At 51.4% G+C, this 142264-nt stretch overlaps 2 protein-coding genes across 2 annotated transcripts; one reads left to right on the forward strand and one right to left on the reverse strand.

Moving 5' to 3' along the window:
* Positions 1–24459: 24459 nt before the first annotated feature.
* On the reverse strand, positions 24460–80597 carry KCTD16 (potassium channel tetramerization domain containing 16; the record flags this gene model as incomplete). Its single annotated transcript, XM_082291388.1, has 2 exons — positions 24460–24911; positions 79769–80597. 2 exons carry the CDS (start codon positions 80595–80597, stop codon positions 24460–24462), a joined length of 1281 nt encoding a protein of 426 aa, XP_082147514.1.
* A 7768-nt stretch (positions 80598–88365) lies between these two features.
* YIPF5 (Yip1 domain family member 5) lies at positions 88366–94740 on the forward strand. Its single transcript, XM_082291734.1, has 6 exons — positions 88366–88443; positions 88688–88796; positions 89986–90158; positions 91059–91204; positions 92727–92908; positions 93732–94740. The coding sequence occupies exons 2-6, from the start codon at positions 88696–88698 to the stop codon at positions 93892–93894; spliced, it is 765 nt and encodes a 254-aa protein (XP_082147860.1). The 5' UTR covers positions 88366–88443; positions 88688–88695; the 3' UTR covers positions 93895–94740.
* Positions 94741–142264: the final 47524 nt, after the last annotated feature.

Below are 142264 nucleotides of genomic sequence, written 5' to 3' on the forward strand. Positions count from 1 at the left end.
CTGCCCTCGGCTGCTCTGCTGAAGGGGTTAATTTGTTTAAACCACGGTTGTTCTCATGAGTTATGGGCTGGCTCCTGCCAGCGGAGTGGAAAAGTGATTTAATTTTCCAGTTTCAGCATGGCAGATGTGTGTGTGGGAGGGCTGTGAGGGAAAGGGGGGGTTGTTGTTGTTTGTAAGGTGACCAAAATCTGGTCCACCAGATTTAATCTAACCCAGTTCCAGCCTGCTGAGGTGGTGACAGCTGACACGGCGCTGCTGTCACGGGGGTGCACAGGGGGGGATGGGATATGGGGGGGGTCCCACAGCTGTGGGGCTGTGCTGGGGGTGAGGGGCCGGGGGGCAGAGGAGCAGGGATGGTGTGGGAGCAGCTCCCAGGGCAGGGATGGTGTGGGAGCAGCTCCCAGAGCAGGGATGGTGTGGGAGCAGCTCCCAGGAGCAGGGATGGTGTGGGAGCAGCTCCCAGGGCAGGGATGGTGTGGGAGCTGCTCCCAGGAGCAGGGATGGTGTGGGAGCAGCTCCCAGGGCAGGGATGGTGTGGGAGCAGCTCCCCCCAGTCCTGCCCAGACCTGGCTCACCCCACCCTGCACAGACTCTCCTCGTGCCTCCTGCCTTGTGCTCTCCCGGGCTGTGGGGATTTGCTCATTATTTGACTGGAAATGTGTCTTGCTTTAACGTTCAGTCAAACGCTGTGAAGGTCAGAGTCCTGCCTTGAGCTTGGCCTAACAGGTGAAAAGCTGTGATAAAACATCCAGTGCTAGAAAGCTTTTCCACTTCCCTCTACCAGTGCAGGGAACACTTGTCTGGTGCCTGCAGGGCTCTGGGCAGGAGCTGGAGGAAAGCTGAATTTTATACGTTATCCTTTTCTTTCTGTTCTCCTATTAGAATAATCTGTTATTAACAGATAAATTAATAGACAATACTAATAGATAATAATCCTATTAGAATAATTAGAATTATTCTGCACAAAACAATCGTTACAAACATCATCTTTCTTTATTCTCTAAAATGAATCTCTGCTTTGGAGCTGCGGGTGAGGGAACACAGAGCAACAACAAAGGCTGGTCAGCATCTGCCCTGTGACCCCCTGAGCCAGACCCCAATGCCCTGCACTGGGGCCTTTGGGAGCCCCCTCACAGGTCTCTGTGGGGCTGGGGAGGTGGCTCCGGGTCTGTTTTCTTTTCTTTAAATCAGCACAGGAACTGCTCTTGTACCGAAACTGCCAGTCAGAGGTTTGAGGAGGTTGTTTTTAGAGGTTGTTTTTTCTCTGTCCCTTTTAACCTTCTCTGGTTTTGCAAATTAAAAGAAGCTTTCCCATCAGATTCAATTTCTACTTCAAATAAGTAGTGTTTAGGCTGAGGAAAAAACTCTCCAAACCGCTCAGGAATTGAGCAGTAAATCAATGGCAGAACCAGTTAGGGACGCTGCGAGACTCAGAGAGTCAGGGATTGACTGGGAGGGTTTTGGGAAGACACCCAACTGGAAACCACCCCTTTTGGCTTTGGAATTCCGGGTATTTGTCTCTGAGAAGCTGATCCTTCCTGGATCTTCCTGGATCCTTCCAGAGCATCGTGGTGTCTCCCTGGAAGGCAGCAGGACCTCGTGCCCGAGGCTCCCCAGTTCGGCGGCTGTTCAAGGCCACTCCAGATTTTCAGCACCAGATAAAATCCCACTGACAGCTCATCTCCATCCCCAACAGGAAACACTCACTACCGACACAGGTTGGGAACCTGCCTGCTTGTAGGTGGGAGCAACCCCCTCCTTTTGCTTTTTCACGGGTAATAAATTTACGTAGAAACAGAACATGTGGGAAGCAGCTGTTGGGCGCTCTGAGTGACAGCTCCCAGCCCCAAGAGAACAAATACTTGGGGCTGAAGCTCTGCAGGGGAGCATTGCTGGCAACCAGGAGTGAGTGAAGCCTCAGGGAGCAGCCAGCTCTGGGCAGGGCGCTGCAGCATCCTCGAGCAGCGAGGCTGTGCCGGGGCTCTGCCCCTCCTTCCTCGCTTTTCTGGGCTCTCCCTGCAGCCCCGCAGGCTCCGAGAGGCAGCGGAGGGACCCGGGGCTCGTTCCAGAGGCTGTTGGTGCTGCACAGCTCTCCCGGTGCAGAAAGCACCGCGATGGATGTAATTTTAGGGAAAAGGGCCATTGAGCAAAGATGGACCATTCCGGAGCGTTAACGCCGCGTGAAAAGGCCTCGTTATCCTCGGCAGCAGCCTGCTCCTGCAGCCGGCTCTTGTTAAACCAGGGGCCGGCGTCTGTAAAGTGTTACCCGAGGAACGGCACCCGTTCTGGGGGCGCAGGGGCTGTCACCTGCTCTGCTCCTCTCCCTAACACCTCCTGCTCACCACCCCGTCCTGCCTCCCTGCAGCTCCTTCCGAGGGGCTGACACCCCTGTTTGCAGCTCGGGCAGCAACAGCCCTTTCCTCAAGTACCACGCTTGGAGCAGGACATGGAAATGATCCAGTTAATCATCACGATTTCTTGCAAGCACATTAGAATGAGATCGCAGTGTTCATGCAAACAAAATACTTTTCAAGGCCGTGGTTAATTTTGTTGAATAGTCTCAGTGCTGTCACCTCCCAACCCTCCTGTACCTGGTGGTTCATGCTCAGGTTTCCTCTGTTCCCAGTCCCATCCCTCAGTTAATCCTTCTTCCCTACATGAACCCTCAAATGTCATCTCCTGTGCTGGCTCAACATGTCTGCTTTGTGATTAATCTGCCTCATGCCTGAGCTCTGAACCCATTTAAACAGCCTCAGCAGCCTGGGACTTCCTACAAAGGTTTTCCACTTTCTTTTCTTATTTACTGTAGGAAATTGTAGATGGAAGAAAAAAAGAAGTTCCCCTTTGGCTCATTGCCCACAGCTTGAAGGGATGAGGAGCCGAGGTCCATCTGGCTGAGACAGGGAGGCAGAAACAAAAAGGGAAAGATGAGATTGAGAACATCTGGATGTTGGTCCCAAGGTGTCCCTGTAACAGATTGAAGCCCTGAAATACCAAACCCACCACACTGAGTTGTCCTGGTCCATGTGGCCCCTGCTGAAAAAGAGGGATGGAGAGAGAGGAAGGAGGATAAGCAGGGATTCCATAGAATATTAACCAATGTCAGGCTGTCACTCAGCAGCTGGGTTTGGCAAGTTTGGGTTTCCTCTGGAGTCAGGGAATGTTTCCATCCTGTCAGCCTGTCCTGGTGACCTTGGCAAGGCGGTTCGTGTGATCCTGCTCGTCTAATAAACTCATTAAAGTTGGAAAAGACCTCTAAGATCATGGAGTTCAACCATCCCACAAGAGCCATCTCCATCTGCAAGAGCCCCGGCTGGTGCTTAGGAGGTGTAGGTGCTCCCACAGCTCAGTGCAATGATCTTATCAAAAAGTTTTCTGCACTGAAACACTTGGAGGTGACTTAAAAAGCAAATACAAAACGTTTTTATGGCTGGATGTGTTTATCACCGTGTCTCAGCAGTATCTCATGACGTGAGTAACTGTTATAAAATCTCTTTGAGCTTATTTGACAGTAAATGTTTTGTGGCCATTCTCTATTTCTTCCCCTTGTATTTCAAACTGCTGAGCTGTGCCATCAGCATTTAAGAGCAGCTGAGCCCAGTGGGCAGAGCTGTGTGGGGGGAGGTGGTGCCTGGCCCAGGAGGGGCTCTGGAGGGGCTGGGGGAGTCTGGGGGCACGGAGGGGTCTGGAGGGGGCATGGGGCAGGGGCTGCTTGGGCCATCCCAGCTGATTCCTCATTCCGTGGCAGAATCCAGCTGGGAGTCCCTGTGGGAGGGAAGGCTGCAGGAGCAGGTGCAGAACAGCAGCTCACTCACCTGCCAGCACTGGGAGTTTTGGGTGGGCAGGGCTGAGCCTGGGAATCCAGCAGAACCTGACCTGTGCCTCCTCTGCTCCAGAGAGTGGCCTTTGGGAAGGGCTTTGAGCCAGGTCCATCCACGCTCGGGCCCCGATGCCACCCCAGCAGTGTCTCGGGGGTGTGAGGGAGCAGTAAATTCTGTACTGATGCTGAGAAAATACAGTATCTGCTACACTTCCCCCTGCATGGGAGGGTCCTCACTGCACGGTCATGTGCTGCCAGTTCTGCACAATTCAGGCAGCCAAAGGCACCTGCAGACGCAGGAGTGTCTGCACCCCTTCCCGGGACCCCCCCTCAGCCCTACTGGCCCCCAGCCCTTCACCCCTTCAGAGGACGAGGACGTGGTGCACACCCATTTGAACGGAGCTCTGCCTCCCTCAGCCCGTGATTAATGAGCTGTGCTTTTACCCCAGAGAGCCAATTAAAGCAGAAGCTGGTGCAATCCTACAAAAGAGCAGGAAAGTAAACATGGGAGCCTTGTCACGAGCTGCTCGCGCTCTGTCACTGCGCACCGGGCTCGGCTGCTCTGCTGCTAGAGAGGAATTGAACCAGGTGCTCTATTAATATTTATCAATCCTCCCCAGCCCACGGTGTGATCTGCTGCTGCAAATGCTGCATGTGGAGCCCTTTCTGGGAGCGGCTCTCAGGTGCCCTGCTCATGAGCATCCTGTGCTCCTGAGCACCCCGTGCTCCTGGCCCACAGCACACACGCCACCAGTGGAATTTCATCCTAGTCATAACTTGCTTTCTGTATCTCCAGCTGTCTGAAGAGACACATCAATGGCCCTTTTCTTCCCAGGTTTGGCCAGGGAGTGCTGCCATCCTGGAGCACCACGGACACCATGGAATGAGAATATGGATGGGTTTTCATTGACCGTGTCGGTAACAGAACAGGTCAGAGTGTGACACTGGGGACAGATGGACAGGAATGTGAAGGAACATCCATTGAGAGGCTCAAGGAGCAGCACAGGTGTGTGACAGTGGCTTATTCTGGGCATATTTTGAGACCTTTCCCGGTTTATAATTTTGTGGCAGTAGGATTTGAGTGTCACACAGGTGTGGCTGCAGTTTACCCCATGCCATGCTGCCTTCTGCTTAGCCAGTACCAGCAAATGGAGGGACAATAGCAGAGCTTGCAGAACAGGGGTTTGAAAATGACTGCTCAGGCATCTAAATGATCAGGTGTAGGAATTACAGTAGGGAATGACATGCCAAGGATACTCAGAAGAGCTGGGCAGAACATTTTTTGTGAAAACAGGAAAAATCTGTAGATCTTGAAGAGTGAGGCTTCCCACAGCAGCCTTCTGTTTAAAGGCTTCACTCGAAGCAGGAGGAGCTGGTGCTGATGGGGAGATCTCAGGGCTGCACTTCCCAGGAAAGGCATCCTTTAGGCAAAGGGAGAATTCTTCATGGAAAGTCAAGAGAAGGAAGTGCAAGTGAATAAAGGCAGGAATTGAGCTGAACTGGCACTAAACCCTATTTTGATTCTCCTACATTGGATCAAGGTCGCTTTGGTTCTGGAATAATTTTAGATTTAATTATTCAGTTAATTGGCCTGATTGATAATGCACAATTCATTGGTAATTTAGGCTCAGGTATTTTTTTATGTGACTTTTATTTTTAGTTCTTTGTATGTCAGGAATCATCACATGGGTGCAGGGATACCGAGACCCAGAGGGAAATCATCCTGCTGGAGATTGCTGGAGTAAAAAAATTCCAAATCCATCTTGATTCAATATTTTTTATTGCTCTGTGGGGAGCTCTGGGGGGATGGGCAGCTGGTGGTCCCACGTGCTGTTGGGGTGTCTGCTGTGACTGTGGGGTCAGGGCCATCCTGGATTTGGAGACCTGGAGAGGCATTTGCTTGTCCTTGGGGAGGATTGTGCTGAAGGGAGCAGGGCCTTTGTACTTGGTTTGCTCTTCCAGGCTTTTGCCCCATCCTTGTCCTCCTCGTGCTGCAGCAGCTCAGATCAGACATTCCAGAATGTTCTTTGGGGTGCAAGTACACTTCTCCTTTCTCCCCAGCTGCCCACTGGCAGCAGCAGTCAGGAGACTTCCCCTCCATGAAACCCCAGTCCAGGGGAGGAGATTTGTTGTGGGGAACCCCCCAGGACAGCCCGAGCTCCCCCAGCCCGGCCTGGCCGTTCTGGCCCCGCAGCAGGGACAGCAGCAGCGCTGGCTGTGGGAGCCCAGCGGGCCGGCCAGGCTGCTCCCAGCACGGAGAGAGCAGCCGTGCTCCCTTCCCGGGCACTTCTGCACCAGCAGCCACGGAGGCTGCGATGGGGCAGCCCGAGCTGCCCCCGGCCTGACACCATCCCCACACAGCCCTGCTGAAAGCAAGCACAGCCTGCACCAGATCCCTGGGACACCTGCCAGGGTGGGCGTGCTTTGGGGACCACGGGCTGCTGCTGCTGCTGCTGGCACATCTGTATTTAATGTGGCACATCTGTATTTAATGTGGCACAGGGGCCGCCTTGCTGAAACAGCTGCAGTAAGGTTTGCTCTTAGAACTGCTGGCCCAGAGCAGTAATAATTCTGAGTTGAGTGGTGAAAGGGCATCAGTCCCCAGCCCTGGACGTGTCCAAGGAAGGCCTGGCTGTGGCACTCAGTGCTCTGTGCTGTTGACAAGGTGGGCATGGGGCACAGCTTGGACTCGATGGTCTTGGGGCTCTTCTCCAACATCAGTGATTCTGGGATCATGGGGGGAGTCCCCTGTGCACCACTCTGCTCCTTGTCAGAGCAGCAATTAAATCATGGAGTAATTCAGTCATCAAGGAAGAGCATGTGGAAAAAGGGAAGAAAGCCTGAGTACAGGGAGTATAATTTTTTCGCCTTGTCTTTTAGAGTAAACGTTGTGGAAATCAAGGGAAGGCTTAGATGGCAGGCACTTAACTGCTAAAGATTTTTGCAAGAGTCATTTCCACAAATGTCTTACAGACCATCTATAGATCTGGAGCCGGTGCTTTTAATGGACTGACAAATGTACACTAACCCCAGCTGACTGTTGCTTCATTGCTTGGCTATCCAGATAAGAAGAATGCTTTCCTTTGATTGAGATCTTAAATCAATTGTTCCTTTACCCAGTGGCTGGTGGTTATTATCCAAGGAGAAGATAAAGTTCAGATGGTAAATTGTTAATATTGTAAGAAAAATGTCTGTTGTGTCCTGCTTAAAGTTTCCTGTCTGGATGAAATACACTCTCCTATAATAATTCCAATTGTGTGCAATCCATCAGAGCCCTCGCTGCAGCAGTGGCAATGCTGCTCTGGCCCTGCCCTGGCAGCCCTGCTGGGCAGCTCTGCCTGCCCGAGGCCGGCAGCAGCTCTGGGGAGCAGAGCCGAGCTGCCCGGGGCTCCTGCCGCGGCTGGGGCTCTCCTGGCACAGGGATGAGCTGCTGGGAATGGGGCCGGATGGGCAAGGAGCGAGCTGTGCTACAGCACACCCCTTGTCCTGCCCCAGAGTGTCGGGATGCAGCCAGCAGGGCTGGATAAACCCCACGGGGGTCACTTGCCTCACTGCTGGCCCTGCCCTGCCCCTGCAGGTGCAGGGGGGGGTCACAGCCTGGCCCGGGGTGTCCTGAGCACCCAGGAGCTGTGTGGGTGCTGGGCAGCACGGGGCACACTCAGGTGGAGCACAGCCCTGCAATGCTGGGCGCTGCCATCCCCTCCTGCAGCTCCCCCAGCGCTGGGCTCTCCCCTTGTCCCGCTCTTCCTGGGGGCTGCTGGACCAGCACTCGGGAAGTGGAGTCCTTAAATGCTTCCCGGGATTACTCATTCGTTATTCATTGCCTTTTTGAGTTCCATGACTACAGTAAGAAATGAAAACTATTTGGAGGTTCTTCCTTTATAGCTGTGTTACCAAAGATACCAAATTTTCTCTCAAGCACTCAAAACACAACGTCTCACATTTGCTTCCCAAATGAGCACCAACTGTAATTCCTCATCTACTCATCCCTGGCTTAGTTGGGGTCCTAATATTTCACACCCCTTTGCTATTGAATTTTCACCTCTTGTCATTGAGAGAAATAGTTCTGTTATTCTCTAATGGTGACTCATGCTGTACCTTATGAACTTTAACTACTCTCAGGGTCATTCTCCTGACAAATTGCTCCAGGCTGTTTCAGTAATTATTTGTCCTTGGGAAGATGCATATCCTTTATTGAAGGTACCCTAAGAATAAAACAACCTTCAGTATTAAAATGTCTGGTCTACCACTGGAAGATTAAATGCTCATGCTTTTGACCAGTTCATGCCAGTCCTTGAGAAGCAGAGATCCAGCAGAAAGTACTAAAATTGACTCCATGAAAGGCTGTAAGAGCAGGTGTATAATTAACATGACTCTATATAATTAATTCTGATACATTCCTATTTTCATTTCACTTTTGTGTTTCAGATCTGTCAGTGATCACCAAGGAAACTAAAATCTGCTGGTGACTGTTCACATCCCCAGCAAAGCTGAGGGAGAGGCTGGTGGCTGGGGACTCTGTTCTTCACCTGGGGCAAGGACAGGCAGCTCAGGTGTTCCCAGCTTTGGCATCTGGGTTCTCTCTTGGATTTGGAGCCCCCTCGAGCCCCCTCTGTGATCTCTGCTGTCAAAAGGTGACTTCCAGCATCTCCAACGTGGGACTGAAGGAGGCAGGGCAGGAATTCCAACCTCTTTTCCTGGCTGAGAGACCTGCACAGGTCCTGAGAGTGTCCAGCAAACAGGACCCTGCTCTGACTGCTGCCTTTGGGGGCTGCCACAGCAGAAGGGCTCAGGGAAGGAAAACAAACCCTACTTCCACCAAAACCAACGGGAAAACTGAAGGAAAGTCACAAACTGGGATTTGGCCACAAATTTAGTAAGGGAGCACCAAAGAGTGAAGGAACTCTGCCCTGGCAGATCCCAGTTCCTGCAGCCACGGAGCCCAACCCCACAGGGAAGGAGCCGGATCCTTCCCCTCCTGTGCCTCTGCTGGCTCGGGCCAAGGCCCTGACCCCAAACAGTCCCAGTTCCCACACTGGCCCCTCAAACCCCTTTTCTTTCCCATCTCTTTAACCCAGATTTGTGGCACTGCTGCTGCTGTTGCTGCTGCTGTTGCTGCTGCTGCTGTGACAGATGCTGAGGGAGGCTGACAACATTTCTGGTGTGAAGAGCAGGACTTCTTTGCTGACAAGCTGTTAAAGGAAAGATTTACTGTTATGAGGCTGGTTCCCCTCTGGGTCATTTTGGAGAGGGAATAACTTTGGCTGTGTTGGCTGGGGACGTTCAGGGGCAGCAGGGGACACACAGACACCCTCGGGGAAGGAGTGTCCTGCATCCTCATGCCAGGAATTCGGAGCAGGGGCTTGTCCAGCAAGGAAGATCCATTCACTCCAAGTCCCTGTCTGGTTTTCCTGCACTAATGAGGTTCTACTCTAGGTCTGGCTCTGGCTGAGAGGTGAAGTGGTGGCCATGAGAAGTCCCAGGGAGGCAGAGGACGAGGGAGAATCAACCAGCTCAGGTGGGGCAGAGCTGGCTTCTCCTCATCCCCATCCCCATCCCCATCAGTCGGTGCCACTCCATAGGATGGTGCCCTATTCCATGTCCCCTTCTCCATGAAGGCTTTGGATTTTTGGAGAGCTTAAACTGCAGAGTTTGTGCTTTTCCTGCTTTGGGAATAACGGGATGGCACTTGTCAATCCAGGCCATCTCCCCAGCGTTCTTTTTGTTCTTCAAAGGCACTTTGGGGATTTTGAAGGATCTTTTTGAGTGTTAACAGAATTTGCAGAGCTGTGCAGCTCCAGTAACAGCCTTGCAAATATTCACCTCCAGTGTGTCTCCCTCCTGTACCACATTCCTGATGTGTTCTATTGACAAGGATCAGAAAGAGCCTGCCTGAGGAGACAGAGAAATGTATATCTGGCTAACGAGGGACAAATGGCTCTTCAGAGCAAGTTGGCCTCACAAATTTCCACTTGTCTCTGTGTTCCCGTTTGGACCAATTTGGAGGAAAAATATCCTCTGATAGAAGGCAGGTTACAACCAGCCCTCCCCCCCCCAGCTTCGGGAAAAAAAAGAAATTTTCCTCGGAGGAAATTGAAAGTGTTAAAAAACTATTTATTTAGCAAACACACAGGAAAAGGATAATAATGCTAAATAATAAAACCTCTCGCTGTGGAGAGAAGCCTGGGAAGATCTCAGAGTCCTTCTGTAGATGTGGCCTCTCTCCTCCTCCTCAGAGCTGGGTCAGTGTGGGCCCACCTCCAGGGCCTCAGTGGAGAATTCTCCTGGTGTGTTCTGATGTTGAAACAGTCCAGAAGAGAAGAAGGAAAAAAAACCCGAAGTCCCAGGAAAACAAAGTTCAACACTGCGTGTCCCTGCGCAGAAAAGGAGCCGAAAGCTGGCTGGAAGGGCGCGTGCTCCGCGCTGGCTGCTGCAGCAGGACGCAGAGGAGTGCGTGTGTCTCTGTGTCCTTGAACAACGCTTTGAGAAGTTCGCTCGGTTTGTTTTCCTCTCCCCCCTCTCAGGCTCAGTTTAAAGGCACAGAAAGGCACAAAATTAATCTCTGGGCATAGAGCAGCGATAGGGGATACAACAGCATAAAGTCACCCCAAGACACTCTGCATGTTTTTATGTTCTAGCTAAATATTCAGCTCTGCATGCTATCCCCCTCACCCTGGATGTATCTGGGCTCTCCAGCCTCTCTGCCATGTGCTTTCAGCGTTTTGCAGTGTCAGATGTTGCTCACAGCTGTAAGAGCAATTACCTTTTATGCTTCTTTAAAGGCAGAGCAATTTAGAGCATTTACATCTGCAGAAAGAGGAGCTCCTGGAGGGGCCCAGCACCCAGGAGGGGCCTGGTTCTGTGCAGTGCTGGGGGAGTTAATGAGCCCCTCTCCATGGCAGCCTTCGCATTCTGTGTAGTGCCTTTATTATTCACACCAATCTGTCTTTCAGATCATCTTCCATAGACACTCCAGATTAAATTTTCGTCATTATCATGATAGAACTGGATGAATAAGTGGCACATCTGTTCATGAAGTGCTTTATTATCTGTTCTGATGAGGTTTTGGATGAATAGCAGGATGACTTAAATACGGAGCAGAGAAACGCACACAGGTTTATGCAGAATCTTAAATTCATGGCCAGTAGTGCCAACACAAGGCATCTGATTTTATACAGAAGAGGTAATTATTAATTAGTGATTTGGGCCAATCTATCATGAGGGCCAACTTAATGAAGTGACAAGAGGAGACAGAGCAAACCTGACTGTGAAACAGCACTAATGAAGCCCCACACATTGTTAAACCAGTCCTTGTTCCATCACTGCAAAGGAAAACTCCATAAATATTTTATAAACACTCCATTCTGGCCATGTAAGACCAAATTGCACCAATAAATCTATTTATCCAGAAGTTATTTCCTAATCTCTTCCAGCTGCATCCCTTACAAAGGAGGACGCTGATCATTTGTCTGTCAGAGAGACAAAAGGGCTGAATTTTCCACACCCGGTGGTGGAGGGGAGTTCCATGGACACTTCCCGAGCTTCAAAGCTTCACTCAGGATCCCACTGTGCTCCAGGGCTGGTCTCACAGCCAGACAGAGCCCTCAACAGCCAAGGTTTTCCAGCTGCAGGTCAGGCTTCCTTTTGGAGGGGGGATTTTTCTCTTACACACAACAAACTTTGCTTGAAGCCCCAGGGAAATGCCCCAGTCCCAGTGAAGGAACCCTGCTGCCCTCGGGTGCACTGAGCACAGTTTGATGCCAGAATCACAGAATCCCAGCCTGGTTTGGGTTGGAAGGGACCCTAAAGCCCATCCCACACCTCCCACTGTCCCAGGCTGCTCCAGCCCCAATGTCCAGCCTGGCCCTGGGCACTGCCAGGGATCCAGGGGCAGCCACAGCTGCTCTGGGCACCCTGTGCCAGGGCCTCCCCACCCTCCCATGGAACAATTCCTTCCCAAGATCCCATCCCTCTGGCAGTGGGAGCCATTCCCTGTGTACAATCCCTCCATCCCTTGTCCCAGGTCCCTCTCCAGCTCTCTTGTAGGTCCCCTCAAAATTACTTGATGAAACACTTTATTGGCTGCTGCAGATGAGGCCAAACAAAGCCTCTGATTTCTGTATGATCTTTAAATCTTCATTTTGGGATGTAAAATACGAGCCTGTGTCAGAGGGAGGAGTCACAGCTCTGCTCCAAGTGACCAATCCCTGCAGCACAGGGGCTGTCCAGGGGTACAAGGTTGCAGGAACCATCAGTGCCATTGCAGCCTTGTGCCCCAGGGCTGTTCAGCCACGGTTATGGAAATAAAGAACCATCAAAGCTGCTGCACAGGCTGGAGGGTTGCAGGATGCCCGGTTTGGGGACGTGACAGCAACACTCAGTCATGGTGTTTGGACAGGTTCTGTTTACAGAGGATAAAAATCTCGAACTCCTCCTGTTGTAGCCTGGGTAACAGGAGAACAATTAAGGGGTTTTGTTCAGCTTTTATGGAGGAACAAATCGGTGACCCTGCCCAGTGCCTGAAAAAGCTGAAATCCCTGGGGCAGCACGAGGGATGTGACAAACACCAGGAGGGTCCTTATTCCTATGGCCTCTGCCCAGCCAAGTGCCCACCAGGGAAGGGATTCTGGTGGATTTCAGTGGGAATTTCATGGGAGAGAGGAGAAGAGCAGAGCAGTGAGTGGGTGTGGGGTGGGCTCTGCTGCAGCTGCCACACGGTGCTGGATTTCCCATTTAATAGAGAAAAAAATCTCATCTAATCCCTTTTGATGGCCTTTTGCAGTCTATAACTATGTGAAAATATTTAACTTCCATCTGAAAATACATAAGGAAAGTTAATTTAATATATCACTTAAAGAACAGGTCATTGTACACTCAACTCTGCCTTATTTAAGGCATTAAGAGCTTAATTTTGGGCTTGAGCTGGGATCTGGGAGAGCAGAACCATTCCCAGCCTCCAGGCTCAGGTCTACAGAATCTCTCCATTAAAACATGTTAATATTTTATTAAATAGTATCAATTGAGTATTGGCACTTTCAAAAGCAATGCAGAAAATGCAGCTTGCCCTAGACTGTACCCACGCGGGGCTCTTGCCTACAGATTTTGAGATGTTTTTCTTTTTTTATTATTTTCCCAGATTCAGAAAAGGTCTTTACTATGGCTTTCCTAAGGATTCAAAACCAAGTTGCTGTTGTAGGAATTTAACATATTTTAGAAGTGTTCTGTACAGCTCAGTTCAGACCATTGTTTTTGAGATCTGCCACAGTGGCAGATCCTGCACAGAACATTTTTGTCTCCTTCTGAAGATAGTATCAATCACGTCTGCTCCTGACAAGCCCTGAGGAGAAGAACATTTATCAGCATCTATTAGAACACTCTAAAAAAAATCTAGAAATGACATTTCATAGAGAGGGTATGATCTGGTTGGAAAATAGCAGAAATTTGATGCTTTCCCTCAAGAATTCTGTGCTGCCTCCTTATATAGCTGCTGTCATCACACCCTCCCCACACCTCACTCCTCTTACTTCAGGAGATCCTTTTTATACATTTCCACGTCAATCCACGGGGGAGTTTCCAAATCGGGAGTGAGCAGGAGGCCAGACCCCGCTCTGGGCCCCAAACCCAAAATGCTGAGCCCAGAACTTCTGTCAGCTCCTCCTCAGTCACCAGGCTGAGCTCTGAGCAAAGTCTGGGGCAGGGATTTCAGGGGTTGTGTCTGACTGGGAGGGTGGGCAGGCCCTGGCACAGGGTGCCCAGAGCAGCTGTGGCTGCCCCTGGATCCCTGGCAGTGCCCAAGGCCAGGCTGGACATTGGGGCTGGGAGCAGCCTGGGACAGTGGGAGGTGTCCCTGCCATGGCAGGGGTGGGACAGCTGAACTTTAAGGTCCCTCCCGCCCAAACCAGGCTGGGGTTTGATGGTTCTGTGGCACTGGGAGGGACAGCAGCAGTCCATGTTTCCCTTTGGCTGCCCCCAGGCCAGGGGAGCTCTCGGGCCACACCCTGAGCCCACCAGGGGCTGGTGTCACCTGGCCAGGGGACATTGTCCCCTGGGAGCGAGCCCAGCCATGGGCACTCCTCCCCAGCAGACACAGCGCTTCCCAAGACTGTCCAGGCCTTTATATGCTCACATCTGACACCACATACATTTATCTGTAACAGTAAAATCAGTGGGCCCATTAAAGCAGATTATGCACTAATAATTATGCAAATATTCCTTCAGTGAAACTATAAAAAATCTCATGAAGATGTAGCACATGGCTATTACGGGAGAGGAATATGTGGCAAATGAAAATGAAGATCGTCATTAACTTTAAGGAGTTCAGGGAATTTTTTTGCTGTGGTTTAAATCCATGATTTGGGATGTCTTTGCAGGTTTAACCTGGAGGAGACAATTACTCATAATAGTGCTAAAATACAGCTGCAGGATGGAAATCTGCTCTGCCTGGAAAGGAGAGCTCACCTGCTTTGTCCTTTCAGAAAGAACTTACATACCGTGTTGGGGCATTTATGAAAAGCAGAGTATCATTTGTATTCCCATCAGGCAGATCTAAAGGGAATATCCACGCTCCTGTTTCAGGGCACACATCAGTGGTGGGGAGGAATTCCCGGGGTTTGGCTGCTCCAGTGCCCTTGGACTGAGCTGTGGCTGCAGGGTGGAGCAAGGAACCTTCTCCCCCCAGGCCAGAGCAGCTGGGCATTCCACTGGGGATGAAGGGATAAAATATTGGATGAAGAGACCACCCAAAGGAGAAAATTCTGTTTAATTTATTAAGTTGGGTTCAGCATCCAGATATAACACTTTGTCCTTTATTAACTTTAAACCTTCAGGCACTCTGGAGATGCAGATACCACAGTGACAGGGGGGTCTTCAGAGCTGATCAATCTATCCCAACAGAAATTTAAAAGAGCAATTTTTTCATTAGGCTTGGCACAGTGAAGTCAGGAACCCAAAGAGCATTTTACTGGCTCTGGTGTGTGCCCAGTTCTGACCCAGCCTCTGCCTGCTCGGTGCAGGGCCTGAGGGAGTGAGGAGCCTGCAGCACCCTCAGAAAGGTTGGGTTGGATTCATTCATTATGCAGAGGCCAGGAACAGATCTGGTGGCAACAGGAAAAATTTGTTTTTCTGTCTCACCTGGCCTGGGCTGTGCCACCCACCCAGCACCTCCTCCACCTGTCCCTGCCTGTCCTTGTCCACCACACACCACCGAGAGCATGCCAGGAGTGCTCCAGGGCTGCTCACAAGGCTCAGGGTAACACAGCAAATGTCATATGGTCAGCAGGAGAAGGGGTCAGGTGTAATGGTTCTAATGAATAATTACCAATAGTTTATATTATTAAATTTTATATTATTATATTTCGTATTAATAAGGATATGGGTACAGATACAGATACAGACTTGTTCTTATGGGCTAATGATGAAAATAAAAGCTCACAGCTACATGAGTAGAGACATTGATTTTAGCACTGGTAATAGCACTAAACTACTATTCCCAACACATTATGTTAAAATTGCACATATTAGATGTCTTTATTGGACTTAAAAAATAATTAGGGTGGCTTAGTAACAACTTTAAGAGCAGAGGCAAGACCACAGAGAAAGCAGAACTCACATTTTGGCTTCCAGGTGTTCAGGAGAGGGGCTGGGCCAGAGCAGGATGGAGCTCAGGGGAATGTTTGGGAGTGCATGAAAAGGAAGGGAACTGTGGATTTCTCCTGGAGGCTCAGCCAAGGGCATCGCTGGTGCCATCAGCACGTGCGGTCCCTCAGCCACGCAGAGCCCTTTTCCTGTCACTGCTGGAGCTTTATCTGCATTTTCTATCAGCCCATGACGAGGGACCCGGGGGGGAACTGATGCTGCAGTGAGGGGGACTGGACTGACATGAGCCCAGCTGGTGCGGGGTGGGGCAGTGTCCCTTTGTCCCTGGCTGCCAGGGGCGGTGGAGCACAGCTCAGGGGGACAGGGGCTCTTCCCAGCCCCGCTCCCTCCCTTGCTCTCCAAAATCCAGCATCGCTTCTCCCTTCTGCCCCCAGAGCTCAGGCCTGCCCTGCCCTGTCCCATCACACGGGGCTGGGATCCCCAGTGCTGTCACCTCCCGGGTTTCAGGGCTGTAGTCGAGCTCTGGGATGTCAGAGGGAAGGCAGGAATGGCCCCATCATGTTCTGTTCCACAGCTCAGCAAATCCAGCTGCTCAAACCCATTTCCACTGCAGAGTGCTGAGGACTTCTGACAGTCCTGCACTGCCTAAAGCTGGAAAGCTTCTGCAAACCCTTCCCAGGCAGTTCAAGGGGTTAAATCCCAAGCAGAGTCTGTCCAAATTCTTTCTGCTCTTGAAGGTCTATTTCATGGACAAGTGGCCACTGTAGGATCACAGACATCACTTCCCCCTTCAGTCAGCACTAAGTCCCAAAATCAGGAATGTTTTGCTCTGGTAAAGACCAAATAAAATTTGCTAAAGGGTTTAGATGTGGCAGCCTGGTGTGGCACAGGCACACCTGCCCAGGAATTTGGTAAGAGCAGGTGGTTTTGTGCCTCCTGGATGCTGCTTGCTAGCATCCCTGGGACAAAACAATCCAAAGAGCTGCGTCTCATTTTCTCCTCCCATAAAATGGGCATAATAATAAAAATACATCTGGAAAGATGCAAAATTTATGCTACGAAGAGGATGTTTATAGTATTAATGGTTTTAGTGATTTTTTTTAACGAGTCTCTGATGAACCCATTTTTCTCAAGCTTTTCTTTGGGAGGCAGCTCATTAAGATGCAGTTTAATTGCTGCGAGTTTTGCTTTTTCTTGCTGTGCTTTAAAAATCCTGAGTGTTTCGGGATCATTTTGGAGCCATTAGCGCTACTTGTGTCATCACAGCCCTGTTGGGCGACTCAGTGTCACACCCGAGCCGGGGCAGGGCAGGGCACGCCCGGGACGGTGACAAGCCCAGGGCTCCTGTTCCCGGGGAGCTCAGGGACGTTTGCTCATCCCCTCCCTTTCCATGGGCGAGGGTCTCTGTCTGGGGGGATTCCCGGGGCTGGAGCGCTGGCAGGGACGGGCTGAGGGCTCTGCAGCCCCCCTGTGCCAGGACAGTCCGGATAAATGGGTGCCCACAGCCGCTTGGTCCCGCTCACACAGACGACGCCAAAGGCCTTTTTTGTCTTTGGTTGATTTTTATTTATCAATAAAACAATACTACAAAACATGGGAAACATCTGCATTAAATACAGACCTGCTGATACTGTGCCAGTTTTTAACCTGCTGTATTTACAGAGCTCTCCCTCCGGGCCCCGGGGCACAGGAGCGGGGCCGGGCAGCTCCGGGAGAGAACCGCGGAGCGAGCAGTGACTCCTGTGCCCTCCCCTGAGCCCGTGCCCTTGTCCCCTTGTCCCCTTGTCCCCTCTCCTGCAGCAGGTTTGCTCCTTGCCCTGCCTCAGGACAGCGGGACAGGCTGGGGGATGCCGGCCCTGCCCTCCCACCCCGTCCTGCCTGGCAGGGGAGGGACCTTCTGCCCTGGGCACCCCGGGGGGAGCGGCCGAGCCCCTCCTGTGCCCGGCTTTGGGCATGGGGATAATTCAGTCCCATCCTGGCAAGCCCACGACGAGCTGCAGGGTGACCCCCCACCTGCCTGCTCAGGGAGCAGAAGGGGTGACACGGACTGACCACAGCCTTCCCGGCCACGCCTCATCCCAGGAGCAGGTGCTGGGACAGCTCAGCATTTTGGGGGGGCAGGGGCTACCCCTGGGGAGGGGGGGCTTCTCCTCTGAAAAGGCTTTGGACAAGCTTTGAGCTGGTTCTTCCCAGCCTGCTCACCCCTGCGGCAGCGGCTGGCAGGGAGCAGGCCCAGCCCAGCCCGGGTGCCACCCTCTGCTCCCAGCCGGGACCGCTGCAGCTCCAGCAGGGACAAGAAATACACATATGGGGAGATAGATATATATATATTTCTATATATAAGCTCTCTTAATTATATAGTTGTAAGGCAGATTAAAATCATTTTCTGGTATCACCTGGTATCAAAGGGAATCTCTCCTACTTCCCATGCACATCACCCAGTGCTGCGTAGGGGAGGTAATTACATCCTCAGTAATTATTGTGCAGGTGTTCTACCCCAACACCCACTGCTCTTTCACATCTGCCCTGGCATGAAAAGCAGACAAGACCGTGCTCAGAAGTGCTCGGCGTAACCAAATTCAGCTTCCTGCACTGGACCGCGAGTGGGCAGCCACAGAGGCGAGGCCCTGCTCAGGACTGAGGGGTGTCCTGGCAGGGAGAGGAGCTGTCACCGCACCAGGGACCGCAGCAGCCCCCCCGCATTCTCCTCCCGTGGAACCTGGCTGGGTGGAGAGATGGAGCCTGAGACCCAGCCCAGCCAGAGGGAGCAGGGCTACAAGCCCCAGGTTTGCCCAGAAGCAGCAGCAGAAGGGTCTCCTCAGCTCAGCCTGTGCTGTCCCCCAGCCTCTGGGCTCCTGACGAGGGGCAGTTAATGTGGAGAAGCTCGTCCCAGAGCTGGGAGGGCCCTTCAGGGACATGGGGCCCCTCTGCAGGTGCTGCCCAGTGTCCCTGAGATTCCCAGGATGGGAATCCTGGCATCACCTGGCTCGTGGCACTGCCAGCACTGGGCTGGTGCCACAGGGGAGCTCAGTGAGTGTCCCCCTCACCACTGAGGAGGCACAGCTCCCAAACCTCAACCTTCCACTTGTGCAGGCCCTGCAACATCCAAATCCTGGCTGTGAGGGAGCCCTGTGTGGGGCAAATGCTGCAGAGATGCATCTTTCACCTTCTCCCAGGGAGGGGCCATTGGAAAGGGCTTCCTCTCAACCACAGCCAAGTACCACAAATTAAAAATAATAACAAACCCAGAAATAAATTGGGGAAAACCCCACCACTTTCAAGGGAGAATAATGCCCAGCCAGCAGGGAGGGAAGTGGTTACATGAGCCAATGCTAAATCCCTGTGTGCAAGAAAGCCTGGATGTATCCATGGATGCATTTCTGCGTGTGACAGCTGAAGGATACCAACTCATTTATTGTGGTCAGTGCTCTCCCAGCGTGCATTCACTGCTGCACTGGAATGGCAAACACAAACTGGCTGCAGCTGTGAGCGCCCAACGCCCCCAGAGCGCCGCTGAGCTCCCCCCACGCAGGGTCCCACGGCCCTGCCCCGAGGCTCTGCCTTCCCCAGCCCCAGCCCGCAGCCAGCTCTGCTCCAGCAGCGATGCCAGAGCGGGAGGCAGCTGCAGCCCCTTCCCTTCCTTTCCCTTCCCACCTGCCAGCCTCTGAAAATGGCATTTTTAGCGCTTGTACCACAGCCACCCGGCGGGGCCATCGCACAAACAACCCCGCTCAAGTCACAGCTGTGACTTCATTTTCCCAAGATCTCTCTCTTTCCTGGTGCTCTTTGCACCAGGGAAATACAGCAGGCTAAAAGCTACAGGATTTTTTTCACATACCACAGTAGAAACAGTTACCGAGTTATATTTGTCAGAGTCACAGTAGTTTATGCATATTTGCTATTCACAGACTGCAGAATATTGCCAATAACCTCACTGGTGGGACTGACAACACGGATACATGCATTCAGGTGAGACCATTAGCAAGGATGTCTATACTGTATTAAGCACATTCATTTTTTTAAACACCTTCCAGTAAAATTGATTCCTTTAAATTTGTAGTTAAAACTTTTTTTTTTTTCCACAATTACGCACAAAAGAACCTGTAAACAGTTTGACATTACACTTATGTACAAGTGAACCACGTTGGAAAGTCGAGAGGTAATTCAGTGGGTGCCACTTAATCTACATCAATGTGCAACAGACTGACTCAGCCTCGGCGAAGTCATTTAGTACTGAATGAGGTCCGAAAATGTAACGTAAGCAAGGCCCCGAGAGATCCCAATGGCACCAAACCCCCTCTGCATCCCGTGTGGGCTGGGAAATATTGCACTGGCAGCACCTCTGTACAACCCCAAAGGCCTGGGGGGTCCAGTCCTGCCATCCCCGGCTGGGGACGGCCAGAGGGGACCACAAAGGGACATCATCTCCCTCAACTCCAACGCCCACCCGTGGAGCCAGCTGGGCCCTGCCACCCTCCTGCTTCACCTCGGTAATTTTCTCTGTGGAACTCTGAAATCGTGTTTGCTTAGCATTGCTATAGTTTAAAATCTGCAATATCCTATTTATAAACGGACTTTTTAGCTAAGTGACATCAATGCCAAGAAAAATAAAGAATGTCTTTTTATAATATAAATAATTTAAAAGTGCTTTTTCTTTTTTTTTTTTTTTGTTCTTTTACTATTAATCTACAAAACCCCGTTGGGGCATAAACTATCCATAAGACTGGACAATTATTTTGTACCATGATACACATGGGGCCTTATGCATAAAGTACTCTGAAAGCCAAGTCTGTACTCGCAGTGGTGGGGAGGGCGTGGGGAGGGGAAGGGGCTGGGAAGTTTCCTCCTGCCTTGCCAGGGCTGGGAGAGCAGAGCGGGACACGGCTGACGGCCTCGGGTACCTGATGGCCATTGCCAGTGAAACCCAACCTTGTCCTGTCCTTCAGCCCACAGCTCGCAAATAAAATTAACAAATGGACTCAGCAAACTTCAACACAAAACGTTCTCCAGAGCACTGTGAGGCCTGGGTGCTGTGTGTGCAGATGGTTTAGGGAGAAAGCCAAATCAGCTGGTCCCCACGTTCTCTGTGTGCCCCCCCAATGCTGAGTCCCGCTCAGGTGTCTCAGGGGGTTTGGGGTGGCAAAGCCCCTGGAAACCGGGAATTCTGCCGGTGGGAGCCGAGTCTCAGTCCCACTGCAGTCAAGGTAAGTTTACAAATTAGTTTCAACAGAACTTGGTCTTTGTCACTTGTGGAAAGTAGCTCAAAATCCAGTTTTCTCCCAGATATTTTAGAAAGAATAAAGTACTCTGTGAGCTGAGTTTAATTTTGGCTCGCTACAAAACCTTTCCTAGGGAGACACACAGGTTCTCTCACTGAAATAAAGTCGAATTTGAGTAGAATATGTTTTGTAGCCCAAACCCAGCTCTCTTTCAGGTAATCAATCTTTCATTCCAGTTCCCTTTCTGCCCTGTGCTGCATCTGTCTCCCTTCCTCCCGTCCCAGCTCAGTTTCCCTGCACAGCCCCAGGGAAAGCCCCAGAAGGAGGAAGGGGCCGGATGTGCCGAGCACTGGCCACGTTCCCCTGCTCGTGCTGAGGTGGCCCTGGCCCCGAGGCACCACTCCAGCACCCACCCACGGCAGGGATGGCCTGCCCCGGGAGCAGGGAGAGGTGCCACATCCCAGAGGGGAAACAGCCTTGCCAGAAAGGCACCCCAGGCTGTGAGTCTGTCCCACCCACGGCAGGGATGTGTGTGCAGCTGTGCATCTGTGTGTGCAGGGCATTAATGCTGGCAAGGGATCTCCCAGGGTTAATGTGTGAGGTCACCCTCCTGCCACCATCCTGGTGCCTGAAGAAGGTTTGGTTGCTCTTTCCTGACCCACTGCCACCCACAGCTGAACTATGGAGCCATCATGGAACAGCATTTTTAGTTCCCCTGCTCTGTCTCAGCCTGCCCAGGGTTTCTCTGCACCACTGCCAGGTGCCCCCATCCCCTCTCCCAGCATCCCAGGGAGTGCCCCAAAGGTGGAGGAGGTGCTGGGGGGCACTGGTGATGCAGAGAGAGCAGCAAGTGAGGAGGGAGAGAAGGGGAGCTCTGGGAAGCAGGGGGAGGATGCTGGGCAGAGCTGCTGACCCCACCAGGGGCGTGACAGCCTCCAGCACTGCTCGGGGCCCCTGTGCTCCACCTACAGCCCCCCAGTCCCTCTGAGCAGGACAAAACCTGCTGGCACAGCCCCAGCTCTGCACAAGCTACTCATAAAACAGCTGTCCATGGAGTCAGACCAGCAGCAGGTCCCTCAGAGATGCAGCAGAACCCACACAAACACCCACAGGCACGAGCCCCACGCCTGGCACTGCCCTGCTCCGGCCCCAGCCCAGACTGGGTTTCCCAGCAGGCTGGGCCTGCCTGTGATTACTGCAGTTTAAGACCGTTATTTCTGTAGCACTGGAGAATAATAACCATTTCATCTCAAACTGGAGACATGAAGGCCACATAAATCAAGCCCACTTGGGCGCATTTCATTTGGTCTAATTTGTCCACAGTTATTAATCATGGAGCAATCCCGAGCCCCGGGACGTCAGCCTGGGAACACACACACACACACACCCCCCCCAATGCCTGCTCGTCCACTCTGGCACACGCAGCTTAGACCCCAAAGAGTTGGGATATTAAAAAGAGACGGAAAGATCTGTAGTGAAAGCATGAGGTTTTAGCTGCAGTTTCCTGCCAAGGAACAAAGGTGACCTGTCCTGAATGCCATGCCCTGCTGGAAATCCAGAGGAGAGCCCTATCTGTCCTTTCTTGGTGCCAGAGCCAGAGGAGCAAGATGCAGGAAATGTTGAGTAGGGAGAGAAAAATGCTATAATCTAACCGTGAAATGACTAAGCAGGGCCTCATCTGTGGGGCTTGTACAAAACACTGGTTTCCGTGGGATGTGCTTTTTGAGCCTGTGAGTAGAGGGTGGCACAAGAGCCGGGCCTGAATTCCAGCGTGAGGGAATGTCCTAAGCCCTGAACTGGCTCTAAAGCACAATCCCAGGAAGTGCTGAGTCTCTTCACTGAGCATTTCCCAGGCAGAGCCTCTCCTGCCCAGCGCCAGCTCTGTGGCACCGACACAGAGGGGACAGCTCGGTAAGGGACGGCCCCTCCTCCACCTGCAGCATCGCAGAGGTGACCCCAGCTGCACAGCCCAGCCCTGCTCCCCAGCCACCCGGAGATGTATTGCTGGGAGGGTTCCCCCTCCCCACAGCCAGCTCCTGCTTATGGATCCCTCTGGACAAGTATTGCTTCCTTTTTTAGCTGGTAAAAGGTGCACGCAACCCCAAACACAGCTGTGTGCTCGTGGAGACCTCACGGTTCCCTGCCAACCCCCTCTGTCCCAGCCCGGCACAGTGGAGCCCCGCAGGCACCAAGATTCCCCTGGCTGGAACCACAGGAGTGTCACAGAAAGAACCTGTGCAGGCAGGACAGCATCTCCCACAGCAGCTTCTGGAATTCGGGAGGGGGAAAGCCCTGGAACCTGCAGGACACTCAGTAAGTCAGAATCCGAGCATTCTGTGTTACCAGCACTGTCACTGCCCACAGTTTTATATTCACATATATATATATAAAAATCTCCTTCCTGTGCCTTTAGAAAATGAATAATTTATCCCAAATCCTCTAGCTGGTTTGTTCCCAGCCATGGCCACCACAGCTGGAGCAATGGAGTGTTCCACGCCTCTCCATGGCTGGCCTGCCCCAGCAGCCGGAGCCGCTCGCACTGCCCTGCCCCAGCTCTGGCTGCCCCACACCTCTGCCGAGCCCCGGCCCCTCTCCGGCCAGCCCCTGCTGCCCTTCCCCTGGCTCCGGGGGCAGTGCAGGACCAGCCCAGCCCTTCCCACGGCTCCAGGGGTGGCACGGGACACAGGGCGCGCTTTGCTGTCTGTGCCACCCTGGCACTGGCACCGATGGCACCTGCGGGAGGGGACGCGGGTACCTCCTCCGGGGTTGTGTTTTCTCTTGGCACAACCCTGCTCCCTCCTGCAGCGGCGGCTCCCCATGGCCAGAGTCCCCTGGCGGGTTGGGGGTGATTTCTGTGGCGGAGGGGGCACGGTGCCAGCTGTCCCTGCCAGCTGGGACAGCCGCTCCTGGCACACACACCTGGCACCTGCAGGAGCCAGCATCCTCCCCAGCATCCCCACACAGCCCTGGACCATCCCTGTGGCTTTCCAGCTGGGATCAGCACACCTTTAACCCACCGGCACCGGAGAGCCTTGAAAAATACAAGAGGTGTGGGGAGGACATGGAGGGACGAGAGCATCCCAAACAAACGGAATATTTTGCTGATGGTAACACAAACCCACAGCCTGCACCCTGGTCTCCACTGAGACACATTCACAGTGCCCCAGGGAGGGGGGAAGGACAGGCAGAGGGAGCAGGAGAGAGACAGGGAGAGGGATTTCTACTGTTCAGCCCTCAGAGGCCTGGAGAAGAAACGGGACATCCACAGACTGCTAAAAAATGCTCTTTTCTGAGAAAGTGCAGTTATAAGGAGAGAGCCAGAAAATCTTTAAGCAATATATATTAATATATATATACATATATATATACACAGAGATATATATACACACATATATATATGCACATATATAAATACACATGCTTAAACTGCCGGGGCAGAGCTTGGGCTTTGTGCTGTGCTCCTCCCTCCAGACACGCGTGCTCCGAGCAGGATGCAGAGGGCACGGAGCCCTCACCATCCCACCCTGCCTGCTCTGGGGCCACGCGAGCATCCCTTGGGGTGGGTCTGGTTGTGCCCTTAAGGTTTTCAGCTTGTGTAAGACTCCAAGTTTACAAACAAAAGCGTTTGTCATTGTGCTTCCAGGACTGCAAAAATATCATTCCCCTACGACTAGAAATGTTAAGGTGAAATAGGCAAATTAGGCAGTACTAGAGATGGATTTTGGTTTTGGTGACCTAACAAGTAGTTATTACTGGGAATTACTTTTGTATCACTTAGGATCTGGCTCTAACGTAACAAGGTCGTGTGCTCTCCCCACCCAAAGCCTAAAGGTGGTACTTCCGCAGCAGTTCGGATTGCCAGGGGTGTTTCCTCTCGGGAAACCTGTCTGGGATTTTGATTTTGAGGAAATCCTGGATACATTTTTCCAGCTCTTCCTCAATGGAGAGCTTCTCCTTCACTGCTTTTTTCTTGCTGGAGTTGGACTCCCGGGAGCCAGAGGTGAGAGTCCGGAGCAGGTCGCTCTTCCTGCGGATCTCGGATTGCTGCAGCAGCTGCACCGGCCCCTTCTTGGCCGGCCGGTCCAGAGTCTGAATGTTGGGCTGGCGTGTGACAGGGCCACAGATCACGGTCTCCTGGGGGGAGCTGGCCTCGGACTGGCTGTCGCAGCTCGACGTGGACAGCTCGTTGCAGGACGTGCCGCTCTCACCCTCCTTGTCTCCTTTGCCATTCTTGCAGCAGCAGTCGCAGTGGGATGAGGACCAGCGGGAGGGCTCACCTGCAGGAGGACAGAGAGCCCGGGGTTACGGCAGCTCCAGACCCCCACACACCCCAGGACAGGCTGCTGAGCCCCCCAGGACCGGGAGGGCAGCCAGGGCCACAGGAACCCTCATGGGGACCTTCCCTGAACATCACCACAACTGCCAGCAAACATCCCCCGGGGCCCAACAGCAGCTGATGCCCATGAACCCTGGAGCTCCTCCATCCACCTCGCTGCCGTGTGCTGCTCAATACCCAACATGGGCTGAAACTTCCGAGATCCTCAGGGAGAAACCACCACATTTAACCCGATCCAGTGTTTAACCCAACTGAGCAACCATGGCTGGAGCCCCCCTGACTTCTCCAGACACTGTTTCTTCTTTGAGGCTCCACCACAGAGCCAGCTGGTGCAGCCAGCATTGCCAGCCTCTGTCCTGGTGGGCATCACCCCCAACATCTCCTTCCCTCGCCCAGCCCCACCCTGGGGACATCCCTCAGAGCAGCCTCCCCCCACAGGAGGCCTGGTCACACACAGCCCAGAGGCTCTGGGGACACTCGCTGCTTCATTCGCACGAGCCCAGCCATGGGAAGCCCAGGACAGCGCCTATTCCCGACTCCTGCGGCGCAGAGCTGGAGGTTTTCTTTTCCAGCTGGAGACCTGCCCAGCCGCAGTAATCCGTGACAAAGGGGAGAGCTGGCACCGGGAGCAGCTCCCTGACCACGCCAGCGCAGCCACCACGGAGAGAAAGGCCATCGGGGAGCATCCATCTTCCACTAACACGGAGCTGCCACTCCCAGCTGCTGCAGAGCGGTGACATCCCCAGACCAAGGGAAGCACCACTGAGCTGTGCAGCCTCGGAGCAGCACAGCAGCCCCTGAAGAAGGGGAAGGGGGGAAGGGGCTGGGAGCACTGACAGAGCCCCTGACTGTCACTGCCCCTCTCTCCTGCGTCTCCGTCCTTACCCAGCCAGGAACACCCTGCACATCATTTACAGGAACAGGCAGAAAACCAGAGATCAGGAAGCCTCCTCATCTCCTCCTTCCTCTTCCTTGTCAATGCTGAAGGAGTCTCTCAGTCTGGGAGCTGCAGGGCTACTCTAATTTACAGACTCACTTCAAAGCTGTCCTGTGTCTTGTCTGAAAACAGTCAAAAATGGCTAAATTGAATTTTTTTATCAATTTCTAGGCTTGGACAAAGGCATTATGAACTGAGCCCCTACAAAACCCTGATCCACATGCTCTGAGAGCACTTGCAGGAGTTGTGTGGATTCCAGCTCCTTACTGCAGCTGATACCCACATCTCACAGCGGTGGGACAGCCACTGAAACCCAAAGGGCTGCGCTTACCCAGCCAAGCAAAGCTCAAACTGTGCCTCGAGCGCCCAAACAGCTCACCTGACCCCAAACATCTGCCCCTGCAGGGGCCCAGGGCACTGCCGTGATCATCAGTGACACTCTGCAAACTGCACACAATGCTCAGGCCACGGACAGCCTGCTCCCAGCCGTGACTTCATGGCTGTCCCACAGTCCCGGGGCTGTTTGGATTGGAAGGGATCTCAGTCTCATTCCAGTCCCCCTGCCATGGGCAGGGACACCTTCCAGTAGACCAGGTTTCTCCAAGCTGGCTGTGACCACTTCCAGGGATGGGGCAGCCACATCTTCCATGGACTACGGGGAAGAAGAAGGGATTGAGCCACCTGTGCCCCCACTGACCCGGCTCCGAGGTGGCAGCTTGGGCAGAGGGACCCCCAGCTGCCATCAGGCACAGCTACAGTACAGAATTCATTAGCACAAAACAAGGTTTTATAAGTCAATTAAGACCTATTAGATGCTAATTTCACTTAATGAATATTCACCAACAATGGGCACACCACGGGTAAGCCAGGAGACAGAAACGATTTTGCCATGAATAAACAGTTTTGTTGGAGCCCCAGGGCCAATCTCAGCGCCGCGGGTGGGAGTTTCATGGAGCTGGGCTGGGGTCAGCAGGGAGCCTCTGTTCCCCAGGGGAGCACCGGTGCCCAGTGTGCCAGGGCCCTGCACGGGCTGGGGGCTTGCACAGCTCCAGCACCACAAACCTGCCCAGGCCGGGTCTCCTCAGCCCAGCCCTGGAGCTGTCAGGGTGACAGGCAGGACCAAAGGGATCAAAGAACTATTCCTGTGTTTTGCAGTGCTGGGGAAGCACCTGCAGCAGCAGCAGCACCCCAGGGCTGGGCAGGGAGGGGGCTGAGCCCGAGCCTGGCATGACAACGGCAGCAAAGGAGCATCGTGCTGACTTAACCACAGCACTCATTAATTAATGTCTAAATGCTTTGAGATTCTTAGATAAAAGTGGCTAATTAATTCTGGCCTGGCTTTCCTGCTTTCCTCCCTGATCTCAGCACATTTCTCTCCCAGTGCCCTAATTATAATAATTATTATTAGAAGCTTTTGAAGGAGCAGCAAAACCTCTGATGTATAATTGACACACAAACCATCAGCCACCCAGTTTTCCCCTTCTCCTCTCCCTCTTTCCCAACAAACAGGCTGCAAGGAGGGAATGGGAAATCCCTGCGTAGGGGGACAGATGCTGTGAGAAAACTGGGGAGGAGAGAGGAATGGGGACAGAAACCAAGACTGACAAAAGCCAGCGAAGAGTTTTCATGGTGAGAGATGGCACAGGGACCCTTCCCCAGCTCAGACACCTCTGACCAGTGCTTGGATTGGGAAATGCCAAGCCTGGGATGAACGCCCAATACTGACAGTTCTGGGGGTACAGGGCAGAGCCCCCCATCCCTCTGCCCCCCCGAGCCAGCAGTGGCACCCCAATGGCAGGGGGGCTGCAGGAACACTTTGAGGGGTCTAAAAGTGCCCCAAGGCCCGGTGCCCAGAAATACGATGTCGTCGTATTTCAGAACAAGTGTTACCAAATTCCATTCTCCAGGAAATCTCAAAATTTTCATTTTTTCCCCTCCTGAATCTGGACTGAAAGTCCCAGCTGTGGGAGGGCACTCAGTGGGATGGGGACTGAGCTCTCCCACAGCTCTGCCCTCGCAGGCTCCTTTTCAGAATAATGTTCCTTTTATTCAGCTCTTGCAGTTTTCACAGCCCTTTTTCCTGAGGTTTGTGGGCAGCTCTGGGGATGGTGTCACGGCTGGGAAGGGACAATATCCCCAGGCAGCAGCTGAGACACATCTGGTGCCTGTTTTTGAGGCACACAGAGATATTTTCTGTATCCAGACACTCATTCATCTCCACGTGTGTGGCTGTACCAACCTCCCAGTCTGTGATCATCACTTGAGCCATTTTCGTCCTGTTCTCAATCCACTCTGGTCCATTTATGTTGTCCTTTCACCTTTTCTTCCTTTTCCTGCTTCTGCTTTAGGGCTTTGTTGTTGGTTTGATTTATTTCTATTTCATGCTCCTTTTCTCCTTCCTGTCCCATGACTTTCACCTCTCCTCTGTTCGGGGTTTTGCTGCCTCCTCCTCCCTCTTTCCCTCCTCACTGATCCCCGTTTGAGCACTAATTAACCACCGTGCCCAGGCAGGCAGGGCGGGCGGGGGAACTCTGAGGCACCCCGGGTCAGCTCCCCATCACCTCCATCCCACTGGAGTCCTGTCACCTGTGTGCTTGCAGCCTTGTGAACCCTCTGTTCACTTCCCAACACCCAGAAATGAAGTGTTGGAGCTTTTAAACACCTCCCCCATTGTTCATATGGTCAATGACAGCTGGATTTCCGCGGGGCTGAGGACAGGGTGACGTTGGTGCAGTGACAGTTTGATTTAGACCAGGCGTGCCCAGCGCCTCCCACGGCTCTGCACCCGTGCAGGAATTAAGGGGGTTGTGATTGATGAGAGACCACGCTCTAACTGGTGTTTTAACGAATACATTCTGACTTGGTAATGGGCCCAGATTTATCAGAAGAAAATGCCCCCGTCTAAATAAAATTACCCAGGTAAAGCTGAGGAATGATGACAAATTCTGGGCACTGATGGGCTCCAGGATCTGTCCTGGCCACAGGACAGACACTGCTGGATTTATCTGCTTTTAGGATCAAGTATCTGCAGTAAAATTTCAGTGAGAGACAAACCCAGGCAAGGACTTGGCAGTAACACCATTGGTTTGAACCCTCCCATATGTTCAAAGCCAGCAGTGAGTGGGGGGAGAGGGATCTGGGGAGAGGAGGGAACCAGGGAGGATGGGAACTGGGAGGAGGAAGGGAACAGGCAGATCCTGCGGCTGTTCCAGCCCCCTTAGGAAGCTCACACAATGTTTACCCTTGTGGGGGCAGCTGGGGACACCTGGTGTCTGATTTAAATTCAATTGAAATTTAAATTAAAATTTAAAATTTCTAGTTCAAAGTGTTTTCCATTTCAATATTCTGAACCTGCCAACCCAATATAAACCCCAGAATTGTCCCATGGTTTCTCTTTTTCGCGCAAAGCAATTTTCAGCCAGTCCCCAGCAGCACACAGACTTCCATCAGGAGCCTCCCAGCATGTTGTCATTTTACCAGCACTCCTGAAATCTTCCCTAAAACACTCAGTTCTGGAAGTGAACTTCTGTAAGAGCATCAAGTTTGTTTGAAAATAAAAATAAGTTCCCCAAATGGTGGAGAAAAACAAGAGACCTGGTGTTAAAATACCAGAAGGCATATTAAATGAGCCAAAATATTTATATATGGATCTTCTCAAAGTAACATGTGGTGAAGTTAGAATTCGGGGAGGAGGGAGAAGCCTGAAGTGTGAGCAGCAGGATGGTGAGCCACGGGAAGTGTGGGGAGAAGCCGGTCACTGTGGCCATGGGCGCTGCCAGCCTGTCTGAGAGCTGGGGGGCACGCCCGGCCCTACAGACAGCTCCTCACCCTTCCTAACGAAAGCCCTTAGAGAGGAAAACTCCTCCTGTGGTCAGTCCCCTGTCTCGGGCATCGCTTCCCTGTGCAATGAACATTTTGGACTCTACTGGTGCCCCCATGCACAGCCAACCCTTCCCTGCGAGCCCCGGCACCCCCAGGCTGCACCCCCAGCTCCCTCCTGCCCTTCACTTCCCATCCACAGAGCAAAGCTTTGGCCAGGCTGAAGCAGGAGCAGAGCTGAGTGCTGCCCTTCCAGTTCTCGCTGGGGTTTTCACTGGTGGTTCAGCAAGGACTCTGCCTGAAGGAGAACAGGAAAAGGAGGAGCCTGCTTTGGGGGAAGAGCTGAGGGGTCTCAGCATTCAGCATTCCGGTACAACAGAAGTACCTCGAGGAATAACTCAGTGCTGCTGGCTCCCTTGCTTGGTGCTCCCCTTTCCCAGGACTGTGAGTAGGGACAATATCTGGCCATCAGGACTGAGGCATTTCAGTGTATTTTCCTCTGGAAAAATGGTGCTGATATGAAAACCTGACACTTAAGTTTTCTTCTGCCCACAGCATTTGCTCTTTCTGTTCTGCCTAACAACTCCAGCTTGGGTAAGTTTGGAGCACAGAGAATTCACAGCTGCCACTATTTGCACCTTTCTTCTTCCAGTTCAGCCTTGCCTCCTCAAATTTAAGACTTTTCTGAATAATTTTTATTTATCGATGCCATATTAACACCGTATCTTAACACAGCCTTTCCTTTTGCTTTCTGCTACTTTCAGTTTATGCTCAAGACCTTGAAAGTGAAGTTTGATGGAATGAAACCCAGCTGGGTTAAGGAGCAAGGGCTTTCCTTGTCCTCTCTGGATGATCCCCTGGAGTGACCCCTGGCCAGGCTGACCTGCACAGACACACAGGAAGCCCTCTGGTCGGCCAGCAGAGCAGCAGCCACAACCCAGGGAAGCGATGCAGGAGGATCATGGATTGAACCCCACTGCTGGTTTGTACTGACGTATTCCTGATGTTTGTTAAGAAAGAAACTCCAATCATGCATTAATTAAAACACAGGTACAACCAAATTAGTCTGAATAATCAGGAAACACATCCTCTCACAGTGCCCTAATTCTGGCATTACCCACAGGAGCTTTGCAGCAATGCAGCACGAGGGGAGCATCAGCAGAGCCCCATCCAATCTGGCTGTGGACACTCCAAGGGACGGGAGCCCACAGCCTCTCTGGGCGATATATGGATATTTCCATACCTATATGGAACCCCCAGTTTACAATAAATGAGCCCCAGTTTTGGACACCTGTTTTAATTAGCAAAGCCAAAGTGTTTATCGCTCCTGCTTCTCAAAGACCTGTGTGAGAAACTGCTGACAGATGGTTGTGGTAATGTGGGAGCCAGAATTCTTGAATTTTTGAAAATTAGAGCTCATGAACTCAGAAATGCTCTGGAGATCCAGAGCTATCATGTCAGCCTATGTTGTTCCAATTAATTGCAATCAATCACTAATTGAGAGCTATTTTAAGACTTGTCATTACTCTGAACATAATGGAGAATAAATTGCATGTTCCCCTTTACCCCCACCACAAATGACATCAGTGCAAAGAAATCTCAGGAAACTGAGCGTAAAAGAGGAGCAGGAACCCGACTGCTGATTTCCTCCTGTCCCCCTGGCAGGTACAATAACACAGGAGCTGTAGATTGAGAAAGGGAAGAGATAAGGGCTGAGACAAGGGATCACAGGCAATTCTTGGGGCTCCACCTCTAAAACTTGCCAAAATGGCAGCTCTGATATCACTCTATTTTAACAAGTTGGAACTCTATTTTCTCTAAGACGTCTTCCTAGCCAAGCTCTCTGATTCCATGACAGCCCTGGGGACAGGAAACGCCGCTTGGAATGGGTTTAATGGGGGCAGCAGTTTGGTTTGGCTTTACAGCAACAGCCCCAAATCCCGACAGAGCGGTTTTGACATGAAAATCAAATAACCTAAATAACAGTTCAGCAACAGGCCGGGCGTTTGCTGCAGTGCTGGAGCAGGCAGACCCAGCAGGGACAGAGCTCTCAGGGGCAGGGGGAGCTGAGGAGCGGGACCCGTGCTCAGGGACAGCCAGTCTGTCACTCACTGTCACCCTGTGACGGGCACCAGCTTGACAGGCTATTCCATCATGGCACGGCAGAAAATCCCCAGGCTAAGAGATAACCAGTTCTCAAATGAGGAGTTTCTGCTAACAGCGCTGGTTCCAGCCAACGAGTAAGGTATTTTTTAACCCAGCTACAGTTCTGCTGTCTTTTCATGACATTTTATTTTGGATACGGTTGGAGCAAACCCAGGTCTCCTTTTAAAACACCCAAGTTCCACTTTTTTCTCCCGATGATTTAATCACATACTCTCTTCCCTTTCATTTCCCACCTGGTCCTCATCGACACTATATATAAATCTGAGTCTCCTTGGATCCTGGCCGTGGCCTCTGCATGCCATCATCACATGGATAAATTCACCCCTTTCACCTCTCATTTGTTCCGTTCTTGCAGTCGCTCCAGTTTCTTCTCTCTCATCTTTTACTCTCAGTATCAAGTGATTTGCTATTCTTGGAGTATCCTTCCCTTGTTCCTTTGTCTCTGCTCCAGTGCTGTTCCCAAAAGTCACCCTTCCCAGGAGCTGCTCACAGGGGCTCCTTGGCCAGCCCTCCGGGGCTCTGCAGTCCAGTTCTCCTTCTCCTCAGGGTTATCAGCTTCCTGTCTCTGCTTTACCAGTCCCTTCCCTTCGCTTCCACATGCACAGCAGGGGATTGCAATGCTATCAATCAATAATTAAGCTGTATAACAGGGCTATAAATCAATAATTAAGCTGTATAGCAGGCAGTGAGCTGTTGTAACACACAACTGACGTGATTGCTGAAAAATGGTGGTGGTGGGAGGAGATGCTTTGACTTTAAAGACAAGATTGGTAAAGGTGAGTGAATGCAGCCCTGCTGCTCACCCTGGCAGCTCAGGGGATGGCTGGGCAGCCTCCCAGGGAGGAGGGGATCCACTGCCAGGCCCTGCTGTGTCCTGGGAGAGGAACACCCACGGAGGGGACACCAGGCTCCCCCACTCCTGGCACACCCACCCAGCTGGCAAAGCTCAGTGCCCATGCTGGATGCCATGCGAAGGGTGGCAGATGGAGCACACCAGCTCTTCCAGCTCTGCCAGTGGTACCCCAGGGCCTGGAAGGGAGTCTCTCCCATTTGGACCGGCTGAAGCCACTTGTGAAGCACCACTGAGCAGACCTGCAAAGGTGACAGGGGCTGCAGGAGCAGCCTGGAGTCATCAGCCCACAATGAGTTTATTATTTCTTCCCTGCCTCGTTCAGCCCCTGTGCTGGCACTGCCCCCCTGGCACCGGCAGAGCCAGGAGGAACAGCTGCTTCTGGCTGGGAACAGTGACATGATGTATGTCCCTATTACAGAGGGACACGGACCATGGCTGCTGCATCTGGGCTGGGCACTGGGACAGGGGTGAGGGCAGCAAAGCAGCCAGAAATGGCTCTGCTGAGACATCCAGCTAAAAAGATGCTTATGAAAACAATTACTTTGGAAATTACTTCCCTCTTTCCTGCTTGAAGCCATTACTGATCTCCTAATTAGGAGGCTCTTGCAAGGGGAGCATCAGCCTCTTCCCCAGGCAATGAGGGATGGGACAGGGGGAAATGGCCTCCAGGTGCCCTAGGGGAGGTTCAGATCGCGTTGTTGGGGACAATGTCTTTACTGAAAGAGTGATTAAGCATCAGAACAGGCTGTCCAGGGAAGTGGTGGAGTGTCCTTCCAGGGACACACTCCTGGAAGTGTCCAAGGCCAGGCTGGAGGGGGCTTGGAGTAACCTGGGATAGTGGGAGGTGTCCCTGCCCATGGCAGGGGTGAGAACAAGGCGATCCCTAAGAACCCTTCCAACCCAACCATGCTGGGATTCTGTGGTTCATAGGCACCGCAGGAGCTGCCCAGCAGTGCCACAGGGCATTCCCTGGTTATTTATCCCTCGGGATGACAGTGGCATTTTTCCCCAGCCACAGGCACTGACAAACAGCTCGGGCTTGGCTGCATTTCCCAGCCCTGAACCAGCTGCATTTTCCACAAGCACCTCCTGAGGACGAGCCTCGTGTGGCTCTGGCAGAGGCAGCAGAGGGTCGTGCTGCGGGGCAGCGCTGCCAGCCCGGAGCAGGAGGGACAGCGGCTCATCCCCACCCTGCCCCGCCGGCTGCTGCTCCTGCCAGCGAGAGGAACCGCGGCGGCTCCATGGAAAACCAGGGAGGGGCTGAGGGACAGAGGAGCCCTGCAGGGCTGCTGGTTATTAATTCTTTGGAGCATGATCATGATCAGAGCTGCTGCTGCCAGAGGAAAGGAGGGATGCTCCGACCCCTCAGCAGGAGCACAGATGGTGCCGAGCTCTGCATCGGAGCTGCCGCTTTTCTGGGACTATCAGATATCCCTTTCCATAGGGGCAGATGCTCGTTTTTTATGAGCTATTTAAGACACTCTCTCTGGAAGTTTTCTTATTTTTTCCCTGTCTGAACCTCATAAACTGGGCTTCTGCTCTACAGAGATAAATTTGATTTATGTGAGAAACATTCCCAGGCACAGTGCGCTTTGCCTTAAACCCCGTATCTCGCTGTTCAATGGTGCTGTGGCTTAGCTTGGTTTATTTTCTATCCTCTAAGTGGTGAATTGAACTTTCAGAAATGAATGGTTTGGTTTATCTGATTTAGCATCTTGAGCGAAGCACTTTTGCATCAAATAAATGCAGGCAGTGGGAGACCCTCCAGACACTACTTTATTCCAAGCATTTTCAGCACTGGTTTCAAGACCAATTAAGTTACCCATGCCTGGGCAATCCTAAATGCTCTGGGATCAGAAGCTTTTCCCTTCTGTGGAGGGTTTGAGGGGATGAGGAGGGTGCTGAGCCAGGTTGGGGGCGGCACCACGGTGCTGGGCAGGGACTGCAGGGCCCCCAGCTCCCTGAGCTCTCCTCTTGTACAGCATCACCCAAAAACACCCGGCTCGTTCTGGTTTTGCAAGGTCTGAAAAGAATAAAGGTAGAAGCCAGCCCAAGCCTAAGGTGCCCCGTTGTTTCTGAATTCACAGAGGGTGCTGCAGGGAGGGGATGGGCAATTCCCAAAAATGGAACAGGACGTTGGAGAACCGGCTCCCTGGGAGCAACTCCAAGTGAAGTGTGGGATGATGACATTTAGAGGTGGGAAGCATGGCACAGTGTCCATGCTCGGGGATGGAGGGGATGCACTGGGACACACCGGAGCGGATAAATCCTTACTGGGAAGTGAGGGGAGGCAGGCACCGAGAGGCTGTCGGGGCTGTGGGACCCTGGGCTGTGGGATCCAGTGACCAACCCTGCAGCAGTGCCACCCCTCGGTACCAAGCACAGCAGCTGCACACACATCCCCTGGGGAGGGCTTTCTACCAGGGCCTGAAAGACTTTTCCCTAATGAATGCAAGGAAAATTGGATTTTTTTTTGAGATGGGCACACTGGATTGGATAGGTTTGGGGAAAATAAACTAAACTGGTTTGGGTTAACTAGTCTGCAGCTCTGCCCTGCAGTTGCAGAAGAAAATACTTTTTTTTCCTGCCAAATCTTACAGATCATTTGATATTTTCTTCATTATTTTTTTAAAGGAGGATGCAAAAATTTGTGGTGAAATTAGAGGTTTCTATCAAACTTCTCCATAGGAACGCAGAAAATCTGAATGATTGTGAGTCTAGCACCTCTGTGTATCCACCTGTATTCCCAGAAGTCTTCGAGCATTACAAATGTATTCAAAGTCACAACAATGGAAGGAGTTTTCTACTGCAACGTGGAAACGCATCAAACATGGAAAAATTGGACTAACTGTCCTTTGACCTAGAAGAAATGTTGAAAATTTAAGTAAGCTCTCAGCTATGTACAGACGTGATCCTAATCCCTCTGGAAATAATGTGAGCATTTCTGCTGACTGGAAAAGCCTCCAGAAGAGCCCAGGAGCTGCAGGCTCTGTGCTCTCACCTCACACACCCTTCACTGCTCCAGAACCGCCGCGCTCGCCGCTGCCCGCAGCTCACAGTGCACCTTGTGAGGGCTGCCTGAGTCCCCAGGAAACTTCACAGGGAAAAAATTGATATCCAGAGTTAATCTGAGGGTTGGTATGTCAGGCTTCCCCAAGCTGGAACAATTCCTCCTCAGAGGAGGAAGCAGGAACAGGTCACGGGGAGCAGTGCCCTGCCTCTGCCCCCTGGGTCACGGCTCTGCTGGCACCTCGTGGCCTTCGGGTGCTGCAGAGGGAAGCTCCACGTTGTAGTGGGGCAGGAAACGGGCAGGAACTCAGGACACTGACAGGGACACACCAACAGGGACCACCCCCATGGCATTAAGGCTGTGGGATGGAGGCTCCAGAGCAGCCCTGGAGGAGCAACTGGGGTTGTTTGAGTGGTGGAGTCGAGAGTAACTGAAAATCCAGTTTGTGTTTTCCTAACTTCTGTTCCTCTTTTTCTGTTTGATCAGAAGTGTTTGTAACACATTTCTGGAGTGACTGAATGCAGAGCTCCCAGCACTGCCCACAGGAGGGGCAGCAGGGGCAGACAGGAGCCCTCGCCCCCAGCACTGCCCACACTCCACCAGCCTCATGAGGTGCCACCTGCAAAGTCATTCCAGAGGAACTTCAGGAAGAATTTCTTCACAGAAAGGGTGCTCAGGCCTTGGCAGGGGCTGCCTGGGGAGGTTTGGGGTGCCCATCCCTGGAAGTGCCCAAGGAAGGGCTGGAGGTGGCACTCAGGGCTCCAGGCTGGGGACAGGGTGGGGTCGATGGTGTTGGGGGTCTTTCCCAACCTCAGTGACTCTGGGATTTGACTTGAAAACTGAAGGGAATTACAGAAGGAGGATTCACAGGTGGCATTCAGCAGCACCCAAGAAATGAGATGACCTTACCAAGGCCTTTGTCACTACTCCCAGCGCAGCCATGGCCCAGGGCCAGGCCCTGCCCCAGCCTGGCCTCTGCAGGAAGGGTCCCCAGCCCTGCCCGTGTCCCCCCTGCTGCAGCCCTCCCACAGGAACGGCTCCCGTGGAAACTGCGGCAAGCAGAGTGTTCAGCTGCTCTAATCACACTAATTGCTTGAGACATTTCCTTTCTCCCTTCCCTCCTGCACCCTCCTGGGCCCTTTTGCCATCAAATCAGCTACAGAAACAAAGTCATTTGGTCGGGGAAGGGGCTTGTTAAGGCATGAGGCAGCTCCGTGGCACAAGAAAACACAGAACCCAACCAGGTTGTTCCACCCCGTATCCTGCCGGACAGACTGACCCCAGCAGGGCAGAGGGGCTTTCTCTGGTGGGGAAGGGGAGGAAACCTCAGCAGCCCATGGTTTAAAAGTGCTCCCTCAGCTCTCTTCTCAACTCAGCCCCCGGCCATAAGGAAATGCTCTAGAGCTCATTTTCAGGAGTCATTTCTGGAAGCTGACACAGGGACCAGCTGCTCAGGTCTCACCTATTGCTTTATTTCAGCTTTATCTGGCGAAAACCAAATGCTGCAGCCCAGCTCCTTTGCTGAGGAAAGATAAATTACACTGTAAATGCATGCGTGACCTGCTGGTCAAGAGGCTCATTGTGGTGTTTTATGGTCGTTATTGATTGGTCAACTGTGAGGTCTGGAGCTGGTGCTTGGAGCTCTCAGAGCCAGGCTGGAGCTTAAGGGGGGGACACGCTTGGCCATGGGGAAACCCTGGGGGTGCAGGGTCTGGCCCCCAAGGGCTGCATCAGCCCCATCCCAGCATCCCTGCTCAGCCACAACCACAGCCCAGCCAGCAGGGAACCCATGTGCTGGAGACAGAGATGGGATGGATAAACAGAGGAGAAAGGCCCAAACTAAAAGAGTGTAAATGTTTCAGCTTCAGCTCAACATGTGACTGAGTGAGAAAAGCTGCTCACACCGTGCTCAGCTTCCTGAGAGCTGCTCAGGCCTGTGTCCCACGGGCCCCATCCTGACCGTCCCTGGTGGCTTTGCCCCCTTGTGCAGCTGCTCCCAGGCACCCTGAACCCAGCCGAGGGCACCTCCTGCTTCCCGGGCAGCTGATGCTCCCCACAGCTCTGCCCTCCAGCCATCAGAGGAAGCTGCAGATCCAGCAGGGTGATTCCTACTGGGAGCTGTGGGTGCCACATGCCGGGGGTCCCAGGGTGGCACAGAGGGGTCCCAGGGTGCGGAGCCAGGATGGGCCCGTGGGGGTGCAGTGGGTACAGCTGGGCCCTGGGCAGGAAGGAGGGAGCAGCTCAGCAGCTTTGTCCGAGGAGGAAGCACCTTTTCCACCCAAAAAGCCATGGGCTCCTGGGCTCTGGGATGCTCATGGAGGGTGCTGGGCTTAGCAGCATTTATCCTGCTGGGGCTTGATATTGTATTTCACTCTCAAAGTTCAACCAATTGCCTTCAGAAAATAGAACTAACTCTTATTCAGTGTGGGAGATTAATCTGTAACACAAAATATTTAATTAATATGGTGAAATTTCATTTCATGGGTACTTGCATTTGTGCTGTGATAAGCAGTAGCTGAAGATCAGGGATTCACCAACGACTGCCGACGACAAAGGAATCGTTCGTCTGCATCGCAGTCAAGCATAACAAATATCCAAGTAGTATTTTGGCATGGTCTGTAATGTTTGCTGTATTAGTCCTGTACATGAATAATTTACAGCTAAAGGTCTGTCTCGTTGCCATCACCAAATCAAAAGCCATTTGCTCTAGTTATGATATCACAGTGACAGCTTGGCTCCGGCAGTTTCCACTCTGCCAGCTGATGGATTTCACTGAGTTTAAGAGATTTCTCTTACACATTAAGCAACAATAAAATTAAAAGCAGCATTAGCAGTATCTGGGACGGAGGTTCCTGTTTGGTTGGAGTTCAATCACAGTCTGATGAGCAGTGGATGAGCTGAACAGACACCTCGGCACTGGCAGAGCAGCCCTGGGCTGCCCTGTCCACCCAGCAGGGCTGCCAGCACTGGGCTCACCCCGTGGTGGGCAGGGGTGCCAGGGGGGCTGGGGCAGGGCAGGGAGGCCCCCAGAACCCTGCCAGCCCATGGGACAGGCCAGGGATCTGCTCCACCTCGGCGGGTGCTGCCTCCGGCCACGCTCCCGCTTCCCGCAGGGAGTCTGGCATTGGGAAAGAACCACAAACCCCAAACCAGCAGAGTCAGATCCTCATTTACACATTAAGCCTTTTTAGATCTCTCTTGGTGCATATGAGGGCCATAAACCAAGCAGCAAAGTGATTTACTTGTGTTTCAAGGCCCCTTTACAGAGACAAAATGATTTATGGGGCCCCCGTGCACATGACCAAGAGGCCCTTAATATTTAACAGCTGTAAAATCCTGCACAATGCTGTGCATTACCCAGGCCTCCAAACAGATTAAGGTAACTCTGCATACACTGTGCCTGGTCAAATATTAATCATTGAATAATTTATCCTGTGAATTTATTTTGTTTTAAAAAAATCATTCTGCAGATGAATTTGCCCGCTCCAGTGCAAATACATATTTATGATATGGTTATTGGTCTAATGTATGTTTTCTGGTATCCTCCTTTCAGAATATCCATAATAAAAGTCAAATCCATCCCTAGGAAAAGGAAGGGCGGAGAGCCCAGCAGAAGTTTTCTGTACAGGGCTGCACTTGGCTGGAGCCGCTGCCTGCACCAGGGAGCTCTGGAAATGAGCACTTGCAGCCTCTTTAAATATTGATGGCATGGCTGGAACGGTTATGAAAGCACTGGGAGAGCATTGGGAATGATGGAAAAGCCCCAACACGTGGAGAGGAGCACACAGGAATCCCGGCAGGGCTGGCTGGGACGTGCTGCCACCAGCACCCACTGCCCACACCTGAACAAGTCCCCCTGCTTTGAACAAGCCCCAAATGAGCCCAGACACCCCAAATGAGCCCCCACGCCCCAAATGAGCCCAGACACCCCAAATGAGCCCCCATGCCCCAAATGAGCCCAGACACCCCAAATGAGCCCCCCAGTCCAAATGAGTCCCACACCCTTCAGTTCTGCCCCGGCGTGTGGGACACGGAGCTGTGGCAGTCGGAACACGAGGGTAGCAAAAGGCATTTGCGTCCCAGCACCTTCCAGCTGTGCATGAGGACGGGGACCTGGCAGCATGAGGTGCAGCCAGCCCTGGCCCTGGAGGGTCCCTCAGCCTGGCTGGGGCTCGAGGCTCAACGGGGCCAGGCCAGGTCTCATCCAGAGATCCACCAGCGTGTTCCCACCACACGGCCTCGTGACACCTAGGCCTTCAGGGGAGCAGTGCTCATGCCAGAAGTGCATTCATCCCTTCCCAATCCTCATTTGGGAACCTTTGCTTAAAACATGTTGATGGTGAACTGAAGGAAAAGCTGTGAGATTCTGGAACTCGTAAACGTCCTGGGAAAAGCAGAGTCAGCTCAGAGCCTGCGCTGGAAAGTGAATCCACAGGATCCTGGGGCACTTCTGAGAAGTCTCGTAGAGGAGCCCAGAGGGAGCAGTGCTCAGTGGCCCAGCCCGAAAGCCAAGGGCGGATCCAGCAGGCACTGAATGCATCGGCACATCTGAGCTCCATCCCCGCCCCGAGGCAGCGCTGCCGCTGCAGACCGATCCCCTGAATCCCCTCTAACGTCCCGTGTGCCTCCAAACAGCACCGGGTCCAGAGCCAAGGGCAGGGTTTAAAGGGATCACAGCAACGTGGTTATTGAATCAAAGCCCTGCTGGCTCAGCTCTCCTGATCTCCCCACAGCAGGATGTTCCCGGTACTTTGGGGCCTGATCCCCCCTCCCGTCCGTGCTGCTGCTGGGCACTGCCCCTCAGACCTGGGGACCCCCTGGGCCCAGCACATCCCCCTTCAGAGCCGTGAACTGCCCAGCGCAAGCACTTCATCCACATCCAAACCAAACAAAAGCCAGCCCAGAGCTTCCCTTGCTCCCACGGCACCAAAACCGCACAGTAACCTTTATTCAACTGATTTTTGTTTCTTCATTACAAGTTGGCTGGCAATACTGGGATTTTCTCTTGGAGCAAGATTCTCCTCTCTCAGGGTCACATTACAGCCACTAGACTCCCCCAGGGACCCTTCCCACCAGAATCCAATTGCTGGGCAGTGACCTCATTCTACAGGAACAGGAGATTCCAGCCACCCTCAGAGGGGTCAGAGAGGTTCCTCAGCAGAGCAAAAAATACCCTGGAAGTGCATCCTAACCCCCCCCACCCTCTACCAGCAGCTCATGCTGCTTTGGAATTTAAATCCATTGGGATTTGCGCTGTCAGACACCTCCTGGTGCTTCCACAGGTGCCACACTTGGCCCAGGTGAGACCCTGCTCAGCCCCTCTCCAAGCAGCCCAGCAGCAGCTTCCAGCTAGAAAGAAAGAAGTTTAACTTCCTAGTAAACTGTGAGAGCTCCTCCATCACAGCAATGAGCCTGACATTCTTTTAGGATAATATAAACCTAATTTTAAAACATCTGGGAACTTCCATTAAGTGATTTATCCTGCAACTGATGAAACTGCAATTTATTTCAAGGCCAAAACCAGCATTAGAGCCAGTCTCGTGAGCTCAGCTGTAAAACATCTGACACTGAGAATTATGGTAACATCAAAAAGCATCAGTCTCCAATGAGGCTGACGTGGGGGATCACGGAACAGGCGCGTGGCCCGGCTGGAGCTCGGGGACGGGCACGCTCAGGTCACCACAAACAGCCTTCCAATGCAGGGACAGGAGAGGTACAGGGCAGGCAGGGGGCACGGGTGAAGCAGCCCCATCCTGCTCCAGAGCAGGCAGCTCTCACCTCTCCACAACCTTCTCCTGAGAGCAAAGAGCTGAATCCAGCCACGACCCATCACCTGCAGCCTGTCCCCCTGCAGCACCGCGGGCGGCAGGAGGAGCGGGCAGGGAGAGAACCTCTGCTGCAGGAGCTGCCAGTGCCCAGCCAGCGCTGCCAGCCAGTGCCCAGCTGCTCCTGCCCTGCCTGGGTCTGGCATCCTGATTGATCTCAGGAGCAGCAAGAGAAGAACATTCTGCTTTTTGTTGTGCTGGGATTTTTTGGGTTTGTTTTCAAAGGGCTGTTGGCAGGTTCCAGGTCCCAGGTCCCACGTCCCAGCTGGAGCTCCCAAAGTTCCGCACTGGCACGTGGGCAGCGGCCCCAGAGCCCCACATCCATCCCAGGAGGTGCTGTGGGCAGAGCTCTGCCCGGGGCTGGGCACAGCACATGGGATGTGCCCAGAGGACAGGCCCGAGGGAGCTGTGGGAGCACAGGCTGGCTCCTCCTGCAGAAACTGGCCCAGTGAACGGCCCCAGCCCCGGGTTCAGGCTGGGACTGAGATGGAGGGAACCAGAGGAGACCCAAGGATTTACACCCACCCCGTGTTCCTTCCCATTATCCTCAGACAGTGCCAGGACTGCTTCAGTTTGGCCCCCAGAGCAATCCTGGTGTGCACAGGGTGGGCAGGGAGCAGCAAGGGCATCTGCTGCAGCCATCCCTGCACTCCCACCCTCTGCTCTGCCGCAGGGATTCACCTACAGCACGGGATGAGGAATGGGTGAAGCACACCAGTGCCTGGAAACGTTTAGTTTGAAAGGGGGATGAATGGAGGAGGGAAGGAAGAAGAAATACTGTGGTGGATAGTGTTTATTTATCTTCTGAAAGGAAACAAAGACTTCCTGGGACAGAGTAGCTCAATTAAGCGCTTGCTGGAGTGACAGATTTACTGCTTGCTCAACAAATGCATCTCAAACCAGAAGCACAAACAGGATGAGAGAATTAACAGAGGGATCAGAAGCGCCCCAGATAACCCACGAGAGGATCCACCACCCTGCACAGGCACCAGGAGCTCCTACTGAGTCTGGTCAGAGGGTTTGTTCTGCTGCTCTTCCCTGGGAGCGAAGAACTGCCCTGAGGCAAGGCCACAGCTGCCCAGGCCCTGCCCAGCTGGGCAGTGCCCATTGAGCTCCCCCAGCCCCACTGCAGGATTGCAGCTGAGGTTTGTTCTATCAGATTCATCTCCAGCTGTTCTGCTGGAGATGGTTTTCCTAAAACAAAGCAGTTCCTCGCTGGTTTCCCTTTCCTTGGCACTGCTCAGCCTGGGGACAGGGCTGCCATTAAGCACACGGTGCTGGTGCCATGCTCGTGCCAAACAGGGACACACGATGTGACCCTGTGCCACGGTCACAGGGCAGAGCCCAGCGCTGGGCAGCCTCTGCAGCTGACCCCCATGGGCACTCAGGCAGTTGTTTAACCTCAAAGCACAGATGCAATCCCTCAGTTCCATAGGCAGCACAGGATCCCCAGTCCCTCCAGGAGCGCAGGGAGGGCAATTTCAGCACAGGGACTCCAGTGAAAAATCTCCATCTCCACTGGGGAGGGCTGTGGTGGAACCAGACAGAGGATCACCTGCATCAGGTAAGGTAAAGCTGTTCCCAGCCAGGCTCTCTGGCAGGCAGGTTTTGTTTCAGCAAACCAGCAGCAGTGGCAGGGATTCAAGATTTGCAGGTGTCCAGATCGAAGCTCAGCCCCTCCCGGTACCAAAGCTCCCTGCAATTACAGCAGACAAATCACCACCCCTCCCTTGGTGCCCACACCGGGAGGATTTGTGGGTTTTCCGTGTCAGGCAGATTCTGAAAGGCACAAAAGGCCGTTGTGTGTGAAACTCCCGGGGATGATCAATGGCAGTTGGGTCCTTACCAATCATTATGTGCTCAGAAATCTTCACTTTTGTGATTAACGTATTGTTTCTTTGGCTCTCCCCTTGATTAACAGGAATCACAGAGAAACACTCGCACATCCTATCATTACTGGCTCAGGAGCTCTGCAATTATGGATTTTAATTAATATCCTGGTTCATTTCAGGGGAACTCTGGCTCTAAGTCTGCTTTTTGGCGACCCAATAGCAGCCATAGCATAGATGGGGAGTTTTCCTCCCACAGCCTGGGGAAAGGGCAGATGAGAAAGAACATTGCTGAGGAAAACTTTGTTCTTGTCTTCTGAAAACTTCTTTCCCAAACAAAACCTCTGGACCTAACCCAAGCCAAGCAGTGATCTATTTCCCACACCCTCATTGCAAAGGTGCCTTTTCTGCAGTGTCACAAATGTCCATGTGCAGTTTTGGGGAGGTCACCATGACAACTCTCCAAAGTCATTCTTCCAAGACATCTCGAGTAGATGCCAGCCCCGCTGCCACCACACACACCTCACTGGGGGTGTTTTAAGCTGCTTTTCAGTCACTTGGCACATGGGGCACAGAATCCCAGGATCACTGAGGTTGGAAGAGACCTCCCAGACCATCAAGTCCAACCTGTGCCCGATGCCCACCTTGTCCCCAGCCCAGAGTACTGAGTGCCACATCCAGTCCTTCCTTGGACACCTCCAGGGATGGGGACTCCAAAAAATGCATCAAAGTGGATTCCTGTGGATCTGGGACCTGGTCTGGGCCTTGGCCAAATGTGGTGTGGCATTAACCTGGCCACAGGTGAGTTTCTCTGAATGTGAGGTTTAAAGCTGAGCCTGGCCAGGAGCTGGGTGATGCTGCAGCTCCCACTCCTACAAGGGACACCATCTTTTCCCCACTTGGATCACTCCCTTTTTTCCTCATCCTTTCTCTTCATGTCTCCTCTCCAGAGCTGACTTTTCTCTTGGGGCTGTTCCTTTTGTGGGGAAGCAGGGGCTGGAAGCTCTGCCCGGAGCCAGCCCTGAGCACGGAACCCTCCCCTGAGCCCACGCCGAGCTCAGCTGTGCTGCAGCCTGGGACCTGCGCTCTCAACACCCCGGAGCACCTGGAGCACCGTGGCTGGAGCCATCACGGGAATCCCACCGTGGGTCAGAAATGGGAATTTTCCCTGCAATCAAACAAACCGGGGCTGGAACACGCCCTGGAAGAGGGACATGCAGGCAGAAGTAAGGCAAGAAGGGAACTATTGTATTTTTAAAATAGGGGAACATTTCTGTGGGAAAATATAAATTGCTTTCAGTCTTGAAATGTCTTTTTTTTTTTTTTTTTTTTTTTGCCAAGCCTTCCCGTGTTAAAAATGATGGATAGTCTTATCTCTGCACAATCTCCCGGCTGTGCTAGGGAAAATGACCCGGTGCCCATTGCCAAGTTCCAAACTGAGGGCTGTCAGTGCTTTGGATCCAATTTGTCCTGCTGCAAAGTGTGAGTCAGGGGAGTTGCATTTTAGGCGCTCCTGAGCTTCCGAGAGAGATTTTTATCCTAAATGAGAACAAGCCAAGCAGACACTGAATCTACAAGTGGCTTGATATGAGCATCCACTTTGCCACCAGCCTGCAGGCGTTTCCCTATCCCCAGCCCCAGCCTTTGCCTTGGCAAACACGGTCAGGGGCTGAGGGCAGGACCCCGCACCTCTCTGGGGGCTGCTGCTGCTCCTCTTGCCCTCCGCACCCCGGGGTGGGTGGGACAGAGGGGCCCCTTCCCCGCAGAGCCCTGCCGGGGTGCCGGGGCTGCTCCCTGCAGTGCCAGCTACAGCCGGTGGCTCCCGTATAAACACTGGATGTGCCACCCAGAGCCACAGTAAAAAAGCCAAGAGCAGTTACTTAATGACTTTGATCTGTGCTCTGGTGAGATCCACGGAGCATAATTATATTCTTGCTTTAAAAAGAGGGAAGAAGAAAAAAAGGCTTTATTTTGATGTTTTAGTGTTTGCTTCCCAGCAATATGTGCTTAAAGGGAACTATGGTAATTTATCTTTCCAATTCCTGCTTTCTACAGCTGAAAAAAACAGGAATAGCTCCTGTACATTTGCATTTCATTTTTAGCTCAAGCGCCTCGACGAGGATTCAGCCAAACGAATCAGCGCCGTTTGCAGCGAGAGCAGCTCAAGGAAATAAAACCTCCAAGGGATGCTGACAAAAACAGGCATTAAAATCAGGATCTGCTCCTTTCCACGGGGAAAGGAACCCAGCACTTGGAGCAGGATTCAAAGTTCACTGAACCCCTTCCATCGACTCCGCAGGTTCTGGATGGCCCCCAAAGGTCCAGGGATCGACTGCAGCCCCTCTGCAGAACCTGCCAGGCCAAATTCGCCCTGGGACCCGAGCCCACCCTCTCCACGGCAGAGGACGGGAGCGCAAGAAGCGCCGGGATGGTGCCACGGCAGCCCCGCTCCCGGCGGGTGCCGAGGGGCTCTGGGAGCAGCCGAGGTTTGCTCAGAGTGGCTCTGTCAAAGCTCCCCCCGAGAGCACGGAAATCCTTCATTTTCCGCTCACTCCGGGAGGAGCGAGGAACACCGGCCAGCTGCTCTTCTTCTGGGGAAGTGACGAGCTCAGAGCTTGGAGGGCTGGAAAACACGAACCAGTTTTGCATAACGATTAACTCTGATGTGCTTCAGGAGGGCTGCTCCCTTCCCTGTCTGCACATCCAGGCCGAACCCTGCCCTGCTCTCCCAGCTCCGCTGCCTCCAGCCGCGCGATTTCCCCGCACGGAGGATTTTCAGTCTTTGCTTTAACCCTGTCTTTGTCTGAAGGTCAGCCGGGCTCCGAGGGAGAGGCGCAGGGAGGCCTGGCTGGCTCGGATCCCCGCTGCCAGGGAAGCAGAGGCCGCTAATGCAGCACTTTGGAGCCCTGCGCGGAGCGCGCTTCGTGTGCGAGAGCAGCGCCGGAGCGGCTGCGAGCAGAGGTGGGGCTGAGCCGGGCCGGGAGCCCAGCGGAGCAGTTTAATTAGCCAGCCTGAGCCGAGATGGAAAGCTTTCATCTTTTGATACAGCAGAGAGGACAGAGGAGCAGAGAACGATCTAAAAGGCGCCCATTGCCCCGGGCTGGCTTTCACCGGGCACCGCTGCCTTTGTTCCCCGCTCCTTTTGGTCGGTGAATTCAGTCCGTCACAATGGATTGCTTATTGCATTTGAAAGAGGGGGAGGAAAAGCTACTCCCAGGAACACGCCTGCAGTCAGGGGAGAACAGTCGGAGCAGCTCCCAGGCTCTCCACTGCTTTTTTCAATCAAGGCTGCTCAAAATTGCCATCTGAGACAGCCTGGCCAGCGAGCCTGCGAGTGACAGCCTCGGTCAACAGGAAAAGTCATCCCCACAGGATTTTTTCCCGGACAAAACAGCAACAGGCACCGCGTTAAGAGCCCCCACTCAGCACCTGCTTTTCTGGGGCACGGATGGTCCCTCCAGCCCGGAGCAGCTCCACAACCACTGCAGCATCACCGGGCCCCAGCTCCTCCTGACAGGTCCAGGCTCTGATTTCCATTTTACAGAGCACATGCAAACCCACGCTCAGCAGTTTCTCAGCTCTTGGCAGCACAGGCTGAGCACTTTTCAGGGCATCATCACCAGGGCATCTCCAAGAACCCACATGGAAGAGAGGAGTTCACCCCTGGGACCTGCCCGGCTGTAGGAGCACGGGACTGGGCTGGCTCTGGTCCCCCGGGGAACACAGGGAGGTGGCACAGCAGGATTTCCCCTCCAGACCCCTGCAGATCGCAGAACAACAGAATCCCAGACTGGTTTGGGTTGGAAGGGACTTTAAAGCTCATCCAGTTCCACCCCTACCGTGGGCAGGGACACCTTCCACTATCCCAGGGTGCTCGAAGCCCTGTCCAACCCAGCCCTGAAAAAATTGTGTGTAAAGCTTTCCTTGCTTTCACTGCAAACCCCTCGCACAGAATAACCTCATCAATTTTACATTGTTGTACAACATCAGATCTAGAGCACATTCCAGAGGTGATTGGGAAGGCTCATGGCATTTCCAAGTAATCATGCAGCAGCATGTGCATCGGCATCGCCCCCAATTCACCCTCCTGCAGGTGGAATTTTGCCATTTCCTGAACAGAAAGGTGAAACAACCCAAGCATTTCATTTTACTAAAAAAAGCTTCATAGAAAAAAATAAATCCATCTTCCTTGGAAGCATGGTGGTTGTTTCTCTGGAGCAAAATGAGGTAAGTGACACAAATAGCTATGAATGATTCTTTTCCAAGAGCACCTGTGTGGCCATTTTTATCCGAGACAGGAGGCAGCAGCAGCCTCAGACACAGAGTATTTTTGGTGAAATATCTCAGGAGTACTTTGAGCTAGAAATGACTACACCAGCTCCCCTCTAGCAACAGATTGCTTTCTAATTCACGGAATGCAAATGCAGATGCTGTTCCTGGCGCTCAACCAAATTATTGCACAACACGTTTGTTTCTAGAGGAGCAGCATTTAGTACAGCAAGAATAAAAGGGAAAACAATACCTGACATCACCTGTGTTTGCCTGGGTTTGTTATTTCTGCATATGACACCACAAAGATCCTAAACTGACAGCAAACACCAGCCCTGGAGGCACCTCAGGCTGCCTGTCCTGGCAATAATGAACAGGGAGGAACTGTAATGAGTATTTCCATGAGGTCCAGGGGGTTGGCACTACAGTCATCCTGGGGGGCACTTTGTAGGATGGGGTCACCCAGCACAGGCCCTGCCTGGCTCCTGTGGCTCAGCTGGGAGGCAAAATGGTGAAGATGGTGAAGTTAAAAATCTTATCAGAGACAGGGATTCAAAGTCTCCCACATCCCTGACATTTCCAACCACTTGAGTGGATCAGGTTTTAAACACAAGGCTCACCTTACTTCAGCTGTTACATTTCCCCCCTTGAAAGGAGCCCATTTCTCCCCCCAGATTTCATCAACAGCCTCATCCACAGCCATGTTCCCTGTAAAATGCCGTGGGAAAACCAGGGATTACTGACTTGCCAACTCCTCACACAAATTGCTCCTTATCAAAGAGGCATTGAAGTACATAATACAATTACTCAAGGAACAATTTTCTGGTGCCAGAGCCAGTATTTTACATCTGCCACTGTATCTACAGCCAGGGACTGAACACCGGCAGTGAGCACTGATCTGACACTTGTCCCTCCTTGGGGCTTTTCCTGCCTCCCTCCTGCTCCGTTCAGCAATCACCTGATACAACAGGCACTTCATGCATATTTTATCTATCATAGGAACAGGTATGTACAGCACATGTGGATGTTCTGCGTGGCTGAAGATTGAAGACTCTTGGGTGCTCGAGTTCACCAAACCGACCTGACCCCTGTGGCCTTGAGGAGCATTTCATAACCCTGGGAACTGGTCCACCTCATTTCAGGTGACAATGACACAGCTCCCCGACCTGAGGATGTGCTGGCAGCTCAATCTGATCACAGCTCTCCTCAGGCAGCCTCACATTCCCCACCTTACTGTGGTTAATTATAAACATAATATCCAGATTTTTCTCTATTTATCCAGATTTCTATACACACAATAACCTTATTTACCTAGGCAGGATGGTGTGAGCACCAGTAAGCAAATATTTGATGAGTTATTATCTGAACTTTAAATGTTATTCCTAATAAAAATGTCAGCTTGAAAATCAATTTAGTCCCATGGAAGCAAATTCGAAGTGGAGAAGAATCAGTTCATTTCTGGGGAAGCCAGTGAAGTTAAACCAATTTACACAGCTGCTAACATCACCCTGACTGCTGAACAACAACAAATTGTCCGTGCTTCCCTCGCTTCCAGCAAAACCACATTCCTTGTTTGAACAGAGAAAGCCTTGCTGAAATAGCTCCTGGGCTGCTGGCCTGAAAGAGATCCCACCTTTTCTGTTCTAACCCAGCAAGGCAAAACTGGGTTGTGAACACTTTGCCTTGTCCAAGATCAGCTGCACTCACAGAGTCCTTGTGGTTGGAAAAGACCTCTGTGATCATCAATCACCTGGTTCACCACTGACTCCTGTCCTCAAGTGCCACATCCACACTTCCAGGGAGGGGACTCCACCATCATCCTGAGCAAATTGTGCCAGGGCTTTACAGCCCTTTTCATGAAGGAATTTTCCCAATATCCAATCTAAACCTCCCTGGGGCAACTTGAGGAGATTTCCCCTTCCCTTTGTCAAGATGCCCCTTTTATAAATTAATCTGTGGAGTTTGAGTCAGGAGCCCGAGCTCCAGGAGTCTCTTCCCGAGGCTCACGGAGGGGGGGTTTGCCAGCCAGGGTTCTGCAAGGAAAGAGTCTGACAAAACTACTTTTTGTCACTAATTAAATCTAACTTAAGCTCCCAATTTTTACGGCCCCCGAGGTCTCCCACACAAGTAATTCCTGCCAGTTTTATGAGCCCAAATTACAAACACTGACAAGGTGATTTAGGAGGACGTGGTGAATTCTCCCTGCTCCTGATGAGCCGTGCACAGCCTGAGAGGAGGCACCAACTGCAGAGAAGCCACTGCTGTTCCTGCTCTGGGCCCTCCCCACCCAGCTGCTCCTGGGCTCTCAGGGGGTCAGAGCCCCCAGCCTGGCAAGAGAGCTTGGATGGAGCAGAACCAGAGGCCGACAAACCCCAGCACGGCACAAAGCCGGGGTTACACCCCCGCAGCTCCTGCACCAGCCCAGCTCTCCATCACCTGAGCCCCACTTCCTCTCTGCTGTCAGTGCCGTGCAGGAACGTGGACGGACTGTACCATAAATATTTAATTACAGGTACCTAATGAAAACACTGAAGTTAATCAAAACCTCAGGGTAATGTGCACAAACCCAGCAAGGGACCTTTTTACACAGAAATGAAAAAATAAGACAGAAAATACTCTGGGCAAAACTTTTAATACTGCTTAACTAAATTCATCCAGGTTAATTAAATCCTTTCCAAATCATTATTTGTTTCCTGTTTGTTACAGAACACATCACACCCCTGCATTTGGGAACCTTGATAAGCAAGGGATTCAGGGGTATAAACAAAGCATATAAAATTCCATGTTTCAGCACATGTAAGTCTCTAACAGACACTATTCCCTGTCCATGGCCCATTCCAGAGCTGCCTGTGGAAGAAACAAGGACTTACATCTGCCTCCGAAGCACCTGCAAGGTCCCACCGGCGCTTGTGCCCCAGAAACTTTCCCTGCACTTCCCCCATCAGTAACCAAACTGGTTCTCTTCCTCCAAAGTGTTTCCATCTCAATTTTAAATTTTCTTTAAAATTTAAATTTACCCCAATAGTTATGGAAACTCACAGTGGTTGCTAACTAGAAGACCCAAGCAGAAATTCAATATAAAGCACAGTGACAGTGGCTTCTCCAGTTCTGCTTTCATGATGCAGCGTCAAGGCCAGGAGGGAGCCTCGGGCCTCCCCTGCCACATCTCTCCTGCATCCACAAAAGGTTCATCAACATAATTTTAAGAGACATAAGAAACTGGATTTTTAAATTTCACAGTTAGGAAATTCAGATTGGGCCTAATTGTGGGAAAGAACAATTAGGCACTTGCTGGAGAGTCTAGAGAGGGGTGGAGATGAGGATTTGTCACACTCCTCACACCTAGACATCACCTCTGCTCGAGAAACGGGAGATTTAAACTGAGTTTAAATTCTTCAGTGGGCTTCAGAACAGGTTAATGATGGCTCATGAGATAAACTTCCTATTATTCAAGAACTTCAAACTACTTTAAACGACTAAAAGTCATTTCTCGACCTTTGTTCAAGGCTGGATGTACTGTGGTCTGGTTGGCCAGGTGATGACTGGTGAAAGGTTGGGCTTGATGACCTTGGAGGTATTTCCCAACCTTAATGGTTCTATATTCTCATAGCCTGAAGCAATTATCAACAGCCACGGAACTAGAATAATTAGCACACCATCGGAGTCGTCAACTGAAAGACACGGAGGCAGCTGGATTACAGGAACAGCCAGCTGAAAAGGCGCAGGAAATCCAGGGGAATGGGTTAAACCCGAGGAGTGACGCGGCTGCCCGGGACCGGGATGATGGCACTGCAGTAAAACAAAGGCAAGATCCCGTCAGGGAAGGAGCAGCCCCCATCCCTGTGTTCCGCTCCCCGGCAGGACCCGCTGCTCTCCCAGCCCATCATGCACCAAACGCACGTGGAACGTGAATTGATGAGGAAATTAATAATTACCACCTTCCTAGCAAATTCCCTGAACATGCAATCATGTCACCCCGAAACGCTCCTGAGCAATCAAAGACAAGATGGAGAACAAAGCAGCTACCGAAGAACTGTGTAATTAAATAATTATTTCTAGTGTAATTGGCACCGAAAGCGCGGCGTGCGGGGCGGGAGAGGCAGCGCTCGGTGCGGCAGAGCCGCCCGCAGCCCCCGGCCCCGCCGCTCCCGCACCGCCCGCCCGCAGCCCCGCTGCTCGCCTCGTTAGGGAGCGGCGGAGCGGAGCCGCCGGCAGCGCTGGGCTGAGAGGATGGATGGCTGCTGGGGCAGGATGCGCTTCACCGCAGCCTCCTCACACGGGGAACTTCGGCAAACAGGAGATTGATCACTCCCGAGCACCGGAGCGGCGGGGGATGGATCGCGCACCCAGAGCAGCCCAGGTGCCCACGGGAGCTCAGCCTGCTCGCCATGGAGCGGGCTGACCCCAGGCGACGGGAATGCAGAGCCTAAAATAGCCCCGAATGACGGGGAACATCCAAAAGTGTCGTATTCGTGATGTGCATTTAAAAGCAAGCACCAAACCTGCAGCCCCACTGCTGCAGCTCTCCGGGGGTACCCGGGGTACAGCCCTGCCACGACAGCTCGCCTTGGATTGGAGGGGGGAAAAGGAGGTTAGAATTCACCTTTAGCAATCATGTTTGCATCTGCTGAGCGTCTGCACCCCCCATCTCACACTGGTGCTGTACTGTCACCTCCTGCCACCTCACCCCGCCAGGCCGCCCAGAGAACCTACGGGTGTGCAGCTGCTGCCGGGCTCGGGGCCACATCCCTCCCGAGCACAGGGACACGGGGCTGCCGCTCAGCCCCTGCTCCAGCGCCTCAGCTCCTGGCTCTGGGTGCCCAGGTACTGGCAGATGCACTCTCTCAGTTTCTCTCCAAAGAGAACGTGGAGTCAAAGCAAACAGGGGCTTCGGGGGCCCTGGGCAGTGCTGATGGGCAGTGACTCAAAGGAGCTGAGAGCTCAGTGCTGGTGGGGGGTCTGATCACCCAGGCACAGCCTGATGCAGCTTTTAAAGTTCGTGTGATTTGCCCTGCACACGAGTGACTCCATATCCACCCTTCTGTGGATCCAAGCACACCCTTCTCTGTGATAAAACAGGAGTGAAAGCAGTGAACGACTGCAGACCACAAATACAACACCAGCTCTTCCTAAAAGGCAGCTTTCATCAGGTTTTGTTGGCTTGTGGAGCCACTTGTGCAACTCCTTCTTTCCCCCAGCTTCTCGATCCAGCCACTCCCCTGCTCACAAAACGCTCTCAGCAGCACCAGCAGCCTCGGGCTCTGCTCATCATTCCCTGTCACTCCAGCCCCTCTCACATGTTCTTTCTTGTGGTGAAAAGGGAAATAAAGAGGAGTCAGTGAATGCAGACCAACCCTCCATCCTCTCTGCTTTCCCTATAAAGGGCTTTTTTCCCCTCTGAGCAGGAAGGTACTGGCACCCATAAAATGGCAACACTAAAAGGCTGCTGGAAATGGGGAGAAATACGATTCAGATGTGCTGGGAATGTCTGCACGTGCAGAACTGCAGCATCCACAGCACCTGGGCTGGGAGCCAGGTAAATCCCAGCCTGGGAGGTGAGCTCAGGGAAGTGGCAAGCACAGGGGATGGCCCATGACAGGCACGGGGATGGCCCATGACAGGCACAGGGGACGTAGCAAGTGTGGGAAGAGCAGCTTACAACACATCCCTCGCAGCGCAGCGAAGGACCAGAGCCCAGAATCCCATTCCGTGCGTGTACCTGCATTATCCTGGGATGGATTACACTTGACAAAGTGCATTTCTACATCTCTTCAGCTCCTTGCAGCCCTCGCACACTTCTCCCAGCATTACCATCACCCACAACGCTTCCCACGGACAACATATTGCTCCTACCACTCGTGCTTGTCGTGTGCATCACAGCGATGCCACAAGCAGGGACAAGGAGGAAATCACCCCATTTCAACAGAAAATAAGTTTAAGAAAATCTATTCTCATCTTAGTGCTGGATCATCAGTGCTCTGTGAACAGAGTTTGTGTGATTGTGGCAGCCATAAACACCAGAGCAGGAACTGCACATGGTTACAAGCTTATTTTTCACTATCACTGCTATCCTGTCTCAGAAGGATTTATTAATATAGATACTACAGAGCTATTCAGATTATTCCATTTTACATCTTATCAATAACCCAAGGCCAGACAGGACTGATGTTGGGGGAGGTGAGTGTAGGGCAGCACCCCCTTCCTTCTGCAGGCACCACAGCAAGGTGCTCACCTGGAAGCTGCTGAAGCAGTGGATTCATGGAACCGAGGGAAAAGGCAGAGCCCACATGGCAAAAGCAGAGGTGGCTGCAAACACCAGCCTGGCATTGCTGGGTGTGACCTGCACCACCACCATGGCGCCAGTCTCTGTTTATGAGCCCCACGGTCAGCACTGGCCTGGCACTCCCATGGCATCAGGGCTCAGGGATGCCAGGACTCCCAGCACACCCAGACCCTGCCCGGGGTCACCATTAAAGGGGCAAAAACACGAGAAGGGCACAGAGGGACTGCATGCAGAAGGCGAGCCCCAAATGTAAGGGACATCATTACAAACCTGTTGGTGTCCTCAAGGCCCCTTCAAGCACAAGAGCTCCTGGGCTGCCTGCGGCCTCTCCAGAACAGCAGTAACAGGCATTGATTTCTGGGTTTACATCCATTGGCCCTGAATACTTGCTTGGGTTATAAATGCAAATCAAAACAGGAGTGAAAGAGAAGACAGGTCCGTGGTGTTAAACTGGGGACGTGTTCACCTTCCCTGCAGTGACCTGGGCTCGCCTGAGCCGAGGTGTAACAATACCCACAGCCACTCCCTGGGGACAGCAGCCCAGGGACCACATGCCAGGCCTGCCCAGCCCAGGGACACAAGGCACAGGCACTGCTGTCCCCACCACAGTGCCTGAGCCCAGGGGACAGCGGGGACCCCGAGCCCAGGACACGCACGTTAGTCTGTCATGGCCAGGACCTGCTGTCCTGTCCCACTCTGTCCCTTAGGAAGCAAAGGAACTTAAAAGTCACTGAATCACTGAGGTTGGAAAAGCCCTCCCACAGCACCGAGGCCCAGCTGCGCCCCATCCCCATCCTGTCCCCAGCCCAGAGCCCTGAGTGCCACGGCCTTGGACACCTCCAGGGATGGGCACTCCAAACCTCCCTGGGCAGCCCCTTTCAGTGCCCTTTTCAGGAACAAATTCTTCCTGATGTCCAGCGTGTCCAATACCTCCATGAAGCCCAGTCAGATCACACCTGTCCCAGCTCAGCATCCCCCCTTGGTCACTGTTTCCAGACAGAGACAACACTGCTACAACCTGGGGATTTCTTCAGCCCTCACATCCCCCACCTGGACACTCCCTGTCCCACCAGACATGGGGGGACAGTGGGAAATTACGAGCTGGTGACTGATGCTGCAGGTCCTGTTCCAGGCATGGAGCCACGGGAGCTGAGGCAAAGGGAAGACATGGATGCTGTAATTGGAAGGTGCCTGGGAGTTGTCAGTGCTATCAACAGAAAGGCAATTACTGTTTGAAAATTAATCTTTTTTTTTTTTGTTACCCTATTGTTATTCCCTTTTTAACATCAGAATAAGCAAAACAGGAGATTACCTGGTGTGTTCTCCCTCGAGGGAAAATGCAGTCAAAATGGAAATGAGCAGCAGGCTGGCAGCACCTCCTCCTGCCCAGGGAGAGGTATCCCATACCAACTCCATGGCCAGGCTGAGCCCCTCCACCTGAATTCCTCTGCCACCCCATTTCCCAGCACAGATCCAGTCCTCCACTGCCACCAGCAAGCCCCCCACTGTCCAGGGAACAACGTCCCTGTCACCCCCCACACCTCTCGTCTGCTTCTTCACTGTCCCCATTTTCTCCAAGGTCATTAGAAGCCGGCAGATGGTGTCTCAGTTGTGAGATGTCCTTTCTTTCACTCCCAGCCCAAGCTCCCAGTCCCAGTCCTGGCCACCACACCCTGCTGGAGCTTCTCCTGCCCCCGCTGTGCCCACAGGAGAGAAGGCACCTCTGTCAACCCTCCAACACAGGGGTTCAGACAGCTCCTTTCTGCCAAGCCCCGCATCCTGACACTAAATCCCTCCTGAAAGCCATCATTTGGAGAATCCTCTCCCACAGCTTTGTTAGCTTTCTGTGCAGTTCTCAAACTGTCTTGTTTGTCTTTGCTTCTCATTCGTTTCTGCGTAATTTCATCCCTCAACACATCTTTAATTAACAGTTCTGTGCTGATGACTCACAGATGCATCTTTCAGCTCCAGACACCTCTCCTTCAGTTCAACCCCCAAACCCAGGCACCCTCCCAGCCCTGGGGAGGCCTGTCCTGCAGGGCTGGGGACACTGGAGAGGTCCCTCTCTCCTTCCAGCCTCCCCACACCCTTCTCTCCATCACTGGAGTCAACATCCTGATCATACAAATAGTTCAGTCCTATGGTTTGGCATCACCCTCAGCTGGGATGGCCTGGCTGCACCCACACCATGCCAGTTCTTTGGCCCAAGGACTGAAGATTGCCCTCTCTGCTATTTCCTGGTAAGCAAAATCCCATCTCCATAGTTATTAAATTCTTCTTCTCTTTGGCTGTTCCATCTTCCTGCCATTCACATGCTGCCAGAAGATCCTGGGAAAGGTCACAGCCTCTGGTGTCACCTCAGTGTCTCCCTGCAAACCCTTTCTCTGCTTCCTCTTCCTCAAACCATAAACTGCTTTACCTCCTTCCTCTCTCCTGAAATGGGGTTTGTGGTTATCACAGAATCCCAAGATGGTTTGGATTGGAAGGGACCTTAACACTCATCCCATTCCAGCCCCTGCCATGAGCAGGGACATCTTCCACTATCCCAGGTTGCCCCAACCTGGCCTTGGAGACTTCCAGGGCTGAAGCATCCGTGGTTGTTCCCCTGGAGACCCCTGTGGGAAGTGTGGCCTCCTCAGGACTGTTGGGGAAGAGCCTCATCCTGACACCCAAAGCAGTGACCGTGTGGGGAAGGAGCTCCAAGCCCTTCATCCCTGCGAGTACCAGCCCTGCCAGCCTTCAGGAGTGTGGCTGTGGGGACCATCAGCCAAGTTATCCCACAATTCTGGCTGTCACTATTCACAGGGAGCAACGGAGAGAAGTTGCAGGCTCCAAGGCAACTCAATCATGACTCAAAATATTGTGTGGGGGTGGTGGGGGTGGTTTGAATTCACGTTGATCCCATGCAAGTAAAAGAAAAACTAAACTTTGGCAAATCATACATTTGGGAACCAGCATCCAAAACCAAATAGAATAAAAGATTATGTTCTTGGTGCAGCAGAGGAGGCTGACACAGAATGAAGAGATGCCAGAAAACGCAGGAAGAGATGAAAAGCGGCACTGGCTGGCGGAGGAGACTGGGAAGGAGAAGCAAGGAAAACTGAGAATGGCAAAAGGAATCATGAATGATGCCTGTTTCTTTTAAAAACAAATTTTTTTAAAAAAATCATCACTTCCAACCCATACAGATTTTGGATTCGGTGCTGTAAACAGGCTCAGGAACACAGCAGATGCCTTTTCCTGCGCTGCCCCCCCCCCCCCCCCCCCCCCATCAGGAACCTGCGGCCCCCCGGGACCAGCACTGCCACGAGCAAATGATGGGAGAACAGATTGCCTGGTGCCAGCCTTCACCTTTCTCCAAGATGGGAACAATCAGGGACATTCGATTGTTAGAGTGAGAAAGCCATTAACGACGTGTTGATGAACACGAAGTTAATTTTCCGATACATTTCCTACAAACTGTTTCTTTAGGAATTCTCCTCGGAGCCCAGAAAGCAGCTTGAAAGAGCTGCTGTTAAATATTGACTGCTGCTCCGGGATCATTATGGAAAATGTGTTTTCCAGGGCATGTCGAGGGGGCTGGGCAGTTTCTGTCGGGAGAAACGCCTTTCCTACCCCGGCAAGGAGGAGGGGGAAGTGGGACACGCTGAAGCGGGCACTGCTCGGTTGGTGCTGGGTTTTTCCTCTCCCAGAACTCTCCAGCAAAGCCCAAAGGTAGCAGTTCCCTACGCTGGGTCAAGCGGAGAGTGGAAATTCAATAGGAAAATGGAAACATCTTTTACTGCATCACAGGGGAAAGCGAGAGCAGGGCAACCGGGAGGGGGAACGGTCCCGTGGAAAGGTGACTTTGGGACAAAAAGGTCACAGGGAGAGGGGAGGAAGGGAAATAAGGAACCCAGCAGGGATTGCGGCAGCCACTGCTGGGCTCTCAGGGACCCGCACGGGACGGGAAAGCGGGGCTCCAGCCGGGACACCGGGAGAGAGATGCTCTCGGCACCGCTGCGGGCGGCAGAGCACGGCTGAGCACCATGCCACGGCAAATGCTTAAACAGCTCTTAAAGAGGAGCATCAGAAATGTACTCTGGGAGGGTGAGAAATTGAGTTTTAAGCCCCCAAAGCAGCGTCCGGCCGTGTCCGTGCCAGAGCCCTCCCCGGTTCCCGGAGCCGCTCCCGTTCCCAGCGGCGCGGCGTGGGTGGGATGGCTGAGCTCTCCCAGGGCCAGCATCCCAAAAGCGGGCTGTTTCTGGGAATTTGTACACATTCCCAGTATTGAAAACCCTTCCCAGTGCTGATACAGAATGTGGGGACTGAGCAGGGAGTAGAACAGAGCTAAGCCAAGTGCTCGTGGTGGGAAGCAGATGTTCTCCACACGGATCCAAGCACCCACGGAAAACGGGTACTTTGCATTTGTCTCCTTCTGAATGAGAAAGCACCAACTTCGCAACAAAGCCCATGGACGAATAGCTCAGGAATAACGCGGTTTTCCACTCTAATTTGCGCTGTAGGCTGCAGTAACGTGCATTGTGCTGAGCGATTGCCAAGGCACTGATTTCCCAGGCTTCTTAAGCCCATAATAAAGAGCACATGCCAGGGATTTCAGCGCCCGCAGGCAGTGGCAGAAGCGATTCCTCCTCGCTGGCTGAAGCTGTAGCAGCCAGAGCCCCGCACTTGGGCGGTGCAAGCCCCCGAGTGCGGATCTCTGCAGGGACGGCGGCCCTCGGAGGCAGCTCCCAGCCGGCAGCACGGAGAGAACGGCTCCATCCTTCCAGCGACGGAGCAGCTCCTCGGGCCGGCAGCGCAGGACGGGAGGGACCGTCCCCACCCTTCCCAAAGCCAGCCCCGCCTGCCTGTGCGGGACAAGGGGCAGGACTTCTGCCTGGCTGCCTCCCATCAGAGCAAAAGCCTCAGAGTGCAGATGGACCCAGCCCGGCCACCGGCCCGAGGCCCACAGGAGCCACAGGAGCCTCAGGAGCATCCCACAGCTCCTCCGTGGACCTGCCTCCCCCCGCCACATCCCTGCAGTCCCGCTCCTCCTCACCCGGCTGCGCTGGGATCACCCCCGCAGCCAGAGCAGGCGGCTGTGCTTCCACACGGGAGAAACTCCGGATTTCTCTGCACACCCTGGGACCTCTTAGAGGCACGGGAAGGGGCTGCCCAGGGAGGTTTGGAGTGCCCATCCCTGGAGGTGCCCGAGGAAGGGCTGGAGGTGGCACTCAGTGCTCTGGGCTGGGGACAAGGTGGGGATGGGGCACAGCTGGGACTCGATGACTGTGAAGGTCTTGTCCAGCCTCAGTGATTCTGTGATTCTTCTTCTTTTCCCCAAGGCTCCCACCCACACACAAAATTCATTTTCATTTACAGCTCATGACCTGATCTTCAATTTTCCCCAACACAGAAATATTTGCAATCAAGGGTGGGGCAGAGACAAGGAACCCATGAACATCACCAGTTGAAACACTTTCCATTCTATCCATTTTTCAAATACTGATGGATACCAGCTACAGGACACCTTGTCCTTGTGCATCACTCACATCTACTTGGGTATGACATTTATTTTCATGTAATAAATGGTATGTGGAGGAGAGGGAACAACCAGATCCATTTTGTACTTTGGATTCCATTTTACTTAGAAGATTATCTAATACCACTATGAGTCCTTTTTAAAATAATCATACTTTTAAAAATGGAAAAATTCTCACTTTTTCCTTTAAAATTAAAATTCACTTATGATACACACTCAGCAGTGAAACAGCTTAATTTTGCTCATCATCATCAAGAAGCTTTTGAGTGACAGAGTCAAGTTAAAAAGCCCTGATTAGCACATGAAATGACATAAAAGTTCCAAACAAAAGCTGAGCTTCAGATCCCTCAAATACCTTGAATAAATAAAATGTTGGTGTTGGCAAAGCTTGTTTGTGGGATCTCCAATTCAAGAGAGAAAAGGATCCCCCTTTTCTCTTGGAGAAGCCTCAGATGTGGCTACACACCAGCCAGCAATAAAAACTGATCTGACCAAGGGGGAGGAGTGACCCTGCAGTGTCCCCTGTCCCCTCAGCCTCTCTCAAGATGATAATGCAAATAATTCCAACTATTTGTGAATAACCGGCCCAAGAGTCACCAGGGGCTGTCCTACCGACCTCTAAGCCCACCCTGCAGGCAGTGCTTCTCCCAAACACATCAGTCCCATATTCCTGGCGTACCTCAATACCCTCACTGTCCTCCAAACAACATTGTCTGAGAAATAAGACAAAATATTTTCAGACAAAACAGCAAAGTTCCAAATGGAAAGTCTGAGAGAAACCAGGAGAAAAAACCCACCACAGAAATGCTTCCCATGGCGTGGTGGGCAGCAGTCTGCAGTGCCAGCACTGACTGCCCCGTGTCACACCGAGTGAGTGCTCACCCGCTGATCTCTGAAAGCCAAGCCTGGGGGGAAACAGCCAAATGAATTCAGAGAGGGGAAAAAAAGAGTGGTGGAAAAGCACCTTTTGCTCCTCTTGAGTCTTTCTGCAGAAACGCCACAAGCACAGCAGAGCAAAAGCAAAAGGGCCTCATTCAGATTTAAAGACAGTTAAAGTTCCTAATGGATTATCATACTTTAAAATAAAGCAGATCAGATGTGCTCAGCTGAGCTGCCTCCCCTGACACCCTGAGCTTTTAGACCTGGCCTCAGCCCATGCCCACTAAAACTCCATCAAATAATTACCAGCACTTTGGCTGGAGGTAGAGCTTTAACCTCAGAGTGCATAATTTGAGGAAAAATTCAAAATCCAGCTATGGCTTCTTACTTACTAAGGGCATTTTAATGGTCTGTGCTGCTGCCTCACACACTCCCACCCCAGTGTCTCCTGGATGTGGATGAGCCCACACCTGCAGAGCTCCAGAGCTGTGCCTCGGCTCCTCCCAGGGGGATTTGCACATTGGTGACACCCAAACTGGACCAAGAGAGGTCCTGGTGCCGTCAGGGTGGCTTTATTAGAAATGCCAGCTGGGCGTTGGCATTGCACCAGCCCGCAGCCGTGTCGGGAGCGCTGCGTCTCAAGGACAGCTCTGACCCTGTGACATCCCCACGGTGGGACAGGGCAGCTCAGTGACCCTGGGCCCCCTCCTGCCCCTCAGAAAGCCAGGGCAGCCCCACACAGAGCTGCCTCCCGTGTGCTGCCGAAAAGGCCACTGGTTTTAAGGAGACAGAATTCGGTCCCACTTTAATTTCAGCATGTGGATCAAGTAATTGTTTGGATTTTAATATTGAGTCTATGTTTCACTGATTTGCATTTAAATGTGTTGTCAGAGAACTTCCAGAAGTCTTTAATAAGAAGGCCGATTTGCATTTTAATGTGCACTTAAAGAATTTGAAGAAGTCTTTTCATGTGAGCTGTGTTATCTGAGGAACGTTCACACTGGAGGGAGAATGAGAGATGCAAGTACAAGTCTAGCAAAACTGCTTCTGTGAGACAGCCCAGCCTTGTTGGACTTTGTTGAAGGAAAATAATCATCTCCCTGCAGATGTGGTTTAAAGGGAGAGCTGGGAAGGGGTTGGGCTGGCTGAGGAGCAGCTATGGGGGGCTGAGCCCTCCCCCTGCCCAGGGCTCTGAGGGACCCTGGGCCTGGGGCAGAGCCCCTCAGAGGGGCCGGGGGCTCTGCAGGGCTCAGCTGGAGCTGGACAAATATCTCAGCTGGGTGACAGTGGCTCACTGGCACCTCCCTGCAAGGTGAGGGACAGGCAGCTTGTCTTCCCCAGCTCCTTTACCTTGGGCTTTCTCAGGGAGCATTTGTAGGTGCCTGCAGATTATTATCTTAACAGAAAATTGAATTTCTACACTGCTCTTTGTGTTCCCATCTGAGCATCAAATGTATTCAATCTGCAGAATAACTCGGCTGATCATGTAATAAAATCATAAAGTAATGAAACTTAAAATTATAGAATATCCTGAGTTGGAAGGGACCCACAAGGATCTTTGAAGTCCAGCTCCTGGCCCCGCACAGGACAACCACAAGAATGTATCTCCTATGTTTCCAGGTTATGCGAACAGGCACAGAACCTACTCTCTACAAAAAACCTCTCAAGTTCAGTTTATCTTGATAATAAACCAGGTCAAAAATCCAGGCATAAATACCCAAAGCAGCCAAGAATGCCTATTCCAAGTAAGAGCAGAGTTCCACCCCTACCCTCCCTCCAAGCCAGCGCTGCCCCAGACCAAGGGCTGCACCCAGAGCTGTGCCCCACGGGCAGTGGGCTGCAGGGAGGGCAGGGGCTGCTTCCCATCACTCGTGGAGACAGGCTCGGCTCAAGCCACAAGTGGAGGGACCTGGAGACCCTCAGAAGGCTGAAATCAGCTCCTTTAGGCCCCAGCAGCTCTGGCAGTGTGGGGGGCTGCAGGAGCTCTGTCCTGCTGCTAAACAAACGCACGGTTGAGCCATCTATCAGAAATAATGACTTGGGGAAACAAAGCCATTTATTTTTAGAAGATGAATCCTTCCCTGTTCAGTTCATATAACTTCACTGTACCCAGTGACTCGGGCTGTGACTCTGTGTCCCCCGGGGGTGCTGGCACTGGGGAGGCACCGCTGCCACCCTGCCCTGGCACTGCCGTGGAGCTGGGGAGGGACTGCAGAGCTCGGGGGTGGCCTCTGCACCCTCCCTGCCTGAGCCTGGACAAAACAGAGCTCAGTCCTGCCCTGTGCTCCCCAAGGCTGGCTGTAAGTTAAATCAGAGAATCAGTAAGGTTGGAAAGACCTCCAAGATCATCAAGCTCAACCTTTGATAAATCACAGAATGACAGAATATTCTGAATTGGAATTGACCCACAAGGATCATCAGGTGCAACCCTTAAGTGGATGGCCCATACAGGGATTGAGCCCAGAGCCTTGTCATTGCTGGCACCAAGCTCTGCCCAGCTGAGCCAATGCCAGTGGCTAAATGTAGAAATATAAAATATATAAAAATATACTGAAATATATACGCACATGTCCAGCTGCTGCCAGGCACGGCTGCCCTCCCAGAGAGCTCTGACCGGCCCATTTCCCACAGTGCAGTCCAAAGTTTAAAAACTGCAATTAACCAAGAGGAGACATATGCAGGGAGGCAGCACAATAATTAGAGCAAAGCAAAGCGGGTACTTCAGAGTTTCCATTCCATAACACATAATTGGTACATAAGTGAGAATGTTTGTTTGTTTACTCAGAGCAGGGTCACCTACTGCTGTCACTGAACAAAGCTGTCACGGGGTTTAGATGGAATAGGCTTCTGCTGCTTAAGCCAATTATTTTCTCACCAGAGATCAGAGCATCAATAAAAACCAACAAATAAGCCAGTTCTGATCAGCTGAAGTATTGGTTATGTGGGATTATTATCGTATTTTTACTGCAATAAACAAACCCTGTGTCACATCCACATGGCACTGCCAGCTCCTGGGCTGTTCCTGAGCCTGGCCTGAGCTGAGCTTTGTCCCCATCCAGCTGCCCAGAGCCAAGGGCATGGAGAAGAAAACACAGTGACAAGACAGGTTTGTGTCATCCTGTATTTAACCAACAGTTCCAAAACCAAGGAGACCTTCCCTTGCTGTAGAAAACAGAACTATTGCTGGTGGCTTTGGGATGGTCACAGTGACACAGGTGTTATTTGGCACGTTGTTGTCAGGGTGTGCAACACACACCAACCCAAACTTCAGCTACGAAGGCTGAAAACTCAATAAAGGTCTCACTGAAATTATTTTAGCCCCACTGGTGGATGGGCTCAGCAATCCTGGTCCTGCTGCCACAGACAGGTTCATCCATTTTTCCTCAGGACCTCGTGGCTGGAACACATCAGCTCCAGGGGCCATGAGCGAGGGCTCATCACGTGGATTCAGCTCCTCTGGGGACATATGGGATGTGTCCCTGTCCTGCAGAAGGGGCCTGTTCTGTGTGAGGTTGTATCCAGGTGGACGTGTTCAGAACAGCTCAGTAAAGACGTGACTCCTGTTCATCCAAACAGCTCCTGGCAAACGGTGTCGTTACGAATTTATCCAGGCGGATGAGTCTCTGGAGCGGCCGTGTCCCAGAGCTGGCACAGAGCAGGAGAGACCCGGCCGTGACAGAGCCACCGAGAGCAGCACACACAGCCCAGACCTCCCTGCTTGCATTTCCAGCTGGGAGGGCAAGGTTTGGATTGCACCTGCAGCCCCAGGGCCCCCCACAGCCCGGCTCCCTCCTGGCCCTGCTGGGAACGCAGGGACAGGCACAGGAACGTGTGGGCACAGCCCACGGAGAGGACATGGTGGGAACAGCCTTTTCTGAAAGGCTCTTGGAATATCCCTGACTTGGATCTTCTTTCTGCGTTGGGGCTGAGAGTGTGGCAGAAAGGGATCACCAGGCTCTGGCCATGCCCACTGCTCACAGCAGCACTAACAAATACAAGCCAAGGCCTTACACAAAGCCTGTTTAAAGGAAATACAATTTCCCCCCACAAAACATTCTTTAAGGTTTATCTTAATCTCTTCTTTTCAGTCACTGCATCCCTTGGGAATAAGCACATTAAACCACTGATGATCTGTATAAGCAAGGAAAGGCATTACAGTGCCATTATCAATACAAACCAGTTTAAAATCCTTCCAATATTTGGAGAAGAGCTACAGCACAGTTGCAAACAAAATCTCTGATCACTTTTTCAAACAATATTTAATCTGTCCTATAGCCATGGTCTGTAAAAGCTACATCTGCAAACAAAAAATAGTGTGGGACTGAGGCTGTCACTCCAGCTGAGCAAACACTTTCCAGTGTCTCTGATATTTCACTTATTATTCCATTTACTTGACTCACAAAACATACTGATTATTATTCCTTGCAGTGGAGAAACCTGGTAGGGTCAGGCGCAGGAAATTTGGGTACAGGACAATCTCCCTGGCCTCAAGGTGATGGCCCATGTCACCAAACAGCACAGTGGACACTTGGAATTCAGTTTTGGTTTCTTTGGCAGATGTACTGACACTGATTTCAGGCCTGGCTTGACTCCAAGCCATGGAGATGGCAATGGAGATGGAGATGCGGTGATGCGTGGGAAGAGCTGTGTGGGACAAGAATGCCACGGACACGGCTGGCAGGGAGCGGGCAGGAGGGCGGAGTGTGTGCAGAGGGAATGTGGGAATGCCTGGGGAGGATGGAGCAGCCCAGTGCCAGCTCGGGAACAGCTCAGTGCGGGAGGAGAGGGCGAGCAGCACCCACGCCCAGTGCCGTGGGATGTCTCCGGGGAAAAGGAGCAGTGTGAGGCCGTAGCCTGCTCCCTGCAGCATCCCGGGGGCAGCGGGCAGACCGAGGCCCCACCAGCTTGGGGGTCTCCCGAGGGGTGGAGATACGGGATCAGCACTGGGGGAAGAGGCTAACCCCTCCCATCCCGCAGACCAGAGGGGCTCTGGGTTTGGAGACAAGGTTTCAAACACAGCGTAAAGTGCAAGAAGTTAACATTTCAGAGCTCTCTAATCCCCTCGTTCAGAAGCAGCAACAGGAACTTCCAAATATTTCTGCTTGAGAGGAAGAAGGTGTGGGTGCTGGGCACAGGGAGCCGCTCCCACCACGCTCCTGCCAGGTACACATTGCCAGACCCCGGCGTCTGAGGCAGGGAGGAGCTGCAGGATGTGATGGGAGTCAGTAGCTCTCGTTCACAGGACTGTAATGTTTGCCCATGAAATATTCATCACTCACCCTCGCTCCCCCAGCCCCCGCTGGTACTGCAGCCTCGGAGCAGAGCAGTGGCGATGCAGCCCCTCGGCCCCTGCCCTTCCCGGCTGCTCTGAGGGAAACCAAATTAGCTCAGACACCTCTGGCTATGGCATGGCCTCCTCAGTCAATGTCATCTTATCCGGGATAATTATGGAAAATACTAATTATCAGAAATAGGTGGGAGGGTGACTTTTTGTGCTCCAGGGGATCCCAAAAGCCCTTGGTGCATCAGCGTGGCTGCCCCAACGGGAGGGGACGTGCAAGCCCTGCGGGGACGAGGCAGCTCACAGCCTTTGGAGATGTGGTCCAGCACCCCTGAGCCTCCCTGCAGCTCTCAGCCAGCCCCACTGCACCCTCCAAAACCCTTCACATCTCCACCAGGCTCCCAGGAAGCAGAAAAAATGGCAAGCGAGAGCCCTGAGCAAGGGGGGGATCAGGGGTCCCTGGGTGCCTCCATCCCCTCAGCGCTGCATTCCCAGACCTGCTGCATTTGAAGAGTGGGAACGGAGCCATCAAAGCACCGTGGGCTTTAGCAGGGAGATCTGTGACTGTACATTTGCATGCGAGAGAGAGGATGAGTAATGGCAGCAGGCACGAGGGAGGAATAACTGAACCTGATTACCCCACACCTGCACTGCTGCCTTTGCCCTTGTCCATATGTTTGTGTGGGGGCTTGCGGGACCCTTCCGTGCAGCCGTGCTCCAGGACGGACACGGGAAATGCACCAAGGACAGGGAACAGACGAAGATTTATTTTTGCTGGCCCAGCCACTTGATCACAGTCAGGCCTCAGCGATACGTTCCTTGTTAGGACTAAGCTGGGCAGACACTTCCTCAGTGCTTTAACCCTTGAGAAATGTTGTTTTCCCCAATCTACAGATCTCAAACACCTCCAGCTTGTTTCAACCGCAGGGGGCTCTGGGACTCTCCTGCTCTCTGGATTGGGCTCTAAATGAAACACCAACACAAGCTGGCACCAGCTCCCTGTGACCAGCTGCACACAGCAAACCTCCTGCAAGAGGCAGCTCAACGTGCCATGTCACACCTCACCCCTCCCAGGAGGTGCCACCAGCTGCAGCCCCAGCAGAGACGGAGCCAAAGCACAGCCAAGGTTGGCACATACGGGACGTGCCTGAAACGGAGCTCCTGGGTCCCTCCCTGAGTGTGTGACACGGGACAGGGGACCAGGCTGGCAAATGTACACAGGTGCTCTGTGCCAAACGCTGGGGCCTTTGCATGAAAATTACTGCTGTGGAGTGGGTGTAAAATATTCAGGTGGACATTAATAATTTGTAGCAGTAGATGTATTTTCTTTCTATAAAAAATTAAACAAGCTTATAAATTATGACAAAAATACAACCCCGTGTTTCATGACAGGGTTAGATAATCACATCCTTACGGGCATGAAAGCGGGGCCAGTCTGGGTTTATTCCAGTGCAACCAAGACCAGGAACCTGCCCTGCCTTCTTCACTCCCCCCAGGTGTGCAAGCCCTGCCTCAGGGCGCAGAGTCATGGGAGGTTTGGAAGCCAGTGCTGCTGCCCCATGAGCCTGCTGCAGGACCTACCTGCCCTGGGCACAGGGACAGTTTTTCCAGAGGAGGTTGGGCTGAGCACATGGGAACAGTAAATAAAATATAGAGAGAGGAGTTCAAGGCAGAAATTGGGGTGTTTCAATCTGCCACTCCATGGAAAAGAGATTCTGAGACTTGTACATATGCACAGACACAAACATACACAGGGAAAGAAGAAATGACAAGCAGAGCAGTAACAACAATAGTCAGAGAGTAATTTGTTCTTAACCTGTTCAAAATAAAAATAACTGTTGTACAAGTTCACTCCTTGGACCATCTGCATCTCATAAGCATAAGTTAAAATCCTGACACCATCTGTTCCATTGGAATTTTAATGCCTCACCGATATGCCAGCTCCCAATCCTGCAGCAAGGACAGCAGCCCCCTCACTTCCCAACCCACCTGCTGGGGCTGGGCTTTACTGAGAGGGGAATGAGCTGGAGCTGGCTCAGGGCAAAGCAAACCAGGGGCTTCTCCTCCCTGGAGTGGGGGAAGCAGCCCCAGGCCACCAGCAGCACCCAGGGAGCCCTCACAGCCCCGATGGAAATCTGGGCAGGACATCTCAACAGTAAAATATAAACAGAAAAACATCCCCTTGGTTCTCATGGAATATATTTTGTTCTCCACAGCAGCACCCATTTGCCATCCTGCAGAGTCAGCAGCACATGCAGCCCTTCCAGAAGAGGGATCAGCCCTTCCAGAGCAGAGCTCAGCCCTTCCAAAGGGGATCTGTCACCACCATGGTGAAGGTCCAGTGCCCTGGCCCCACCCTGTGCCCTGTGCTGGCATGGGGGCAGCTCTGAGTGTCTGGTCCCTCTTCTCCTCCACCTGGCACCAGCCACCCTCACCTCCCTGACTCTGATGACAAACAGATGCTGAGATCCCAGCCAGAGCTAGAGTGGCTGGTATTGTGAAATCAGGTATGAGTTTGGATTCAATGGCAAAAAATGTCCTGTGAAGTGTCTAAAAAAACCTACTTTGCTAAATTAGCCTAGCAAGATTTATCCCATCTTTTAATTAATGACTACTAGAGAGGCTGTTGAAAGTCTTTGCATATTTTTTATTGGTCCTAGTGGGAAGAAATCCATCTTAGAATGGAAATTAATATAATATCTGCATGGCCTTCTTCAGTGATTTTTTTTTGCTTAGCAATACTGTAGAGTTACAAACCATACATCATGTCCTGTGCTGCTCAGAATCAATTTCTTCACAGAGGAAAACCAGAAATGTGCTCCCTCACCACTGCAGGATATAAAGTGAGTGAAGCTGAGGGAGGGAAGAAAGGCAAAACACAACCAAGCAAGTAAATCTTACAGACGTAGCCCATATCCATTTTTTCCTGATCAATGGAACTATGTAGGCATGTTCACAAAATTTAATTAAGTTCTGTTCCCCAAGAAATCTATGTGCAATGTTTCCCTGCAATTATTTATTTACTATCTGCCGTGTAGCTTTTAGCTTTCCTCGGGAGAATGCTGGATTTCCACTGCATTTCCATCAGCAGAGCCTGCTTCCAAAGGGTTTGGGGGAGTTCCCTCACAGTCTGTGGGTTCACTGTCTTCTTGCAAAGAAAATCTGTGAATTTTCTTCAGTATCATGGAGTCACAGAGCCATGGAATGGTTTGGGCTGGAAGGGACCTTAAAGCCCATCCAGCGCCTGCCCTGCCATGGGCACGTACTGGAAGGGCCCAGTTGGGTCTCCCTGAAGCCTCTCTGCTCCAGGCTGGAATTCTGATGGTGTTTGTACCAAAGCCATGAGCAAAAGCTGGAAAAGCAAAGTTCAAACGAAGTCCAGGCTGCTCTGCTGCCAGCAGCCAGGGACGCTGTGGGAGCCAGGGCTGCTGCCTGCCTGCATCCAGGCTTGCTTTGATCCCGAGCCTGTTGTTGCTGGATACACAAACTCAGGGCCCTGTGCTCCTGCAGTGAATTTGTTTGGGCCTGGCACAGCATGCAACAGGCACTCACAGGGATGGGAGCCACCCCAGGGACGGGAAGAGAGCAGCCTCAGCCAGCCCTGAATCCCTCGGTTTATCTGTTGGAACCAAAGAGGCTGTGGAGATGCTGAGGGAGAGGTGGGCAAATCTGTCATCCTCCCACATGAGCAGGGCCTGGCTGCCAACGTGCCACCTGCCTCGTTCCAGCCTGCCTGGGACATGTGGGCTGCTGCTGGAGGGAAGGGATGCAATTATTAACAGTTTCAAATGGATCAGCTCCAGTCCTTTGAGTTTCAGCACAGGAAAGATTTTTTGGACTTCTTAAACCCAGAAAACTTGTATAAAGTGAACACTGATGCTTCCTAGCAAGTCAAGTATTTTTAAGATTTAGAAATGGAAATAAGATGGAGCAGGGTTGGATCCTCCCCATCAGTGACCTCCACTAGATCTGGGAACTGGGCTCTCCCCAGCACTGGAGATGTCATTGAGTTGTGAAAACTCTTCCCTCAGACCAAGACAAGCTTTTCAATCCCCCTGCAAGAAATGGTACCTCTTGACTTCTGCCTTCACCTACAGGACTCTAAAGCAGCAGATTCTTTAATCAAGTCTTTACCAGTGAAAGCATTTTTATCAGCATCCTTATTTAAATACTCTTTGTCTATGCAAGGGAAGGCACAGAAGGTTTCTGTCTACAGACTCTGCTCTGAGGGAAGGCAATGATTTAATCCTCACGTAATACAAGTGCATTGACTTGAGAGAATAGAGGGTTTGTTCTCTTGAATGCTCACAAATTAATGAAATCAAGAATACCTGGAAACCGCTTTTCTCCCAGCTAGAAAGGAGAGGTTTTGCATCCTGGTGACTGTGGCTCCGCCAGGGAGAGTGAAGCCACCCACACCTGCTCGTGGGCTGGGTTAAACAGTGCCCCGGGGAGTCTCCTCAGGCCCTGGGTACAAAACCTCTCTAGCCACGAGGCTGTGGCTCAAGAGGGGATGGCAGGATTGAGACAACGTCACTGTGTCCAGTGCTGCAGGAGCAGCAGAGGGGTCAGAGAGAGCACTGGGGCTAAAGCAGGACCAGGGCAGTGCCCATGCCCCTGTGCTGGCACTGCTGAGACACCCCAGTGCTGTGCCCAGCTCTGGCCCTGCCGGCTGGAGCGTGTCCAGGGCAGGGAACGGAGCTGGGGAAGGGGCTGGAGCCCCAGGAGCGGCAGAGGGAGCTGGGAAAGGGGCTGAGCCTGGAGCAAAGGAGGCTCAGGGGGGACCTTGTGGCTCTGCACAAGTCCCTGACAGGAGGGGGCAGCCGGGGGGGTCGGGCTCTGCTCGCAGGGAACAGGGACAGGAGGAGAGGGAACGGCCTCAGGCTGGGCCAGGGCAGGCTCAGGGTGGACAGCAGCAGGAATTTCCCCATGGAAAGGGTGCTCAGGCCTTGGCAGGGGCTGCCCAGGGAGGTTTGGAGTGCCCATCCCTGGAGGTGCCCAAGGAAGGGCTGGAGGTGGCACTCAGTGCTCTGGGCTGGGGACAAGGTGGGGATGGGGCACAGCTTGGACTCGATGGGCTGGGAGGGCTTTTCCAGCCTCAGGGATCCTGGGATTCTGTGAGTGTGTGACAGTGTGTCATGGTCTAACTCCTGAGACAGAAGGAACCCAACTTCCAAGAAGTTTTCAGCAACATTTTTCTGACAGTGACCTCTCAAGGAAGCCCAGCCACACTTAACTAAAGCACATTAAATATATTCCCCGTGTCACAAGGAGAGATTTTCCATGGCAGCCTTTCCAATTAGCCGGCCCCCACGGGAGCACACACTGCCAGGGCCAGCAGCAGCACAGCTGCACAAATGCTGGGCCAGGTCTGCTCTGGGGGAGCTGGTGCAGCTCTGCTGGGCTCAGCACAGCTCCTGCCATTAACCCGAGCTCCTCAGAGCTGTTCTTCTGCCTATAAATACAGCCTCAACAAGAAAGGGCATAAATAATATAATAAATGGCATTATTTATGCATAAAAATCATGTTACCACTGACCACCACTGGACCATTAATTCAGAAGCAGAATTCCCTCTGTAATTCCGCAGGAGGACAGTGGTCATTTATTTTCCCCACAATTACGCTGCAACATCAAACCAAAGGAAAAAGCACCAGGCAGCCTCTGGAGTCCCAATTCCCTGCACTGACTGATGATCAGGAGAGAAAACCAAAGAAAACCAAAGCCAACATACTTTAGAACAAGCAGTAACTCCTCAATTTCCTTGTTATTGATTTTGGCACGTTAGAACAAGGGGGTTTGAGACCTTCAGTGAGGCACCTCAGTGTTTCCCCTACACTCACCTGCCACATGACAACACACTGAGGCAATGGCATTGGGAGGGAAAATTCTGTTCCAGCTGTCTATGAAAGCCCCATCACGGATCCTGGTGGTAAATTTAGTGCCAGTGGTGGTCAAAAAGCACATTTTTATAGAAGCATCAGATGGCAGATTTGCAATAAGCCATGTTCACCTCCCTGCCTCGGGATCAGCCTCTGAGATCCTGTGTGGGACCAGTGCTGGACTCGCCCACACCAGTGAAAGCTCTGAGCTTCCAGTGACATTCCCCTTGTAGGAGCACAAACACTTTCCCGAGCTCTCTGGTGGTGTGGTCTTTGCTCAAGCTTTGCTTGGAGTTTTTGGCTTTGAAAATATTTAAAGTGCAAAATTCAGTCAAAATCAGCATGTTCCACTGGGTTCTATTTCGGCCTGATTTAATGCCACTGTAAAAATACACTCTGATTCAGTTTGATGGAAATTCAATCTGAAGTCTTGAAATGAGTCTCCTCCAAAATATGCAGACAGGTTTTTTTTCTCTAAACTTGACTTTGAGGCCCTGGCCAAAGGCTGAAGGCAGGAGCGCAGTGCTGGGTCTGTTCCCAGCTGCAGCCCCTGCTCAGATCCAGGATGGGAGCATCCCTCAGACTGCTGCTCCCTCCAGACTGTTCCAGGAACATGCACCAAAGCTCAGGATCATTCTCCTTGGAATTTAGTGTTTGGGGATGTTGTACTCACTTTCCAACACACTCCAGAGCCCTGTGCTGGAGCACAGCTCTGGAGATATTCCAAGGTGGATTTAAAGGAGTTTATTTTCAAGGTTTTCATAGAATCATAGAATGTCCTGAGTTGGAAGGGACCCACAAGGATCATCCAAAGTCCAGCTCCTGGCCCTGCAGAGGATAACCCCAAGAATCCCACCATGAGTCATAAATGTAGGAATTGTACCAAAAAAAATCTCCCAACAAACAAAAAGCCCCTAAACCCCACCAAATCAGGTGAGTCCTTTCTACAGAACTGCTCAGAACATCCCTGATGGAAGGATTTCCATCCAATCCCGTGCTTTATCAAAGCCAAGGAGTTTCACTGACACACGGGGTACCCACAAACTTTGTGAGCAGGAATGATGTGATTCCACTGATCTGAGAGACCGTAAACTGAGAGGGATTTAAAGGAGAAGTTCCAAGCTGCTGGATCCATCCTGCTGCTGCTGGATGCCCCGTGGTCCCAGGGCCGAGGCAGCCCTGGCTCTGGGCAGCATCGTGGCAGCAGCAGGGGCATCGCAGCAGCAGCATTTCCAGAATGGATTGCAAACCAGGATGGCCACAGTTCTCTCCACTTTGTTTCTGGTAGAGGAATCTTTTAGCTGCCCTAACAGCTAATCAATGAGCTCCTGGAAATCGTTAATCACGTCGTTAGGAGATTCAGAGGCAGCGCAGGGAAATTTGTAACATAAGTGATGTATGAACAGCTCCTGGATAGGAAGGACATAAGTGAGAGTCGATAGAGAGGGGTCACCAGGGTCACCCTCCAACTGACCAATTTACATTTATGGGCATTTCCACACAGCTTGGAGCAGCTACTGAAATGCAAAGCAATTCTAACAACTCCAGACTTCTCCCTCTCCTTCAGACATTATTAGACAGCTAACTTGGCAAGCTGCTTTGGGAAAACTGAGGAGAACTGCCCACCCAGGACTCTGCTGGGCATTCTCTATTTCATTTACTCAGCCCCTGCTATCAGAGACAAAGCCAAGGGACAATCACTCCAAGGAACATTCGTTCTAAGGGACATTTGTTCCAGAAGTCATAGAATCATAGAGCCATGGAATGGTTTGAGTTGTAAGTCCTGTCACTCCATGCCCTGGTAAAAAGTCCCTCTCCATAAGTCCAGAGCTGCTGGGAAGGAGTCAGTCAGGACCATGAGCCTGGATAATGCCAGGCTCCTGCACTGAGCCAGGGAAGGGACACTTCACCTCAGGCACTGAGCTTTTATAGCACACCTGAGTCCTCAGAGTGGCTCCGGATGAACCCAGGAGGCATTCCAGGTGTTCAGCACTTCCCAAATCATCCAAACACCACCCTCCCATACTCCATCACATCTGGAGCTTGAGCTCCACTGTTCCTTAAGCACTGGAAGCAGCATTAGGAGGCCCAATAATGGCAGCAATGTTCGAGTGCATTCCAGAATTAACTTGAGTAGTCTGAAAGTAGCAGGGGAATCTCTGCCACAGGATTCTTGGGTTTGGCCAGCTCAGGCAGCATTACCCCTCAGTGACAACTGAAGTGATTCCACCAAGTCTAAAGCACTTTAGTCTAATTTTCTTCCTTCACAAAAAATACAATTTTGAACAAGAAAGATCAAAGAAAAAAGGGTTCTTCTTTCTGTGTGCAAAGATGTAATTTAGATTTTGCTTCATGTCTCTATATTTATTGTACATTAGCCTTGAACTTGAAAAGCCGGAAAAAAAAAAAAAGGAAGAAACTGAGAAAATATTGTGGTTACAAAATTAAACAAATCCAGGATGGCTGGACAGAAAAAAACCCAACCTGCTGCAAGGAAGTGTTTGTCTGTGTGCACAATATGTTGCTGGTATTTATTGAATGGCAAATCTTGTGTTATGTTTTCTTATTTACACTCCTTCACTCTTTCTGATTCTGTTTTCCTGAGATCTGAGATCCACAGCTACATTTCAACAAACTTTGGAAAAGGCCAGACCTCACCAGGCTGAAGGGAGCTGCAAGAAGGGGCTGGTGGGAGCCATCCCTCAGGCCCAGCCCACGGACACGGGGCCACCTCCACGCGGGATTCTGCCATCCCAGGGCAGCAGAGCAGGCACATCCCCTCCCTGATCTGCTTCCATCACAGCAAACCCTGCTCAGCTCCTGAAATGGGGCTCTGGGACCTCGTGTGCTGCTCCTGGCAAACAGCCAGCTCAAGGCTGCACTTTCAAATACATTGATATTTTCCCCTAAATGCCAGCCCTCCTTGGTCAATCCTTTAGTCATTATGGTCTTTTTCTGGATCACAGAGCAGCAGCAGCACTGCAAGTGCCACAGGGAGGCCGTGCTTCCAGTGCTGCCCCACTGGCCCTGTGGCAGCAGTGGTGGCTGGGGACAGCGGGGATGTGCCCACAGCCTGTGCCCACGGCCAGGCCCGGGTTCCACCCAGCCCCACGGGAGTGTTTCCAGTGCCCCCGGCACTCTGCCCTCCTGGCAGCTTGGGAAGAGAGGGAAAACACAAACTCCAGGCCACAGCCCGCTCAACACCTCTGCAGGCAGTGCTGATTTATGTCCTCAGCCGCAAAGGCCCTTCCTTCCCCCACAGAGACAGGCACAGGCACGGGACAGAGGGACAAGGCTTGTCCTTGCCTGGCTGCCCTGCAGCTGCTGTGGCAGAGGGAGGGCTCCCATCCCCACGAGGTGCTTGGAGCAGGAGGAACAGCTCTGTACAGTCTTGCTCACATCTGCCAGAAACATCGCAGTCCATAAAGATCGTACCCAAGGGGTCAGCAGGTAACGAGCTGTCAGTGAATACTGGGCAGAGACAAAGGCCAGGAGCCCAAGCTGTCCTTGCTGGTTCCTCAACATCACTTTCCATGTACTGTTAGAGCGACCTCTGAGCCCTAAATCCAACCTACTCATTAATCAGGTTTTGCTTCGCTTACTCACTGAGCAGCAGATTCTTGGCCTAATCTGACAATCAGATTTGACACAACTGGTTTCCAATAAATAACAGCATTTCTCATCTGTGGAGTAACTCTAATCAACAACTCTGCAGGTTTTTCAGTCTGCCCTGACAAATTGGGAGAGCAAAAAAGCTCGGAGCAAGGTCCTTCAGCCATGAACATGCTGACAGACCTGGCTGACTGCAGCCCACCACCTGCAGATGATCATCCTGGTGAGAGGGTTTGCTTTGGCAAGAGGGACCAGAGGCATCAATGATGACAATAATTACCTGGAAACAGAAACATCTCCTGTCAGCGGGGAAGAAGCTTGCATTATTCATTGGATTAGACTTCATTTTGCTCACTTTGCGGTCATTTTGATCTTCACTGATTTAAAACCAGACAGAAGCAGCTACTGGATCATGTGACAGTACCAGTTTAAAGAGAACTGGGTGATGTTCCTCTCCCCCATCTTGCCCGTTTGACAGCACAGCTGTGGGTGTCACTGTGCAAAGAGTGCTCCGTTTTGTGAGTCAAATTTCTGCCACACAATGAATTTATGAGTCAGTGGCAGGCACATCAGTATGGGATCCTTTAGCTAAGTCACACATGCACAGTGACAGGCCCCAGCTGGCTGCAGCAATCCCAAATGGATCCTCTTGTATAACAGACACCAGGATTATCCCAGGGAATCGTGTCCAATGGATGGGCATCAGGGAATATCACCAGACATTTCTCCTTCCTCCTGCACATCCCCACCCAAGAGGATTCATCTGTTTATCCCAGGATACTCTGAAACCTACTTGACAAATGTCTCTGCACATCAGTCTCCTGCCAGCAGCTGCAAGGCACACCCAGCCAGCTCCTTCTGTACAGAGCAAGGTGAGGCCCCAGCATTCACAGGGCCCCTGGAGCGAGCAGAGCCAGCACAGGTTCCTGCAGGAGCAGGGGCTTGGTGTGACACAGGGGAGACAAGATGTCCCCTTTGTACTGTGAGTGGCTCAGAGAGCCCATTGCACTGTCAGCCCTTCTCAGAGAGAAGGGACATGGCTTCGGGGTGTTGTGGCAATAGCCATGTGGAAATGGGGCTGACAGGCAGTTTTATCCCATGCCATGCCATGCCATGCCGTGCCATGCCATGCCATACCATCCCTGGCCGTGTCACTGAGGTCCCAGCTGCCCCACAGGCACAGGCACACACATCCTGCTGTGTCACAGCACTGCTGTCCGAAGCCCAGTGTTCTCCCTTCCCACCCTGCTGTTCTGCTCTCCTGGCAATGCCAGCAGCCACGTGCAGGGTGTCACCCACAGTGCTGGCAGAGCTGTGGGACTGGAAGGAGGCAGAGAGTGCTGATCTGTGGGTTATGGTGGAGAGGAGCACGGTGCTGCCATGGCCCAGGAACAGGGCCAGGCTATGGAGGACTGAGCCAGCTCAGCTGCTGTCACACCCCCTGCCCCAGCACCACGGTCACCAGATGTTCAAGTGCACACTTTCAGTTCATCACATTGTAAAGACTGAAAACAGGTGAAAATGAAGACCCAAGCACGGGCTATTCACCTTCTTCTAAAATGAGAGGGTTTGGAGAAGAGGTTTCACTTTATCATTAAAGCAATGGTGGGGAGAACCCACAAAATGGTTCCAGTCAGAAATCCAGCCAGTAGAAAATCTGAGGAAATGTCTTTGCTATAGCAGAAACCGCAGGGAAAGGAAATGCTTGAGCAGACCCCCAGCTCTCCCCCCCCTCACCTCCTGTGAGCAGGAGCTCGGCTGTGCCCCGTGCCCACCCCCACAGGAGCTGTGTGTCACAGAACTGTTCAGGGCTGGCTCCACTGGCCCATCCCAGCCTGTCTCCAGCCCCTGCTGTGCCTTGGCCCACTTGGGGCTGGCTGGAGCCCAGCTGTGCCCCTGTTGTCCCCATGCCTGGCCAGCCTCTCCTCAGCAAACAGGTCCGGGCTGGCTGTGCCAGGCACATCCTGCAGGGCTGCGTTTTGGGAAGCCCTCTTCCACAGGGAACACACACTGATCTACACACACCCTTAACAGCACCAAAATCGGACCACGGGGACAAAAGGCCAGGCAAGATTGATGGTGCAGTGCTTCACCAGCACACGCTGTACCCGTGTGAGAGCTGCTCGGCTCACACCCCCTCCAGTCCATCTGAGCCACTTTCAGATGGATTTGCACATGAAAAATGTTCTTTATCTTCGTGCCAACCACAGGCATTTACCTTCCCAGTGCTATTTGGAGCATACAATATATTGGGTGCATCGAAACAGCATTCCTCCCTGTATTCTTCCTTCTTTGGAACTAATCATCCTTTTCCAGCTGGGAAGATTCCCTCCAACAGGCCTTCCACAGGAGTTCCTGAGCGGCCCTGCAAAGACCACCTCTGCCTCTGCCTCCCCAGTTGTATTAAACACCTCCCAGGTTCAGGCCCATTAACCTGCTCACAGCAGCTTGACAGATTAATGCTTACAGAGGCACAGTTGGCAGCATCTAAACAAATAATTATGGTTAAGCAGCTGCAGAGGAGATGCCATGTTCCACTGCAAAGCCAGATGTCAATTTTATCGGTCCCCAAAGTTTCAAATGAAATGGCTTTGGGACAATTGGAATGAAATTATTTCAGGAGATTTGGAGAGGGAATTCTTTTGCTCCAGGTGAATTCTGGAGCCTGCTGTCAGGTGCATCAGCTGCAGCCAGCCCCAAGTGTGGGGCCAGGGAAGATCTGCAGCCGGAGCTCCAGCACAGCAGCAGCAGCACCGGGCAGAACTGAACCACTCGGACAAGAGTGGCTGGGACAAGAAAGAGTCATCTGGAACCACGGCTTTGGCTTTTAACTGGGGAAGGACCCTCTGAAAAATCCATCTCTGAAACTGTACCAGTGTCAAAACCCCACAAAACAGATCAGAGTCAAATCCAAAGTCTGCTGAACTGGATAGGAATCTTTCCAGGAACTTTAATTGGATTTAACTGATGAGAGAAGATTTTGCGACACCTGCTATGGACTTTCATTCTCCAGAATTTCTAAGGTACCTCTCCTCTTGGTCCCTACCCTGGCAGTAGTGATGTGGGAGCAGTGGGCAATCCTTGAAGGTAAAAATTTGAGAAATATGAAAATCAGGAGTCTGTGTTTGCTAATTCAGGGAAAACCCATGTTCATTCTCTCTTCAATTAGCAGAGGTGATTGTGCCTATAAAGAACTTACATTTTTTCCTTGTTTTAAATATAAATGCCAGCACAATTTGTTCTAATCCATTCCTTTAACTACATTAATTCTCCCCCCAGAACTTGTACAAGACACTGTAATTTCAAGCAGAAGCTTCTTAATAACACAAATCATCTATCCCTGTTGGAATATAAGCGGATCCATGACCTTAGAACTATTTTGCTAAGAAATCCAGCTCGAAAACTAATTTTAAGTAAATCTACAGATGTCAAAAACCCAGATGGCTTTTCAGGATGCTAACTTAAGCTTCATTGCATAAGCAGATTAGGGCTGCCTGTTGAGCCCCACACAAGAGTAGATGGCGCTGAATCCACGGAATTACACCCGAACTGTTCACTTCCTGATACATCTTCCATCGAAAACTTTTGTCAGCTCCCCACGCCAGGAGCCTGCTCACTGTGAGCACCACACCCAGGGCGGCAGCTCTGCTGGCCAAGCGTTAGCCCTCTATCCCTCTATCCCTCTATCCCTCTATCCCTCTATCCCTCTATCCTAAGGCCACCGGCCAAAGCAGCAGCTGGCCACAGCTGATGGATGGGGCAATTATTCCATCCTTCATCCTTCTCAAATGAAAATGGAGGAAAACAGCCTCATGAGCCTCTGAAATGTTTCAGCATAGCAGTTGTGGAATGATTTTCTGATACAGACTCGCAGGGTCCAGATTACCCTGGTGTTACCATTGGTAACCAGCCTGTACCTGGGTATCAGCTCAGAAGTTAATGAGCCCTTGAGCGCTCGCGGCTCAGACCAGCGGAGCAGTGGATCCGATGTGACGGCAGGAAGCAGGGCACACACTTCTCCTGGGGAGGACGCTCGGTTTTCCACGGGCGTGTTGCGTAACAAGGCAGAGCCCCTGCCCCTCTCCGCTCTGAGCCCCCATTCCAGAGCACAGCAGCTGCCTCTGAGAGGGCCCCGCTGAAATGCGGCCAGAGGGATGGAATTGTGTTTTCCCTTCCCTGCGTGGAAGCGTGTCAGGGCTGCTGACAGATGGCTTGGCTGCTTGTGCCTGATGATTATCAAGCCGCTATTACCTTTGCAAAGTGAATCCCAGTCGAAGGTTTTCTGTAATGAATTCCACAGTGTTTGCACCCTCGTTTTGAGTCCCACACGTCCCGGGAATCGTGCAAGGCACTCGGGTGCTGATTTACAGCGCCAGAGGCACCGCGTCCTCCAGGCACGGGCACGGCGCTTTCGGCAGTCTGTGCTGCCACCTAGCCAGGCCCGACCCGCCGGGCTCAGCCCCGCTTTACCTCCGAAGCTCACAAGGAAATGCATCCCCCCGCATCTAAACGCAGCCTCCGCCCGCGGCAGGCGCGGGGAGACGGGCGCTCGCCGCGCTGCGGGAATGCACGGTCAGCGGCAGGGAGCAGCCGCAGCACGGGGTCCCGGTGCCCCCCAACGCCTGGTACTTACGGTAGAAGACGTATTCGGTGTAGCTGGACCAGACTTTGTCGTCTGTGTACTGGTTGACGAAGGAAGCCGTCACCGAGGAGTTACAGGCCACCATGTGGAATCCACACTCGGACAACATGTCAAAAGCCCTCTCCAGGTGCTTGAACTTGAGATAAAACCTGGAGGTGTACCTTTCTGGAGCCCTGTCCGGGTCTCTGCTTTCATTCAAACTTTCTCCAAAAACCTCTTTGACCAAAGAAATCCTTCCACAAACCAAAATCCTTGGGACCCTCCTGAATTTGGCATCTGCTTGGCTCTCCCTGCCAATAGTGCACGACCCACGGTAGCCGATGGTGATGAATCCCCACTTGCGATCCGGCGGTAGGAGCGATGGGGGGCATATTCTCGTGTCACTGCCTTGGGACACCTCTTCGTAGTCACTGTGGCAATAATCATCAGGGCTTTGCTTGTTGTCGTCGGGAGTCAGGAGCTTGACCAAGTCCGGGAGCTGGAAATACTCAGCCTCCCTCTTGAGCCTTCCCTTCTCTGGGAAGTGGTCAGGCAGAACCACTTGCTTGTCCCTGAGATAGTCCAGAATATAGCGGAAAAGGAAACCATCTCTGTCGATGAAGAATCTTCCCTTGGAGTCCTTGGCCAGATCGTTGGCTGTGTCTCTCTTTGGGGTGAACATTTTCCAGAGCAGGGAGTGAGGGGTGCCAACCAAGGTGGAGTGGCGAGTGAAGTAAACCTGGCCACCCACGTTGAGCTCCACCACCTCAGGGAAGGAGTGCAGCCCCGTCCCCTGCTCCCGAGGAGGAAGGTAAGTCCTGCAGTTGCCACTTAGAGCCATTGTAGTTTAAACTGGAAATCAGCAGCACGGAGCAGCAGGACTATGAATCACATCAGACGGTAGAATAAGGCTCCCAACATTAAGGGGAAACAAGGGGGAAAGGAGCGGTGAGAAAATAAAAATAGCCAAAAGGTTTGTTTAAAAAAAAATCTGAATTGTCCATGAGTGACAGTGTGGCAGAAGTGGTTTATACACTGAGCCACAGAGGCTGGAGAGAAACCACCTCATGAAATGCAATCACATCATTAGATCTTCCAACAAAGCCATCAAAATCAAGGTCAAGCCAAGCCAAGCCAAGTCATTCGCAGGTCTCTGAAAAGGGAAAACAAAATAAGGCACAAATTACTCTTCTAAGCATCACAGCTGCTGCAACAGAGCTAAGCAGAGCAGTTTGTAGAGCCAAGCTAAATCTGCTAAATAGGTCTCTTTTTTTTGGCAAGTTCTACGCTTCTATTTCACAAGTATTCATCAATGGAAGGGCTACATACGACTCCACTGTTTAAAAGAAATTGCACACTTCATCTTTAAAGAAACATCTAAATTAGACATGCACATGAGGGAACAAGAACAGGGAGTCTTACCTTGGTTACAATTAATGCATAGCTCTTGTAAAGAAAACCAAACTGTCAAGACACTCAGAACACACATACAGGCACACAGGGTCCGGGTAGTGTGAATCCGATCCCAGCAAGGGACAGCAAAGGCAAGAGAAGTGCTCTTAGCAGCATCCACGGAGGTCTCAAGTGTTAAACTGAGTCACTAGGAAGTTAACCGTGGCGGGTGACGAGGAAACCAGTACATACAGCACGGCGGAGGAATATAAATAAATAAACAAACAAATAAATAAATAAATTCCGAGTGGATGCGCTGGGCTGGGGGAGCGGGAGGGCAGCGGGGGCGCGTCCGCCGGCCCCAATGACTTGCAGAAAGCCCGCAGCCTGCGCTAGGCACTGCCGGGCTCCGGCGGCTCCCGCGGCGGCAGCGCGGCCGGCGGCTCCCCCATGGCCCGCCGGGACCGCCGGCACCGCCGGGGCCGCCCCGCGCTGCGCTCCGCTCCGCCCCGCTGCGCGCTCCGGGCTCCGCTCAGCGGCGCGGGGTCGGCAGCGCGGAGGACGACGCCGATTGCATCATCTTAAAGGAGTCGGGCCGGGATGGGCGCCCGCGTCCCGCACCGGCACCGGGCAGCGCCGCGAACGGGCACAGCCGGGCACAGCCGGGAACAGCCGGGCACAGCCGGGCACAGCGGGACACGGGCACAGCCGGGCACAGCCGGGCACAGCCGGGCACAGCGGGACACGGGCACAGCCGGGCACAGCCGGGCACAGCCGGGCACAGCCGGGCAGCGCGGCAGCACCGCGGGCAGCAGCAGCACCGCGGACAGCGCCGGTCACCGTCTCTCCGGGTCGGCAGCCGGCGGGGCCGGGCAGCGCTGCCGCCCGCTCCTCTCGAGTTGCGGTGAAGTCCCTCCCGCTCCGTCCCCTCGGCCGGCAGCGCCCGTCCCCTGCCCGCCCGCAACGTGCCTGTCCCGGCTCCGCGGGGTCTCAGCCGGCGATGCGGGCGGGCAGCGCGGGGGCTCCCGGTGCGCGCGGCCGCGGCTGCCGGGCGGGACCGGGGTCCGCTCCCGCTGCCGCCGCTCCTCATCTCCCCGGAGCCGGCAGGGAGGGGACCCGCCGCGGGGCGCGGGAGGGAGGAGGAGGGACCGGGGGCGGCTCCGGCGGTGCGGAGGACCCGCTTTGCTTGTGGGTCTCTAAGGGGGAAAAGCCGCGGGCGCGCCGGTACCGCCACCTCGTGTCCGTCCTTGCTGCTCGGCCCGGGCGCTGCGGGCACGGAGAGCGGAGCCGGGACCCCACCGGCGGCCGAAACACAGCGGAGGAGCTGCAGAAGCGCCTCCTCGGAGCGTCCCACACCGCCGGGCATCCGCGGGAACGGGCCAGCACAGCCCTGTGCCATCTCACACCACTTCTGGGCAAAAATACTCTACTCGGAATGATAAACGTATGAGAAAAGAAAGCCTTTTACTCAAACGTTGACCAAAAGCTTTAGAGCGAAGTCTCTGTGTGACGGAGTCACCATGCATGGGTAGATTTTACTGATTGCACTTAAATTCACAGATTCACAGAATATTCTGAGTTAGAAGAGTCCAGCTCTTAAGTAAATGACCCACATGGGGATTGAATCCACAGCTTCGGTGCATTAGCACCATGCTCTGACCAGCTGAGATTGCAGATAGTTCACCGAGATTCTTCTGAAACCATAGCCATAATTTAAAACAAAATAGCCAAAAAGAATAATTTTCCAGGCTGACAGTAAGTCATTATTTGAGTACCTATGGACTTTTCAAATTAAATCTGAGAGCTGAACAGTTAATCAAACCCTTGATTTTTACCTTAATTCATTAATTCTGAAGCAACTGCTGCACTCCTGAACAGAGTATCTCTCTTATTTCAGGATCCTTATTTTTAAACCAGCAGGATCTGGTGCTACTACAGAGCGTGCTGGTTGTGCCTCAGAGAAAAGCCCAAGTCCTGTGTCCTGCTCTTGTGGCTCTGCAGAGCAGTGGAAGCAGTTCAGGTCAAGAGTTCCATAACCCTTGCACAGAGGATTTAAAGGTGGGATGTGAGATCATGTTCACTTAAATGTCTTCATTACTTTTTAAGAGCCTGATGCAGTTGGTGCGGACAGCATTTAACACCTGCATGGCCAGCCAGAAGAAATAGCAGCTGCCTCTGGGGCTGACAGTGCTGTCCCTGTTCAAAGCAGGGAGAATTGCATCAACTTTTGCAAATATTTTAATTTTCCATGCTAGTTCATATGGTGCAATCTAATTAAAATCCATTTTCATAAAGGCAGAGGTGCCATATTGGTTGGGCTCAAAGAATCAATTCCCTCTCCCCAATAAAAACTGATGGTGTTCAAACCAGCACGGAAGCGTTTGTGATGTTCCCAGGTCAGCAACCAAAGGCCCAAGGCTGGGGGTGGAGCTCAGCCGGGCGGTGCTCTGAGGGCCAGGACACCACAGCGAGTGTGATGTGCAGGTGCTCAGTGAACGGGGGTGGCAGGAGTTACCCAAACCTGTGACTCCTGACAAGCTCTGCCAAGCACCAGGCACAGATTCTGTGTGATTAGCCAATACAGACAGCTCTAAGCTCTAAGTCTTTTTGGAACATTATCATCAGAACTGCCCTTTGAAAAGAACAAAAACCTTAGAATTTTAATCACAACAGCTTTAGAAATGCATCTGCACTTTTCAAATAATAATGAAAGCAATTCATCACCTGCTCTTATTTCTTTACATGGGACATTCCAATTATTTCACTGTAACACAATTTCCTTTGATGAAATGACTTCAGTAGTAAAAGCATCGCGTAATGCTCCCCAGCTAAATACAAGCCATGGGCCAAATCCATCAAAATGCAGCTTGAGAGAGTGAAACTTTAAAATCTGGGCCAAATACATGGTGACCTAAATGTAAAATATGTGTCAGGACCAAGGAGCAGCTACAGATCTGATGGAAAAGAAAAGCAGCATCCATCAAAGGGAGGAGGATGAAGCACTTCTCATTTCTGACAGATGCCTTCATAACCTTCAGCACAGGCAAGGGAAAATTTAGCCTGAGCTTAAAGTGTATGTTCCAAAAGTCCCAGCATAGCTGTGCTGAAAGCCAATCCATGAATGCTGTGACATCATTCAGAGGTCTGAGGTCATTCCTTATGACAAAGTGCTAAATTGGCCTTTCAGGAAATCATGGAACAACTGACTTTATTGAATTTGGTGGGTGTTAGAAATAGGTGTCTGAAAAGCAGCAGCAACTAGTGCTAGAAAGGAAGGGCAGTGTTAGCTGGGCTGTAGTAGCAGTGTGTGTGTGTATCACCTCCCATCTCCAGTGGGAACTTGCAGGCTGGAAATTCAAATCAAGTCACCCACACATAGTGAGAAACGTGGAAGCTGCTTATCAGCAACAAACACCAAGGAGAGTTTTGAGGTGCTTGGAGAAGGAGCAATTGAAAGTAGCAGAAACTGAAGGAGTAATTCTGGGGAAAAAATATATCCAAGTTGGATTTTGGACATAAGACTCCACCTAAAAAGCCACATGAGAACTTTCATCGCTCTGTGTGATTTTTACACACAATAGTTAAAATAAAAAAGGGAGAAAGAAGAACAGTACTTCCAGTTCCAGGCTTGCACTTTGATTCAGGAACAACTTCAAGATGCCACCTAAGGATCCTTCAGCCCTGTTCCCTGTAACATTCTGTGCTTCTCAGCAGGCTCGTGTCTGAGTACTGAGACCAGGCAATGTTTTCCAGGGCAGAACTCCATCAGGCCAGTGAGAAGAGGGCAGTTTCTGAGAATGGTGGCGTGGCAGAGCAACAAGGAAATGTCTGGATTGGGCCTCTCATGAGGGCCAATGGTTTCCCTGAGAGGCAGAAACCGTGTTCTGCACCGGTGCTCCCAGACATCAGTGCCAATCCAAACTCAATCCATGGCAAAGAACAGAGCCTCAGATGAACCAGTTCCAGGCTCTTGCAGGGTTCCAGCCCTTTAAGCCAGACAGACACCTGTCCAACAGGGGTGTATCCTTCCTAGAGTGGAGTGGCCCTCTCATCACTCAGCTCCAGAGACTGAGCTCCCTGCGAGTGAAGCCAGGCAAGAACAAGTGATACCAAGCTAAATAAGAGATTATCCCTGATCCAGCAGTGTGAATTACACACAGTGAAATTCTCATCTGCTCAAATCCAGCAGTACGTGGGAATGGGAAGCCCTAACAAATCTTTCACTTTGAAGAAAAAGCATAAAGCAACACTAAATGGCTGGATATCCCTGAGAAAGGATCTTCCAGCACAGAGCGTGAGTGCCATGAAGCCGGGTTTATTCACAAATACAGAGTAAAGCATTACACAGATTTGCCCTTGATCTTTTATTCATAACTCAAGTGCATAATGTATTTTCATCCAAAACAAGCAAAGGGGAAGAGCAGCATTCCCAGCTGCTCAGGATGTGAGCACAGGCTCGGAGCGAGGCTCAAATGGAGACACGACATCGCTTTTCGCCATGGTGTATCCCACAGAGAGGGGTCACAGCTCTTGCACGGAAATCCCTTTTCTCCTTCTGGCGAACACCAAACCCACAGCACATGCACAGCACAAGGTTTGAGCTTTCCAAAAGCTGACATTAAGGGGGAATCATGTTCCAGTGATCTCCATATCAATCACTGCACATCAGAGAACATTCTGGAGAATAATTGATACATGTGTGCTGACAACTCCTTTGGAATTCCATGGCCACTGTTCAACAAAGCAATCTGCTACACAAACAGCCCTGACCCTGCAATAGACGCAGCATGTGCAGGCAGGCAGAGACCTCATGGACACTCACATCAGCAACCAAGGATTAAAATCAAACAAAAATCGCTGTTTTCAGTCTCCCCTCTGCAAGGGACTCCCTTCCTCCCTTTCAAGTTCTGCCATAACAAGGCCTATTTCAGCAACCTTCATCTTCCTCCTCTCCCTTTTCCCATCCTCCCATTCCTCCAAAGTTCTTTGACTAATACTTTTATTCTCAGTCTGATTCAAATGATCCTGTTATTAATACTGGTGTAGTTATAGTGTGTTTTTTAACATTACAGCTAAAAAGAAGCTTTGGTAGCATTCTCATGACACCAGCACTGTGTAGCCCATGTACTAAGTGAGTACTTTTATGAGCACTTTTACTCTTCCCAGGTTGGAGCCATTTCAGGATCTCTTGAACACCCAAATTCCCTGTCCAGGTGGTGTTCAACACCAGGTGGGGCCTGGAGCAATCTGGGCTATGCATGGGATGAGTTTTCAGGTCCTTTCCAACCCAAACCAGCATGGGATTCTGGCACTGTGTGACAGCCACCAGTGCAGCTGGAGCTGGTGCCTCAGCAAAGGGATGGTGTCTGGTGTTTGGTGCCTTCCCAGGCTGCAGCTCCAGGCAGTCCATGGGCTGCCCTTCCCGAACCATCAGGAAGGAGCAGCTGTGCAGCTGCAGTGCCTGCCCTCCCCTTGAACCCACGGGCTGTGTCAGAGCACACCCTGCTCCGGAGGGCTGGGAATTCATCCTACACGTGATTCCCTACAGCAGTGCTGAGATGCCTGGTGCAGAGAGAGCTCATTAATGAAAGCTTGACCTAAGCTGTCAGGAAATTCTAATAATCTAAGAAAACCCAAACAGATTTCTCGACAAAGAGCGTTTCCCCAGCAGATCCCAATTACACAGCCCAGTGCCTGGGATTTGGGTCTTATTTCCCTGCCCAGTGAGCTGCAGCGAGTAACACAGCTCAGCCAAGTGGCACTAAGTCACAGCCATCAGATGCAGCCCGCACACTGTGCAGGTCTTGCATGAAAGCTGGGATCTTCTCAGCCTTCAAACACTAATTCTCCTAAAGCATAAATTTGCATGAAGCAGCTTATGCCACAGTTACTGATCTCTGTTATCCATGGCTGTAATTCTCCACTGTTATCCCATTCAGCTCTACAAAGTGACGCATTTCCTGGGAGCCTGTTCTCAGCGGTACCACGGACTCTGCACCATAAGATCTGCTTTGCAGGAGAGGCTTGGAACAGGGCTGTCATTTAAATACAGTAATCTCACTAGCAGAATATTACATACACAAGTTTGCAATAAAATGACTGTAACTGTGTCCTGAGCCAAAATGAATTTTTAAAAAAGGAAAAACATTAAACCAGGGACTCGGCCTGCGAAATGTCGTGTGCCCACACATCTGGTGCTCGGCTCCAAGAGACTGCGAGAGCTCAGGGTACATCAAATATGGGAAGGAAACTGGTTCTGATGTAGTTCTGAACCTCATCACCACGCATCCCTTCAGTGAGGTGTAAAACAAGGATAAAGCAGCAGTCCTGACGCATCTCATTCTGAAGTTTCAGCTACACTTCCTCAGTCGGTGTTTTCCCTGTCATCTCAAAGCCCACCCAAGCCAGAAAAGCACGGTCACTCCTCCCTGTGCTCAGCTCTGGGACATGAGAGAGTTGAAAACAAATTCTAATTAACAGGCTTCTAAAGGCTTCTAAAATCATTTTCCCCAGCCCTGGGCATAAACAGTGAGTGACACCGAAAGGACCTTCTTCACATGAGAGTGTCTTCACAGTGCCAGTCATGTTTTCCTCAGTTCCCTCATATTCCCAGCTCCTGCAGCTTATTTGTGAGGGGTGGGCCAACAGCCGGGCTGTAATAAAGACAAGAAGATTCACAGCTCTAGCAAAGCTTTTGTGTGGCCTCAGGAAAACATTTCTTGTGGACGTATGAAAGGGAGTGAAAAGGCTGCACTTGAAGCAAACCGACTTCCTGGGGCTAAACCTAGCCTTGGTGGAGGGAAAGCTGAGGCGGGGCCGGGGCCGGGGCCGAGGCGGGGCCGGGGCCGGGGCTGAGGAGGGGCTGAGGCGGGGCCGGGGCCGAGGCGGGGCCGGGGCCGAGGCGGGGCCGGGGCCGAGGCGGGGCCGGGGCCGAGGCGGGGCCGGGGCCGAGGCGGGGCCGGGGCCGAGGCGGGGCCGGGGCCGAGGCGGGGCCGGGGCCGAGGCGGGGCCGGGGCCGGGGCTGAGGCGGGGCCGGGGCCGAGGCGGGGCCGGGGCCGAGGCGGGGCCGGGGCCGAGGCGGGGCCGGGGCCGAGGCGGGGCCGGGGCCGAGGCGGGGCCGGGGCCGAGGCGGGGCCGGGGCCGAGGCGGGGCCGGGGCCGAGGCGGGGCCGGGGCCGAGGCGGGGCCGGTCCCGTGCATGCGCGGAGCCGCGCGCCCTGTCCCGGAAGTGGAGACGCGGCCGTGACACGTCGCAGGGGCCGCGGCGGCGGGAGCGGGGCCGGGCCGGGGCCGCAGGTGGGGCCGGGACCCCGGGGGGAGACCGGCCGGGACCGCAGGGAGAGACGGGCCGGGGCCGCGGGGCAGAGACGGGCCGGAGCCCGGGGAACGGGGCGGAGCGGCGGACGGCGCTCCGGGGCAGCGCTCGGCCCGCGGGAGGTCCCGGGGCCGCGACGGGGCCGAGCGGCGGGAGGGTCAGCGCGCAGAGCCGCGCGGTGCCGGCTCGGGAGCGGTCGGGACCCGCCTCGCTGTTCTCTTGCAGAGGAGGCGATGTCCGGGTTCGACAGCTTCAACACCGAGTTCTTACAGACCAGTTACAGCATCGAGGACCCGGCGCAGCCCTACGAGTACAGCGGGCGGCCGTACAGCAAGTAACTCGTGTGCCCCGCAGGGCCCGCGGGGTCACGGCATCTCGGGGAGGGACCTGAACTCTTAGCCCGTTCCACCCCTGCCACGGGCAGGGACACCTCCCACTGTCCCAGGCTGCTCCAAGCCCCAGTGTCCAACCTGGCCTTGGGCACTGCCAGGGATCCAGGGGCAGCCCCAGCTGCTCTGGGCACCCTCAGCTGCTCTGGGCACCCTGTGCCAGGGCCTCTCCACCCTCACAGGAACAATTACTTCCCAATATCCCATCTAACCCTGCCCTCTGGCAGCGGGAAACCATTCCCCTTGTCCTGGCACTCCAGGCTCACGTCCAAAGTCCCTCTCCAGCTCTCCTTTAGGCTTCCTTAGGATACTTCTGGGACAGTCTGTGTATCCAGGAAAGGTTTGGCACTTCACCCAACTGCTGGTTTCTGTAAATGAGTCCCAGTTGCTCTGTTTGAGGGAGAGCTGAACTCACTGTCTGTAAATGGAGACCTGAAGGAATTTTGTGTTGAATTCTCTGCCTGGTAGATTTTAGAGCAAGTGCTAGATGATTGAAGGACAAGTTGCATGAATAATCTTAATTACGTGAGTGATCTGCATGTCCTTGGGAGAAGAAATACTGTTCTTCTGCAGCTCCATCTCCAGTCACTCACTTGGGGACTAGAAATTAGTGTCACCTAACTGAGCCTGCAATGTCCAGGTGACTCCCAGGCTGCAGCAGGGAGGTGTGGTGGGTGTTTCTGGGTCAGAGGGGGTCCTGTGTGAACATCCAGCCTCGGGCTGAGGGCTTTGGTCCCTCTGTGTGATCCCTGAGATGGACGGAGCAGGTCAGTGCCATTTGTGACCTGGACAGGATCACGGGGCTGTGCTGGGGCTGGATTCTGCTAACACAAGGAGTTCTGCATTTTCCTTCTTTCTATTTCCATAGTTAAAGATTTTGGAGATGTTTATGGAAATCTCTGTGGTTAGACTTGGGAAAGATTAGTGGCAAGAATACCTGAAGAGTCTGTTTGGGGCAGAGGGTGGCTTTGATTGGGTTTTTTCATGGAGGATCTGGTATGGGACCATGTAATGGGACTTTTTAAGTCAGAAGGAAGGGTTTGCTGTGATGTATTGACTGGAACAAGCTTTGCCTTGCAGGAGGTGTTGCAGCAGCAGCTCAGGTGTGCCCTAATGTGGGGTTGTGCTTTGCAGGCACTATGGAGGCTACGAGTACCCCCAGCAGGGTGGCTTTGTACCCCCTGACATGATGCAGCATCAGCAGCCCTACACGGGGCAGATCTACCAGCCATCACAGAGCTACACTCCAGCCTCAGCACAGTCTTTTTATGGAAGCAATTTTGAGGATGAGCCTCCGCTATTAGAAGGTATAACTTTGCTATGGCCTAAATCCAAAACGCCTCCTAGTTTGGGGATAAGTTGGTAGCAGTGTGTGGATTCCCTGCTGCTGGTAGTGCTCGGTAAATTTGAAATTCTCATTGCTTTTTTTTTAACCTGTATTTTGGCATGCGAAATCCTTGTTCTTGTGCGAACTTCTGCAGTTGTAAATTTGGGTTTATTGCTTCACACCAGCTGCTCTGAGGCAGATTAACTCAATTAACTGGGAGACCTGACTTTGTGACAAAACACTTAATAATTCTCTTGTTGCAAACAATAATTGTAACTGCCCACTTTGTAAAATAAGTGGCTGCAGGTCCTTTGAGTTGATTCTTGGTTAGAACTGGAATGTTTCATTGCTAACAAGGAATGCTAAACACTGCAGAAATGCCTGTGTGGAGTACAGCCTGTGCAGAGTGCCAGGCTGGATATTCAGCTACAGTCTGGCTTGCTGGGATCAGTTTCCAGCTTATTTCTGTTATTTTTTCAGTTCCAAACAGCTGAATAAACCCTCACTGTTACTGGAAGGTGAGACACGCATCTGTCCCCAGGCATGATACTTTCCACCCTCAGGGCTTTTTTATTAAAAATATTACTTTATTTACATAAATGAAACAGGATCAGGGAACTGGGCTGAAGGGACCTCTGTGAACCCAGAACTCTGTGCTTGGGCTCTTACCTGGTCCTTCAGAAACCACCTGGGCACTTCCCAGCACTTGAGACCTGGAACGTGTGGAGGCAGCAGGAGGAAAGAGGGGATGGCTCAGTTCTCTGGTGCCCATCATGGATCTGGAGGAGATGGGAAGTGCAGAAGCAGGGAAGACAAAGAGTGGAGCAAGTGGGGCAGCCAGAAAGGGAAGAAATGAAATCCATGTTCTCTTCACTTGCAGAATTGGGGATCAATTTTGACCACATCTGGCAGAAAACACTAACGGTGCTGCACCCCCTGAAGGTGGCCGATGGCAGCATCATGAACGAGACGGACCTGGCCGGGCCCATGGTCTTCTGCCTGGCCTTTGGAGCCACCCTGCTGCTGGTGAGATGCTGCCAGAGGGGCTGCTGGGCAGGGATGTGCTGGGGAACGCTGGGAGAGGGGCGGCATTACCCGGAGGGTTACTGCAGTTCTTGGCGTGGAGGCCAGGAAAGCACATCCCTTTCATGGGGTGTCCTGAGCTGGATCATCAGAGATCAGGGATCATCAGAGTCCAACTCCTCGCCCTGCACAGGACAGCCATTTGTATGTGAATGGAAGAGGCACTGGGGCCTCTCACACTGCTGGGATGGATGAGTACTGACACATCAGGTGTGACTTCCAGTGTCAGGTCACTCTGGAGCAAACCTGCTTTCACACTGTTTGTATTGTTTAATGGGCCAAGCACTGCTGAAGCCTGACAGGTTTTTCTAATTGAGCTTAATTGGAATAAGATTGTGCTTTAATGACTCATGAGTGTCAGTGATGAGATGACAGCAAACTCTTCCTTGGCATTGAAAGCTTCAGGGGTTTTAATCTGTTTCAGCTTTAGATGCTTTAGGCACTGCTTTTAATTTCTGCCTAAAATTGCACATTGCTGTGACAGTTAAAACACACTTTGGTACCAAGGGGACTTCAAACCTACTTTAATAAGTAACTTTTATTTATGGAAACTAGGCCAGTCAAATTAATGAACATGTTTATAATAGATATGTTTGAATTTTCTTTTTCTAAGAATTTATTTCTCCTGTGTGCTTTTTAAAAACATCCATGGAATGTAGTGAAAGGAAGTGGGCTGAGCCTGGCACAAAGGTCGCAGCAGGTGTGATTGCTTCCTGTGCTGCCTGGGGAACAGGAGAGCTGGGTCTAAGTACGTTCAGTTTGGAAGCTGTTGGAGGGGGACACCCTGGAAGCTGCACAGCCCCATGTCCTGCAGGGGTGCCTTGGCAGGTGCTGTAAGGGGAGCATCAGTCTCAGCCAGAAACCAGGAGATCAAAACCAGGAGATGACCTAAACACACAGACATAACCCACACATGCTTCCCTTGTGCTTGTGAACAAGCAAAGTTTGGCTTTGGCTTTTTAAAATCGCCCTGAGCTAATCCTGAGCTCACACCCAGTGCTTGGCAGCTCAGCTTCAGCTGTTTCTGGGATTTTTAAAATAATTTTCCCTGTGCCGTAACTTTGTGCATTCTGCCACAAATTAAAGGACTTCAGCTCTGGGTTTGTCAAAAAGTTCCTGAATTACACTTTTGTTGTCTTTACACATCAGTTCTGTAAAGATTATTATTGCAAGTAATCAGTCAGCATGAGAAGTCCTTGATTAAACCCTAAACAGTTCCTGGGCTGAGATCAGAGAATAACAATCAGATCAGAACCTGTTCATTAAGATCCATAGAGACAGGAGAAATTCCAGGCTCCTGGAGCGTGAGGTGTGCTGGGGGAAACACTCCCTGTGGCATGGGAGTGAGGGGGCTGGGGGCAATGCCTGTGCCCAGCACCCGCTGTGTCCCAGGGTGGGTAGATCTGCTCCCTGACCCCATCCCTGTGCTGGTTCCATCCTGACCCCATCCTGTGCCCGGCTGCAGGCTGGCAAGATCCAGTTTGGGTACGTGTATGGGATCAGTGCCATCGGCTGCCTGGGCATGTTCTGCCTCCTGAACCTGATGAGCATGACCGGGGTGTCCTTCGGCTGCGTGGCCAGCGTGCTGGGCTACTGCCTGCTGCCCATGATCCTGCTCTCCTCCTTCGCCATCGTCTTCTCACTGCAGTAAGTGCTTGCATTTGTACCTTGGGCAGAGATTCCTCCTGAGATGGGAAGGAAATCATTGAAAGGAATTTTCACGTTCAGTGCTGAAGGTGTGTGTAGTTTGAATATGACAGGAACCTTTAGTAAGGGCAAGAATTAATTGTTAATGGCTTCAGGTACTTACTGGGGAAAGGGGGGTGAATCCTGGCTTTACCTCTAAGTCAATTAACATCTTTTGAATACGTAAACTTCAAGAGCAATCTCAGGTTTGTTTTCAGCCAGCTCTGAATCTGACAGGTCTCAGTACCTGTAAAGTCTAAAAGTAATTATTATTGAAGATGCAAATTAGGATTTTACAAATAGAAGAAAATGAGAATGATTCCTCTTAGCTCTGTGAGCTTAGAGACTGAAAAGAAACAGCTTGGCACAGTTCTTTCACTCATTGCTTTGACATTTCATATGCACAGAGTTAATTTTGAGGGGGCTTTCTACTGTCATAATTGACTGATATTGTTCCAAAATTCTAGAATCCCAGACTGGTTTGGGTTGGAAAAGCTCATCCAGTCCCACCCCATGCCATGGGCAGGGACACCTTCCACTGTCCCAGGTGGCTCCAAGCCCTGTCCAACCTGGCCTTGGACACTGCAGGGATGGGGCAGCCACAGCTGCTCTGGGCAGCCTGTGCCAGTGCTTTCCCAGTGCTTTTAGTGGGAATATTTCATTTACTGCCAAATGCTAAAATTCATCCCAGAACCTGCACAAGCTGTTGGATGAGTCCAGGTGTGACTCCTACAGGTGGATATACACGAGGCTCACAGGCATTCTCTTCTTTCTGCCTTCCCAGGGGGATGATGGGGATTATTTTCACGGCTGGAATTATTGGCTGGTGCAGCTTTTCTGCTTCCAAGATCTTTATCTCTGCCTTAGCCATGGAGGGCCAGCAGCTGCTCGTAGCCTATCCCTGTGCGTTGCTGTATGGAGTCTTTGCCCTCATCTCCGTCTTCTGAACAGACTCTGGGGGACTCCAGGGGGCCAAAAGGAAAATCCCAGCTTGGAACATGGACCAGAAACAGCTGCAAACAACTGTCTCGTGTTGCTATCATGAAACTTACACCTGTTTGAATCACCTGGAACAATGGAAAATGTCTTGTGTTCACTTTTTTAGGACTTTGAATACTGTTTTCAATGACCTGGGGAGTCCAGAGCTTTAATACGTGTTCATGCTTATCAAGTTCCTGTGATTTCTTTCCCATTCCTAGACCTTTAGAAAAAAAGTAACTTTTGGTTGTTTATTTGAGGGTTGTGATTTTTGTTCGTTTTGTTTTGTAGGGGAGGGCGAAGGGTTGCAGTTATAAATTGGTAGATTTTTATCCAAAACAGTTAAAGGAGCTGCTGTGGATTTGGGGGACTCTGGATAAATCTGCAGGAACGAGGAACCTGTTTCCTGACCCCTCTCACCAAAAATGCACAAATGAACAAAAGTAATTAGAGTATTTCCTGTGTTTTAACCAACATCCTCCTAAGCTCTTCAGTCTCAGTTATTTGTTCATTTGCTGTGAGAGTATTTCAGGATTTAAGATACTTAAATTATGAAGTAGAAAACAGATGCTTAAAAGTGAAAGGGATCTGTAATTCTGTCACACTTGAAACATGACCACATTGGGGTGTCTGTAGCTTTATGTTAACTGGGGTTTCTGAAGGACTTCGACAGAGGTTCCTTCCCTCATGGTGCACATTCTGCTGGATGAAGAGGAATCTCTCTCGCAGTACTTCCAAGGAAAACACCATTTGGAAAACGTTATGCTCGTCAGTATTGTAGTTACTGTAAAATAATTTAAGGCATATTGATTAAATTTTCCTTAAATTTTGAAAAAGGTGTTTGATTTTCCTAATCTTTATTTTTGATGTTCACTTACTAAAATAGAAACTTTCATGTTGAAACAAAATCACATTTAAAATTGAATTCACTGGGTGGATTTGGCGTTTGCTTCAGTCAGTGAAGAGCAGGAAGGAGCCCCTGTCCTGTGTCCATGCAGATCAATGGCATTGATTACCAATGAGCCTAATTAGGTACTCTCCAGGGTGATCACCTGGGTGTTAAACTCTTAAAAATAACATTTTCTTTTGCCACAGCATGAGCAAACTTCTGTGCACAGGAAAAACAACTCAGTGTTGCCCTGGCAATAGAGCTGCTGAGTTTGGAGAAACCATAGGAAAAGGGATTTATTTAGATTTAAATGCTCACAAAGTCAGCAGTGGAGAACACTGCACGTTCTGCTCCAGCAGTGAGGTTTGACCCAGGAGTTTCCAGGAGCATTTTGTGCTCCTCAGCACAGAATGCAGCAGTTTCTAACTGGATTTCTAAGTGGTCTCTGGGGAGCAGAGAGAAGCAGATGAGAGCAGGAGGTCAAACACTTGACTTCATGGAGGACTTGATAAAAACAGTGTTATGTCTAGAGTGGTTGTCTTAAATATCCCAAACTTCTGGTACATTAATTAATGTGATTGCATTGACTCTTTATTGCCTTTCCAAAATCAATCCTATTGATTTTCTGTAATGAAGTTTTGTCCTAGTCCTTGGTTCAATTTTAGTTACATTTCAGATGATTCAATCTCCCCATCCCATAGAATGTCAGGATTGGACTGTAGTTCTCTACTCCCACATTTGCCTTTCAGAATTAGTAGGACTTTTCTTTCCACATCTGAACTCCCCCATAGTCTGTCGCCCCATCCTTCTCACCTGGGTTTCAGATGAACTGCCAGTACCACTTCTCCCATCCTGCTTTGGCTCTTGTGTCGCTCAGCTTAAAGCACTCAAACAAATGCTGGAGTTGCCTTTTTAAACCCACTTTTGTTATCCCCCCAAACTTGAAGTCATCTCCTGCCCTGCCAGAGTTGAGAGCCACCTTTCCCAGTCTGTCCATGTGTCTCCCCAGGCTGTTGATAGTGTGACAGTGGCTCTGTTTTTCAGGTCCCTTGTGCTGTGAGGCAGCTGCTGCCCCTGGCTCCGTTTGGTTCTGTTTCTGTACCAGCAAATTCCAGGGCACATCCTGTGCCAAGGCCGTGTTTTTAATGTGCTCCTGTGCCTGTCTGTGACCCGTGTGGGTCTGGAATACCCCGAGGCTTGGCTCCAGGGAGAGCACCGGAACATTTCCACTGGATTCTCTGTGCATGGAGGAGCTGGGGCTGCGGCTCCAAGGGCTGCAGCTGGGAATGTGTCCTGAGGGGTGAGGGCTGGGCGCAGCCCCAGGCCATAGCTGGGAGAGGTCACCTCCTGCTGCTGCTGCTCCCGGGGTGCCTCAGCTCTGCCAACACCAGCGTTCAAAGTTTGTTCCTGCTTTTAGGAACTGTGGGAGTTGCAGAACTGCCCGAGCTTTGGGTACCACAGCCCGGGTGCTGCCCAGACACGGGGGGCAGAGCGGGAGCAGCTCTCCCGAGCCCCCCCGTGCCCCCGGTGTGGCCGCACCGGGATGCTCTGGGATGCCGTGGTGCTCCCCTTGTGCTGCTGCCTCCAGCAGAGCCCGCGGGCTGCGGGAGCCGGGGCTTGCTGTTTGCAGCTTCTCCACTGGGTGGGCCTGCAGGACTCCGGATGTGCTCCGGGGAGCCCGAGCACAGACTGCCGGCATCACTCGGGCTGGAAAAGCCCTCCCAGCCCATCGAGTCCAGCCTGTGCCCGATGCCCACCTTGTCCCCAGCCCAGAGCACTGAATGCCACCTCCAGGCCTTCCCTGGGGACTCCAAACCTCGCTGGGCAGCTCCTTCCAGTGCCTGACCACCCTGTCCACGAGGAAATTCCTCCTGGATTCATGTCAGTGCAATGATGTGCTACAGACACCTGAGTACCACGATTTCTCTGCTGCACTCAAAGCTGCTGCTCTGCTGTAGCAGGACTTGGGAAGCCTTTTCCTCCCCCTGCCCTCCCTGCTGGTGTCCCACATCAACAGCAGTGACATTCCCAGGTGGTCACAGCACGGATCCAGCTGAGTCTCTGCCCTGGGCGGGGGAAGGGAGTCACTCCAGCCGTGAAGGGGATGCTGCAGTGCCCGGGATCCCTCCCAGGAATGGGGGACCTTTGCTACGTCACATTCTTTGGATGACAGGGAATATTTCTGACCAGCTTTATCTTTACCTGACCAGGAAGTCTCTTTGTTTTCTGTACATAAATTTATTTTTCCCTGAGTAAATCACTGCCTTTCCAGCTGTTGGGTGACACACGCAGGTGAGCTCTCAGGAAGGATCCTCAGGAAGAGTTTCCTGACAGAATGTGTTCTCAAGCAGTGAAATGGTTCCACAAAAGGAGCATCTGCTCAATTAGCTGCCCTTGTCTGTAATGTTTTCTCTGGCATTTTATACTCTCCTAGAATTCTTACATTCTAATTCTTTTCTCTAAACAACTAGGTTTGATCTGGAGTTGGGAACTCCCAGTAAGTCAGTGACAGCTTGGAGAGACTTACATGTGAACTTGATTTCAGCATCTTCTGTTGGAATGCATTGATGTATTCACACTCTGCACAGTCAGGATGACAATTCTGACACCGTGGGGTAGTTTATTTCTGTTCATTTATTTAGTTATCTCCTTTAAATATCAAGGTCGGGGGGAGGGGTTGGTTTTTAATGGTATGGACCTCTCTTCATTTCACTTCATCCCTGGTGATTTCCCTGTCATTGCTGGATACAGCATCAGAATTAAGTTTCCAGTGTGCATATGGACAAAAGAGAAGACAATAATTACAAATGATTGATCAGTCCAAGCCCACATCATTGGATTAATTCTTCCCTCCTTCTCACCACTGTTAATTCAGAATAAATTTGCAGCAATCAAGAGATCTTCACTCGTGTGCTGATGATCTTCATGTTCTGCCTGAGCTTTAATTGAGCTTAAAAGGCCTAATTCTGCCTGAAGTCTATTCTTAGTGTTGTTTCAGACCTGAATGTAGAGGTTAAATTTGAAAATTACCCTCCTGCCTGCATCTTAGCTGGGGACAGTTTCTCCACCCAGTCAGTGCCTCCACTAATGGGCCCCAATTCCCCTGGGGTGGGAGGATGTGGGGTGGCTGTGCCGGGACGGAGCCAATGGATGGAATGGGATTGCATCCCCCTCACTGCTCCTCGGGTCTATTGCCATCACAGGGATTTGTCCAGAGGGTGCCAGGAGGAAATAAAGCTGTGGGGCTGGCACAGAGGGGCCAGGGGAGTCCTCAGCAAGCCCAGGGAGCTGTAGGGGTCACCCAGAACACAGAGCACGTCTCCTGTTGGGGAACAGCAGGGCTTGCTGTTCAGCTTGCTGTTCAGCTCTCTCCCTGCTTCTGCCTCTGCACATTCCTGGATTGCTGAGCAAGTGATGGAATAACCAGAGAGGCCCATTCTTGTGCCTTCATTATTTTCAAAGCAAACACAGGCACAATTCTGGACCCTGGAGGAAAGAGAGCGAAGCTGAATTTTGGACCTATAAAGTGCTGGCAGCAGCGAGATAACACCCATTAAAAACATCAGGCTGAAGCTCTGAAACCTCTGCAGTTTACCCAGTAATTTGTCTGGAAGGCTGTTCTGTGGGAGCTTTTTCCATGGAAACCTGCAGTGTGATCCCCCAAACAACTCACTGCACTCAGCTGCAGACGGGCTCGGTGTTTAGATCCCACCCAGCTCTGTTGGCCTCGTTGCCACGGCCCTGGTTTGTCTTCAGACAGCGCTTGATGGAGCCCTTGCAGGGAGCTGGGGCCCAGCTGTGCCTGTTCCGTGGGGAGTGAGCCGGGCACGGATGTGCTGGAGGTACAGGAACGCTGCCAGCTCCTGCCCAGCTCCTCGGGCAGCCTCGACAGCCCCGTGCCCACCCAGCACCTCCAGCCCTTGGGCACCAACCCCTCTCCCTGCAGAGCAGCTTACAGAGGTGTTGGTTAATTGTCATTGTAATTTCTGCAGGACAGAGGGAGAAACTGAGGCACAGAGAAGGGGAACGTTTTTTGGGAGGCCTCTGAGCCCAGGCCCCCAGTTCTGCTGGGAAAACAACCCCAGCACAACAGAGTATCTTTACCTTTTGCTCACTAATCCCATTATCAGCAATCACATGCATCATTCTCTGAACCAAGAAGCTATTTCTGACTGCTTTTGTATTGCTGTGGTTCTCGATACTCCTCACTGTTTCCAGGCTTTATTTCAGCACATTTCCAGTGGGATTCTCGTGGTCAGGCACAGATCTGTAGGGCAGATGTCCCTAGATGAGTAACTCATCCGAGGCTTTACAGGCAGTGGCTCTTTCCTTATCCTAAAGCTCTAATGCCAGGTGAGGCACCCCCTGTGACCGAGAAGGGGAGCCCGGGTCCCTTGGGAATCCCTGCGGGGTGGAGGGGACACGGGGCTGGGAGCAGGGACAGACCGGGCACGAATGGGCAGGACCTGGTGCTCCCATGGGGCTGCAGGCTCAGGAGTGCCCGGCCCAGTGGTCAGCAGAGCCCGGGCACGCCGGGCCCTGCAGGGCTGGCCACGCTGGGCACACACGGGACGGTTTTGGTCACTCGGCTGTCCCTGAGCTGGTGGTCAAAGAGTACGGGCAGAGCATCCCCGGCCTCAGAGCTGTTTCACCCGGGACAAGCAGCACCAACAACGAGCCTTCTTGCCAGAGGCACTCCTTGGCCTTATTTCTACCATCCTGAACATTTAAAAGACGGGGTTAACAAGGGAGGAAAGAGGAGCAAATGGAACTCGGCGCCCAAGCTGTGGATGGCAGTGGCGGGGTCCCTGCTCCAGGCGGGGGCTGGGAGCAGCTCAGAGCAGCCCCGCAGAGAGGCACAGACCCAGCCTGGGCCACCGGAGCTGGGGACAGGGGTTCGGAGCCCAGTTTCGGTGCCGCTAGATGGCAACCGGCGCATTGCAGTGCGGGCATCCAGCCGGGCGCTCGGCCGGGCGCTGCTGGGCGATGGAGCCGGGATGCGCTCCCGGCCCCGCTGCCTTCTCCCGGGCCCCGCTGCCTTCTCCCGGCCCCGCTGCCTTCTCCCGGGCCCCGCTGCCTTCTCCCGGGCCCCGCTGCCTTCTCCCGGGCCCCGCTGCCTTCTCCCGGGCCCCGCTGCCTTCTCCCGGGCCCCGCTGCCTTCTCCCGGGCACCGCTGCCTTCTCCCGGGCCCCGCCCGCGGGGCCAGCGCCGGAGCGGGGCTCGGGAGCCGGCCCAGGAGCCGCTCCTGCAGCGCCCGGCTCTGCTTTGCCTTGGCTGGGCTCACCCGCAGCCGGAGGAGCTCCGTGCTGACAGAGCTGCAGCAGGGCCGGGGAGCCGCAGCAGGGGACAGCAGCTGGGACGGCACCAAGGCAGAGCCCCCGTTCAGCAGCGCTGGGGAGCAGCCCAGCAGACAGACCCAGAGCTGGGGCTTTTGGATACTCACTGGAGATGTGTTTGAGACATTTAATAGTGTCTCAAACATACGGGAAGAAATCCTGCCTTTGACCTGTGAATTATCCAAAGTTCCCTCCTGATGCAGGGAGGGCATTGTTAAAGAAAGTGAAGGAGATTTTCTGTCCCCAGGCTCTGTCCCTGCTGACCAAAGCTCAGCAATGTCTCCAGGTCCTACAAGAGTCCAGAGGATCCCTCAGGTCTGATTTCAGCCCCTGCAGCAGCTCTGTGCCACCCCGGGGTGCAGCCCAGGGCCACAGGGCCTGTGTGCACCTGGCTCCTCCTCATCCTCCCAACAGAAGCTCCAAATCCTGTGCAAGGATGCTAAAAAACCAGGAAGGGGTGGAGAAGATAATGGGTTTTGGCCAACTGCCACTTCCCCTAGCAGGGAAAAGTTACTGGCTGTTCTAGTGACCTCCACAGTCATCTAAGCAGCTACACTTAATTATGCTGAGTAATATAAAAAATTCTTTATATTCTGCAAGCAAAGTCCTCCTTGGTCGATGGAAAACAGAAATCCAGCAGAGCAGGAAAATGCCTGTGCCTGACAGCACTGCCTTATAATCTATTTTTAACTGAATTTCTCCATCTCCTTTGTAAAGAAATAACACTTCTTCATTGCCTCTGGCCATAATTAATGTGCCGTAACTCAAGTCCAAGAGACATATAAAACCAGACTTTAAACAGAGCATTAGCTTTCAAGCAGAGCAAATAATTTTGGAGAAAATACTGTTTTCTATACTTAAAACTCTTTCCCCTGGTTTTCATTAAAGCGCTTCAGCTGCTCAAACACGGAACGTGCTTCCCCCAGCCCTGTGCTGGTTTGAGCACGTCCTTCCCCACGGGGTGAGGAGCTGCTGTAGGCACAGCTTTTCCACAGGGATCTGGAACAGCAGGAGCAGCCAGGGGGGGACACCTGCTGCCACTGCCTCTGGCTTCTTTGATTTGAAAGGAATATGCCATTTGTCATTGCAAAAAGGGGAACACAAGGCAGGGGTTGGAAGGGACCTTACAGATCATCTCCTTCCAGCCCAAACCAGTCAGTGACTCTATGACTGCACCCCCACAGGTGTTCCCAGTATCCCCATCCCCCCAGGTGTTCCCAATGTTCTCCATCCCCCCAGGTGTTCCCAATGTCCCCCATCCCCACAGGTGTTCCCAATGTTCTCCATCCCCCCAGGTGTTCCCAATGTCCCCCATCCCCACAGGTGTTCCCAATGTTCTCCATCCCCCCAGGTGTTCCCAATGTCCCCCATCCCCCCAGGTGTTCCCAATGTCCCCCATCCCCCCAGGTGTTGCCAATGTCCCCCATCCCCACAGGTGTTCCCAATGTTCTCCATCCCCACAGGTGTTCCCATGCCCCAGTTGTACCCCACCCACCCTTTCCCACTTATCAGAGCAGCCAGGGGGGCTCTACCTTTTTCTCTGAGGGTTGCTTTGCTCGCAGGGAGAGCACTGGGTGCAGGTAAGGGCTTTTTCTGGCGTGTTGGGGTGCGAGAGAGGGGCTGCTGGGGCTGTGTGGTACTGACAACCAGAGAAGAGCTGGTTAGTGCTGCTGGAGCCGTTTCTCTGACTGTGTTCCCTGTGTGTCTGGGGTCCTGGGCTTGCTCTGGGTGGGCCCAGTGCTGGGGCTAGGGGTGCCCTGGGACAGGGGAGGTCCCTCCCCCTCGGGCTGCGTGGGTGGTCAGGGCTCTGCTGCACACCAGGAGGAAGCCCAGACTCATTTCAGGATGTGCTATATGGTAAAATATGTTGTTATGGCAACTAAAGGTCTAAAAATAGACCAAGGAGAAAAAGATGATGTACATAAAAATGACCACATTTTATTTTAATTATGAGGAGATTTAAATGCTTTCTATGTGAAGAATTCTGAAGTTTATGAGTGAGTTTTGCTTGTGTCTGTAACTCTGAGCCCAGAATGGTTGGGCACTGCAGGGAGGCTTCCAGAAGCCCTGGGCAGCAGCTGTGGCAAGGCTGGGGCTGAGCAGCTGGGAGAGAACAGAGAAAAGCTCAGTCTGTGAGGGGGTCCTGCTCAGAAACGGAATATCCCACTCCTAAAACTCCATCTGAGGGAAAAGCTTCATCTTTGGGTTAACTTAAAAATCTTCCTGAGAAAATCCTAACGTTGGAATTTGGGACCAACCAGAGCAGCAGAAGCTGTTCCATGTCTTGGTTTCTGTTGCCCAGAGCAGCTGTGGCTGCCCCTGGATCCCTGGCAGTGCCCAAGGCCAGGCTGGACACTGGGGCTTGGAGCAGCCTGGGACAGTGGGAGGTGTCCCTGCCCATGGCAGGGGTGGCACTGGATGGGCTTTAAAGTCTCTTCTAACCCAAGCCAGTCTGGGATTCTCTGATCTGTAAGTGCTGGGGCAGGACTTGGCTCTGGGCTGGTGTTTGTGTAGGCAAAGGGTAACAATTAATTACATTTTGGCACTACAACCAGTGTAGTTTAGTAGCTTTACAGGGAATCTTCATCCAGCTGCACTGTTCTGATGTCCAGACCTGGCTGCCCTCCCTGTCCCTCGTCACCCGGGTCAGGAGCTTCGACTCCTTTGTTTTTCCCACTCGTTCTGTGTTGTGAAAGCCAATTCTTGAAACTGAGTCTTTTCTCTTAATAATAACAACAACAACAATTGCACCCAGTCTTGCTTTGGTGGCCTCACTCAGCACAGCTGCTCTCCTTGCAAAAGCCCCAGGCTCTGCTGTGGCTGAAGCTGCGGCTGCCCAGGGCCAGCGTTTGCGCTGCAGGGATCAGTGAACTTCAGTCATTCTTGGAACCACCGGAGAGAGGAGGGGTTTGTGTCAAAATCCAAGCTGCAGCCGCAATCCTTTTATTAATTATAATTGAGCTTCCCTGGAGCTGCCCAGTGCTGGCTGGGCCAGGTGGGTCAGGAGAGCCCTGGCAGGGAGGGCACTGGGGTGGGTCTGGCCAATTCCCACGGCAGCACGGGCTTCCATCCTCATCCCAGCGGCTGCAGTGCCCCCGTGGGAATGCTGGGGTCACTGCCAGCCCCTCTGCTGCCCCCCTCCCTGCCAAGCCCTGGGGCAGGAACACACTCCTGGTAGGGGAAGGGGCAGCTGGGATGGTCCTGGGCACCCCACTTGCTTCTCCCCTGCTGGGTGAGTCCTGCATCCTCTGAAAGACAAACATCTGCAGAAGGGGCCACAGAGAGGAAACTTCCCTCGGCACAGAGGGAGAGCTGTGAGTGTCAGCTGCATGGGATGTGTGTATGAAAAGCAGCATTTAATTAAATAAAGATAATGTAAACAGAAATCTGCATCGGCTTGCTGTGTGCCACAGAGTGAAGGAGCTGCCAAGGAACAGGAGTTCCCTGCCTGGCTCCTGCTGCCAGCAGGAGCAAATTCCCTGCCTAGGCTGTGCTGTTCCTGTCTGTGTGTATAGACACATAAATAGGTGTATGTGTGTTTACCATGTGCTGTAATTTCTTAGGTGCTATAAATTTCGTGCCTCTTCCAAATATTTGAGCACTCCTGTGACCTTCTAACCAAAACAGCCAGAGTAAACTGTATGCAATCTATATGTACAGGGGCTGTCAGAGAGAGCTAACATTTACCCAGAGTCGGGGCTGTTTATATTGCAGCAGCATGAGAAATGGCAAACACAGAGCAGAGAGGCCGCTCCCGGCGGGAGGGGATGGGAATCCAGGGAAGGGATGGCCTGGGAGCAGTGCTGTGCCCCCGGGATTGGGCTTTGGCACAGCTCTGAGCATTCCCCTCGCATGTTCTGTCCCAGAGGGAGCTGCTGGGGGCTGGGGCTGTGCTCTGTCAGTGGCAGTGTGGCTGATGCTGTGGCCACCAAACCCCGCTGTGCTCCCAGCGCTGGTTACTGGGGGCAGCTCAGGCAAGGGTCCGTCTGATTCCCCAGGGTGAGGACCAGGGGATCATCCTGTCTCATATTGTTAAGTTAAAAGGAAAAGCATGAAACCAAAGTATTACATTTAAAGTGTTGCTTGTGAGGCATTTTGAGTTCCCCTTTACCCAGTGGCAGAGGCAGGAGCCCACCAGGAACGGGTGCTCTGGGATTCTCTCTGGGATTTGGTGCTGTGACCAAACTGTGCTTGATAAGGTTCTGCCCCTGTGCAGTGACAGAAGTGGTATCTGATGGAGAACACTTAATAGGCATTAAATTAGACGTTAGACATGTGAAAAAGGACAGGTCATGTATATTGACAGCTGTGGAAGGAAAAGGGATCAGCTTTCTTGCCAAGGGGGAGGAGATCCCAGTCGGTGCAGCACTATCCATGTGCTACACTGAAACCAGTGCTTGGAAAACTGCAGCCATTCCTACCCATTCCTTGTTTCCCTTGGCCGTTTTGTTGGCTGAATTTCTACTAACTATTGGATAAAATCCAGACTTTTAATGGAAGTTTGCACGTGCTTAGGTGTTGGGTTTGCCCTTTTCTGTTGCAAGCTTGTTCTTTTAACCATTTGTCTGGATTGTGACACTTCTCCAGGCTGGTATTCCTAATCCTGGATTTCTGTGCTAGGAATTGGTAAAGAAATGGGAGTTTTGTAGCAATCCCCTCCTAATCCAGAATGCATCACCCTCCCTCTCATCCCCAGCTCCCTTCCTCCCAAACCAGGGAGCAGCAGCTGCGTGGGAGACAAGCTCTGGGCTAAGAGGTGACACCAGGTAAGAGAATGGTTTTGCTTCTGCTGGTGTCACCTTCCCAAGGGGTTACTGGGAAAATGCAGAGCAGCTGGTTTTGACCTGCCCTTGGAGGAGCAGCAGAGCTGAGGTGCTGAGATGTTCTCCAGAGCAGGGCAGGCTTTGCACAGAGGGAGAGGTATTCCTGTGGGGACCTGAGCATGGAATGACCCAGGGCTGTGCTCACCCTGGGAGAGAGCCATGGTCCCACAGCAACAGCTGAGCAAAAGCACGGATCCCATGCAACAGAAACGAGAGATCTGAGAGGGATATATGCAATAACAATAACAACTCTTTCCTCTGTAAGGAAAACCAGGATATCCAACTCTTTCTTCCTCTCCTTGGGCTCCAAGCTCCACTTATTTCCCCTCTGTGGAGATCCGGGTTTGGGTGCTGCGTGTGGAGCTGGTACCTCCCTATGTTCTGTGAATGCCAGAGGAAGGCAAACCTGCCTGAGAGTGCAGCTCTGCAGCTGCCAGCAGTGCTGGCCAGCACGGTGGTGAAATTAAGGACAAATAGGCAGGAGTACATTTTGTGCATGTAGTGTCTGCTGATGACTCAATATTTCAGCTAAACATATTTACCTGAATATTCATAGTTGCTTTGGAGGTGGCTGCATCTCCTGAGCTCAGCTAATCACTTCAATTCTGATAATGGCACTGCTTTGCTCCAGCCCCCAGCACTGCTGCCCGCAGCCTTCAGCTTCCAAATACCCCAGGGCAACAACAACACACCTGACAAAGACCCAGCAGCCTGGCTGAGGTTTCCCTTTGCAGTGGAGGCACCAAATCCAGTCTGAAGCCCAGAGGTCCCCGTGGGGGTCAGGGCAGGACCCCCTGGCAGTGGGAGCTCAGAGTGAAGCACTGAGGTCAGAGCTGGGTGCTGAGTTTCCCCTCTGGGAGGGTTTTATCAGGCAACAGATGGTGCTGAGGTGCTGCTGAATCTCAATGTCACCTCAGCTAATCCTCAGTGAAGTTTTGAGGTTTCTCTGAAGGCTGTGGCTGCCAGCTCAGCCCTGCTCTGGCAGCAGGATCTGGGATCAGGGAGCCAGGAGTCAGTGTGGGGCTTTGCAGCAACAGACACGGCCCCGAGGGCTGCTTGGGATATGTTGTGCTTGAAAGGGAACAGAAGTTCTTTAGACAGCAAGAAGGAAAGTTAGAAATGAAAATGAAACAGGTAAAAATAAAACCCTCACAGTGAGCTTCTCCATTTGCTGGATTAAGGAGCTTTAAGATGAAGAGGTTGTAGTCAGGTGAGTCTTGTCCTCTTCTCTGAGGCCACCAGGGAACAGGGACAGGAGGAGAGGGAACGGCCTCAGGCTGGGCCAGGGCAGGCTCAGGGTGGACAGCAGCAGGAATTTCCCCATGGAAAGGGTGCTCAGGCCTTGGCAGGGGCTGCCCAGGGAGGTTTGGAGTGCCCATCCCTGGAGGTGCCCCAGGAAGGGCTGGAGGTGGCACTCAGAGCTCTGGGCTGGGGACAGGGCACAGGTTGGGGTCGATGGTTCTGGAGCTCTTTCCCAACCTCAGCGATCCTGGGATCTGCTCTGTGCCCTGAGGCACTCCTGCCCGCTGATCCCTGAGTGCACAGACCCCGTGTGTGACTGCAGGGCAAAGCCACCCTTAATGGGGGTGTCACATGCAGCCCTTGCTCACTACTATTTATCATTTGTATTGTACAGCTAAAAATAATCCATAAGAAACCCACAGGAAAACTGGGCTTGGGTTTTCTCTTGCAAGGCACAATGGGACACAACTGGAGCTGCTGGGTGTGGGGAGGGGGGAAAGGGAGCACCATTTGATCCCAGGACATCCATTTGCACCAATCACTTGTGTACCCAGCATTGGATTCTTCCTGCCCAGACAGTCCCACAAAGGCAGATTTCCTTGGCTCAGGAACAGGGGCTTCAAGGTGTGTGCCCAGACTTTCCTAGAATTTTAAAACCAAGGCTGATGAGCTGTCAAATAAACAATAATGCTGCTGTTTTAAACTCGTGTTCATGCTTGAATAGGGGCTGATTTCCACTGGTGCTGCTGACTCCAATCATCCCAGCTGGACCTCAGACCCTCCCAAACCTCAAAATAAGAGACAAAATTTTCATTCTTGCATCTATAGTTAAAAGCTGTGAAAATCTTTGTGACTTATATCACTAATGATACTTTAACTAGTTGATATTTTACTTTTTTATAGCTGGGGAGTTTATTTTTAAATCCTTGCTTTTTCAATAGCTTCATTGCAGTAATTGCTGAGGAAAATCGCGCTGCAGTCGATACCAAAGTGCTTCAGAGTGGTGCAGAATGGGAACAGAGTGTCTGTACCCTGTTCAGGGAGGCTCTGTGCCGTGCTTCCTCAGCAGGTTTGCTCCTGTGGGCAGCTGGAGCAGCTCCTGGCCCTGCCAGGGCTCTGTCCTGGCTCTCCAGTTGCTACCAGTGGCCTTGACAGCCCTGTCCTTCCCCAGACTGGCCTGGCTGAGCTCAGTGTGAGGGCAGAGCCCACCATGCTTCTGGAGAGATTTCTGCTGTTGTGGGAGGCAAGATCCTCTTTGATCCCAAACCCAGGGTCCGTGGTCAGCTCCTGCCATGGAGAGAAGGGCTGGGCTGGCCTCAGCTCTCCCCATCTGTGTCTGGGCTGGAGCTGCTCTGGTTGAGGCACTTTAGAGCCCCTCAGGTGTGCCCGGGGCGGGTGTTAAACATGGACCAGGCTCTGAACCTGGCAGTGCTGGGAGGGTTCCCTTCAGGGTGTGGGGAATGTGGGCAGCCCCGGGATAGTGACAGCTGTGTGTGAGCTCCAGGGCTGGAGGAGGCTTCACCCAGCACTACTGCAAAATAATTACAGCAAAGAAAAGCTCGATGGACTTGCATGTGTGGATTTATTGGCAGTAGTTTGCATTTTTTCCTCATTAAGGGCTGATTATTCTGATAATAAAGAATAAACTTTGCCATCGAGCATCTCAAGGCTCAACAGTCCTTAATTAAACGTCATAATTGTCTTTGAAGCAGGTAAATGTTATTGCATATCACAGGAGTGCAGGCTGGGGCTGAAGAGCAGATGCAGCTTGCTGTGATGAGGAGCAAAGCTGAAAATAAACATTTTAGGATCTGTACATTGTCAGCAGAGGACAGACCTTAACCAGGAGCACTTGATGTTCACCCTTCTTGTGCCATTTGCATTTTCTCTCTGCTAAGGGGGTTATCAAAGAGTTTGTCAGCTTGGTGTCAGCATTGGTCTTGTTCTTCACGTTTCTGTGAGGTTTGCACAGGAATAAATGTCCTGGTGGCAAAACCAGCATGAGTTCCTGGCTGCTGCAGGGTCACAGCTTGACCCGCACAGGCAGCACCGCGTGCCCAGGGCAGGGGATCCCTCAGTCCCTCGGTACAAAAGGCTCTTCCCAAGAGCTGCCTCCCACCTGATGTGGAGAAACTTTTCCCTTGGCAGCAAAAGGCAAGACCTGAGGAAGGTGCTACTGAATCTCAGTGGCTGCTATAGCCAGTAAGTGTGATAAAATCTGGTTTATAGTTAGTGATAGAAGAATTGCAGGGGCTTTGAGTGGAGATTTAACACTTGCAGTAATGCAGGGGTGCACCTCCTGCCTCTGGAGAGCAGCACAGCCTTTACCCTGACATGGGCTTGGCCTGCCCTCTCCAGGGCTGTGCCACCAGTGGGGATGGATGTAAAGATCTGGTGTTCTGGGCAGCTGCAAGGAAAGGGGCTACAGCAGCCTCTGACACTGGGTGTTGTTCTGCTGTTGGAATTAACCCACATCACAAGACACCACAGAAAGAAAACCAAGAAAAGTCCTTGGGGAAGGGCAGGAGGTTCCTGCTGGGGCCATGGGAACAGAGGAATTCTCCAGGAGTTGAGGCTCAAGAGTCACTGGTTCTTTACAAGGTACCAGGTACCAAACTCTTGTGCTAAGAAATCCTAGAAAATAAGATTACTTTATGTTGGTCATATGGAAAGGGCAGATTAACCCTGCTGGACTGTGGAGCCAATACAGATTTACCCCACCAGTGGCATTTTTCTGTTCCCTTCCCTGGAAAAAGCTGGTGCAAGCCGAGGTGAGGGTTTGATCTGCGCCCGAGGCAGCTGCAGGCCTGTTGTGCCCTCAGGGATGTTGCTACGCTACAAATGCAGCCTCAGCTTTATTCCCTGGGAAGGCTGAGAGGTGTTAATACACCTGGAATGGATCATTTTAAATATTAAACTGCAGATGGGCTTCAGAAAGCTTTAGTGAGGAGTCATTTCCTCCCTGTACCATTCGAACAGATCAATCTGCTGGGGTGTCTGGGCTGGGGGCAGTTCCCTCTGCTGGGCTGCCCTGCATCCCCTGGGTCCCTCCATCTGTCTGTCCCTCCATCCCCTGGGCTGGGGAGGCTCTGAGAGCAGCCCTGTGCCCTGGCTGCTGGTGCCATCCCCCTGGCTCAGCCCCTCTGCTCTTGGAGCCACAGCAGCTTTAGCAGGAGGGGAACTGCTTCCCTCTGCCCTGAGCATCCATCGCCTGCCAGGGTCACCGTGAGAACGGGCTCTGAATAATCAGCCAGGCCAATTAATTAGAGTGCTGGTGCTGCCCTGCGCAGCTGGAGGGTCACAGCTATAGTTACCTCTTTCCCCTCGGCGGGAGCGCAGTGAGAAGGAGCTCTGGGTGCATCCCTGGTTTATTTATCAATGACGGAGGCGGCTGCAGCGGGGCCGTTACACCACAGCGATGCTATCTGCTGCCTGCTGCTGCTGTGGTTGTTTGCAAACGTGTCACGGCAGCATCCTTGTGGTTTCACAGACAGGGTGGTTTCCTTTCCTTAAAAACCTGCCTTGCAAAGCAGAGCAGTGATGCTGGCAAGGGGCAGACACATCTTGGTGCTGCTCAGGGCCCCGGCCCTTCCCATCCCCCTGCTTGGGCACAGCCCTGCGTGAGCTGGGCCATCTCAGAGCTACACACTGGGCTGGAAGGGACCCTAAAGCCCATCTTGTTCCCATGGGCAGCGACACCTTCCACCATCCCGGGCTGTTCCAAGCCTCGTCCAACCTGGCCTTGGACACTGCCAGGGACGGGGCAGCCACCACCACCAAAATTTGTGTATTAGTAGCCCGTGGCTGGAGAGAGAGAGAGAGAGAACAAATACTTCTGATGGAAAATGAGGTGACTAAAATGTGCAGAGAGACAAGTATTTCCCTTCTCTGCACACTGAGCAGGTGTGATGAGCTCCTGTTAAACTATGGTCATTCTGGGTTCATTTCCATGTACAACCCATTCCCCAATTCTGTTCTGAATTAGCTTAAGCATTTGGTCAGGTCTTCAACTGCAAATATCTAATTTCTTATTCAATATTCAGAATTCCAAATGGAACAAATGATCTGTTTACATGCATCAGGCAGACCATCTGCTTCCATAAGAGAATTCAACAAAGAATCCATTAATTGTCATGCATGTTTATTCGTCATTCTTAATTCATAATTCTTATAAATAATTAAATCAGAGGATCTTCTGCAAATAAACAAGCCAAGTGATTATTTTGAAGCTCCAACTTCCATACCTAAAAGAAAACAAAATTAATAGCTCATGTGAACATCTAAGAAAAGGAAAACATTCAATTTGGTGAGTACATAAAGCGCTATAATTTTCTGCAACCAGCTCATCCCTTTCATCTTGCATTTAAAACTGTAATTACCATCGCCAGCAGAACATGGAGAAGGCAGCAGAAAGAGAAAACAAAGTATGGAGAGAAAGTGGGAAGGTAAATTATGTGAGAGCACCAGAAAAGACAATTTGTCTGTGTTCCTCTGCCCAGGCTCTCTCGCTCTCTCCCCAGCGCTGGCGTTACCTCCGGGTATTTATAACCCTGTGCTGGGCATGAGGCTAAAAGAATGAGTCCAAATGTCCTTTGCTAAAGACCCTGGAGGATTAAAAATAGAGGGATGATCGTGTTCCTCGGAGGAAATTTTGAGGCACATCTAAATAGCATCGCTGCATCCGTACAGCCACTGCAATCTGGGGTCCTTTCCCAGCCACTCCAAGCATTATTTCTGGAAATCAAGAGTCCTCGGGCACATAGTGCTTTCACTGTGAGTGACTTCAAGCTGGAAAATGTGATTCATTGGAGCTAAAATGTAATTTCCAGAATAGTCATCTCTCTCAGCTTATCTTCTGGGGGAAAGAGACATTTTGGCGTGTCAGCGGGTGAAAGGGCTGGGACCTGCTGCGCCGGATGGAGAGTGTTTTATTACTTTCACATTTCTTATTTTAACTTCATTGTCTGACACAGCCATTACCTTTTCAAGGATGGAGTTCTTAAATGTATTGGGAGTCTTGTACCCAGAGAATACTGAGCCTCCTGTAATGTAAGACATAAATGTACCTAATGCATCTCTGGCTTTCCTGCCGAGCCCTGGAAATGACATGGCCGGGTTCATTATGGCCTGATGGTTTGGCTCAACTTCTTCTGCCAGCCTGCTGCAATTTCAAAAACTGGTATCTTTATTCCCACAGTAAAGAAGGGTACAAAATTGCTAATGATTTATGGATGTGCCCCTCGGCTTTAATAATCCAAATTAGCACAGTGGCACAGATTGTTCCTGAGGGATGTTTTTTGAGGGGTGTGCATGGGCACATGGAGGTTGGAATTTTTGAAATCCCATCAAATATTAGACCAGCCTAAACCTGTCACAGCACTGACAGACATCAAGTCAGAGCTCAAAGCTGGGCGCTGGGAACTAAACTGCCTTTCCTGAAATTTTGGTTCAGACTTCCCTCTGGTATTTGAGCTCTTCATTCCAAGAGTGAAAAATAGGGTTTTAGCCATCCAAAGCTGGCAGCTTCCTGTCCTGATGCCTAAAATCTGGGTGTGCTGTGCCCTGCAGTCTGGGGGTTCCTTTCCTTGCCATGGTGTTGAGCAGAGCCCATGGGATGGGATAGACACCAGATTCCTGCCCTGCAGTGCCTGAGAGAGAATTCCTGTTGGATAATGTGTGGTAGAGGCCGTGTGAGCCACAGGCTGCTGTTACCAGGTTCACAAACAGGAATCCTAAGGAGCAAACACCAACCCACGAGGGCAGGCTGAGCCGATGCCTGATGCTGCCGAGCATCCTCATCCTCCTCCTCCTCCTCCTCCTCCTCCTCCTCCTCCTCCTCCTCCTCCTCCTCCTCCCGGCGGGCTGAGGCAGGTGGAGCCCGGCTGTGGTTTAACCAGGGAGCACTTGGGGTTTCCTGTGTTATCATCTGCTGCTCTCAGGGTGACTCATTCCACGATTATGTAGGCATTTTATCCACTGTGTTATTACTGGAAAGTTTTTTCTGCAGAGGCTTGGAATATAAAACTGAAAATATTCTGATTGTAAACTGCCTCAGATAACGCTGAGCCTGTTGTAAAAGCAGGGCCGGTCTGTGCAACAGTAATTCCACAACTGCAGCAGCAGGAGTGAGTGCTGAACTCGTTCCTGCTCCCATGTCAGTGTTCTTGGTACTGCCAAAATTGAGATTCTCATCACAGAGGAGTCGGGAGGCTGCCTTCTCCTCACATTTAATTCTTTTCTAGTTGAAAAACAGTCTTTTAATGTGCTACTGCTGGGAGGTTTGGGTACTTTCTCCAAGATTATGACAATCCGAGAATTTCAAGGATGTGGGTGGTTATAAACTCTCCCTTGAAATGTGCCATAAAGCAGCAAAGGAAGCCAGAATTCACATTATTTCCTTGTTACACCCTACAGGAGCTGTCATCCAAGGGGTATGTGGCTGTTGAATTAAAATTTAGCTGAAGAGATTTCAGCAGTACTGGGGGTTTCTTTTTGTGGCTCTTACACTGATTTCTCTCTTCTGCCCCTGTGAGCTGGCTGCACCCTCCTCTTTAGGGATCCAGCTCCAAACGGGACATTTTTCCTTTAAGAAGGGTTTCCCTGAGGAGCAGGTTTCTCTCTCAGGATTTCTAGTCTGTAGTTTTAATGTCTAGAGTGTTTTCCTTCTCCCTGCGAGCTCCTGGCAAAGTGAGGAGCTTTAAAACACAAATATTTATGGACAAGGGAGTGTTTGCATTAGGGAATGAAGAGTCTGGATCAGCTGCTTTGCTTATCTGGTTCAGAGAAAGACTCTGGGGAGCCCTGGCTGTGCTCTGAGACACCATCCCAGCTTTGAGTCCACAGGACAGGTTTGCCTAAAGAGCAGCCCAAAGGAAGAGAGGCTCATTTTTCAGGAAGAATTTCTTCATGGCAGGGACTATCAGCCACTGGCAGGGGCTGCCCAGGGAGGTTTGGAGTGCCCATCCCTGGAGGTGTCCAAGGAATTCCTGGACATGGCACTCAGGGCTCTGGGATGGGGACAAGGTGGGGCTTGGGCACAGCTTGGACTCGATGATCCTGGAGCTCTTTTCCAACCTCCGTGATCCTGGAATTCTGTGGTTTTACAGCTTCCTGCAGAGATGCAGCATTTGGCACCATTTCTCAGCTCCTTGGCAACGTGGCCCTGCCTGGGAGAAAAGGTTATTAATATAGAGAGTGACAGATTCAGGAGCTCCTGGATGCCAGGAGCTGTGCTGGGCTCCAGCAGGTGACAGTGGGCCTGGGGCACAGCAGGGCACTGGGCAGGGAAATGATTCTTGGCCCCACGTCCCACCCAAATCCAGCCAAAAAGCCTCTGAGCTTTAGGAAGTGATTTATATTTGTTCCCTGGGTAAACAGGGAACCCAACCAGGCTCTGCCAGTCCAGCACCTTTCAGGCACAGTTAAATTAACTTTTAGAAAAATAATAAAAATAATGGCCCAGCCTAATGAATGCCTGAGGAATTCTATAAAAGGCCTTGTGACACCTGCATTAATACCAAATGAGTTCATTATGATTAATGTTATTAAAATAAATGTCATAGCGGTGAATAATGGCCTGGCCATTATTTTAAAGTGTTGCCACTGGATCTATAAAAGCTCATGAGTCAACCCTGGGGAAGGAATTCTGCACGTTCATGTCTAAAACCTGTGGGGAATTCAAACTTTTCTGCAAAAATAGCCCCAAAAATAACATGGAAGGCTGTGAGAGCTCTCTGAAGGACAGAGCGTGCCCTGGCTCGGGCAGGGCTGGTTTTCCTGTGGCTCAGAGGTGGGATGGGAGGATTTCTGACCTGGGAATTTCTTGGTGCTTGAGGATGATTCCAGAATTGCTTGTGCTGGTTTGTGTTTGGGCTTTTATCAGGCCAGATTTTTTTTTTATTCTGCTGTTTTTAGAGGGGGATTGTCTTCTTGACTTTCAAAGCACAGCACAACAGTCTTACAAACATCACAAACTCATCCTTACAAAAAAGAAAAGGCTAAGAATGAAAATATTTATATTAGTGACAGGTAAAAGTAACTATTTTTGGTGGGTTTTACCTATGCAAATCTTTTTAGCAACTTGTGAAGCCTCAGGAGAGATGTTCTTTAGAATCTTGATTAAAATCTCAGCTGGAATAAAATATTTAGCAAAAAGATGTTTCCCTACTCTTCAATTGCTCCTTAATTAATCATCTTTGTTAACTGGCTGGAAGACATCCTGCTTCATTTTTCCTTTTTGGCTTAGGATAATGTATGTAAATTCATTTGGGGTTGTATAATCCAATCATAAAAAAGCCCCAATCATAAAAAAAACCTTGCTGCCACTGATAATGTGTTGTTAGCAGGATAAAAGGGAACAGTGCTGGTCCTGGTGTTGGGGGACAATGACAAGCAGCATGGTGGCACTGAGCTGGGACAGAGGGGCCATAAACTGTCCAATAAAACCAACAGGAACCTGAGGAAAGAGATTGATTGATTGATATCTGACTCCAAGTATTGCCAAACCAGCTCAGTAAAGTTTCTGAGGTGTGTTTTGCCAGGGAGTTAAAATCACCAGGTGTGCAAGAAATGTAATAGGGGGGAAATCTATGTAATTTCTATAATTATTTTTGAAGCAATGAATTGCCCGGTCACAGAACTATTTTAGCTGTGGTGACGTAAGGTCCAATTAACAGAATGACATTGGGGAAGAGCTGTAAATCTGCAGGGTTTACATTTTATTGCTGCTGGAATTGTGCTGCAGGGACAGAGCCATGGCTGGGCTTGGCTGGACAGAGGTGGGATTTAGGCTGCCTCGCTCCACTGTAGGAGCACAGCTCCAAGGTGGACGTGGTGGGGCTGAGCTGACAATTGGACCTGATGATGTCCAAGGCCTTTTCCAGCCTTGCCAATTCTGTGATTGTGCCTCAGGGCCACACGGGGTCATTTCACAACAATTCCAGCTCACCACTCAGAGGTGCCCGCAAAACCTGCAGAGGTTGGGAGTAGGAAAACCAGGAAAGGATGAGGATGGAGCCCAACATTGTTCTACATCAGAACACACGTGTGCACTTTGTTGTTGCTAGGGCCTCAAACCCCCTAATTTCTGAGGAGGTGTTTAATTTATTTTCCTTTTAAATTAAAGCTTTAGTAGGAATGACTCATCCAGCCCTGTTTACAGAAAGGGTTTTGCTCCTGGGCCGTGCTCCTGTGGATGTTGCAGCCGTCACCAGCGGTGAGGGGGATGCTGTTACTGCTGTTTGGGGGCAAGATGCTGGTAAGGGAGGCTGAGAAAACCAATTGACTTTGGGTTTGCAAACCACAGAAAGAAGTCACACTTCTTGATGGACTGATAGCATGTGCACCAGCAGAATGAGACCAAGAGGCTGGAGAAATGAGGCTGGAAATGCAGTGATAGGTTGTAAGTGGGTGTAGCTGTGCTGGTGGTTGCCAGACCTGAGTCGCAATTTCTTTCCCCGTGATTTCTTGACTCTGCAGAAACATTAAACGCAGCTCAAGGATGTGGCAAGCCCCCTTATCTTCCTGTTCTGCGTGTCCTCGTGCTCCGGCAGGGAGGGTTTGGTCTGTGCAGATGCAGACAGCTGTGTGCGTGCCGTGCCCCTGGCCCGGCGCTGGGAACCGAGCAGAGGAGAAGGAACAAATATTCACGTTCCTGGTGCAGTGCCAAAACTAGAGGTTGATAATTTAATCTGCTGGCTCACAGCTTGAGAGTCTACACAAACATCCCCCTTTTTTCCACACAGGATGGATCATGCTGCCATGGGTGCTGGGAAAGCCCAAGGAATAAATAGGCTCCCCGCAGTTATTAAATGTGATGGTTGGCATTCAAATCCAGGTCAAATATCTCATTCCTCAGCTTCAGCATTGCAATATCTCCGGTTATTTCTGATTTATGCAGCTGTCATAAACACTCCTGACCACGGAAACATGCAGAAGTCACCCTGAGACCTCCGGGGAAATCCAGGGATATTTCTTCAAGCTGGAGCTTTTTGACGGCACACACCAGATGCCTTTATGTGCCTCCTCTGGGAGTCGTTTGTCACCTGACACCAAAACTGCCGTAGTGTTGCCGCTGTGCCGGTGCCCCAGTCAGAGCTGCTGGGGCTGTTTGCAGGAGGGGACACCCCAGTGTCCCCAGTGCCCCCAGTGTCCCCAGTGCCCCCTGCCCGCCGTGCTGCGCCTGGGGACACCTGAGCTGCGGTGTCATGGGCTCACTGAGGAAAGGGCTCTGTCCTCACCAACCACAGCAGGGACAGAGCTGCACCCTCCAGCAGCAGCGTGCGGGAGGCAGGAGGTGCCTGCCGGGCTGTGCCCGGGACCGGGCTCCGTCCCTGTGTCCTCTGCTGGAATCAGAGCTTTGCACGAGCAAACAAAGTTTTTCTAGGCACAGGCTCTTTCCTGCCTTAAACCAGGATATAAAATCTGGTGCTGCTTTTGTGCATTCAGTGCTGCCTGCCTGCCCTTACATGGGTTTCTTTACAATTTCTGGTCACGCAAGGAGCTGCATCATTTACAGGCAGGATTCGCAGGAATGCGGCTCTGCCGCTGCCGAGCAGCTGGAGGACACCCTTAAATAAAAGAGAATCCTCCCCACAAGCTGTTTCATGTTATCATGACGGCTGGGAGATAGAGAGAAATCCTTTCTGACTTCTGTGACCCTCTGGCAAGCAATGACAGGTCCCTGCTGGGCCTGGACCCAGGTTCTTTTAATACTTCGGAAACTTCGGGAGCATCCCTCCCTCCTCGTGCACATGACTAAGTACAAAGGGAATTTAATCTTCCCTCACAGCTCCATCTCCAGGGTCTGACTCTCATGTTCTCTTCATAGACTGTTCCTGCAGCCTCCCTGCAAAAGGCAGAGTGCTCTGCACACCCAAACTGCTCCCACATTCACCCCAAAACGCATCACCCAAACCTGACTGAGGCTGGCAAATCTCTGGAGCTCTGACACACCATGGCACGGATTCCATTTCCCCTTGGGAGGGCTGTGGGTGTTGAACAGGGTTATTCCGTGCTGCAACTTCCCAGGTTCCAGGTGTTTTTAACAGGGAAAGGGTATTTTCCATGGCTCGGGGGAATGACCTGCACAAGTCCTGTGCCAGGCCTGTGTTTAGGCAGCTCTGGGCTGTTGGTGAGCCCAAGAACTCCCCATCACCTCGGGTTCCTTCAGTGCCAGCCTGTGCAAACCAGAGGGAGGTGATGGACCACCCTGAGAATAACACCTGAGGAGGTTTCTGGTTGCTCTAATCCCAATGTGTCCTCCTGATTCCTCACTGTTGGCTTTGGTGCTGTACTTGCAGGGAACAAAGCCATTTCCTCTGCAGCCTGGAAGCCTGGGCAGAACACAGAGCACAGTCCCTGGGATCTCTTCATCTGCTTAGAACTACCTTAAGATGATTTTTTTAGAAGTAGCTTTGTGATTTTATTTCCCTTTCCAGGGCCCCCAAACTGGATGTGCCTAACCTCATATTCTGGTTGTTGAACATTTAAAGGGTGCAGAATGAGAGCAGACATTAACAAATCTATCACTTCATCTTCTCCAAACTGTGTTAAACTGTGGAAGCAGCTCTGCATGGGTTCAGCTCTCAGTTCTGCTACTGGCAGGAGATAATGAACAAATCACTGAGCTCCAGGTGGAGACTGAGGAGGGGGAATGTTCTGGTGTAAGAGCTGGGAGTAAAGGATAAGCAAAATGAACTTTGAAATTAAGGTATCCAGCAGAATTAAGGCAAAAGCAGAGTGAAAAAAGGTTCCCACTCCAAGAGCATGTGCAGTTTTTGGACTAATTTGAGTAAAATGAGTTGAACAGGCTCTTCTAGACTCGGTAATTCAACACAGGCTGCTGCTGGTGCTCGGTAAAAATCCTGCCCAGAGCTTGGTAGGATGAGGATGCAAGGCAGGGTGTGGAATGAATCACTCTATGCTGCATATGGATAACCAAAAAAAAGCAGGATTGAGAGTTAGCATGGCTGGGAGGGCCTGGGTGAAGCAGCACCTCCTCATCCCACTGCTCCTCCCTGTGCCAGAGCCAGCTCCTGGCTGGGGCCACTCCAGCTCCTCCCTCGCAGGCAGGGTGGGAATAGAGACACCAGGACAGGGTTTGCCCCATGCTGGAGGCTCACAGTGCTCTGGGCATGGGGCTGCTTCTCCAGCCTTCCTTCCTAAAACATTTGTGCTCCCAGAGAAGCCAATGACTTTCCTCATGCCTGATCTTCACCAAATTCAGTCAAGGATGGACGTCAAGTGTTTTGCTGCTCGCAAACCCCTTCACACACCTCTCCTTTTAGGTTTTGAGGGCACTTAATGAAGTGTAATAACAAAGTTCAAGCTTTTTTTGGAGAAGGTTCTGAGGTCCTGCTGCCAGCCCAGAGCGCAGCGTTGGCAGCGTGTGAGCTCAGCGACGCTGGGATCACATCTCAGAGAAACTGCCCCGACAGCTGCGGCGCAAAGGGAGCTCTGCTCCCCCTCAGTGCAGAAGCTGAGCAGCTGCAGCTGGGCCAGGGAGGGTTAGCTTGGATCTCAGGGAAAGGTTCTTCCCTCAGAGGGTGCCGGGCACTGCCCAGGCTCTCCAGGGAATGGGCACGGCCCCGAGGCTGCCAGAGCTCCAGGAGCGTTTGGACAGCGCTGCCAGGGATGCCCAGGGTGGGGCTGTTGGGGGGTCTGGGCAGGGCAGGGGTTGGACTGGATGATCCCTGTGAGTCCCTTGCAGGTCCTGTGATTCCCTGAGCCCCAAGGCTGAGCAGGGGCACAGCCTGGGAGTGCTGTGACAGCCCCACAGCTGCCACGGCCCTGCTGCGGTTTGGCCGCTGCTGGGCTGTCTAGACAAGCCTTCAAGAGAGCCATGTTCTGGCTCCCATTTGATTATGAGACAGGCTTTTTCATCTCTAATGTAAACATGCCCGAATAACATAACTCTGCTGTGGCATTTCTTGTACAAAAGCCCCTTTTTTGGAAGGAGTGATTCGATTCATGCATTTCCATTCCCCACTATGGATATAATATCATCTTTCCCATTTAGGCATTAGGTTTCCTGAAACAAAAAGGGTGAGGTGAAAATGCTGAGCCCCTCAGAAAGTGCTCGTATTTAGCAAAGAGCTGCAGCTGTGCAAATACGAGGCTTTGCCTGGAACAAGTGAACTGAAATCCACCTGGTGTCATCGCTTCCACCCCACACAGCCAGCCCCAGGCTCTGCCCTCCCGGCAGGGGCACAGCAGGGCTGGGACAGCCCGTGCCACCCCCAGAGCTCCTGCAGCACGGATGGGACTCCTGGCTGGGTCTGAGGGGGCCGTGGCGCTGGGCAGCTCCTCTGAGCGGTGCCACAACGCGCAGTGACTGCCCTGGGGCTCGAGCAACATCTCCCCGTGCTGAGGAGAGAGGGCTCTGGAGCCAGAGCCAAGGCTTCGCCCAAGGCCCTGGCACAGGGTGCCCAGAGCAGCTGGGGCTGCCCCTGGATCCCTGCCCAAGGCCAGGCTGGACATTGGGGCTTGGAGCAGCCTGGGACAGTGGGAGGTGTCCTTGCCCATGGCAGGGGGTGGAAGTAGAGGATTTTTAAGGTCTTTTCCAACCCAAACCATTCCAAGAGTCCGTGAAATAGGACAAGTGAGCACCACATCAGCACAGCCCCTCGAAACGGGCTCTGTGTGCTCCTGGGCTGGTAGCCAGGCCAGGGAATGTTTCTGCTCCCTGATCAGACCCCTGGGTAAACTCAGCAGCTCCTCTCCACAGAGGGTTTGAAGTGGGGTAACTGGGCTGCATCATCGGGAGCTAAAGAAATGAGAGATTTTCATTTTGAAATGGGCTCCTTTCCAAGCATTCCAGTTTGGGGAAAATCTGCTCTCTGCAACTTTCCTGGAGACTTTCTCTGCTCTTCTGTTGCCCCCATCCTGCTCTTGTTTATGAAATTTGAATGGTGTTGAAATTCATGTGTTATTGAATAGCCTGAGCATGTCTTGGCCCTAAGTGAGCATACAATAAAAACCAAGATCATTCAAGGAAAACACAGGAATTCTCTGTTTGTGAGGAGGGAACAACCCTCACCTTGCTGTGTTTCTGGGAGATAAGAAGATGTCCAGACTCTCCCAGCCCTGTCCAGCACGATCCTGTCTCTAGATGGGCTCAGCTGTACAATACATCACACACTTCAATGAGTTTCCCTTTGTTTATCTGATCTAGAATACAAAAATAATTCTGTGAGATAGCTATAAATCCAAACAGAAAGACTTTCACTGAGCAAGAAAAATAAATTAAGGTTATGAAAGATCAGAATATAAAACTAAAAAACATCTGTGGTATCACTGCAGGACAAGGAGCTGTTTGTCAGCTCCCTCACTCACAACTCAGAAATTGGTTTGAGGACTGAAATGCAGCACAACAGCAAAACTGCTGCAGGTGCTTTTCATAAGGGCAACATTTAGTTATGGAGTTATTGGACCTTATGTGAAAGGGCTTTTAAAATATTTGCTACCCAGTCCTACTTGTAACAATCTTGTCATTACGTGTGTCTAAATATTTTTTCCATTATATTATCCATGTTCATGTCAACAAACCCCAGAAATTAAAATTATTCATTGCACAGAATCCCAGGATGGTTTGGGTTGGAAGGACCTTAAAGCCCACCCAGTGCCACCCCTGCCATGGCAGGGACACCTCCCACTGTCCCAGGCTGCTCCAGCCCCAATGTCCAGCCTGGCCTTGGGCACTGCCAGGGATCCAGGGGCAGCCACAGCTGCTCCACCAAGTTCAGTTTATCTGTTCCTGACCATTCACGAGAAAGGATTTAAAATGATGATGATGATGATAATAACAATAATAATAATACTGCAAAGCATTTCTCATCAGCAGGGCAGGAAATGGAGCCGTGTTCTGTCAATGCTCCGTGCGAGGAAATAACTCCCCAAGTGCCCTTGGGGTCTGAGTTTAATCCCTGTATTTGTATCAGTTTAATAAGGAGATTTATATTGGACACCAAATGTTAAAATTACCTAAACTTGAAAGGCCTGCCTATGAAATGAGTCGGAATAGATTCTCCGTGGAAGTTACTGCAGTGCCAATAAGGATTAATTAAAACTCAAATGTTCTTCATTGTGTGTTAATTGAAGAATTGTTATTCAGTCAACCTTCTTGATTTTTCTCCATGTAAAATAATCATGGCAGTATTTCACCTAGTCTCACTGTTTATTTAACCAATTAATTAAGGGAGGGGATATTCTGCATTTATTAGTATTTTAATTGGAGAATTTTATTCCCGGTGGCCTAAACATCTACATATGTTTAGGTTTGGTGTTTAACTTTCTTATCTTTTAAATGACCAATGTTCCTGATTGTACACACTACAGACTGGAGAAAAAAAGCTTTCAAGGGCTCTGCACAATTGAACTTCATTAGAGCTGGAAAACCAGGGGCCAGGTTTCCATCTCAGCTGTGCTCATGTCAGACGAAGTAATTCTCCACTAAATAATGGATTGCTTTGAGTTGGTTCTGGTATTGAGATGAGAGTTTGGCCTCTGCCACTTAAATAATTAGAGTGCATGTTGTGTAATGGTGTTTAACAGTTCAAAGCATTTTATTTAATGATTATTAATTTGTAAAAGGTCACTTTATAATGTATTCACAGTTTAGCTGGTGCCACAAAATTCAAAGCTCCATAGAGAGCCCTCTTGTTGGCAAAATGTGAGAGAATCCTCACCTTAGAAGGAAAAAATTCCCAGGTTTGTGGGGGTTCTTTCCTGTGTGACCCCACTCTAGGTGACATCACCATGTGTCCCTGGATCCCTGGCAGTGCCCAAGGCCAGGCTGGACATTGGGGCTTGGAGCAGCCTGGGACAGTGGGAGGTGTCCCTGCCATGGCAGGGGTGGCACTGGATGGGCTTTAAGGCCCCTTCCAACCCAAACCATTCTGTGATGTTATTAAAAAAAAAAAATCCCAGCTCGTGGGGTCCTGCAAAATCACAGATATTTGCAAATCTGAAACGAATCCAAGCATTTCAGTATTTTTCTCCCTTCCCTACCTTCTGCTGGGAAGCAGAAGGCAGCAAACACCAACCCAGGTTCCATGCTGATACTCCTTATTGTTTGTGTTCTTTTTTAAATTTCCATCTGCAGTCACCCTACAAACACATTTTTCCTCCTGACTTTGCCAAGCTTTTTTATTTCATGGAGGACTTCAAGGTAGATATAGCCCAAATAAAGTAAGACCTTATCTTGCACAGAATAATATGAAAAACATAAAAGCATGTCCAGTATCTCTTTGTTTCTCCACACCAATGCTGAGTGATTTATAGCCACAATTCTTATTTCTCTGACACGTGAAGTGGTTTTAGATTAAAAGTTTGGCAAAATAAATGTATTTTTTTCTGTAAAATTAAAGATTAATGTAAGTTTTTTGAAGCCCATATTCCAATCACAGTTCCTGATTCAATGACTAGGATGCAGTTTCATTAGAAAATATGAACCAGCCCCTCAGTAAGGGAAGCCCTGAGGTCAGTGCTCAGCTCCCACTGGTTTTACTGGCTTGGGAACATTTGGTTGAAGCCAGGTCAGTGGATAAATACAGAAAGTCAGATTAGCAGGCACTGCCCTGGTGGCATTCTCGGGTGAGTTGGCATCACTGACACTGGAATTTCTCGCTCACCTCAGCAGAGGTGCCAGGGCAGCCTTTCCAAGTCGTGGCTCAGCTGAATCTCTGTGGGGAGTTTGTCTTTCTTACCCTGCATTGAGGATCTCCTCAGTGCCCACTGACTGGCTCTGCAGTGGTATTAAATGTTCTGCAAATAACCCAGGGGTGATACAGTAAACACTCAGCAAAGGAGAAGAGCTCATGCCAGGCAGGAAAAGCCAAAGGTGTCAGAAAGGCCTGGTGACAGAAGATTAAGTGATGGAAGAGCAGAGAACAATTCATGACAAAATCTGGGAGGACTTTGCTCTGCTCTGCTGTTCATGGCACCGTGGGCAGTCCTTAGGGCCTGAGCTGACACTGGTGTGACTGAGTCCTGGCAAATAACCAGAGCTGAACATCAGGGTGAATCACAATCTGAGATTTTTAAAAAAGGGGGGGAAAAAAAGATTTCTATTTTATCCATCTCCTAGTGCCCATCCATCCAAATTTGCTCCTTGGAGACCACTCTCACTGTCTGGATAATGGCTTTCCCTAAAAAACCTTCTTCCATGGAAACACTGTCAAAACAAGGACAAGTTTTGGGTCCATCAACCTTGACAATGTCCTCTGACATTATTAACTGAATTCATCAGCTATTAATGACAGCAAGATATATAGGATATCCTCTGGTTAGCACTGGGGAAGACTTTCAATCCACTCCCAGCTCTATTTATTCATTTAGGCTAAATGGAGTTATTCAAGGTCATGACTTCATTTCCAAAGTATCAGGTAAAAGTACTTCCCAATTTGACAAATAGAGGACACCACTTGTAATAAAAATTAAGTACTGTCTTCAATTGAATTTCTTTGATTTTAAAAGATATTTCCTCAAAGTTTTATGAACTCAATCCAGGTGGGGCCTGGAGAAGTGAATTACGGTGCTTAGTGCTCCAAGGAGAGAAGTTGATGCCAATAATGAATTCTGGGACTTTGGGTTTTCAGAGAACAGCAACAAGATTTCCTCAGCACTGACTGACATGGAAAACCTGGAATATGATAACCCCCATTTGCAGAGGGCTTTCACAACAGAAGTTGTGATTTCATTTATGATTTACCTGTGAAACATCACCGAGTCACTGAGGAAAAAATCCCCTCTGCCCTCAAGTTCCTTAAGGAGCATCTGCACTCGATGTCTTTTACCTGTGAATGTTCTTCCCAAGGGCTTTTGGTAAGGGCACTGCAATACAAATTACAAAGACTGCAATGGCAAAGTTTGATCCAATCTTTTTTTCCCCCAGCAGGAATCTGGGAAGCCATCTGCAGCACTGACTCCTGCCAGAGCTGGGGTCACCTTTCCCTGGCCTGTAACCGAGCTCCCAGCACCTGGCAGGGGCTGTGAGACGAATCCCTAAATCCAGCCAGCGTGGTGGGGTTGCCCCAGTGAAGATTCCAGCCTGCCTCCCATAGGACAGGAGCTTCCTGGCTGGATTTGGCTGCCAGCCTTCTCCAGGAGATCCCAAAAAGAGATGGAGTGAGAACAGCGGGGTTGATGTGTTGACCTGGCCCAGGTGAGGACGATCTCCACAGGTGGAAACAAAGCCCTGTGCCCAGGAGGAGATGGAAGGGTTGCAGGAGGCTCCTGGGAGGACTGAGCTCACGGCACCCGGGATTTTACGGGATCCCTGAAGGATGACAGACGGTGTGTCTCCAGGTGTAATCAGCCATTCAGGTAGGATGGATCTTAGTCCTACCTTCTGTGCTGAAAAGTGCATGGTAAGAATTGAAAATGCTCCTGAGTCCCAGCTGGGTGAGGGTGACCCCTCACAGGCACCTCGGAGTGCTGGGCGAGCAGCCCAGGTCGGGAGAAACAGCCCCCCAAGATCCCCACATGCTGCACTGCCCACAGGCTCCTAGGGCATCACTTGGATAGATATCCCTGCTGACCTGACACAGCACAGCCCGCAGGATCCCCCCTCTGCTGCCTGTGAAAGTGGAAAATGTTCCCTGAATAATTTTGCTCAGGTTGTAGGAGAAAACTTCGGGTCCCCCAAAGGGAATGTGGAAGAATTCCGGTTTAACTTCAGTTCCTCCCCTGCTCAGGCAGGGGTAGAGGGTGGTGCAGTTTGGATTGCAGGGTCCCCACCCCACAGGCAGGTTCCTTCTGGGAGCACAGGAGCTTACCTACTGCTCTCGGAGCTGCAAAGCAAATGTTTCTGTGAAAAACTGCTTTGAGAACATCCAGGTGTGTGGGCAAAGCCAGATGTTGTGTGTGCTGCATCAGATTGGGATAAAAGGGTGCTTTAGACAGAAAATAGGTCTGTGTGAGATGAGCAGAATGCCAAAATAACACAAAAGCCCCTTTGTGAGCCTTTATCCAACCGTCTGGGGCTCTGTGCACCTTCATTTTGTTGGAGCTGTGTCTTTGGTTCTTCAAACACTGTAATACAAGAATCAAGCTGTAATCAATCAGATCATCTTTCTGTAGCTGCTATTCCCCACTGAGGAATCCTTACAGTTATTGAAGCAAGGAATTAATTGGGGAAGGAGGCTGTGGTCTTGGAACGTGCCTGGGCACCACGGGCATGACAATGGCAAACAAAACCTCTTTCCTCCAGGGTGCAGTCCAAGGATGTTATAAACGGCACAAGGTGGTGTAAACAGGAATGAATTAAAGTCCTGGTCAGAGCTGGTGGCTCAGAGCAGGACCAGCCCAGCTGCAGAGGCTGGGCCATGGCACAAGGTTTGCCCTCTGGCTGCTCACTGTGTGTGGCTGGGCCGAGGGGCCGGGCGGGTTTTCCCTCGCTGTGTTTCTCTGGATACTTGGGGGCTGTGGAGACAGATATTACAGAGCTCTTCCCTGCTGCTCTGGCTGCTGGACAGGAATGGTATGGTGAGTCCCAGCTCACCCTGGCAATTTAGAATGGAAATTGCAACTTCCAGCTGGGTCCTGGAGAACAGAGAGATAATGAGAGGCACAACAGATGGGAAGAAGTGAGGGCTGTGTCCCCACAGCCCCATGGTGCTGCAGCAGGGGGCTGCCCCAAAGCCATCCTTCAGGGTGGGTTAGCGTTGGCAGTGCCTGGATTTTACAGTGTTCTCTATTTTTCTTTGGAGGTGACAAAGCGACGTTTAATCGCAGGGATCTTGGCTCTGCGGGGAGCAGCTGGAGCACAGCGAGGTGAAATGCTGTGCCTGGTGCTCTGCAGGTCCATCACACAGCTCAGAACCCAGCCCACGGAGCTGGGAGGGTGGCCACAATCATTTCTGTGCACACATCCCCGAGGGATCTTGGCAGCTCTGCTGCAGGTGGCTGAAGCTGCCTGTGGGCACGGAGAGGGACCAGGGCTGGTGGAAATCCAGGAGCAGGAGGTGCACGAGGCCTTTGGCTGACCAAGGGTTACAGCAGTGGTTCGTGCTCAAACATGATCACTTCTCCCTTGGAATGAGGGAATGCTGGAGGGACAAAACAATGGGATCATCGGGGTAATCAACATCAGCTCACAGGGCCTGGGAGTCACCATATTCCACGATTTCTCCCTGAAAGGAGATGCCTGGCACGGGCTGCTGGGGGAGCTTCACTCCCTCTTTGGGATGTAGTTTCTCCCTTAGGGATGTAGCCTTCACTTTAGGAATAGAGTTTCTCCCTTGAGGATGTCCTCTCTCCCTTTTGGATGTAGTTTCTCCCTCAAGGATGTTCTCTCTCCCTTTGGGACCAGCCCTTAGGCCTGTTTAAGAAGGAGAATATAAATTAAATATATTTTTGAATTGCAGCCTTGAGTTTCTCTAGCCTACAGCAAACCCATGCAAAGATAACATCACTGGATTTCTCTCCAGCCAGTGGGATGCTGCAAATGCTCTCTGTTTCCTTTGTGCAGGTATCCAAACCACAGCAATATTTTCATTGGGCAAAGCCGATGAAAACCAAAAGCCTTGCAAGGGCGTCCTAATAACCATGTCTTACCTGCTGCTGGCAAAACCGAGCTCCCTCTGTTAGGAATGATGAGTTTAAATCCAGTAATACCTAGATGTTTACCTAGAAATAAAATGCAAGTGCAAAGAGAGGAGTAATGAGCATGTGGGGTTTTTTTTGATAATTTCTCTGGCACAGTAGGCAGTAACATATAAGGAAAAGTGTGTTGAAAAGAAAATCCAGGATAATTTATTTTTACCACAGAAAAAAACCAGTAGGGGCTGCTTTTTCTAGAGAAAACCCCAAAAGTTCGGGCTAAACTTTGCATTTTGAGATTTTTTGTTCTGTGTGAGACTTTGAGGAGTAATTATTGCAAAGCCACTGGTGGCATTAATCCAGCCCAATGCTCCAAGGTCAAAATGCTTCATCAGATTAAGGGATTACAAGATTTCCAGAAGACTGGTTAAGGTCATGTCAAAGTTTTAGTGATTAGGTTTTATTTCAGTGCTTGCTGAACTGAACCAACAGGTGCTTGTGCTCCTGCACAGGGCAGCGCCTGGACCCAGGGGCTGTGGAACTGCACAAAATCCACCTTGGAGTCTTTCCTCTGTCCTGCACAGCCACGGTTCCTCGGGGCCTGCGAGGCAGAGAGGGATCACAGCCAGCAACAATGTGGGAATTGCTGAGGTGCTGGCAGGGAGGGGGATCACAGCTGGGACATGCCAGGATCCCTGCTCGGTCCCAAGGGCCCTTCCCAGCAAAGGCTCCGTGGGCAAGGTGGGATCGGATCAACGTGAGAGGGGAGAGCCCTCAGGTGTCGAAGTAACTGAATTCTCCTCATTTAGGGATTACACTCTAATTCCTTCTTTCACATTCGGCCACATAGTCCCTAATTAAAGTAAATAAGTGCATGAAAGATGTGTTGAAAAGTCTCTGTCTGGCTGCCAAGGGGATGTGTGAGATTACGGGCAGCGTGAGTGCGCTTTGCTGGGAGTTTCCCAGCCAGTTGTGATTTCAGTGTGCTTCCCTGTGAACCAACTGGTTTGTGCAGTTCGGAAAGGAACTCTCCAGAGAAGAACCGTGTGGGAAAATCCCCCCAGCAGTGCCACACGCTGTGCTCCTGTGTCCTGCTGGCAGGGCTGGCTGCAAGCACCAGCCTTTGTTTTGTGTTAAAAATACACTTTAAAAGATTTGGGTGGTTTAGGAATGATAGTAGGGACAACCACCCCTGGTGTGAGGGACACTGGCTGTGTCACACAGCCTCGTCCCCAGTGCCCCAGCGCTGCTTAACAAGGCACAGGTTTCAGTGTGAAGAGCTGAGCTCGTTACTGGAAGGAGCCCCGAGGGCCCTGGCTCAGAAATCACCAGGTGTGAGGCCCCTCAGCACTGGGAGCACTGGGGTGACCACAGGCTGAATGGGCCAGCAGTGAGCAGGGGATGCTCATCACTTTTCACCTTTGCAAATCCCCCACAGCATCTCTACTGGCTGGCTTTGCATGAACGAGTGAAACAAGTCCTTGGAGCAAGAGAGAAACCCCTGGCGTGGGAGAGGGTGGCTGCTGCAGGGAGCTGAGCCCTGTTAAACATCCCAGCAGAGTCCCCCCCCACCCTGGACAGTGCTGGTGCTCCAGCTGTGCCTGTGGTCTCTAAGCAGGGCCCTGTCCCACCAAGCACTAAAACCAGCACAGAATCCTGATCAACATCTCCGACTCCTCACAAACCCGAGGGGGTGACGGGCTCAGTGCCCCAGAGGAGACCCCACACTCACCCCACTGTCAGGGCTCCTTCGGGTCCCATGTGCCACTTGGTTCAATGACCAATTTATTCTTTAGTGACTCTCATTCATCCCACGTGGTGAGAAAGCAGGGGCAGCTCTCAGACTGCAAATAATGTTGCATGATGTCCATGGTGGAGAATCACTCGTTTTCTGCGCAGCAAAGCCACGCTCAGGGAAAAAAAGTGATGCGTAAGCAGGAAAAACCAGGCAAAGTTTTAGCTTCTAATCGCAGGAAACTCAGCGTTAGCCTGCCTTAAACTGTGTCAGAGTGGGAGTCTGCATTGCTGACATCCCTGTAAGCACTACTTGGCATTTAAATTTAGGCTTTTCTCCGTGGGCGACGCTGAAGACGCTGAGCGTCTGCCAGAGCAGTGGCATCGCCCTGCCTGTGACCTCCTGGCAGCCCCGGTGCAGCAGCAGCCCTGCAGCACTGCTGACAAGTGCTCCCTGCTGCAGCCCTGCTGCAAACAAAGCAGCGCTGGCGTCCCGGGGCAGCGAGGCCTTGGCAGCCCTGCAGGGAGCCCGGCTGGCACGGGGAGCCAGCCCGGAACAGCTGCCGGGAACAGCTGGAACGTGAGAAACACCCGTGCTGAGCTCCAGGGTCCCTCCAGCCCAAACCCTCGCAGGGCTTTATCACACCAGGCTTCACCCGGCAGCGCAGGCGGAGCGGGAGTGTCGGGGTGCCAGCTGGGGGAAGGTCGGTGCCTGCTCTCCTCTGCCACCCGAAACTGGGACCTTGCAAAACCTCTCCAAGTGAACGTCAGTAACTTCCGAGCCCCTCAGCCTGGGAGGACATGGCTGGCGAGCCTGGGGCACTCTCACAGCAGCACCAGAGACTTTTAAAATGCAACTTCTGCCCTGGTGGTGACCTCGTGTCTTGAACGGCTTTGCTGTCATTGATTTTTGGTCTCGTTACTGGTTTACTTTTGTATCGCGTGTGCCCAGTGAAAACAGAGCCCCGGAGAAAAGGCAGCGCGCGTTGGCCCGACCTTTATTTGTGCCATTACTGAAGGGTCCAGCACGATCCTTACAAACGAGTAGGAGGCAGAGAAGCACAGGAAGGAATCCAGCAGCCTGGGAGCTGCTTTGTCATGTAGCAAAGGAAAGGGTGAGGAAAGGTGGCTGCGGGATGCGGTGCTGCCGTGTCTCCACTCGCAGGAGTTTTCGTCTGTAACTCTCTCCTGGAAGCTCTGCTGGGGGTTTAGGAGGTGAGACCTCAAAATGAAATTAAAATAACAAAAAAAGCATTGTGAGGAAATGTTCTCCTTTGGTACACTGACTCAGATGACCGAGAGGCCCTGCTGCTGGCCCAGCACAGAGGTGCAGTGAGATCCAGGCACCGGCGCTGGCCGTGCTCGGCGGTGCCAGGGACAGGTTTGCATCAGTGGCTGCCCTGGGTGAGTTTCCAGCCAGAACTGTGCCAATGCCAGGGCTCAGAGTGGGGATAGGGTGTCACCTACAGCAGCGAAGGAACTGCAGAGCGTGTGTTCAACCCCGTGCTCAGGGCTGAATCCTCCTCGGAGTTTTCATCCCGAGCCAATGTCAACAGCCAGGAACTGCTCTGGCTTCATCCGTCAGAAACTGCCGCTGCAGAATATGAATATCATAGAATACTGACTTTGCCAGTCAAGAGATCTGAATAATTGATTTGAACACTGTTTGCACACCTTTTTTTTTTCTTTTCAACATGAAAATGAAAAGCTGCTGACCTCCTGGATAATTGGCTCCACAAATTTTTGCCAGGAAGGTAGACGACCCAGGGATTTGTTTCACTGCTGATGTGTGAGTTCACAGGAGTCACAGTGGTTTTAAATCCTTGGCAGATGTGTATAAAGTTGCCAGAACAAAAGGCTTCCTCATGTTCCTCCTTGCCATTTCACCTTCCTTTTCACTATAGTTTGATATGATTGATATCTATATCTATATATAAATATATATATATATGTAGGGGAGTCAGGAGGGGACTGAGCCAATAACATGGAGTGAAAGAAATTTGGGGTTCTCTGAGTTCTTCCATTTCCCATATGTCACTGTTGAAAGTAAAACTGAGAATGGCAAAGACATCTTGAGCCTCAAAATAGAAGAAAAATGAGAAAGGGAAAGGTAAATAAGGTAAAAGGGCTTGGAAAGGGAGATGAGCTGGAAGTTGGACAAGGTGATGTAAACAGGAGCGTGAATAGGCTGGGGGAGGTGGACACAGATTAGGTGCTAACACACGTTAATTTACGAGTTTTGGACAAAACCCAGAGAGGAAGAAAATTACACTTGGGATTGAAATGGCAAAGCAATAGGAAGGAGTGGATGTCTGAAGTCTGAAAGCCTCCATGAATGATATGCAAAGAAATGAGCACGGGCCCATCTCAGTAAATCATTCCCAGTGTGGAAGGGAGCTGAGCTCATTCCCAGTCCCTGCAGGCAGAAACTCCAGCTCTGAACAGGAGCTGGGGAGGACCCGGCCACTGCTCTGGCCTTGTTTTTTCACTCAGGTAAAGAACCTGGAACCAGACCCTTTCAGCTCCTGTGCAGTCTGTGCAGGATGCCAATGACCCCACGGCAGGGTCTCGTGTCTCCTGCAGCCTCGGGGACAAGGACAAATGCCCTGGGAGCCCCTTCCCAAACATTTCTCCACTGTCCACGGGCTTTGAACAGCATGGCTTCATCTCGTGCTGCTTCTGAGCCCCACCACCGGCCTTGCAAAGAGTTACTTTGCTTTACATCTCACTGATGTGGTTAGATAACTAAAAATGTTGGCTGGTGCAGCACTTCAGGGCTGGAGGAGGCAGCTGGGCCAGAGAACAAAGGCTGAATTCTGGGCAGGCAGGGCTGGGTTGATATTAGACACAATCAGCTCCTTCCCAGCTTTGTGTCAAGTCTTTGCATATCCTGGGGACTTCCAGCTCTTACCGCTCCACTGCTGTCCTCTGACCTGCCAGAGACTGTCACAGCAAGGGGGCTGGTCCTCCCTCCCTTTGTTTTTAAATGCTGAAGTCCTCTCACAGACTTCTGCCTGAGCTGGATTCTGTTGCTCGTTTAGCACGTGGCTCATTTCTCTTCACTGCTGGGACATGTGAAGCAGCGAATCTGCACTGGGTTAATGCTTGAGTGCTCTAAAAGAAGCACAGGCTGGCAAGGAGGAGTGGGAGAAAGTAGATCGAGAGAGAGAGAGCTTTGTTCCAGTTGGAGTGCTCGAGGGTTGAGGGAGCGACTCAGCTCTTCCTACAGGCACAAGGAATTCCATTAAAGGGATGGGACCTGCTCTTGGCTCAGTTTGGGATTTAATAACTCTGGTGACCAGCACAATACGTGGGAAGACCCTTTCCACAAACATTCCCATGTGTGGGACTCCATCCACGATCTCACATGCCAGCTCAGGTGGTCACAGTAATAAATTTGGCAAAATGAAAACTTTCTTGTGCTCCTGAGGACACTCAGCCCCCACTGCCATGGACATGACCAACCACCCATGGGTTCTGTGCTTTGCAGATGGATACACTGGACTTTGGCAGCTGAAATATTAATTAAATTCCCTCCTACTCTCAGGAATAAACCAGTGCTGGATTTCACAGGAGCAGATGATCGTTTCTTGCTTCTCCCATTCTTGCAGCCTATATTGCAGATCTCCTCTCCCACTTCATACAACATTTTATTTCCCTTCCGTGCGGGGAGACACAAGGAAGAGGTTGGGAGAATGGGGGTGAGGCTTTTGCTTTCTAAGGAGAATGAGGAGAATTTAGGGACTCTCAAATACAACCAGGGCTTTAGAGGAAGGAAGTTCCTTTGCAGCAGCACATTTCGGCCAGGCTGGCCTGGAACTTTGTGTGTGCAAGCTGTGAGTGTGAGCACAAGTGTGTGAATGCTCCTTCACAGCTCTGGGGCTGCTGGCACTGCCCGTGCTGTGCTCACCGGGGTGTGGGGCTGTGGGAGCATCCCTGGGAGCCCCGGGGTCGAGGGGGGGCTGGGGGTCCCAGCCTGGCCGTGCCCCGGGGCCGTGGTACCTCCGGGGCCACAGGGAAGGGCAGCAGAGGGGCTGAGGGCGGTGCAGCACACGCCAAAGCCAAGGGAATTCACAGAATTAGTGAGGCAGAGCTCATCTCCCCCAGCAAGGAGGGGACGTGACATGGAGAGAGGGATGAGGGATCTGCATCCGTAATGCCCAAATTCTCAGAACTTTCTCCAGAGTGGTTTTTGTTGTGCTCGTTCTTGCTGGGGCTGGGAAGCAGTTCAGGCTTGGCAGATCAGAGCAGTTGTCATCTTGTCTTCAAGTGCTTCAGTACTTTGTAATCTTGGCAAAAGGAAGGTGCTGAAGGGGGTCTATTCTTGAGTTTCCAATTCTTGCCTTTCCAGTGTCGATTAAACAAGAAAATCTCCTGCAAGCCTCTTCTTGTTGGATTCTTCAGTCCTATTTCAAGATCAAATAGGCTTTAAAACAGGTCTGGATAAGCTCACAGACTTAATCTGCTTGGAAAGTACAGATTGGGCAAGAGGCTGACGTGACAGTGGCTCCCTGCAGATCACAGGTGCCTCTGGCCTGGAAGAGAACTCTGCTCCTCCTGGACTTTTTGGGAGCTGGCCTGGGACACCACTGCTCTGGCTGTAGCTCTGCACAGCTCCTGCTACCTGAAGGCAGTGGTTTAATGAAACACTTTGCATTTTCTGCCTTTAATACTTGAGCGGGATCAACATTATTGAGGCTAATTAGAATTCAGAGAGAACTGATTGTTCATCAGAGAGGGGAAAAAATGTTCCGTGGAGCCCTGGGTTTGGTAGAACTATTTCACATAATTAAGCAATTCCACATCTTGGCATTTTATTCCTCTTGTTATCGTTGCACTTTGTTAATAAGTTTTTAATTGCAAATCATCTCCGTGACACAAATTACACTGTGTTTACTGATCAGCAAAAACGCCATGAAAACCAGCCTGGATGCCAAGCCCTTCCAAAGGATTGGCTGCCAGGGCCTCTCTCTTACATGGTTTGGCATCAAAATGTCTTCAGGTTACCTGAAGGACATTGATTTCTAGTTTGGAGTGCTCTGAATAACACAGACCCTTGGCTAAGGCTGCAGGGACAGGGGAAGAATGGCTTCCAAGGCCAAAAGAAGTTTATTTATGTGTTGCAGACCAGGAGTTTATCTGTGTCTCCCAGATGTTCTGTTTATATCCTGCCCTGCTGTGTGCACCTCAGACTTGGGAAAAGAGGCTCTTCAGACCATTATTTAAGAGTTAAATTCACAATTCCCTGTACAGAGTTCATGTCAGGCTGAGCAATAACCATATATCCTGAAACTGATATTATTTGTTTGATTTCAATGGAGTGTCCGGGCTGAACTGCTGAAAAACATCTGCTTTGTCCTTACAGGGAAAAGATTTAAAAAGCTGAAGTGTGAAAGGTCCTTTCTTGCACTTAAAATCCCTGATTATCCCCCTCCAGGACAAAGGACAAGCCTGAACTAATTTTTTAACTCATTTCTTCTATAATATATAGAAATACGTGAATATCTGTTCAACCTCAGGTGGGAAGTTTCTATTCAAGAGAATAAAACCTGTTTGGGACCTAAGCTAGCAAGTATTTTCATTTTTAAAAAAAGGGATAAAACTTTCAGAAAACCCCAATGAGGGTTGTTTGTTTTAGAGAGGGGTTTAGCTTTTGAGATTTTAAAAAAATACACAAAAATCTATTTGAAAATGGTTTTCTTCCAGAGTTTATATGGATTTACCTATCAATCAGCACCTGAAATGAAAAAGAATTCCGAAGTTTGAGGTCAAATAAAGTATTTAGTTCAAATTCAAATAGAAGTCGTTACCCAGTGGCGGTGAGAATTGCAGACCCAGGAAAGCAGAGGTGTCCCTGTGCCCTGGGTCCCTGCCCCCCTGCAGTCGATGCAGCACAGCCCCCAACTCCCCGTTCGCTCTGAGCCCCAGCCCTGGCCCTGCTCCAGCAGCAGCCCAGGTTGGGATTTCTCTGATCCCGGAGCTGACGACAACGCAATCAGGGAGACCTGGATTTTTGTCTTAAGCTGTTGACTTTTCCATGAGATCTGGAGCAAACATTTATCCCTCCTGGCTAAGTGACTGCAGCTGTAAAATGTTTAAACATCTCCCTGGGCCACTCAACGAGTGACAGGAGTTTTGTGGCTCTTCTCCAGGTTCCTCTTCCTCTTCTGCTCATGGCTTGGTTAGATGGGGCACCCTGCAATACTTGTACCTCACCTTTGACTTGTACCTTGCCTCTAAAGTCTTTAAAAGCAAATGAAACCACTCCAGTTTTAGGTAACATTAATGTGCCCACTTCTTTCTCAGGTTTGAAAACACTTCCCGTGCATTCTTTTTACCGTGGCAATTGTGCTCCGAGTGCTCCCTCAGCTCCTGTGGGGTGAATTACAGTCCCCTGAAATCATTTCCAATCATGCTGAGCTTCCCAAGTGCCCCACTGGCTGCACAGCTCCTTTATCTGAAGCTGTCTTATCAGCAAACAATCTCTTAGCTCAGACAGACAGAGAGCAGATGCACAAAACTCTGCTGGATTTGACTTCTGCACCACTTCTGTTCCGTGCTGTGCCTTCTGCCTGGCCTTTGGGGGCTGGGTGCTCGCCTTGCCCTGATCCCAGGGGACGTGGCTGTTTCCCTCTTGGCCACAGGGACATCACTTCCCCTGGCCAAAGGACAGGACTGTCCCCAGCAGCCCCCCTTGTGCCCTTTCCTTCTGGAGGGGGACAGCTGGGAGTGGAGGGTGTGAGGCCAAGGAACACCCAGGGCTTGGTTTCAGCTGTGGCTCGTTTTTGGTGGGAGTTTTGTTTCAAGTGCTCAGCCCTGGTCAATCCCCCCCTCCCCCAAATCCACCTTTTGGGGCAGGTTCCTCTGCAGAACACCCAGGTCACTGCAGCTCTGCTCCTACAACTCCCATTTCACCCCCCCTCACCCTTCAGCAGCTTTTTTGTTCCCCTGCTCTGATTCAGAGGAAACTGCTCTTTCCATTTGGGCTTTGCCACATGCTTTGCTGCATTTTCCCAATTCACAGCTGCTCAAGATCATGTAAAAATAAATGCTGGAGTTACCTGAGCCCTGCAGAGACTGAGTGTGCCTTGGCCTCCATACGCAGGCACCAGTGAGAGCTCCACAAGGCTCCACTGTCTCTGTGTCAGCCTGGATTTCCTCTGGGTCACTGCACAAAGGGGTTTCCCTGGTCAAAGCTGAAAACATCCCCTTAGGAAATATCATTTCCCAAAGCTGTGTAAACTGAGCACAGATTGTTCCAAAATATAATTGTAAAATATTGACTACCAAGGGCAACAAAATGAATACAGATACAGTCTAACCTCACTTAAAAATAACTAATGTCTCTGAGTCCTCAGGCTGGAATTATTCCCCATGGGTAATTCTTTTGAAATCCAAACTTTGAAATCCCAACCACAGCCTGTGAGAAGAGCTCCATGGCAGGTACAGACAACCAGCTCTGCTTCCCATTCCTCGAAGGCAAAATAACTAAAAATTACAGCTACAGGGTTTGAGGTCCATTTAACTGGATGCAGTTAATTAGACCAGAAGTGAAAACAGTGGCTGAAGTCCTGGATGTCAGAGGAGGGAGAACTCCCCAAGCCATCAGCACGTGCCCACGAGGAATTCTTGAAGTAGTGTCACTCTCAGAGCTGTCAACAGTGTAAGTGACACATAAGTCACTGCTGATGTCACTGCAGAAATTCTGTGTTTGGAACAGGAGAAGCAACTGTCCATAATTTATCTTAGAGCACAGCTTTGATCTCTCCGTATGTGGAGAGGAGGAGGAAAGCAAAGGGAATAAAAGAGTAAAAACCTTTACAGAGTCAACACTGTGGAATGCGGCTGTTCATATAAATCTTATATTCATGCAGAACTCAGCCTGAAGAGCCCCTAGTCTTGTAACAAAAATTAAGAGGAGAGGAGAGGGAGAGGAAGAGGAAGAGGGAGAGGGAGAGGATTTTCATCGGGCTGTGTTGTATCCCTGGAGGACAAATAATGTGACTCCTGTAAACGTATCTCCTTGCACTGGTAGCTCAACTAAAAACCAGTGTATCAGAAAAAGCTTCTGCAAGGCACCTCTCTTAAAGGGCAGCCGAAAGCCTGCATTTCCCAGCATGAATGGCAGCGTTATTTGCCTGTGTTAACAGCAATTATTGTTGGCATGAGGCTTGTTGTAGTTCCTACAGGATTTTCTCTGCTGCCCTTGATGGATTGTCAGCTGGGAGGCAGCAAACAGAACAGATACTTGAGCATAAAGCTTGGCAGCAGAGGTGCTAAGAATAGAATTCTTGAGGCAGATTTTGTGGCTGATCAGTAATCAGAGAGGTTTTCTGTCAGTAATTCTGTGCATGGTCATCGCTGCAGGGGAGCGTCCGGGACCCTCTGGTCCTGGGACCCTCCGAGGGCTGGACGAGCTCTTCCAAGAGCTGGAGGTGTCCCAGCTCCTCACAGGGAGCGAGTTTCTCCTGGAGTAAGGGGAAAATTCGTACTTTGGCTGCAAAAGCTGTATTTTCTCTGGATCAATAGGCTTGCCAAGGCATGGAAATTCCAGAATGTTTCACTACGATGCAGTTGAAAGGAAAAGTTTTTCTGTCTGCTCAGGCAGAAGGATACAGGTACAGGCTGTTTCTTCAAGGAATGTTCTGGACTGAAATATTGAGTGAGTACAGGCTCCCAGAGCCTTCCAGTGCTCAGGCTCTTGATTTTTTTGAACCTGCAGAATTTTTCTGCCCAGTCCAACTGCGAATGGAGCAGCACAAACAGATGGTTCCGTATGCGAATCAGGGCTGTTGCAATGCAAAATCTTGCTACATGCAGAGAAGGGAAGAGCTAACTTCAAATGGAAGTTAATAGCAATGATACGTGGAAAGAATTTATTAATTGGTATTTAATGACGCATTAATATTTATTTAAAATTTTGCATAGGGATTGTAACCATAAACTGAAGCTTTAAATAACTGTGCTGTAAAGAGAAGTGGAAGAAAAGCAGCAGCAGAGAGATTAAAAAATTAATGCCATGCAAAAGGAAATTAGTTCACCTGAAAAAAGTCTCTTAAATAAAATGTTTTCTATTATTTTTCATGCACTAGCACCTTATCTCCAACCAAGGCATATAGTCATTCTGATAATGAAAGCTGCTGCCATTTATCCGTGAGAACCATGGGGAGCTGCACTTCCACTCCCACTCTTCCGGAGAGAGCAGATCTGGGGAGAAAGCCCAGGTCCTGTTTAATTTCGTGCACACTCAGCTTGGTTTCCTCCTTGATTTCCCAGCTCGTTTCACTCAGCTTGTTTAAGCATTAAACAATTATGAAGGTCTTGGAAAGCCCTCAAGTTCCTTCTCCCCAGTTCCTTCTTTCCCCGTGGTTAAGGGGACCCCCCTGCAGGGCCACCCACTCTGGGGCAGCTCCAAAATGTTCCTGATTTCCAGTGAATGGACACCAGGAGCTGTTTATCAGAGGCTGGGAACACGCTGATCAAAATTAGCATGAAATGCAAAATCTTCATTAATTTTCAAAGGAGTGAAACAATTTTTTCCAGCTTCTCTCATAAAATCATGAGGCTCCAGCTTCAAAGGCAGTTTCTGGTGCTGGATGGTGCCCATGCAGGATTCAGTGAGAATGAGATGCAGATGTACCTCGTGTTCACCACAGGCTGCTGCTCCGAGAGCTTGGCTGGGGGGCTGCTGGGGGAGGTGACAAACCCAGGCCAGACCCGCTGGTGGCTCTGCACCTTCCCCACCCAAACACTGTGCCCGTCCCAGGGTGGGGAATGCTGCTCTGCACCCCGAGGCACCAGGGTGAGGGGACACTGCAGGGGAATGGAGAGAGGGGTTTGCATGGTTTAAATGAAGCTGCACCACCTGGGCCCGCACAGAGCATCGCATGAGATCATTCTTCCTTCTGCAAAATTGATGCTGTGCCCATTTATCACCTCCTACATTCGCACTCAGCTCATTCCATTTGCCTTTTCTTATTCCTCAGATGTGCATTTTGCACCATTCAAGAGATGCGGCACTGGGGAAAATGAATAAACATTTCAGTAAAACCCAAGAGTTTAACTCACAGCCCTGAGCCCAGGGGATGAAAGAGGAGAAGGAAAACAGGGGTCAAACCCTCTGGTTGTGTAAGTTGACATCTCTGGAGCTGGAGATGCTCCGTTTTCCTTTTGCCTAAGTAGCTCAGGGATTTCTCTGCAGAAACCAATGGAGTTTGGTCTAAGTAAAAATGGAAACAGCCTGTCTGAGTTATAAATGGCACTTGCTGCCAGTAGGATAAAAATCGTGAGGAACGAAGCTCCTGCCATGGGGAGCCAGGAGAAAGGATTTGGTGAAATGGGGAATGGGGAACAGCGAGGGCTCTGCCATAACACAGATTTGACCTATGGGGTGTTTATTGAATAATAATCCATTTCTTATCATTTCCTAAAACCCCAGCAGGGTTTTTTTTTAATGGAAAATACCATTTCCAGCCCTGGCACACCTGTCTGGAGCTTCCTGGCACTCCAGGTGCAGAGCTTGTCCCTGAGGGGCCTCCGTGCCAGCCCTGTTCCCAGCACTCGGAGTGGCTGCTGCCACCAGGGAATAAGGGTCACTGAACCATGGAAATCCATGTCAAGAGGGGCTGGGAGAGGTCACTCAGACCTACAAGGCAGCTGAAAAACGATCTGATGCCACTTTGTGTGGAACTGGGATGGAAGAACAGCATTGTAACTGTGAAGTGTATTACAGGGGGCAGGCTGTAATCCCAGAGGGAGGAGAATAAATACAGGGCAGGGGGGCAGAACAGGGGATGCTCCCTGGGGTGGCCTTGAGCAGATGAGTCTGGGCTGGGGGGTTATTCCTGCTCAGGGGGAAAGGCTGGGTCCCCTCTCGAGGACTGGCAGCAAGGTGTGCAGAGATGTAGGAAAGGTGGCAGGGGGTCCAGGGCAGCAGGACCAAGCTGCTCCTTCCTCCTCCTCTTCTTCCTCCTGCTACTGTGTGGGGTCTGCAAGGGAAATAATCAGCTCTGTGGCAGTATCTAAGGGATGTCCTATTTACTTTTAGAGAAAGGAGAACTGCCTTTCCAGGATGTAGGAATGGGTCCTTGTGCCTGGGCAAAGAAGAAATCTTCACAAGCCAGCACTGAAGGGTTTTTAGGGAATAAATGCATTCAGAAATTACATGTTCTGACTTTGACAGAGCTTCAGGTTAACAAAAAATAGTGGTTTACTTTTTTTTAAAGGAAAGCCTGTTTCATTTGTGCTTCAATTATCTCCCCTCCTGTGAACATGCACAACTAGGAGCTTAACGTCCATTCCCTACCATACTGCTTAATTACGGATGGAAGGTGTTAAGCTAATTAAAGAACGACTGCAGTTAACTGCCAGATCTGCCTCAGCAGCTGAATGTGTCCTGTTCCTTCAGCACAGCGTGGGATGTGGATGTGGTGGCCGAGGGCTGTGTGGGGCACGGCCTTGCAGAGCTCTTCCCCTCAGGCATCTCATCTTCCTGTGCCACCAGAGCTGCTGCTCTGTGCCACAGCTGCTCGGGCACCCAGACAGAGCAAAGGTTTGGCTGATGGTGGCTGAGGAATGGGATTTCATGTTTTAGATTGCAACAAGGCTGTACAAACCCCAGCCCCGCTCCCCACATGTCCCCACCCTTGCCCACCGCAGCTCTTTGCCCGTGTGGGTGTCCCCAGACCCTGGGACACTCAGGTGGTGTCACATTCACCCAAACCTGCCTCTTTTGAAACCAAAAGCAGCTGCACAGAGAGTGATCCTGCCGCAGGGTCACCACAAATGTCGTGTGGGCTCTGAGGGTGAAATAACTGAGGTGGCAGCTCTGTTTTGTTTTGTTCCCCCCCCTAATGAGTCATTATTTATAATTTTGCTATCAGTAATTATGGTGTCTCTCAAAGTATAATGATATCAGGAAAAGAATAGAGTTTTATTTTACCTGGGTAAAATAATGCAAGTCACGTTCTCGTTCTGGCATTGAGGCAGTTGAGATCTTGCCCTGACAAGTTCTTGTGCAGCTCGAAGGGGTTGTGTTTTTGCTGCTCTCCTTGATAGTGTCCCACGTCTATTTCTACAGCCATTCCCACACTGGCAAACTTTCCTGCTCGCCTGGGACTGTGTCTGCCCTCCCAGGGAGGGAACACACCCGCAGCAAGGGCCGAGCCACCGGAACAGGGGTGTCAGTGGGGGAAAATGGGTCAGGTGTGTGAAAGGCACCTTCACTCTGGTGAAGCCATAATGCATTGAATAGGACTTTAAAAATGTATTTCATGAAAGGATTCTCAGTAATTTCGACTTTTGCTGTCTGTGGTCAGAGCTGGAGGGTTATAGTGGGGTGCAGCCTATGCTGTCAGAGATGACTGTGTTGAAGGTTTGCCCATTTTATTGCTGGATCCTTGCTTTGGAAAGGAACTGTCTGAAGGTGTTTCTGACACTTTGGGAAGAGGGGAAGGGAATTTGATGTTCCTGTGGAGCAGGCAGGGAGGAGGCTGTAAATCACTTCCAATAACTCTTTAAGCTGCAAGACTTCCACCCTTCAGGCTCTTGAGCACGTGTCTTGTCTTCATTACTTCCAAATAAATGAGAGCAGTAATGAAAGAAAAAGTGAAATTCCTGGGAGTGTTTGAAAGCTGCAGCCTCCAGGGGGTCTGGCACAGCGTGGTCTGAGGGGATCTGCAGGGCTGGACCCCCCTGGGGTGCTCTGGGTCCCAGACCAGGGGCTGCAATACTGAACCCAAATGCCCAGCAAATAAAGAGTTGTAACCACGGTAGGAGATAATATTTTGCTGTAAGGTATCTAAATACCAGTATATAGGAGTGGAATGAGATGACCTATAAAGCCCCTTCCAACCCAAACCATTCTGGGATTCCAAGTCGTGCCTCAAATGGGGAAACCTTTAAGGAAGGGGTAAAAGGAATGGTCCCATCCTCCATGAGATCTCAGCTGCGGCTGGAGCCTTGCTGGGTTTCACTGGTGGTACCTGGAGTGAATGGAAGGTGTGGAAAGTCGTGGTCCCTGAGAGATGTGAGGGACCCTCTGTTGTAGGAGCAGCTCTTAGCAACAGCCTCTCCAGGAGGGTTTATTTGAAGTTTTAGAGGTGGTTTTGTGTACCCACATGAGGGGCAGTGATGCTGGTATATTTGCATCCATGTGGGATGTCTCCCGTTTTTAAAAATGTTGACATTTCCATGGCTCCAGAACGCTCAGTGTAGATGGAAACTCCATTTCCAAAGCTGACTGGAATTAATACCAGGATATGACCAGACATTTGTCTGCTACAAAAGCATGTTTTGCTCAGCCTGCAATGAAAACCCTTCAAAATAACCCAGATATGGTTATCAGACATGAAAACAGAGCAAGAAGTTGCTAAGATAAAGTCAACCTGAGGGGGCCCACAAAGCTGCTTCTGTTTGGGAAAAAACCACCATTTAATCATCCTGTGGCAGTAAAAGTGGCATTTTTCAGTGATAGCTCTGAGCCGTGAGTGTCCCTCCTCTGAAGGAAGGCAGAGCCTGCCCAGTGTGAGCCTGCCTGCGGAACCGAACACAGTTGTTGTTCAGAGCTCTGGTTAATGCAGGGCTGTTAATTGTCTGACCATTAAATTACTTGGCTTGTACTTAGTCCCCACTGGGGACTAATTTTAAATTCAATTAGCACAGAATTTAAGGGATATAGTTGAGGGATTCCAGAAAGCTGCAGAGATATGAAATTGTGTTTGATAAGATGCAGCCAGGAAAGGGAAGCTTTTAATCTCCATTTCAAGCTTTTAAA

This window comes from Coloeus monedula, assembly GCF_965178545.1.
Source record: "Coloeus monedula genome assembly, chromosome: 15".
Classification (NCBI taxonomy): Eukaryota; Metazoa; Chordata; class Aves; order Passeriformes; family Corvidae; genus Coloeus; species Coloeus monedula.

Excerpts from the sequence above, each read along its gene's own strand:
- YIPF5 (XM_082291734.1), top strand. The coding sequence starts at position 88,696 with ATGTCCGGGTTCGACAGCTTCAACACCGAGTTCTTACAGACCAGTTAC. Across the intron at positions 88,797-89,985 it reads AGCGGGCGGCCGTACAGCAA|GCACTATGGAGGCTACGAGT; the intron begins GTAACTCGTGTG and ends TGTGCTTTGCAG. Across the intron at positions 91,205-92,726 it reads TTGGAGCCACCCTGCTGCTG|GCTGGCAAGATCCAGTTTGG; the intron begins GTGAGATGCTGC and ends GCCCGGCTGCAG.